The sequence below is a fragment of the Electrophorus electricus genome, chromosome 17, assembly GCF_041902795.1.
Source record: "Electrophorus electricus isolate QZ-2024a chromosome 17, ASM4190279v1, whole genome shotgun sequence".
In the NCBI taxonomy this organism is placed as follows: Eukaryota; Metazoa; Chordata; class Actinopteri; order Gymnotiformes; family Gymnotidae; genus Electrophorus; species Electrophorus electricus.
In genome coordinates, this window is record NC_137513.1 from 3,396,086 (window position 1) to 3,537,500 (window position 141,415).

The 141,415-nt window shown below is 39.1% G+C and overlaps 7 protein-coding genes across 13 annotated transcripts in view; 4 read left to right on the forward strand and 3 right to left on the reverse strand.

Moving 5' to 3' along the window:
* The first annotated feature begins 15,390 nt into the window (after nucleotides 1-15,390).
* slc1a5 (solute carrier family 1 member 5) lies at nucleotides 15,391-24,468 on the forward strand. The gene is made up of 8 exons (XM_035534240.2): nucleotides 15,391-16,050; nucleotides 20,112-20,154; nucleotides 20,315-20,377; nucleotides 20,469-20,635; nucleotides 20,788-21,021; nucleotides 21,373-21,567; nucleotides 21,674-21,808; nucleotides 21,911-24,468. Exons 1-8 carry the CDS (start codon nucleotides 15,527-15,529, stop codon nucleotides 22,116-22,118), a joined length of 1,569 nt encoding a protein of 522 aa, XP_035390133.1. The 5' UTR covers nucleotides 15,391-15,526; the 3' UTR covers nucleotides 22,119-24,468.
* A 906-nt stretch (nucleotides 24,469-25,374) lies between these two features.
* On the reverse strand, nucleotides 25,375-29,145 carry fkrp (fukutin related protein). 2 transcript variants are annotated; one of them, XM_027013393.3, is made up of 2 exons: nucleotides 29,004-29,145; nucleotides 25,375-28,355 (listed from the first exon to the last, which is right to left on the reverse strand). In XM_027013393.3, the coding sequence occupies exon 2, from the start codon at nucleotides 28,049-28,051 to the stop codon at nucleotides 26,411-26,413; it is 1,641 nt and encodes a 546-aa protein (XP_026869194.1). In that variant the 5' UTR covers nucleotides 28,052-28,355; nucleotides 29,004-29,145; the 3' UTR covers nucleotides 25,375-26,410. The 2 variants fall into 2 exon arrangements, with proteins under 2 accessions (XP_026869194.1, XP_081556630.1); XM_081700504.1 differs by having other exon boundaries at nucleotides 25,375-27,910; nucleotides 29,004-29,043.
* A 49-nt stretch (nucleotides 29,146-29,194) lies between these two features.
* strn4 (striatin, calmodulin binding protein 4) lies at nucleotides 29,195-54,207 on the forward strand. 2 transcript variants are annotated; one of them, XM_027013392.3, is made up of 18 exons: nucleotides 29,195-29,620; nucleotides 33,424-33,527; nucleotides 34,660-34,736; nucleotides 34,968-35,046; nucleotides 35,126-35,311; nucleotides 35,678-35,852; nucleotides 36,004-36,157; nucleotides 37,707-37,802; nucleotides 39,834-39,952; nucleotides 40,145-40,320; nucleotides 41,520-41,567; nucleotides 41,681-41,802; nucleotides 42,158-42,325; nucleotides 45,098-45,238; nucleotides 45,577-45,675; nucleotides 50,607-50,693; nucleotides 51,088-51,279; nucleotides 51,488-54,207. In XM_027013392.3, the coding sequence occupies exons 1-17, from the start codon at nucleotides 29,342-29,344 to the stop codon at nucleotides 51,255-51,257; spliced, it is 2,280 nt and encodes a 759-aa protein (XP_026869193.2). In that variant the 5' UTR covers nucleotides 29,195-29,341; the 3' UTR covers nucleotides 51,258-51,279; nucleotides 51,488-54,207. The 2 variants fall into 2 exon arrangements, with proteins under 2 accessions (XP_026869193.2, XP_081556629.1); XM_081700503.1 differs by lacking the exon at nucleotides 45,098-45,238.
* Nucleotides 54,208-55,243: 1,036 nt separating this feature from the next.
* Nucleotides 55,244-90,364, forward strand: prkd2 (protein kinase D2). Of its 2 annotated transcripts, XM_081700365.1 has the most exons (19): nucleotides 56,014-56,149; nucleotides 63,631-63,703; nucleotides 77,138-77,276; nucleotides 78,608-78,739; nucleotides 79,054-79,250; nucleotides 79,621-79,804; nucleotides 80,764-80,835; nucleotides 80,998-81,160; nucleotides 81,336-81,447; nucleotides 82,259-82,336; nucleotides 82,982-83,285; nucleotides 83,477-83,529; nucleotides 83,689-83,761; nucleotides 83,913-84,019; nucleotides 84,303-84,464; nucleotides 84,938-85,036; nucleotides 87,629-87,896; nucleotides 88,235-88,320; nucleotides 89,224-90,364. In XM_081700365.1, the coding sequence occupies exons 2-19, from the start codon at nucleotides 63,695-63,697 to the stop codon at nucleotides 89,443-89,445; spliced, it is 2,460 nt and encodes an 819-aa protein (XP_081556491.1). In that variant the 5' UTR covers nucleotides 56,014-56,149; nucleotides 63,631-63,694; the 3' UTR covers nucleotides 89,446-90,364. The 2 variants fall into 2 exon arrangements, with proteins under 2 accessions (XP_026869198.1, XP_081556491.1); XM_027013397.3 differs by lacking the exon at nucleotides 63,631-63,703 and having other exon boundaries at nucleotides 55,244-56,149.
* A 4,537-nt stretch (nucleotides 90,365-94,901) lies between these two features.
* On the forward strand, nucleotides 94,902-101,470 carry gpr184 (G protein-coupled receptor 184). Of its 3 annotated transcripts, XM_081700651.1 has the most exons (4): nucleotides 94,902-95,165; nucleotides 95,282-95,487; nucleotides 97,425-97,500; nucleotides 98,039-101,470. In XM_081700651.1, exons 3-4 carry the CDS (start codon nucleotides 97,498-97,500, stop codon nucleotides 98,987-98,989), a joined length of 954 nt encoding a protein of 317 aa, XP_081556777.1. In that variant the 5' UTR covers nucleotides 94,902-95,165; nucleotides 95,282-95,487; nucleotides 97,425-97,497; the 3' UTR covers nucleotides 98,990-101,470. The 3 variants fall into 3 exon arrangements, with proteins under 3 accessions (XP_081556777.1, XP_081556776.1, XP_026869196.2); XM_081700650.1 differs by having other exon boundaries at nucleotides 94,902-95,487; XM_027013395.3 differs by lacking the exon at nucleotides 97,425-97,500 and having other exon boundaries at nucleotides 94,905-95,487.
* A 2,722-nt stretch (nucleotides 101,471-104,192) lies between these two features.
* Nucleotides 104,193-107,817, reverse strand: si:dkey-202l22.3 (7 transmembrane receptor domain-containing protein). Its single transcript, XM_027013400.3, has 2 exons — nucleotides 107,685-107,817; nucleotides 104,193-106,528 (listed from the first exon to the last, which is right to left on the reverse strand). Exon 2 carries the CDS (start codon nucleotides 106,520-106,522, stop codon nucleotides 105,440-105,442), a length of 1,083 nt encoding a protein of 360 aa, XP_026869201.1. The 5' UTR covers nucleotides 106,523-106,528; nucleotides 107,685-107,817; the 3' UTR covers nucleotides 104,193-105,439.
* A 32,503-nt stretch (nucleotides 107,818-140,320) lies between these two features.
* Nucleotides 140,321-141,415, reverse strand: part of dscaml1 (Down syndrome cell adhesion molecule like 1) — a 90,952-nt gene continuing 89,857 nt past the window's right edge. For both annotated transcript variants that reach the window (XM_027013413.3, XM_081699933.1), the window contains exon 33: nucleotides 140,321-141,415. This exon is cut by the window's right edge and continues 3,838 nt beyond it. The gene's annotated coding sequence lies outside the window, so the exon portion shown is untranslated.

Below are 141,415 nucleotides of genomic sequence, written 5' to 3' on the forward strand. Positions count from 1 at the left end.
ATCAGTTCCATGTGAATCAGTCATTTTAGGACATGTCACGATCAGACCCTTCCATGTGCCGTGTTTTCCGTCATGTGTTTAGTTCTGTTCCAGTTTCGTTTTGTCCTCACATTGTTTGATTGCGTACACATGTCCCTCGTTTCGAGTTCATGTATTTAAACCCTGTTGTGTGCCTTGGTCGTGGCTGTTCGTTGTTTGTTTATTTGGAGGTTTGACTGTTTGTTTGAATTAATGATTGAATGTTTGTTGGTTGTTTCTTTGTACTCCGTGCCTGTGTTTATCTTAGCCTTCGTGTTTCCTAGTCCTGAGTGTTCCCTTGCCTTAGTTATAGCCTGCTTCCCTAGTTTGCCTTCGTGTGTTTTTGTTTTGTAATGTATCCCAGTACTCTCTGTGTCGGCTCTATGACCCTGGACTGTATAAACGACTCTGATTTTGGATTTGCCCAGAATAAATCTCGCTCCTTTCAGCACATGCGTCCGACTCCTTACCGCTGAACGCTACAAGATGCATGCAATGCTGCATGTTATTTGCATGTTAGTTTTTTAAATAAATGCTCCAGCATACACTTAACCGGAAGGAGCTAAAAATTCCATCTATATTACAGAAACTTGCCAAGAGAAGTGATCAGGAAGTAGATGGTAACACTGCCACGATAATATTTACCTTTTAGCAGTTTCTCCTTTTTCAAGATTATTCTTATATAAAAGGCCTTTATATCTACTACTGTCACTTTTATATCAGCTCACTTTATTATCCTATTTACATTTTTGCATACAAGCTTTGATTTCTGCTGTTATACACATACATATGCACTCCCATGCATACTCCTTAACACCCAAACTCACCCACAACATAGCTGGAGTCAGGTTACTCTGTGCAAATGTTAGCCAGGCTTGCTGGTCAAACACAGCTCAAGCTAGATCAGACTGGATTTGGGTGTATGTGTAAATGAAAATCATACAGAGGCAGTGTAATTACATAGAATTTTAAATATATATTTTTGTGTGTAAGAGTATATCACTGTGACCTGTTAATAGAACATGTTTTGGAACATATGCTCATGCCCCCTCACACAAGTTATTAAACTTTGATGTTATCATACCACTTTATGAACTATGTCAACCATCAATCAAATTTCACTGGGAATGAGTGATTATAAATTCCCCCATGTATTGATTAAATGTATTAAATTAATTCTTTGTTTTCTTAGTTGTGGGAGTGGGTGTGTGAAAGAGCACTCCTCCCACTAAGGTCCCCTTGAAATTGGCATGGATCTCATCAGGTCATTAAAGTTATGTTTGTAAGAGTACGGCTTTATATTAGTCCTGGAGGATTATGCAATGCATTACCTGGAAACAGTGCTTCTTCAGGACAGTGCTGTGTCGTCTATTGAATCGGAACCCTGAAAGAGATTCTAACTGTTTAAGGCATAGCTTTTATTTCATGTACACTGTGCAAACTCTGAATTACTAGGGATTAAGTCGAATTGCAATGTATCTTTTAGCTTCAAACCAGTGGCCTGCTCGAGCAATTTAATCCAACATTCAAAACATGTTTTGAAAGTTTGTCAATGAAGATGCTAGAAGTTGGGTTACATGACAGGACACCCTTCTCTTAGCAGTGTGAGGGCTCCCACCAGCCTCCATGGGGCATCTGGGTAAGGAGAGTGTTCCAAATTAATATAAACCAGAGAATATTAAGGTGAGTGTGTAAAAAGGACCAATTGATCACAGAGTAAAGAGAGCAGTGATGTGTTCCAAAAGGGGCATTAGTAGCAATGGTAGAATGATAAAGAATATCAAGTGTTTAAAGTGCACATTTATATGGCAGTCTGCAAGTTGCATCACCATAATCCAACTAAGGAAGGATAATAATTTGGGCCAGAGTGATCTTGCCTTCACAGGTAAAAGAGGAACTAAAGGATCTTTAGTAACCAGACAGAAAAGAGAAAGAATATAATCTCTTTTTTCATGCTGTGACATTAGACATAGATTAGACAGTCATTAAACCAAGCTAAAGAACGTAAACCATATGCTGCCAAATTCAGCAGTTCCGGGATAAAAGTATTGCATGCAGATCTGAAGACAAGGACTGAATTCTAGAGTAAGTTCTTGGGTATTTGAGGTGTTGAAGGAGAAAGTGCAGCTCTATGAATGCATCATCAACAGACACTTTGGCCTGCTTTTCCAGCATTTTGCCCCAGTAGAGTTGATGCACATTATTTGAGAGCAGCCTCCTTGGTTTGCTGGAATGACTCATTTTGGTTGCTAAAATCTTTCTTGTGAGAATGTTTCTTGCTTGGTTATACACAGTCCTGTCTTAATTTCTGCATGCCTCCTCTTTAGCCTGATTCAGTCTTTTGAGCTTAGAAGTTAACCTTGGTTTGCCAAATCCCACCTCAGACTCTCTAATTACACCTCATTGCTACTGATTCCCACACACCAATCACTGCTGAAGTGGAAAAAGACGAGGATAGGCCAGGAGGCCACCACTACGCTGGGAACAGGCTCATGACGGGCAGCGCCTCTCATGCCAGGAACTGGAATGGGAACTGAACTGGCAGTGTCTCTTCCGCCAGGGACTGGAAGGGATACTGAACTGGCAGCGTCTCTTACACCAGGGACTGGAAGGGATACTGAACTGGCAGCGTCTCCCATGCCTGGAACACTCATGGCGACGGTATCCACTATACCGGGCACAGGAACACGATCAGGATGAGCAGCGTTACCTGCGCCGGGGACTGGAACAGGATCAGAACTGACGGAGTCATCTCTTGCGCTGGGGACTGGGTCTGTCCAGGTGGAGTCATCACTCGAGCCAGGGACCAGATCTGGCCGGGCGGCATCATCTGTTGCACCAGGGACCAGATATGGCCAGGTGGCGTCATCTGTCACGCCTCTGGCTGGCTGAGCAGCTGAAAGGGGAGTAGCTGCAGATGGCAGGTTTGGGGTTTTTCCAAGTTTGGTTTATTTGTCACATACATAGTCATACACAGTATAAGTCGCAGTGAAATGGTTGAGAGTGCTCTGTCCAAACTGAGGAAAAAGAAAACAGGAGTGCATAGAGAAATATATATTCTATATATGTACAAAAATATATTAACAATGTATGTACAATATATGTATATTATGTTTATATACACAATGTACAATGTATATGGTTATGTATATATGTATGTACACAATGTACAGAATGTACAGTTCCATCTTGTAGAGGACATATTTGCAGTTTTTATGTTACATGGTGGTGGTGGTACCCACAGTTTATTAGTTTCCCTGATTCAGGGCCCGAATGGCCTGTAGGAAGAAGCTCCTTTCTAGTCTCTCTGTCTTGGTCTTCAGGGAGTGAAAGCGCTTCCCTGACCTCAACAGAGAGAAGAGCCTATTGTTGGGATGGGTGGGGTCCTTCACAATCCTCCTGGCTTTGGTCTGGCACCGCTTGTAGTAGATGGTCTGCAGGTCAGGAAGTTCCGTGTAAGTGATGCGCTCTGCTGAACGCACTACCCTTTCGAGTGCTTGTCTGTCCTGCTTGGTGCTGTTCCCAAACCAGACTGTGATGTTCCCCATGAGGATGCTCTCGATAGTGCAGGTGTAGAAGTTCCACAGTACCTTGGAGGGCAGTCTGAAGTCTCTTAGGCGTCTGAGGTGGTAAAGACGCTGACGAGCCTTCTTTGCCAGGGAGTTGGTATGGCAGGACCAGGACAGGTCCTGCAAGATGTGAACAACAAGGTACCTGAAACCATCTACTCTCTCCACCGTGGTTCTACTGATCCTCACAGGTTGGTAGTGCCGCTCCTGCTTTCTGCTGCAATCCACGATCAGCTCCTTTGTCTTACTGACCTTTAGGAGATTATTTTCCTGGCACCAGTTTTCCAGGTGTTTAATCTCCTCCAGGTAGGCCCTCTCATCGTTGTCCGAGATCAGGCCCATGACAACAGTGTCGTCAGCAAACTTGACAATGACGGTGGAGCTGGAAGTGGCTGTGCAGTCGTAGGTGTGCAGTGAGTAGAGCAGGGGGCTTAGGACACAACCCTGAGGAGCTCCAGCGCTGAGGGTGAGGGTGGATGAGGCACAGTTGCCCACCCATACTGATTGTGGTCTGTCTGTTAGGAAGTTGGAGATCCAGTCGCACAGGGATGTATGCAGTCCTAGATCCCCCAACTTAGTAGTGAGTAGGGAGGGGATGATAGTGTTAAATGCTGAACTGTATTCGACAAACAGCATTTTAACATAATTACCCCTCCCTTTGTCCAGGTGGGTCAGTGTGGTGTGGAGCAGATGTGCAATTGCATCATCAGTGGAGCGGTTGTGGTGGAATGCAAACTGCAGTGGGTCCATGGAGGCTGGCAGTTATGATATGATGAAGTCTCTGACTAGCTTTTCAAAGCACTTTATCATGACTGATGTGAGGGCAACAGGGCAGTAGTCATTGAGGCCGGAGGGTCGAGGTTTCTTCGGGACGGGGACGATGGTGGATCGCTTGAAGCTGGACGGGACGATACCAAGCATCAGGGAGGGATTGAAGATGTTGGTGAATACCGGGGCTAGCTGATCTGCGCAGGCTTTGAGGACTCTCCCGCAGATACCGTCTGGTCCCACTGCCTTCCTGGTATTCACCCTTTTAAACACTCTCCTCACGTCACTCTCCGTGATGATGAGAGGGGGCTGTTCTATGGTGGGCTCTGCGCCTGCACTGCTGGCTGTGCCGATAGTACCATTAGCACTAGCACTGTTAGCATTAGCGCTGCTAGTGTTAGCGCTGCTAGGTGTAGCCTCGAAGCGAGCGAAGAATGGCGAACGAGCTGAATACAGAGACTCATCCGCACATCAGTCCGGAGGGTGGGCTCCTGTAGTCCTTGATCGTCCGTAGTCCCTGCCACAGGGATCTAGAGCCACTCTGCTGGAACTGTGTCTAGTTTCCTCCCGTAGCGTCGCTTCGCCTCCCTCACCGCCCTGTGCACTCCATATGCCGCAGACTTGTACTTGTCCATGTTCCCGCTGATGATCCTGGCGTTGTAGGCAGCAGTGCGAGAGTTCAGAGCCTCGTGGATGGTTTTGTCCACCCAGGGCTTCTGGTTAGGAAACTTCTTGATGGTGATTCTCAGAATTGTGTCGTCCAACAATTTCCTACCAGTTTTTGCCACAAACCATGTTGTTAACAGTTGGAAAAAACCCTCCACAGTCCTGGCTTCCTGAGCTTTGTGTTGGAATATTAATTTAGACCAATCTAGTGCTTTCCCCAAAGAAAGGTCTTCATGAAGAGCAACTTCACTAGTTCAGGGGGATTAGGGCAGGTCAGATACGGTAGTTGTGGCACTGCATAACGAATCTCCCCACCGACTGCTACTCCCAATTATACTCACTTGGAGCCGCCATAAGTGAGGCCAAAACCAGGGGCTTCCCATCCTTGAGAGTGGAGAGCAGAGTCTTGAGATACTCTAACTCCACATCAGGGAGTGATCCAGCATCCCTCGTTGTGTGGCGTGAGGGTTGCTGAACCAAAGAGGACGGAACACGATGCGACGGACTGAAGCTCTCCTGCTGCATTCTCTTTAAATTAGGTTGGTTTGTTCTGTAACGATTTCCCTTAGGAACAGGCAAGAGGCAGAACGCATGCACAGGGAGGCAGTTTATTAAATGAGGGAAACAATCACAGAGGGCAAAATCAACAGAGGCAAAGGGAAAACACAGAGGCGAGGTAACATATGAACGAGGCAAATGACAAGGCAAGGGAGACGACAAACATTGCAGGCGTAATACTGATTTGACAGACAAACAAGACTTACCAAAATAACCAACCACTAGAAGACAAAACACAGGGTACAAATAACCAGGACAATTAGACAGTAAACAGACTCAGGTGAATTTAGGAACAGGGAGAACCAAAACACGGACTGGAATTAATGAATTAATTAATGTTAAGAGCTTTAGTGAGGTCACATACTGATAATTGATAATTAGTTCTGGATCACAAATGTCCTGCCAACACTTTCTAGGTATGGTTATGGTTTGGCAGCAGGCTCAATAAGTTTTATATACTCTTGAGTTAGCAATTCTAAGGACAAAAATAATTGCTTATAAGTTTACATTCCATCATAATCACAGCCTGGAAAGAAGGCGGCAATACTTTCAAAAAACAGTGTATAATCTTTTTCAAAGTGAAGTCGCCCTGGAGAATGTTTCCAAGCCTGCACAATTGTGCGTCCTGCCCTGTACATTTTAGAGCATTAGCTGCTTTGACACACTTAACTTAACTCAGAAAGGGGTTAATGAGTTGATTAGTTCAATCAAGTTTGTTTGGAACAGGAGCAAAAAAATGCAGAGCAGGTGGCTTTCGGGATCAGAGCTGGGAAAATCTGGTCTAAATGATGAAGGTTTCTCTATTCACAAAGTTTATCAATAAACCCCACACTCTACCATCACTTATCCTATACTAAAATAAATCACAAATGGAAAGATTCCTATCTATTAAATGTTAGGTCACAGTATTAGTAACATCAGTATGTTGTAAGTAAAGATGGATTTACAAACCATTGTCATGGTACAAGTTAGCTAATGTGAAGTCCATCCATCCAATTTCAGACATACACTTTCAATGAAAATTGAAAATTTTCTTTCAATTCAGTTTGAATAAAAGGTTGAAATACAACTGAGGATGAGCTATGTAGCTGGTAACATTTGCATATAAATATTAGTGAAGTTTTATTTATATAGCACCTTTCAGGGAACCCAAGGTTGCTTTAAAATTAACACACACAGCTTTTTACCTCCACTCACACACTGATGGGAAGCTGCAGCCAATTTGCGCACAGTGTATTCTCAACCAGAAACCTCAGTCCCCTGGGGGACTGAATCGAGTGCAGGAAGGGGAGAAAGGATAACACCCAGGACAGAGTACTATCCATCACCGGGCATACAGTCATTCTCTCTCTCTCTCTCTCTCTCTCTCTCTCTCTCTCTCTCACACACACACACACACACAATCATACACACACCAGGGCAATTTATTAAGGATAGTCAATTGTCCTAACCTGCATGTTTTTGGATTGTGGGAGGAAACCAGAGACCCCAAGGGAACCCATACAGACACAGGAAGAACATGGAAACTCCATCCAAATAGGGGCACAACCCCAAGAGAGGCAAACGTGTTAATTACCAAGCCACTGTGCTGCTCCAAATATCAATCGACCTTGTGTTTACCTTCTATATGGACACAGATGCAAATGAAAATACTACTTTATCAAAGCTTAGCTCTGGTAAGGGAAGAGATATGGAAACTGAGAGAAAAAGAGAAGAAAAATATTGGATCAATTTATCAACACAAACCTATTATAATTATAGTGTCAAAATATAATATTTTTAAATAAATATATTATTGTATAGAACACATTTTGCTTGCATTTGTGTACTGTTTGAGGCACATTTTTCATTTAAATCCAAAATGATGCAAACTCAAACATGAAATAAAAAAGGTGCAGATAATTTTACTAAATAATTTTTAATAACTTTTGGCAGAAGAGACAAGTGAAGAGTTGAAGAGAAAGGAACAGGTAGTTAATACGGAGGGAAACAGAACAAATGTAGAGAGCAGAGAAAGAAATTAACAGAAAAATCAAGCCACGTTTAAAAATAAACCAGTAACAGATGAAGATAATTACTGATTTATCAAGAATTGGGGGTTGAAACTAACTATTATTACTCTAAAACAAAGTTTGGTAAAAAGCAATTATGCTATAATATGAAGTAGGAGGAAATATATTTGCCTTCGATATTCAACTTCATGTCATGGAACACTCACTGTCACCTGGTATGACCCACCGTGTGCAGTGGGAGTTTCTTATTTTTGTCTTGATTGTAATCACGCCTACATGTTTTGCACACACCTGCACGTAGTTAGTGTTGAGCGTAATTGTAGGCTGTTAGCCCAATTGAGCGTAATTGTGGGCTGGCATTGTCATACTTTGTGTCTATTCTTCCATGGAGTCATTTGATTGGTGCAGTAGGGGGTGCCTGACATATATTAAAGACTGGAAGGAGTGTAATGGAGGAAGGCGGCTCCAGTAGTCACAAGCCAAGAGCCTTCCTGCCAAACAGACCAACACATAAGACTCCTATGCAGTCAATGTTGTTGAGTAAATCATTATTAAAAATATGCTGCTTGTTTCTCAGGAAGTGATTGCCCAGTTTTGTTTAATATTGGATTTGTTCCTGTTTTGGTTTGGGGCAATTTAAACCTGTTATTTAATTGTTTTGTTTTCTAATGTTTTGGGCAGTAACTCACCCTGAAACCACTGTTTAGTTTCTAAACACATGACAAGAAGGACAATTAAAGTTCAAATAAATAACAATATTTGCCACTTTAAATCTGTTTGTGCTGTTTTGGTCTGGTGGTTGGGTTGGCCTTAACCCTTTTTTAATGTACAACCTATTCATTAACACCTAGACCCTGAAGTTGTAACACTGGACATTCTATACTTCAATATTTATTTATAGTGTTTTTAATAGTTTCCATACACTGCACATGTTTGGTGCATTCAATTTTAAAGGAAGCTGCCTAACAAGACACTGCCTTCAAAAGTTCCTCTATTGCTGGGAAGCATTTTCAGAGAAAAGGACCCTTGTCAGGCATTCCATTGAAACGTTCTTCAGAGTTGTCTTACGCCATAACATGCTGTGCACGTGAGATCTGATTACTTGCATTACTCAAGTTACACATATGTACAAAGCACAAGCTAGCTGCCTCCCAAACACAACACAGCTCTTATCTTTATCTCTCTGACTGCAAGGTCAGTTACAAAGTCGATGGCCATGTGAGACCAGGGACGTTGGGGAGTGGATAATGGCAACCTGCCGGTGGAGTACGTGGCATTTTGCTGCATGCACAATCTGCACAAGAGGCCACATACTTGACCACATCCTTGTGCATTGCCGGCCACCAGTAGCATGCACTAAATAGTTGAGCCATGCGTGTCGACCTGGCATGTCCTGTGCCCACTGAAGTGTGTGCACACGTGATGAGAGCTTCGCAGTGTCTAGGTGGAACACAGACCAAATGTAGTGGGCAGTAAGGATGGGGATTAGCTGCCTCAGTACTATGGTCCAGCTCCCATTGCACAGCTGCCAAGAAGCAGGAGGGGGTGAGCACTGGCACCTGGTTGGTGGATTGTGTCTTGGTGGTGTACTGCCTGGAGAGCACTAATGTTCTTCTCTCCTGGTCTGAAGGTGATCAAGAAAACAAACCTGCGAGAAAAAGAGAGACCACTGAGCCTGTCTGGAGTTCAAACATTTTGAGGCCTGGAGGTACTCCAGGTTCTTGTGGTCAGTGATCACCGTGAAGGGGTGCTGCACTCCCAGTGCCTCCCACGCCAGTGCCTCCACTCCTCAAACGCAAGCTTTATGGCATAAAGCTCCCGATCACTGACTTTGTAATTACACTCCGAAGGGCTCAGTTAATTGGAGAAGTAAGCTATTGGCCTTAGCTTGCCCTCCTTCCCCATGTGTTGAGATAGCACTCCCCTGACTCCCACATCTGAAGTGTCTACCTCAACAACAAAGAGCTTAGTGGAATCAGGTTGCTGCAGTACCAGAACATTAGAAAAAACACTTTTGACAAAGTGGTTGGGGTCCTCAAATGCCTTTTCTGCTTCAGAATTCCACTTTAGCCTTCTCGCTTGTCCCTGGAGCAGGTCTGTGAGAGATCTGGCGAGGGTGCTAAAGGACCCAATGTTCCGCCAATAAAAGCTGGCAAACCCCGGGAACCATTGTAGCTCCCAGTGTGTCTTGGGTCTCTGCCATTTGGTCACCACCTCCACCTTACATGCTTGCATGCGCATGGAGCCCTCCCACGTAAGTGATGACAGATATACCCAAAAACTCCCTTAAGAACTCATTAATGTATGCCTGGAATATGGAGGTGGCCGTGGCTAGACCATAAGACAGAAACAAGTATTCATAATGTCCAGTGGATGCACTGAAGGCTGTTTTCCATTCATCGCCTTCCTTTGATCCGTATAAGATTATAGGCACTGCGTAAGTTTAGGTTGGTGAAGTACCGAGCTCCGCTCAACTGCTCAAGGGCAGTGGATTCAGGTAGTTCACCAATAGCTCATTTAGACCTCGATAATCCACACATGGCCTCAGCCTGCTGACGCTAGCTGAGGTGTGTGGGGTGGAGGGGCGAATGTAACCCTGGGGCAAAGCCTCCCTAATGTATTGTTCCATAGCCTGCTCCTCTTCCTGGGAGAGTGGGTAGATCCTGCACTGAGGTGGAACAGCTTCCTCCCTCAGAGAAATGGATCGCTCCCATTCATGGTAAGGATGGAGCTGTGTGGCCTTGATGGGACTGAACACCGCCACCAGATCTCGATAATCCACAGGGACAGAGAAGTCCTTGTTGGCTTCTGGACTCTCTACAGATGCAAAGACCTCCCCACCTGCCCCCTGGCTAACAGAAACATTCTACTGTCACAGGATAGAACTAAGGACTGCAGAGAGGTGGTGGAGGAAATCTCACATACATTCAGACCTCAGCTTATACCAGTCTCTCCTTTGAATCATCAGCATCTGATCCACACAAGCTCTACATTATTTTTTCTTCTCTCCTCAATCCTCCCCCTCCTTCCTCATCTCTTACTCCTGAGGATTTAATCACCTTCTTTGAGGAGAAGGTTGTAGCAACCCACCAGTCCTTTTCCTCTGCTCCCACTTATCCAACCAGTGTGCATTCCCCAACATCCAACTCTCTGACTTCTTTTCTCCTCTCTCCTCAGACGAAATTCTTCAACTCCTGACTTCCAGCAATCCAACTACATGTCTGCTGGATCCAATTCCTTCCAATCTGTTCCACACAATCTCAAGAGATCTGCTTCCTTTCATCTAAACTGCCATCAGACCTCTACAACTTATCCAGAATGCAGCAGGACTGGTTTTCAATCTTCTGAAGTTCACACACTACTCCACTGTTGCGCTCCCTTCATTGGCTTCCAGTAGCTGCACACATTAAATTTAAAACCTTGATGTTTGCCTACAAAGCCAAAAATTGACCAGCCCCCCATATATGAGGTCAATGGTCAAAGCCCAATCCGTACCTCGAGGACTTTGAACCTCAAGTACAGCTCGGCTCGAAATACCATGCTTCAAGTCTCATGAAAGACAAGCATTGAGACTGTTCTCTGTCCTGGCTCCCAGATTTTGGAATGAATTTCCACTTGCTGTCTGAACAGCAGAGTCCCTTGCAGTCTTCAAACGCAGACTGAAGTCCCATCTATTCATGAAATATTTAAATGACCGCTGACCCTGCTCCTATTTTGACTCCTATATTGACTAACTAAGCTAGTACTTATTTTAGGGTATTGTTTATTACACTGATGTTATCTAACAAACTCTAGCACTTATAGTTTATTGCACTTATCATTGTTTAAGATAGACCTTATAAAATTTTGTACTTCTAGACATCAGCAGTGATCCTTGTATTTCTACAGTATTCTAGATAATTGGAATATTGGACTTTGTACAGATGTAGATTGGAGAGGCACAGCCCAGTCAGTGAAGCATTCCTTTTCACAGGAGGGCACCCATTCTAGAATGCAGTTTTTCCTCCATGAAATGTGAGTTTGAGTGAGCGTAGCCAGGGAAGACCTAATGACATGGGCTGACAGAGAGAGGAAAACAAATAAATAGATGTGTTCAACATGTGCTCCATCTACTTCAGGGAGGACACGAGGAGTGACATTGGTAAGGAAACCTAAGGAATCGGCTTTATCCCAAAATTCTTAGTGAAACTCTGATCCATGAGTTTCCCTGCTAGGCTGAGGTCCACTAATGCTGTGATTAGAGAAGTGCGACCTTTGAGAGTAACTCACTGGATCGCCATTTCTCTTCGGCTCCTCTCGCTTGTGGTGAACCCAGGTGCTGCCCAACTGCATGGCTTCTTCGGGAGCCACAGGTGGTCCCGCTGGTGAAGTGGGCTCCAGGAAGGCGGCACTCTGCGGAGATAGCAGTGTCTCTCCTGCAGGAGGCGGTCATATGTGATGCACCACCTCGTTCAGGGGTCCTCAGCCTGCAACTTGTCCCACAGGCCTCTGAGGAAAGCATCAATTAGCGCTGGTTCACACCAGCAAGTCCCAACTGCCAGTGTCCGGAACTCCATGGCATAATCTCCTGCCGACCGTGGACCCTGCATGAGATATAGCAGGGTCTGGCTGCAGATCCTACCCTGGCGTGGATGGTGGAATCTTGCGTTCCTTAATGAACTCAGGGTAGTTGGTCAGCAGCGGAGACGAATTGGTCACCAGCACAGCTCTCCAGGCACGAGCCCTCCCCGTGAGTCAAGAGATTACAAAGCACACCTTAGCATGTTCGGAGGCTGGTAACCGGAAAACAGTCCACACTGGACCATGAACCCCTCACAAAAGTAATAGCAGTCCCAAAAATACCTGACTAACTGCATCAGAGACCAGTACATTGAAAATCAGTTTTTGGTCTATCTGTGAGTGTAGAGACCAGGGAATCACATGCGCCACCTAGCTGAGGGTTCTGTTCAGCTGGTCCTTTCTGTATGGAAGTTCGGCTGCATTCTCCACCAGCATAAGAAAGAGGAATAGTGAGTGAACACTAGTTCCAAACAGGAAAACTAAATCCTAGTGAACAGCAGAACAGACAGGATGCTGACCAACACCTCAGGATATGTTTATCTGCAAAGGGAAAGACACTCTTCTTTCTACAACCAGCCAATTTTGTATAATTAGTTGTATAAATAGCTATATGGAGAGAATGGAAGACATTTCTGATACTGCAATCAACATGTGTAAGCAGTTGAGTAACAGTGACTCCACACATTTATGCTTTGTGATAGCATATTCAACATTTATCAGTTATAAGTAGCAGGGATGTTTGCACCATTCTAAATTATGTGCCCCAGCTCTCATTGTAAATACGTTTGAAACATACCTACTTGGAATTTACTCAGGTACTCCTGTTGCTCTCCAGATACAGCAGATTGCTAGGTGCAGCAGACAGAGTGCAAGGTGATAGTAACAGCATAGTCACGGGGTTGCTTCCTAGGGGACACACATATTGTCTTACTAATGTCTGTATACCTACATATCCAAGTTGCTCTGGATAAAGTTTAGGTACTACTAAATATGGCACAAATCTAGACAAGCCACTATGAGTGCTGAAAATGTCACTGTACTTTCTGCTTCCTCCAGCTTTTTCTCAGCAGTTTTTCCTAATGCTGGCATTTTGCACTTTACAGTACATTTGCCAAGTCCCCCCCCCCCTTTCCTGTCAATGGAGTCTCTGTTTTCAGTGAATATAAAGTGAATTAATGAGGAAGAAAGGGTCGCTAGATTTGCGGATAAACAGGGGGTATTGTGTGTCTTTGCTGCTGTCACTCTATAGTTTACCTTTGTTAACTCTGTGCCTTCATTCACTTTCTCATGACATGGAAACCATGCCGTATTATGCAGGTTTGCATTTTCCTTGTTTTCAAAAGGTCATGTGACAAGAAGAGCATTTTACTCTAGTCTTTTGAGGTAGACAGAAAAATACAATAGACATCATCACTCCATACCTTTAATCATATCAGAATAAAAAAAAAAAAATCAACAAAATATAAAATAAAACTGAAATTACGATCCCTGCAGGGAGTGTTTTTATAAAAGGTCATCAGTCATACTCAGAGTCCTGTCTCACAAAGTAGGATTTATTGCCAAGCTTGCTAACTTTACTTAGTTTGATCTTATCCTGTTTTTTTTCTGTCTCACAGCAGTGGATAACTTATTGTTTATCTACATCACCATGTAAACTTTCCACAACTAACCTGCCACAAGGTTAAGTTCCTTTTTAGAGACCACAAACAGCTCTTGGACCAATGTGCTGTCAGAAAAGTAAAAATGTAGACTCCCAAATTCAGTATTCTGAATGTGCATTCAAGACCTCTTAACACTGCTAGGGATGCAACTAATGATTGCGAAAAGTCAGGATCCAAACCAACGCATTCTCGTTATAGCAAGGGATAGACAATAGAATTGTGTTAAGGTTTAATTAAGTATAGCTGACGTATGACCTTTCAGATGGCCTATATTTTTAAAATATTAAATATTTTTTTAACATCGCTTTTAGAAAATCTAATATAGCACACATGTAGCGATGAGATTATCATTATTTCTAATTTATACAGAGATCTGACAAAACATAATTCTTAAATATCTTGGTTTACCTGGAACTACTTTACTACTCTGCACTCCATTAAATGTGGGTAGTGACGCGTTTCTGCACGCCCTCGAATGTTCTCCATGGGCTTTCAAAATAAAGTGCAGTTCAAGTTAATACGTAATCGCGTCTCGTAGAAACATTTCTGCTTCTTAATCAAATACTACAAAAAATAGCTGAATTTGCATCACCGGCACACTCGGATCTATTTAATAACATTTTAGAGGGTTATCATCAATATTGTGACAAGTACCCTGCCATTCGTACTTACGCCAGCGTTTCTTAGATGTGCGCCAGTCACACGTTTTCCCGTTCAGACAATTCAACAGCCGAAAAATATTCGCGCCTTCACTAGGCTGCAGTTTTAAGACAATGCGGTATGTGTGCCGCCTGGACAGTTAATGGTAGGACCCTATAAGACATATCGTTGTCACACTTCTGGAAATTGGTCCTGTAACTAACGGAGCTGCTGATATAGGCTAAGGGGGCGAACAAAGTTTTAGGTCATCTCTAACTCACAATCAAGCATTTGACAAATAAGTCACCATAAAAGTAATTTAAAATAACCCTGAACACAAACACAAATGTTTTTTGTTTAATACTGGAAGATATTTTAATAAAGCTGCCAATTTTCGATTTTCTGTAACACCAGGCTAAGTGAAGAAATAATTGTAGTTTGATTATCTAAACCTGGATTGACAGAAAATGTTAACTACCATTTTAAAATGAGTTAAATGAGGCGAATTTGTTACGTTTCTTGAGGCTGAAACGTAATCTGAAATCCTAGCAAAGTTAAACTTGCCTCTAGAGGCAGGCATCACACTCTCTGGAAGGTTGCTACTAAACCTCGTTTTTAGAGTGGAGACCTAGCTTTGGTAGCGTTGCGCCATCGCCCCTTCCTAAAACACCAATTCCATCACCTTGTATCTCTTTCCTCAAAGCAAACAAAACATTTGCTGTGTTTCCACACAATCCTTCACAGAAAGGGTAAACCTTACGAAGATACGCCGCCGAGCAGAAAGACGGGTCTTTTCTGCGCTACCGGTAGCCTAGGTTTTTGTAACTTGAAGGTTTTTACCATCGAAGGTTAAGTGATATGGAAGTTAGCGCACTACTCTTTTGCATTTAGTACGACCCGCCTTCTGACGTCACGGCCCGTTTAATACAATTAAAAACCTCAAGCGGGTGGAGCAGCAGACACACCAAAGACCAGTTAATGCTCTACGGCAACCTTCTGTAAGAACTTATTTTGGACCAAAGATTGAACTGCTTTTCACTTTGAAGGACCCTTATCTTACTTTTTTAAGCACACAATGGCAAATGAGAGCATACCCATAGAGGAAAGAAAGGCTTCCAACGGTGGGGCTCATGGTCTTTCTAAAGAATTGCCCGATCAGAAGAGTGTGCCAGAGACATGTTCGCAGAAGTTAAAAAGGATTGCCAGGGCAAATATGCTTGTGATATTGACCGTGGCAGCTGTTATCGTTGGCATTTTCATTGGTCTTAGCGTGAGACAGGCACAACTAAGCGAAACTCAGATAATCTACTTTGGTTTTCCCGGAGAGCTCCTGATTCGTTTGCTGAAAATGATCATTATTCCACTGGTAGTGTGTAGCTTGGTGTCAGGGGCTGCCAGCATCGACCCTACAGCTTTAGGGAAACTAGGCGGCTGGGCAATGTTGTTCTTCTTGGTGACCACGTTGATTTCATCAGCTGTCGGCGTTGTTATGGCGTTCATCATTCAGCCGGGTTCATCTGAAAGCGTCAAACCTAAAATCAATGGCGACGACATCCCTGAAGCTAAGGAGGTGATCGACTCGTTTTTGGACTTGATAAGGTAGGTTGCTACGTGGATTTGGTACACGCATGTTTTGTTTTGAGGTTAGTCACTAAGGTAGCAATGCGGAACTCAAGCGCTCGTTCAGTCTTATGAGTAGCTAATTTGTGTATCCCTTGAAACGTGGCTAATAATTGAAGCGTGTTTTAACTTGTGTACTACAACTGCTGTTACTTTTGGTTAATTTACTTTTATCTTAGATCGGCGCACCGACACATTACTGATTAAGACTGCAAGTGTTTTTAAAAAAAAAAAAAAATTAGCCACGTTAACTAGGGTTATAATGTCAGTGAAACGTTGCCTCACGTTTAATATTCAGTGTCCTGATCTGGGGGGCCCATTCAATAGCATGTAAATTCAGGTACCGGTCGCACTGATGAAAAACGCGGGTTCAGTTGCATCAGCTGTCTGCCACGTGCAGCCCAACGAGTTGAAGGGGGTGTTTCCAAAAGTTTTTAGCCACACCGCTGTTGCAAAGTCACACTGATGCGGAATGTTAAAACGTGCGTCAAGCATATATGTTGGCTCTTCATCGGGTCTTGCACTTTGTGATTTCAGTGATCTTATAAGACCGTAAGGTGATGGTGCCAGTAAATTCTTGGAAGAGTTCTATATTTGATTTGTGTTCTTAGCCAGACTGTATGATATAGACTCTCTAACGATAGACGTGAGGTTAAAGGAAACGATTACGTTAAGCGTACGTCATCCACGAGCGCGTCATGGCAGTCACCTAATGACGTCCTCTCATTGGTGGCTTGTAGACGAGCCTCGTAATGGTGGTCAGCCTGCGAATTTCACTGGGAGTTATACAGTGTATGACTGTATGTGACAAATAAACCAAATAAACCATGTATGTGACAAACAAATAAACCAAACTTGAATTTTATTTAGTTTTTCTGACACTGACAGAACTCAAATTTTGTGTAATCGGCCGTCACAGAGTGACACCTTGTGCGTTCTGTGTCCACCCATCTTAATTCACGATCGAAGATATTGGTATGCGATGTGCGATTTGGCCTAAAATAGCTATATCGGGCCGATTATCAATCAACTCGACGTAGGATAATGTACGTTGATTCCCAGGGAGCACACTTTGTGTAATACTGATGTATATATGCAAGTCACTCTGGATGCAGAAAATGTAAGCTGCCTCAGTTGGTTCCAGTTTTAACTTTACTGAGCTTAAGAGAATATCACAGCGTTATGTATGCAAAGCCTGAGCTTAACTACCCTGACACCAGCATCATGCATCACTGCAATGTTTGGGTTGTATTGAACTACAGTTGAAGGAAAAGCTGGACCCAACTCGACTGTACATTTTAAATCAAAGGATTAAAGTTATTGCACACTCACTGAATGTTTAACATTGATAACCAGAATATATTTTATAGTGACAATTTATTTTCTATTTATTTTTTATTTTTTGTCAGATGACTATCATTTCAACAGTGCAAGATTGCCAGCTAACAAGTTGCACATTTTGTGGTTTAAATCTCTTGAGTCTTTAATCAAAAGGGTATTTTTGAGCATCTTCAGCATGAGTCACAAGAAGTCATGTTGCTCACATCTGTTCATGTTGTCTTCTGTTTTTGTCAACTCTTGGCCATTCCTTGAGTGTTCTACTCTGGTCCTTTTGTTTCTACTGTTATGTACAAAATAATAGCAGTCTAACATCACTAATGTATTTAATTACTGATTTTGTCAGAAAAGATGATACAACATAGGGGAAAAAATCCATGATTAGGTGTAGCCGAGTAATGGGCAGTGGTGACATGCATGCTGCTAATTGGGTGTAATTGACTAATTTTTGAATATATCAAATACTGGAAGAGATCATGTTGTCTTATGCTGAAGAAGAAATGCCCTTGAAACGGGCATTTCAGCAGGACAACGACCCCAAACACACCAACAAGCGGGCAACATCCTAGTTTGATTCCAAACTAACAAAATTGATTTTATGAAGGGGCCAGCCCAATCCCCAGACCTCAATCTGATTGAGAATTTGTGGAGTGAAATCAAACATGCTGTTTTTGATGCAAAACCCAAGAATGCAGAAGAACTGTTGAATGTAGTCCAGTCAGCTGGAATATCTGTTCGCATGTGTCAGATGTTAGTTGACTCCATGCCACATAGATGTAAAGCAGTTATCAGAAATAAAGGTTATACAACTAAGTATTAGTTCAGTGATCACCAGAAAAGCTAAATCTGTAAACTTTGTTTATACTGTAAATATTTTGGTCTGTAAATGAAAATGAAGAGACACTGCTATTTTTTTTAACAGCCTATTTGTTTTTTTTTGTTTGTTTTTTTTCTACATTTTCAGTTGATCGATATTTTGTTGATGTTTTTCATTAGGAATTGAATGTGCAGTGCTCCCAATGCCTTTTATGAGGATTGAGCTTTTTCTCAGTTGTTCATTTTTAAAATTCTTTTTGGTTCACACTGATTGGATTGCTCGATGGACCAAGCATCTTGATTTGCCAGCCCCATACCAACTAGTACTGTCGAATACGTGTATAGTTACAGCACTCATTGTTTAAGGGTAAATTAAGCTTCCGTGGTAGTACTTAAACACCAGGCTGACAACTGTTAGCAAATGTTAGCATGCATACTGTTAGGAGTATTGCTTAGTTTGCTACAACTTAGTTGTCCTACATTTGGTTGTAGGGAGTTTATTTATTTATCCCTGAGCCAGTTTACTCAGGTTCCTGGTGTCACTTCTATGGGCAGTCTCTAACGGTGGCCGCCCATGGAAATCCTTGTTGTTTTGCATTGCTGTCTATTTCATGTTTCGAATCAAGCAGCAGGATATGTTTGACATACTGCAGGAGGACTGGGAGTCACCATCTGTCTGTTACTACACACCCACCTGTCGTCTGTCCGTTGCAGGTCCTATGGCACATGTGAAACATTTAGATTTCTATCCATGCAAAATATTAGCCCTGTCTGTAAACTGATGCCTGTGTGCAAGTATGTCTGTTGCCAATTATAAATGCAACCAGACTTTTCTTGGACATGCAGTCCTGCTTGAGATTTGGCAGAGTAATTGTAAGGAATAGACGGGGAGGGGAGGGGAGGAGGGGGGGGGGGTTTAAAAAAATCTTATGGGTCAGATGCTTTCTTAAGAATTTACAGACAGGAAAAGTGACGCTTCAGTCCACCAACATCTGCAATGTGGAACTTTTTGTGTTTCCCTATCTTTCTCCTTCATTCCTTCTCGGAATCTTGAACTCTGTGTGCCTGCTTGAGCGGGAAAAACAAGCTAGAAATACATCAGGACATGATCATAACCTACCTCATGATATTACAGTTGTACACCACTTTCTTGTCTTTGTCTCTAGAAATATTCAGGTGAACCTCTGTTCACTTTGTCTCCTGACGTATCTATAAAGAATGAATTGTTTGTTTTATTCCAACTACAAGTAACACCGATGGCTGTTTTAGTAGTTTCAACTGTCAGTGAATAAAAGAATACAGTAATTTCTTTCAAATAACGTGCAAGCTGCAGGTTTTTCCAGTCTTACAGGGATACATAATGTTGAGTAGCTACAGAATGCTGTGTTTATTCTTAAATTTGTGATTAGCTGATATGTGGACAATATTGTGAAATTTTATGGCTTCAGTCTCAACCAGATCAGGGCCATTGGGCCCTAGTGTAGTCCTTGCTTAGGAATGAATGATTTCACTGAGGTGGTAGTTAAAGGTAGAATTTGGGCTAAATAAAAGTCTAAATTAAGCTAGCTTTTTCCACATGACAACTGGAGGCTAGGCTGTTAAGGCATTAGAAGTTTTGTAATGGACATTTTATGGAAAGTAATCTGCTTGGTTGTTTATAAGAGGCTTATAATGAAAATTGATTAAGAATGAGAGGGATGAGGCACTGATGTAGCTGGTTAATATTTGTGAAACCAGAACGTTTGTGCTCCTAGCAGTTATATTCATGCTGCTTCTGCATCCTATACAGGCCTCACTTAAGCATAAGACATTAACATAGCCTAGTGTGCAATATACGTAGTGTTTGGTATAAAAGTCTAACATGGTGGTTTCTTGTTCCCTTTCAGAAACATCTTCCCCTCCAACCTGGTTGCTGCTACATTTCAGTCGGTGAGTATTGCATCACTGAACTGTTTTTGTTCTGGTGTTACTACATCTTCACTCAGTGAAATAACCCTGGGTAAATGTTATGCTGTAACAAAGAAATTAAGAAATTGTTCTTAAAATTAATTTTATTGAGAGAATAATGTAGTTCCCCCCCCCCCCCCAGTATACTACCAGCTATAAGCTTGTTGCAAAAGATAAGAATGGCACAAACATCACTCTGGAAAAGGTAAGTTAGTCTGTTAATGCTAACAGAAACATGCTTGTAATTTAATTTTTTGTACATGTTTGACATGCAGCGTGTGTGTGTGCGCATGTAGATTCCAGTAGCTACAGATGTAGATGGTATGAACATCCTGGGCCTAATAGTGTTTGCCATGGTGTTTGGTGTGGCACTGAGGAAACTGGGAGAGGAAGGAGAGATTTTGATCAAGTTCTTCAATTCCTTCAATGAAGCAACCATGGTGCTGGTGTCTTGGATCATGTGGTAGGTAAACATCTCAGTATGGTATTTGTAGCTTTTGATTCAAAGATTCTGTCCATTTTCTTATGTGTCTACAGTGTTGGTGCTCTCAAAGATTTATGAAGTAAATTATCACTTTGTCGGAATTGTATTCTAAATTTGGCATTATTTTTTAGGTATGCCCCAATAGGTATCATGTTCTTGGTGGCTGCTAAGATTGTTGAGATGGCTGACGTGGGGATGCTGTTTGCCAGCTTGGGGAAGTACATTTCCTGCTGTGTGATTGGTCATGCTATACATGGCCTGATAATCCTGCCACTTATTTACTTTGTAATCACTCGGAAGAACCCTTACACCTTCCTTCTGGGCCTGATGACCGCTCTTGCAACTGCATTTGGAACTTCCTCGAGGTAGGAGCTTAAAAGCAACATTTTGTCCAAACTAACCCTGTTGCCTTTTTATATTCAGTAACATCGACTTTTTTTTCCTATGTTTGAATGTACATGTGAAGCTACATATTATTTTATTTTCCCTTTGAATGTTTTTTGCACATTTTTATGAGGACCTGTAATTCTTATTTGCCAAAAATAAGAGTAATGACAGTGTATCATCATTTTAATCTATATAACTGAATGGATTTGTTGATCACATAGTATGCAGTTGCAATTACATCAATAATGTATCCTAAATGAGCTCAGGTGATGATAAACAATGTATATTTCTCTTGATGTGTGGTGAGAGCAATTCTCCATGTGTTTTAGTTCTGCATCATTACCTCTGATGATGAAGTGTGTGGAGGAGAATAACGGTGTATCCAAGCATATAAGTCGCTTCATTCTACCCATTGGTGCCACTGTCAACATGGACGGAGCTGCCTGTTTCCAGTGTGTGGCTGCTGTGTTCATAGCCCAGCTCAATAACATTCCACTCAACTTTGTCCAGGTCATCACCATACTGTGAGTGCAGCCATCCTGACAGTCATGCTTATACTCCCACAGTAATTGGCTCATATGAGCAATGAGGAAACTCGAAGCTGATTTTGGTGTCCCTTTTCTGTTGCAGAGTGACAGCCACGGCCTCCAGTGTGGGCGCTGCTGGCATCCCTGCAGGAGGTGTGCTGACACTGGCCATCATCCTGGAGGCTGTTGGTCTGCCCACTAATGATCTCTCTCTCATCTTGGCTGTGGACTGGATTGTGTAAGTGTAATTGCAGGGCAAAAACCAGAACAGTATAGGAAAAAAAAAACCCCTCTGGATCTTATAAAACAAACCCCTGTCTTTCCTTTTTCTTACTTTTAGTGATCGCACCTGTACAGTCATTAACGTGGAGGGTGATGCTTTTGGGGCAGGGCTACTGCAGTTCTTCACAGACCGCACCAGTAAAAAAGAGGTGATGGAGCTGAGTGAGGTGCGATCGGATAAGCCTGAGCACTCTCCTCTCATTGAGAAACCTGCCGGACTGGAAACTTCTAGACCACAGGCCAGTGAGAGAGAGTCCATCATGTAGACTAACCTAAAATTTGATTCCAAATATGTTTCTGCACTCTGAATCGATCTTTACTACGAGGGAGAAAGTGTGTTTTCAGTGAAAGGGGGACGACAAAACGGTCTAGGCCTGGGTTTTCACATTGTATAAACCCTTTTTGAAGCCTTACTTTTGAGAACAGGTGATGGTTTCTGTTTTTCTACAGCACCTTTTGTCTTATCTGAAATGGGTTTCAAGCCAAAGCACACACAGGAACTGTGCCAAAAATAAGTTGAATGTTAGTGCTGCAGTAATATTCCATTCTTGGGTCAATGGTAATGTTACAAGATTATTTTCAATTAAAAATTACTGTAGAATGAAGTAACACTCCATAATCATTTTCTGTTATAGGTGATGTTACTTTGTGTGTGTGTGTGTGTGTGTGTGTGTGTGTGTGTGTGTGTGTGTGTGTGTGTGTGTGTGTGTGTGTGTGTGTGTGTGTGTGTGTGTGTGTGTGTGTGTGTGTGTGTGTGTGTGTGTGTGTGTGTGTGTGTGTGTGTGTGTGTGTGTGTGTGTGTGTGTGTGAGAGAGAGAGAAGCAAGTCTTAAATTGTTACAATGCACCAACTATATAATGACTTTTCTGGTAATGGTACACATGAAAGAATATTTTGTTAGTTTAAGAAGTCCAGTGCTAAGATTACTTTAAATTTAAATGCTGAAAAGTAATGCACTGGTATGGATTCAGGCTAGATCCTTAAATCATGCTGATGCTAAAATTAAAGCATAATTAGATTCCTTTTAGTATAATCTAATCCAAATCTAAGATCCATCTGTTTCTGGACTGTAGAAATGATATGGAAACTGTATCCATTAGATTGGTGTGTGCTTTTATTGCTCCTAAGTAGAAACTTTTGTCTTTATATTTAAAACTTTGTATTTGTATCCTCCCCTTTTTAAATGAGAGATTTTATGGTCTCTAAAATGATTGTACTATCGCATAATTTAATTATACTGTTTTGTTTTTTTGTTTTTTTTGCTGCTTTGTTTCATCATTTCACATAGCAGACATATTGACTTGTTTTCATAGACATTATGCCATTGCAACATGAGTCATATGTTGGATTTTTCTCCTATTAAATTTATAAATTCCAGTCAAAGGTTTGTGTACACCTGAATCTATTTAAAGGCATGAATATTAAATGGATAATTCAGAACTTTCATTCTCTCCACTACAAGTACTCAGCATGTGTAGGCTCATTTCTTCGAGACTGATGAAAAAGCACTGTAGGCAGCTGCTTCAAGAAGTTGTAACTGTGTTTAACACAGCCACAGCATAATCACATGTAGTGTTTTGATGCTCATTCCCCTCCCCCTGAAATGTAGAAAATGGTAAAAATAGAGTAGGTGTGTCCAAAGTTTTGACTGGTAGCACATAAGTGTGTGCTTAAAACATATTTTAACCAATATGTGTAATTCATCCGATGTGTAAACTTGTCTAATGTTTTAGTTTGTCCTCATGAAGTATGCCTAGTAGATATTGATTTCTCCAAAATGAAAAAAACAAATGAAATGTGTCACAAGACTCCAGTATATCTGACTGCATGGGTCCTCTTTCCATAAGTGCACTCTGTCACTCTGTTTTAAGTGCAGCACTAAGCTGTGTAGGTGTTTTCAAGAGCATATTTGTCTTTGTGCAAACAACAGAGAGGCTCATCTCAATTAAGAAGAGGTGTCTGGTTTCTTCCTCTTGGATAGAAGTGCAAGGATCATGCCAGTTTCACTGTGAGGTTGAACACCCAACCAACTAAGTTGGCTTGATAAAGGCGCTGGTGTTAGATGCCACCAGAAAACATACTGGAAACCTGTTTTGTAATGATGTCCTTCATAATCATAGATGTGCAGTTCCAAAAATGTTTTAATGTTACCAAAGAGTTGTTTGTCAGGTTTACACCTTGTTTAAAATGCACGTCTGTTCTTTAGTGAAACAGTTTAGGCATGTTCAGGCATATTTTTTTGGGGATCGAATGTATTGTCCTGTTTTACAGTACATGAAATTGGTAAGATGCCTAAGAAGAAAAAGCAAATTATTCACCACTCCCTCTCAATTACATTCTACTTTTGCTAAGTGTTTGAATGGACTAGTCTGACACACCCTCATAACCTTGTTCCATGTAGGAGTGGTGCACAACATTTTTCTGTGTGCCATATATTTTGGGGGCGTTTTGCATTTGATGGTGCAAAAGTTTCATTCCTATAGGTATTTCACTGTGCCAGTGAGAAGATTGTGTGGTGTTGGTTGTGTTACTGGAGCCAAAGAAAACCCACGTGGAGAATATGCAGAATGTTCTTGTGACATGCCTTTGGAATAAAGTGGGTTTTTTTGTAATTAACTTCTTTGTGGTTACTTTAATTTCTTGATTGTCACAGTGTGTTCAGCCAGGCAGCTCTACCAATCAACGGAGTTCCATGTGGTATATCCAGAAAAGTTATAGGGATTTGCCAACATTGATGCAAGGTTACCATTTAGAATGAAAGCCCGAATCAACTTTGTACAGAGACTGAAACAGGTTGATGCTGAGGTTGGTCAGTAATTTGCTCTGAATAGACAACATTAACTGTACACCTACAAGATTTCTATGTCAGACAAAGTCTAGATGTTGGCATACATTTGCTAGCTGTCCTCTAGCCCTTCATTAGTGAGTCATTTCTAACCTGAGGACAGGATCATTTTGAGTGGTGGACTGTTCCCAACCCACTTGTTGCACTGATGAGCATAAGTGCCAGAAACACTGCTGTGCCAGATAAATATGTTTCAACTGCACAACAACGCTGCTACCATGGTGCATTAATACTGTGTGGGAAAGAGTTTTCTGTCCAATTAATATTCAGTGAGCCCGGTGATCAGCACGTGACTAGTTATTAACAGGGTACAGGGAATCGGATTAATCATGCATGTGAACAGGCGGGGTACAGGTGTAGCCTGTGAGCTGGGTACAAAGCAGGTGATTCTAATAGAGACGCATATTTGAATCAAGTTGACGCATTTCAGTTTTGGAATGGAGGAAAAAAAAATACAGATGAATCCTAAAAAATGTTTTGTTGAGAGAGGAAATATAACTATTTTAGTGCAACTGTTTAAATATAAAATACCTAGCTACATTTGGTGTATTAAAATCCATAAAACCGATTTGAAAGAGGAGACGCAGTTGTTTTTATTCCTCTGCTACCACCTCGTGGTCAACCTGATATGTTGCAAGGTCGTATTTTGCACAGAAAAATTACAATGACTTTCCACATTCTTTGTTACCTTTTATTGTTCCAGTTTCCACAGGTTTCAGTTTTTCTCTTAAAAATAATCTAAGCTACACTTTAAGTTCCTAAAATAAAGGAACAAAAACAATGTTTTTGTAAATATTCCAACCAATTTCTCAATAAAATGTTATTACCAGCTATACAGAAACTGATATTAGTGTACATGAGAACATATTTCATTGTATTCACCTATGAATTGACATGACATTTCATTGCACATAATTTTACACTCTTTTAAAAATATAGAAAACCAACTATTTGTGCAAATGATTGCGATGATGTAGCAATGATGAGAGCTTTGTGCATATTCAATAGCAGTAATATTGAGGAATAGGTGGGGATAATATGTACTCATTAAAAATCTAGTTGCCTAGTAACATACTAAATAAACCAAACAAGATAAAATTAAATTAGCTTGAATATCAAATACAAATATGTGCAAAAATCAGTAGTACATATAACAGCTGCTTCTCAGCTTGATACATTTATACACTTTCTATGTAATGCCAAATGAATCTTCAAGTTTTAGTGAGCAGCTATGAGTTGAGTATTTAAGATGTAAATTAAAAATAATTAAATAAAAATGTTAAGACATTTGTAAAATTGACTATATTCACAACCAGCACATGCTACTTGTATTGTGTACAAATTGACCTTGCTGCTTGACCAATGTCGTAATAAAAAGAACGTTGAACTTTGTTCTTACTTGGAGAGAAAGACGACCATCTCTAGTACTTTCTGATTACTTCAAAACAGATACTTCAGTCTGGTCTGAGTCCCTTTTTGTGCAGCTTTTTGAAATTTACGGACACATGATTACAAGTCCTGAAAAACAGTTCAGTTGGCAGCTGTTCTGTATCTGCTGACATTTTTTAAATTCTCTGACCATTTCATACCATGGAGCAGAGTAATGACACCCCTAATGCCTTTTTTTGCGATTGGCAAAGACTCAAAAACAAATTTGGAAACCTTTAAAATATAACTCCAAAGTTCATCATCAGATAGCCTTCAGTTATGGCCTCACTGTCGACTTCTATCCAGCCTTTTCTTGGCAGGGTTGGGATACTCAGGGTTCTCAATTACCCCTTCCCCAAATTTGAGCTCCAGGAACGCTCGGTGATTGTTGGGTCCATAAGCTGTGATGCCAGCAAATGGCATGGGCACTAAAGGCCGGAGGAAGTGTTCAGGGAACTCCACATCCTGTTTGTGCTCAGTCCATGTATCCTTAGTCATCACTCCATTCCGGGGGTAGAAGGGCCAAAGATCCACATGCAGATGGTTGGCCTCACTGTACTGTATTCGGTAGAAGTCTCCCTCTATTGCTCGCTCCCATACATATCCATTAGCATCCACCAGTGACCCTGAGTCCAAGTTCTTCAGATATTCACATTTAGGTACATCCTCCAAGTAGATACCCAAATCAACATCATAGTCCCAAGGGATGATGTCCTGATGTCTGGCCGCCCCTAAAAGACTACCTCCTTCCAGCCAGTAGCGCACACCTGAGCTCTCTAGGATGTGGATGACATACTTTGTAGTTTCGCGTAGGGCACGCAAGCAGCAAGGTGGAGTCCAGCGCTCCATGTACAGATACTCGGGTGTAGCATCATGCACTGTGCCAAAGCATCGTGCTGTCTCCTTGCTGCAGCCATACCACTGATCCCTTCCATCTGGCCATATCAAGCGCTTCAGGCCAAAGCTCCGCATAAGCTGGCTGCTAGCCTCCTTCAGACGACTGTCTGACTTCCATTGGTTGTGCGCTGAGCTGAAGAGTGGTCGGTGGCTTGCAGAGAACGACGGCCCCTCCAGCAGCTTGACCTTCCAGCCCCGCACTGCCGTCTGTATAAACAATGCAGACAGAAGGGGGCGTGCTAACGGGACCGACAGGTTAAACAGGTCCTCAGCGCGAATGAGGACTACGGCATCGCCGTGCAAGGCTGTGCACACACTGCCACTGCTTCCCAATGATGCAAAAGAATAAGTGGCAGTCCATTCCTTCAGGCTCACCTGCAGGTGCAAACATTGGACAGCAGCACGGTTCAGCACTGGGGCTGCAACCAGTCGAACTGGCCCACCTCCCTCCCCCTCCAGCTCACGAACCAGCCTCTCGAGCTGTCGTCCATGCTCCAGCTCGACCCCATCAGGAGCTAGCAGCACAAACTCAGTCTGCACATGGAATTCTGGGCGATGTGCTTGAGGAGACTCTTCTGGGCTAGGAGACAGCACCAGCAACCGGACATTCTCAGGTAGAGTCAGAGGAGGGTAAGGCAGCGTATCTGCCACAACAAGGAATGGCACATCTGGCCTCTGCCGTAAAAAAGAGCGTGCCACATCACCCACATAGTTCTCAAAGTCTTCAAACTCACGTAAGAGAACAGTCACACGAGGACTCCGTGTACTGATCTCTCTGTTAGCCACTGCCAGACCTCCCACCAGACCGCCTGCAGCCATTAGACCAGACACAGTTAGGGAGGCTTTTCTCAAACCCTTGCCTTGCCCGTGACGCTTCTCCATCATCTGCTGCTGGGCCCGAGACACATAATAAAGAATTAGCAAGTTCAGCACAATGGCTCCTGTTAAGAGAGCCTGGCAAAAACTGATTCGCATTGTGACTACAAAGGCTTCACACTTGTATAATGCAAAAGGCAACTGGCACACCATGTGGTTTATGTGCAGTCTTGAAGCGAATTCATCTGTGTTGCTGTTCTTTTGAGTGTAGACATTATGCTCTGAACACACACTGTCCAAAGTGTTACACTCTTTCCAACTAGTAAGAGGTTAGGGAGTCATGTTCATATTTTCTTGTTATGGTGCAAAAATACACTACAGGCACATCTTTTTAAGAGAGCTTATCATAGATAAGAGTCGGCAATCTTCTTATCCTTGTGGTACTACTGAAGTCATTCTTAGGAGGCAGCTGATGAACTCTGGATCACCTGGCTTATCTTGAACTTCACTAGACTCACTGGAAAACATACATAGTCATAAATAAACTTTAAAATGGAGCATCCAAAGTGTGCAGTAAACAGACATACTAGGTTATCTCTCATCAATTTAGAAAAAGCAAAAAGGCTTTGATTTGTCACAACTTTTTGTTCTATTTAAAAGCTCTTAATCATTGCACTGACTTTTTATTCTTGCCAACAAGGAGGACCCAGAAATATTTCAGATAAAATAAATACATTGTTATTCCAATTAGAAAGTCTGCTAATTCCCTAAAAGAGAGTGGATTGTTAAAGAACACTCGACTTTGGCGCTGAAACGCGAACCGGACAAAACTATTACCGGGTTCAAACAGGTAACCTGGCCATGGTTCAGTTCACTACTGATTTAAAACGAAGGTAAGGACATTCCATCTATATATAAACACAACAGCGCAATACATTTCTGATGGCTAGTCAGTGTTTTACATATCATTATAATTAAGACAGTTGCAAACATTCACCGATTGCGCTTCTAAATGCACGTCATTAAGGCAAAGTAAACCATTTGCAGCTGTGTAGACTTTGATGTCTACCGAACGTGCAATACACACATGCACAAAGCGTATACAAATCAACGCGGACAGCTTATTGGCGCAAAACACCCGTATTACGCATAACTGTATAATTACCCATCGTCACATTGTGCCTGGTTACATTGTAGCCGTCCTGTTTCGTAAATAATCAAGTACAGGAAGCTTAACGGATATCACAATATGGCAGGAAGCCTCCTGATGGGGTGTGCTTCTGCGCACAATCCTAAACCTAATGGATGGAAAGTAGGAGCGCTACACTGCGAAGATCCTGAGGCTGGAGGGAGGGGATCACTATTTGGCATTCTCACTTCGAGTGGCGAAAAAGAAAACGGAAGACTGCTTTGGTAGTGAGTGCTAGTAACTGGATAGCCACTAGCCTATTCTTTTGACTCGCTGTTTTTCTCCTCCTTGCTTTGGCGACAGCTTACGCTATAATGGAGGCGGAAAGATCCGGCGGGATGGGCGGTGGAACGAGTCAGAACATCACGGGCAGTGGAGCTACGCGAAATCCGAACGGGCCCAAGACTGTAATTGGTCCCGCTACTCCAGCAGCGGCCGCCGTCGGGACGATTCCTGGATCCTCCCAGCCACGGGAACAGCAAGACGGAGAAGCGGGCCTCTCGCTACCGGGGATCTTACATTTCATACAATATGAATGGGGTCGCTTCCAGGCGGAAAAATATCGATGGGAAGCCGAGAGAGATGAACTTAGGGTAACTTTTGTCCTCATTTTATCTTTGAAGTTTGGTGTGCGCTAGACTACAGATATTCCTCAAAGCAGTCCACCGTTTGACCTAAGACGGTAAAGAAGTCGCGATGGCTTGTTCGTACTTGTTTGGATGCGTTTACAGACGTTCCTGTGATGGTTGTGTTTCTGCAGGCCCAACAGTAGGCCTATTTAGTGAAACATCTGCCATTGTGGAGATCTAAGTATTCTCCTTTTAATGGATGAACTGCGATGAAACAGCGCGTAGTACATGTGATATGTTTGTTAACCTAGTTATACAAACGAGCCTACACTTACACTAGACAACGTTACGTCAACCTCATATGATATTTAAAAGCCTGTAACACGCTTTGCTTTAGTTTGTACTACTACTCTTAAATCATTGTCTCACTGTCTTCTGCGTGACTTATCGTATACTGGCGCTGTGCGAGAATGGGGATAAGTTTGGTAAATGAAAATGTGTCCTGCAATTAATGGGTTCCGATTGTTGGACGTTGTCCTTAAATTGCGTCCGTCTCATTCCAACTCGGTCAGCTAAGTAACCTGAGGCAATGCGCGATATGCTGTTTTTAAAGGGGTAAAGTGCAAAACTTTAAAATATTTAAAATGGGAACTTCTAGTTTGCGTGATTCACTGTACAGATATCATGTGACTGTTCAACTACAACGGGGATATGATTGTTACTACGTTTGAAAATCCCCAAAGCCTTTTGGAAACAGCAGTGATGTAATGCAGGATGTATGGAGAAGCTAAGTAAACCGATTGCCTTTGGATCTTTCTGAGGACAAACGTACCACACGTTATCGTGCCTTGATTGGAAACGCCTTAGATTGCTCATTGCTTTAACCACAAATACATTCTGTATAGGGACAACAAACCAAGCAAATAACATCTGAATAGCAGGTTGTTCTAGATTTAGATTTCCTGAAGTTTATTTCCTTTAAGTACTTATTCCTTTAGCATGTAATTCCATAAAATGTTGAAAATGCGCTCTAGTAAAAGTGCCCAGCCTCGTTTCTGTTCCTGTGGAAAGGTAGAGGGGAAACACTCAGGATTATTTCACACAACTGCCTGTGGGACCTGGCACAAGCACGTCCATGCAAACACCGAGTGCTAGATGTAATTTTAGGTAAGAGTAGTGCTACATTTTCAGGAACTGAACAAATTGACTTATGGCGAGCTCCAGAATACTTTGCTGGTCTCAAGCAGTGCTATCGTTGATGCTTTTGCACCTTTTTATTGTGCATTAATGCATTTAAGGCTCCTGAAAGTGTTGTATGTTGTGGTGTGTGGGGTTTTTTTTTTGCATCATACTTCCTTGTTGTGAAAATGACATCCGCTACCCTCACCCTCCATGAAGTGGCGTTCTGGTTAGTGATTTGCGAGTGAGGACAAGCACAACACACAAGGACTCTCTTCTGTCAGATCCTTATAGTTAGCAAAAGAAAACACCAAATGATCACGCTCATTACAGATAAACATTAAGACCAAGGTTTCAACACCACTGCAATGGTAGTAATTCTTTCATTTCAAACAGAGTAGCTTGCTACTCTGAAGGCATATACACATCTCTGTCCCAGAAAAATAGGATGTTCTACTTGTTAGTGTGTGTCTCAAAGGGGGAGAGGGAGAAAATGTGATGGAGGTCTGAATAGCTGTCCTTGACACAGTTCCTGGTCACAGGAAGTCATGAAAAATGCTGTTTACTAGGCTGTTTCCACCCTCTTAAAACATTTAACCCCTACTATATATTTTTAATAGCTTTTCAACCTCAATTGCCCTACGTAACACTTTAGGGGTTTAATTGGTTGTTTTGACATGCGCTTGATTAATGTTAGGAAAACCCTCTTCCTCAAACACTTGTCAGTTAGGTGCACTTAGATCTTCCAGAAAGGCAGATCTATAAAGCTTGGTTAAATTGCAAGTGGTTATTTGTACTTTGGTGTGGGACATGTTGATGTATAAAAATAAAACCAGGAGCTGGAGTTTTATTATAAGCACTTCTGCAGATCTCTGTCTGTGGAGAGAGCTCTTGCTATATTTTATTCCTCTAATGCTGGTAAAAATGTACCTGATTATTATTCATTTAGGTACATATTTGAACTTCCTGTGCTTACACTCCTTGTATGTCCTTGTACATTTTGCTTATTGTAGCCTTTTTCAATATTATGCCCATGTGACATGATCAACATTGTGTGATATTGTGCAGCCTTAGTGAGAATGAAATTGGAGTAATATTTTATGTGAATAATTTAAAGTAATAGTTGTAGTGTGTGAAGTACAATATCTGTTTGCAATATTTACAGGATTCAGTTGTTAGGATCAGGATCCTTATTTACACTAGGAAAATGCACAGTGTCACCCTCCTTCAGAGTCCTAACTGGCCACCTGTTCCTTACCATGTTCAGTTAAAACAGCTTCTTATCACATTCAGAACTTTACACAATACTGATGATCTGTCTGAGTGCCTTTGTTTACACACATCTCATACCTTTTGCATTTCCCTGGACTTTAACTGACTGCTACAGCTAGTGTCCTTAGGTGTGGTTGCCCCAAAACAGAATTAATTACCAAAATCATTACTGGAACTTTATTGAGGGCACCTCTCTGCTATCCTCATTTAAAACCATGCAAAAGTCTCCTATGTTTTCACTCATATGCATCACAGCTCCACTGTGTGAATTTAATGTGTTGTGATGGTTTTGCGTTTTGTTATTAAATTTGTCTTTGTTCTAAGAATAGAAACTGACTTTGTGGGGGAAGGCTGCTATATAAATAAAGATGATTTATTTTTGAAAACTGCAGAATAAATGTATTCTACAAAAATATAGCCCTAAGAGTTGTAAGAAGTCTGCATTTCCTTAAAATTTATTTCTGAAAAGTTACTTGTCATTTATACTTAATTTTATATAACTTCTTTTATAGTATCATCAACTATACATTAATTAATAAAGCAAGGTGCACCCATTGAAAGGATGAGGGAACAGGTTGGTACAATAATGAGTCAGAATATCCAGAATTGTGTCAAATTGGGTAAAACAACAGAACAACTAACTCAAGGTTATGATGACGGAGCAGAGTTCTGCAGATTTCTACCATTCCAGAGTGGGAATGGGAATGGAAATGTTTCTGCTGTCTTTGGCTGCTAATTTGGTTAAATGCTAATGAGGTCTAGGCCATATCTGAGTCTTCCAGTAAAGAAAATTACAGTAACTTATTTGGCCTGTTTTAATAAATAATGTATCTTCTTGTCATGGTATACAAATAAACTCTTCTTTGTAATAAGTGAATGTTTCTACTAAGTAATGCTTACTGGTTAAAATAAACTCCCTGCATTTTTTTTTACATATGTATGAGTGCCTCATATACCATGATAGGTTTTATTGTCATTCGACAGATTCTGCGTCATTGCTGAGCTGAGGCAGTCTAGCACCCAGGTCTAATGCATACTCGGACAGAAGCGTGGTTGGAATAAATCAGAACATAGGCGAATAGTAGTGGGTGGATGTCTAACCATTTTGGGGGGATTTTTTTAGACCCACCATTGTCTCATTGAATATTCAGCAGAAAACGGAAATAAATATCATAGGTGTCCAATAATTAATGTTCTAGCCCTGAACTTTGTACCATGTATTCTTATACTGTTTCTCTGTGTTTTTGTTCTGCTTATGTTCTTATTTTCTCTAGATGTTTGTATTCTTCTTAATTTGTTTCTTTGTGTGTATGTTTTTTTTTCCCCTCTATTTTTTATATGCTTCTTCTGTTCCTGTTCCTCTCTCCTGGTGTCAGGCTCAGGTGGCGTTCCTGCAGGGAGAGAGGAAAGGACAGGAGAACATGAAGCAAGATCTGGTGAGGCGGATTAAAATGTTGGAGTATGCACTTAAACAAGAGAGGTAAGCTCAGGTCAACGTAATCACCCACAATAAAACCCCTCGATCATATTACATAATCGCATAACATAATGATTCCATAACGCATCCACACCACCAGTTTACTCATATACGTTTGTTACTAGTTGTATGGTTTAATGTTTTTGGTTTTTTTTTTGTTGTTGTGGTGTTTTTTGTTTCGTTTTGTTTTGTAAAAAAAACCAAAACATTTTGGTACTGTAGAAGTTGCATGTACCACCTTGTAAATATGGAAGAGTTACATTTAACAATGTTTTGAATGTTTATTGACATTTGTATGTAGATTTTTTTTCACAATATTTTATTATATATATTATTCAAATTTTTTATGTAGGCATTTTGACATAATAGGAGACTTTGCATACATCGCATTTGAATACGTTAAGAATGCCTATATCTACATTAATGTGTGCATCACAGCTATGGAGTACAGACTATGACTGGTTTTCCAATAGTTACATCAAGCGTCCTGTCCAAAAACAAAACTGTGACGTGTCTTTACCATGATTTTATCCCCCAACTATCACCACTGGCTTAGAATTTAGAATTATTGCAGAAAATTATTGCAATATGGTAGCACTGTGGAATAGCAGCAAAGGTATCTCCTGTAGCCAGAGCCTTCTGGTGTATGGCGCTGGTACATATATTTTTGTAAATGCATCATACTGTAGAATATTGCCAAGAAATTGAGATGAGATAATAAGATAATTCTCTGCATAGTGTTTATTTGCATAACATTTAATTCAGCATTTTCAGCTGAGGTCATCCAATGCTTGCCAGATTTTATATGACTCACCCACCCTGGTGAGTTAGATTAATGCGAGTGAGATGGAATATTCTGTTCAATGTCCTTAAGACTTATTTTTATTGCTAAACAAAGCAATCAAAGTTGAGAGCTATGATCATCAGGAAGCAACAAGCAAGGAGACTATGCTCAAACCGGACCATTCTGTGTCAGACACAACTGAGGTATAAGGTTAGCTGAAGATCCAAATTCATAAATGTTTACAGACACTAATGACTGAATCGCTCCTGTAGTGGATTCTCTGTATCTCTCCCTGTCTTCCTCTCTCTCTCTCACTCTCACTCTCTTTTGGTCTTGGTTTTGTGTCCTTAGAGCCAAATATCAGAAACTGAAGACAGGCACTGATCAGAGCCCAGGAGAGAAGAAACCAGAGGCTGAGAATGAACCAAGTAACAGCTCTCTATAAAGACTATATACACGTGGTTGAAATGATAAACAGATATACAATCTTTAAATGATATAATTTATTAATGGATACAATCAGATATCAATGTTTTTTTTACTAATGACCTAATGATAAGTGATGCACGTTGCTGTATGCTTCTGTACAGTGTTCTGGTTCAGTGTCCAGCCACTGGATTATTATAATCTCTGTGACTCACACTGTCCTTGTCTTTCAGTTCCAAATGGGCCAGCAGAAGTGGACAGTGAGCCACCCAGTCAAATGTCCTGGAAGGAGGGACGTCAGCTGTTGCGCAAGTCAGTACTGTCCGTCTCACCCCACTTTCAACACGGATGATATTTGTCAAGTCACTAAATGTATTGGTGTGATTTCCAGGTACCTTGAAGAGGTGGGTTACTCTGACACCATCTTAGACATGCGTTCTAAGCGGGTGAGGTCCTTGCTTGGTCGCAGCAGCGCTGAAGTGAACGGGCCATTGCCGAATGAGCCTCGCCCTGAACCCGAGCCCCATACTGGAGGAGAGTCGCTGCTTGTACGCCAGATAGAGGAGCAGATCAAGAGGTGAAAGTCAAGCTTCACAAATTTCAAATGACATTTTTCTAGAGGTCAGTTTTCTGAGGATCATTAGCTATGGACAATTACCTAAACACCTAAGTAGAGTCTAGTCTTTAAAGAAATTTTATCAAAAGTCTCAGTAGACTTTTAATCCAACACCAGCTCTATGAAATAAGATGATAAAGGTTAATGTGTAGCTTTTAGCCACATATTGCTATTTTGATTTTGAATGAACTTTTGTGTGTCTTTATTGGTTGCAAAATTGTTGTTGTATTTTTTTATTTTTTTTCCCTGTATGGATGTTTTTCTCACTACCATTGTACAAATAAGACAACTGAAGTACTTCCTGTGTTTTTACTGTTTGAATAACAGGAACGCTGGGAAAGAGGGTTCTAAAGAGAGGATGGGCGGCTCAGTGCTGGATAAGATTCCCTTCCTGCACAGCTGTGAGGATGACGAAGATGACAGTGATGAAGACGATGACTTCCAGGGCATTGCCACAGATTGCATTGACGGACCACGCAAAACCAAGAAGTCCCGTGGCAAGGTTAAAAAACAAAATCTGAAAAAAAATATCTACAAACACAGATGTGCTTCAGTAGCATGCTAGCACCACGCGTACATGTGCCTGCTAACAAACGAAAACGTTCTAATGCATGTGCTATGTCAAGACACGTACTGCTTTTGTTTGTATGTAGATGGGTGGTGAGCCCATGACTACAGATCTAGACCCTGAAGATGATGATGAAGATGACTCAGAAGATGCCCTCAGTGAGTTTGATTTTCTGGGCTCAGGAGAGGAGGCTGAGGGAGCGGGAGAAGAGCGCGTCTCAGGAGATGGCCGAGAATTAGGTGTGTCACGTCTCCACAACGCCTACATGGTCTCCTTACCTCCAGCAGCATGTGCTCTTTGATTAAGTGGCCATTGACAGTTTTTGTTGGATCAGTATCACAGCTCACTGGATTTAAAATGAAACATTGACTATGATGTTAAAGCTTTTGTTGGTGGTGACATCACAGCCTTTTTTATACGTACGTTTGCAGGAGAAATTTGTGCATTAAATGGGTGTTTGCATGAATAACTGCTAAAGTGTCAATAATAATAAAAATAATAATAATAAACTTATGTAAGAAAGTCTGGGAGGAGTTACTAAAGGTCTTCTAAAGATGTGGACTTCTATCAGTTCACTTAGTCAGAGAGTTTGTAAATGGGAGAGATTCAGCACTATTGCTGCTCTGTCTAGGAGTTGGCCCCCTAGCCCCGAAGGTTGGTGTGTGGAGCGTGATACTCTGGAGCTGCTTGGTCTGACCGCTCCAACCCCTTTAAATCTCTGGGAGATCACTCAATTCCAGGTAGTCCTGAGGGTATTCAGCAGTGGGATGTCAAGGTGTTTATTCGTGATCTAAAACTCAGAATGAGTTGTGCCGTGCAACGTGGCAGTAACTGAAAATACCAGAGTAAGCAACACAGTGTCTCAAACACAAAATTACAGTATCTCAAATGCATAAAATACCAGAGTAAACAATTCAGTGTCTCAAACGCATAAAATACCAGAGTAAACACAGTGTCTCAAACACAAAATTCCACATACTAGCATGTCTGGATCAAAGTCCTTAAACCTGCTGAAATGCTGTGGCAAGATCTGAAGCAGGCCATGCAAGCAAGACATCCCATAAGTAGCACCAGCAGAGATTGCCAGGGTCAGAGTGTGGAATGTTGTGAAAAGGTCGAGCCATTTCTCCTGAGCCCCACTGAACACTGAGGATTTACTGAACCATGTTTACTGATCTCACTAAACATCAATGAGGCGAACGTGAAACTTGAGCGTTACCAGGGAAGACACCTAGAGACTGGTGTTGTTTTTGGGTTGCAGATCTTGTGACCAAGGGCATTCATCGTTGCAGTTTTATTTTAGTTTGTTAATTAATGTAATTAATCTAACCAATGGGTACTTGACTTAATGTAACTCAGCTAATCTGCTGGAATTGCTGCTCGTAACTGCATAGTCATTAGTCCATTTAAAATTCAGTGTCCTGAATTACGGTGCCAAAACTTTGCCATTGTGCATTTACTGTGTGGGTGATTTGTATTGCTAGTTTATAGGGTCAAGTTAGGAAGTGGTGGTGGTGGGTTGTTTTTTTTTTTTTGGGGGGGGGGGGGTACTCCCTCCCCCACATCCATTCTTTTGTTTGTTACTTCCTGTTCATAATCTGTTGACAGGGCCTTTCCATCGCAGTATGTAGTGAACAACATGAGAAACATGGTAGATATTTTAAACCTTCTAGTGCTTCTTCAGTCCAAGTTTATTTTTGTTTTTTTGTGGCGCATGTGTGTGCGTGCGTGTGCGTGCGTGTGCGTGTGTGTGTGCGCGCTGAAATGTCTTTTTCTAAATCGACTCAGAGAACCGCAGGAACAAGTTGCAAGGCATGATGTCTGATTTCTCCCCCAAACCGGCTACGTCCCCCTCTATCCCTGGCCAGTGTCGCTCTGGTGAAGGTAAGCTCCTCCACCCTCTACAAGTCCCTTAGCAGCCAACCTTCTGCCTTAATATTTGCGATCTGCATTAAATAGTTCATACACTTAGACAAAATAATAAAATCACAACATGAATAATTTCATTAACCTTGAAATAAATCATATTTATAAAGGCCACTCCACCGGTGAGGCATATGGTGTGTGATTCTGGAAAGGGACCTGGTCTTTTTGTGAGATGTTAGAATATTTGCATGCATTTACAGAAAGGTTGAATAGCTGGCAGGAACCACATGCTTGGCTCTGCCATAAGATGAAGATCTTAGGGTTAGAGCTTAGGGTGTTGGGTTAGAGCTTAGCGTGTAGGGTTAGAGCTTGAGGTTTAGGGTTAGCATTTGGGGTTAGGCTTAAGGCTAGTACTTACACATATACATGTTTATACTTACTGAAAGTCATTGGTGTTTACTGGAAGCAGCATGTGGGCGCCACCTGCTGGTCCAGCCCTGCTTATATAACAGTTAGCACCTGTTTATCCTGACAACGAGCACTTTTTAAGCAATCAGTTTTCAGGATAATACCTAAATGCACATTGCTAAAACAAATCCAGGAGTAGTTTCAGGAACATCAGAATAATCAAATGCCTCCTGTGACCTCCCTAATTGTGATATCTAAAGATGAATCCACTTTATTTCTAGAGTGCAGACTGAGAAATTTCTATCTCCTTCAACTCTCAGAGAATTTAGGACTTCTTAAATGAATGGTCCAATATTCCCGCACACACAGCACAGGACGGGTATGAGGCCATTACAAGTGAAACTGAAGCTATTTTGAATGCAAAGCATCTCTACTCCTTATTAGTATGTCACTGCTAGAAGTAAGTACTCCTTACTGAGGTCTCTATACTTCTTATGGGTACTTGTAGCTTGCCTGGAGGAGCAGTGCGCTAATAACATCTTGGGTTTCTTTCCCAGGGAGCACATGTCCTGTCATACTGATAAATATGCTCTGGAAAAGTGCGTCTCCTTATTATCTGCTCATGGTTTTATGTTTTTCCTACTGTAACAGACCGAAGGCAGCTCATCCACTTAATATCTGACTACTGGTCAGGTGTCAAATCAGATCTGTTAGAGCAGTGTAGTGCTGTGGCTGTTCCGTCACAGTTTATAGAGAATAAAATTCTGCTGTTCAATGGGTGATGCATTGTCTAAAGAAAATAACTTAAATCAGGTCATCATGGTGTGGCAGCATAGTGACCCTGAGCCCTGCAGATATTAAAGTTAAGGATAGAGTTATTAGACTTGGGGTTAGCACTAACCATATTATTAGCTGTAGTTACATAGTAGGAAAATTTGTGATGTTCAAATTCTTTCTATATGTTTTAGTACCTATAGAATATCTAGTTATTCTTCTGATCATAGCACCATTACACCAACGGATACTAGAGGTAATGTCTAAATGTGGAAGTGATATCTACAGCACCATTTGAAAAAGCCTTGAGTCAAGACTTCATCTTATGCAGTAGTTTTAAGTTGCTGGTTGGTGTTGATGTTTTACACAGGCCCAGTGTCATGAACATCAGGTTGTTTCACCTTGACCTCTGAGGCATTGTGGATGATTATCACAATAATTTTAATGCAATTGTCAGTAGTTCCAAAAGAACAGACATTAAAAAATACACTTCTAATGAAAATATGCGGGCAGTTGTTGAAAAAGTGGTCAACAACTCTATTGTCTGTGTAAATTGGCCATATGCTCTAGAACGGTAGGTAGAGAAAAGGCTGAAAATGTTGGGATGTTCCTTTAAATCTAGATGCAATAGGACCTTTATTTTAAACATTTTATTTTTCTGTTTAAAATCTTTTTCAGTAACAAGTAACACATTCAGAAGCTAACCAAATAGTTAAATAAATAAATGAAGGTGGGAGTATGCAGTCAGTGTGATAACATTTATTCTTTAAATAAACCTTGTTTGTCACCAATGTAGACACTGTAGAATCCTGGTGATAGCCCACTCTGGCTGGAATTTCATGTGCAAATGCTCTTCCTGCACTGTAGGGGGCACTCTGGGATTCTCCTCTGATGTCTTCATACTGGATGCAGTCGGAGGAGGGGACATAAACCTTGGCGAGCTGGCCGACCTCACTGTTGCTAATGACAATGACCTTACTATTGACGTAAGTACTATTGATATGCTTTATTTTGTGGGATTACTCTGTTCTTGCTTTAGGGAGGTTATATTGCCATATGCACATGCTTTGTTTGTCGCATGAAATTTTAGACGAATTTTGTGTTTATTTGAACAGTATGTCCGTCTGTCTCTTCTCGCCTATTTGCTTATGACCCCTCTTTCTTTCTGCCTCTTCTAGCTGCAGGACAGTCGAGAGGAGTTCAAGAAGACATGGAATCCACGTTTTACCCTGCGTAGCCACTTTGACGCTATCCGAGCGTTGACCTTTCATCCCACTCAGGCTGTGCTATTGACAGCATCCGAGGACGGCACGCTAAAGCTTTGGAACCTGAACAAGGCCATGCACTCAAAAAAGTGAGCTCTCATTCTCAGCTTTCATGGCCTTCTCTTGACTGAAATATGAAATCATGCCACTGGGAATTCAGTGTGCAGTTTTTCAAATGGTGCTTATATTCTGAAGGTGAAGGCTGCTGTACAGATTACTGCACAGATAATGTCAAGATGCTTGGTTGAACAAGTTCCAAACACATTTTCACGGAGCTGGAAAAGTCAGCTTGGTTTTGATTAAATATCCTGTGGTCAACTCTTATCAGATTTGGTGTTAAGATAGTTTACCTGCATCTTGATTCATTCCAAGATCATAAAGAACTTTTAAAATGCTATTTCTGTGCCAGAAATCCAGACTGGAATACATTGTTTAAGACGTTGAGTTAAGATAAGATGATCTATTGAAACTGGTTAACACATTTTGGATGATTTTGCCTAGGAAGGGAATAATTTAAATTGGTCTATAATAACTGAAAATGGAGCAGTCAAGATTACTTTACTTTATTCGAGGACAGGCATGGTGACCGCTTTGTAAAGACTTTGGATCAATTCCTTGTTGAGGTGACTGCTGATGCCCAGAATGTGCATTGAGAGTAAGATAAATAACTCATGTGAACATGATGGCAGCTGGTGAAAACACACTAGTAAGTGTTTCATGATTAATTGAGAACTGAGAACACTGACATGGTGATTGTTGCCATGGACTGGGAGCTCTGTGACTGTGTGATGATCAGTTTCAGTGCTGTACCAAGTGGAAAGTATTTTACTGTTGCCAAACTCATTAATGTCAGTAAAGAGTTCTGATGGGATATACAGTGTGTTTAATTAGCCTTTTGAAAGTGGGAATAGGAATTTAGAGTTGTGTCTATGACCATAAATGAGGCTTGAAAGTAGGCTTTCCTAGCTCTTTTAACCTGATTGTTAGAATGATGGTGGAATAGTGGAAACTCAATTTCAAGTCTGTTTTTTTTTTTTTTTTCCAATTTGTACTCAGCTTTCCTGTACTCTCTTATCATGGCTTTTTCTGTCATGGTGTTTCTCTATCTGTTTGACTGGTCGTCTTCGGCTTTACCAGTGCCACAACATTCATGATGTTTAAAAATGTATTCCAGTCAACCTTCGTCAGAAAATTCCTCCCCAAGTTGGTAAGAACTCCCACAGGCAGCACAAGCATCACCGCTTGAAAATGACCTTTAACCTTTTTTCTCTTTTCTTGTCATCACAAGGAATGCAGCGCTGGACGTTGAGCCTATTTACACGTTCCGAGCCCACAGGTGAGTGAGAGGATTCAGTCTTGGGTTGGGTTAGCGTTAGCATCACAGAGACTGAGCTACATTGAGTGTTCATGAGTATAGTTATAGAAGTAAGTGTGTGTGTGTGTGTGTAGTGGTGCAGTCCTCTCTCTAGCCATGGGTGAAGAAGGGGAGACCTGCTTCAGTGGTGGTCTGGATGGTAGCGTGCGTGGTTGGAAAATTCCAGAGCTTAACGTGGATCCTTATGACAATTATGGCAAGTAACAGGAATGCGTTCTTTGCTGTATGTTGTTTACCATCAACATTATGATAAACCTCTTATGCCAGAAACAGCTATAATTTATTTTGGAGGGCATCATTTTCATTCATTAACACTCCAGCATGGCTGTCTCTGACTTCGCTTTCTATGACTCAGGACAGGTTTACACCTGACTGAAAGCCCAGTTATAGCCACATCATAAGATTTGTGTGTATTATTTACTGCCTAAGGCCTTATGAGGGTTGTTCTTTGTGTATGGATAATCTACCAGTAGAGGGCGCTTTGAGTGTGTGGTTTCTTTCCTTTCATAGGCCTGGTAGATGTTTGGTCTCTGTGTTTGTGTGTATAACAGACCCAGGTGTTGAGAGCAGTGTGTTGTTGGGACATGAGGACTCAGTTTGGGATCTGACCTATTCCTCCACCCTGAAACGACTGGCCTCCTGCTCAGCTGACGGAACAGTGCGCATCTGGGATCCACAGAGCTCCACGCCCTGCATATCTGTCTTCAACAAAGAGAAAGGTATGGCTAAGATTGTGTGCGCGTGACGTTTACCTCATGCTTTATTAAGATGGGGAATAAAATAATTATTTATTTAGTTTTTACATATGTCTGTGTCGCATGACAACAGTGAAGAGCTGGAAGATGGCTAAAACACATTGTGCATGGCAGCAGGTGAGCTGTAGTGGCCAGTGACACCTAAAGTAGTTGGCTTCTCCTTCTGTAGTCAGCTCCTCCCAGTTTCTTTCTTATACTCGAGGGAGTTTTTCTTCATCACTGTCAAATTTGGCTTGCTTTTTAGGGGACTGTAAAGAGACTGTCAGTTTTTAAAAGTTCTTTATAAATGAAAGGGAATAGAATTTAATTAAAAAGGGAACTAATTGGAAGAATTGTTCCATTGTTCCAGAAGAAAAATGGAAGAATTTAGCATGGGTCTCTTTTACTTTATTATTTCTACAACATTCTGGTATTTACTTATTTTATTTATTTTTTATGAAATTAAAAGCCAAGCATTGAGTTTTCATTGTTTTCTATTTATTGTATTGGAATTTAGAATAGTGGTAGAGTGGCATCCAACACAGCCACACACACGGCCAGTGTTAGTGTTATGACTATGCCTAAAAGGGAAATATTTTAATGATCATGCAGATGTTTCACAGCTGTGAACATCATATGCTTGTGTTGGATCATATAACTCTAGTAAAATTGTGTTGGACAGTACTTGATAATTCTTGGGTCAAATTCTATTAAGTATATTAAGTTCAGTTTGTTTAGCTGTTTTATTTAAACAGTGCTTCCAAGTAGTATTCAACCCTCTGCAGATTTTGCAAATTCAACAAGTTGCAAATAATTTAGAGCCTTCAAACTTTGAACAAGAGTAGCATTTATTAACAGATGCCTAAATATTACAAACAAAAAGTACAAGTTGCTCAATTAAATTATAATACATTTTAAACATAATAATTAGGGTAAATTATTATTCAACCCCTAGGTTTGCTATTTTGTGGAATAATACTTGTTTGCAATTACAGCTATTAATCTACCTGATCAGGCCGGCACAGGTCTCTGGAGTAATCTTGGCCCACTCCTCTATGCAGATCTTCTCCAAGTTGTCTAGGATCTTTGAGCATCTCTTGTGGACTTTGATCTTGAGCTCCTTCCACAAGTTTTCTATTGGGTTAAGGTCAGGAGACTGACTAGGCCACCGCAACATCTTGATCTTTTCCCTTTTAAACCAGGCCTTGGTTTTCTTGGCCGTGTGCTTGGGGTCGTTGTCCTGTTGGAAGATGAAATGACGATCCATCGTAAGATCCAAGATGGAGGAGCAGAGGTTTTTGGCCAAAATCTCCCGGTAGGCTGTGCTATCCATCTTCCTGTGGATGCGGACCAGATGGCCCTTGGCTGAGAAGCAGCCCCACAGCATGATGTTGCCACCACCATGCTTGACTGTAGGGATGGTATTCTTGGGGTTGTATGCAGTGCCATCCTCTCGCCAAACACCCCGTGTGTGGTCAGCACCAAAGACCTCGATCTTGGTCTCATCAGGCCAGAGACCCTTGAACCAGTTTGTCTGAGAGTCCTCCAAGTGATCATGAGCAAACTTTAGACAGACCTTGACATAACACTTTGAAAGTAAAGGTACCTTATGGGCTCGGCTGGAACGGAGACCATTGTGGTCGAGTACATTACTTATGGTATTTATTGAAACCAATGTCCCTACCGCCATGAGATCTTCCCGGAGCTCCCTCCTTGTTGTCCTAGCTCAGCCTTGACCGTTTGGACAATCCTAGCCTAAGCACAGGAGGAAACTTTGGCTGTCCAGGCCATGGAAGGTTAACAGTAGTTTCATAAGCCTTCCACTTCCGGATGATGCTCCCAACGTTGAAGGCAGGTAGGCCCAGCTCCTTGGAAAGGGTTTTGTACCCCTTGCCAGCCTTGTGACCCTCCACAATTTTGTCTCTGATGGCCTTGGAATGCTCCTTAGTCTTTCCCATGTTGACTATGTGTGAGTGCTGTTCACTTGTTTGGGGAGGGACTTTTATAGTCAGAAAAGGCAGGAAAAAACAGAAAATTAATCCAAGCATGTGAAGCTCATTGTTTGTAATACCTCAATTATTTCTTAATACTTGAGGGACCCAAACAGAATTCTGGTGTTTTGAGGGGCTGAATAATAATTAACCCTCTGGTAAACTGCAAAATGTAAAAAAAATATATATATATAAACTGAGGAATAACATTCTTTTTTGCTGAAGTGCATTTCACATGTCAAGGCCCATCTACAGTCCATATTTCACAATGCTAAGTTAACTCCAAATGTGTAAACCTGCAAAATCTGCAGGGGGTTGAATACTACTTGGAGGCACTGTAGATACTGTCTGTTAAAAAAATCTGAGATTAGAATCCTGATAAACAAGCCAAGAGCATTAGTATCAAAGAAGAACTTTGAGAGAGCCTGTGGAACAAACCTTGAAGGGAGCAAAAACTCAGAACTTTATAGAAGACTGCAAGCAAAGGAAGCCAATATTTTGTTTAAGTAAACAGACCATCCATCCATCCATCCATCCATCCACCCACTCACCCACCCACCCACAGCTGTCTAGCTTGACGTTTCATTTTTTTTCTTCTTTTTTTGCACATAATATTTTGCCCTCTGATTTATTGGTTATATTAATCAAGGCTGCTAAGCCCTGAGAGTGCTATAATGCCCTATAATAACATGTACTAATTCTGGTTTCATAATAAACGCACCTTTTGTTGGCAAGCTCTCTAAACAAGAGGCACGGTGTGTTTTAGAACACGGCACTCCCACCTCCATTGCCTTTGGGAACGCTGACCTGTCCCAGGCAGTTGTGTCTTTCGACGGAGGCGAGACGGTCCTCTATGACCTCAACACGGAGCAAAGCATCATTGTCCTGGAGACACAGACCAGGGATGGTGAGAATCACTGAACTATGAGATTCCAGTATCTGTGTTGGAGATCTGAGTGTCAGTACTGGGATGATGAAAAAACTGTCTGCTGTGATTTTAAGTACTTTCAACCATTTATGTAGGACATTAGATTAATGCAAGAAATGTAAACAGAGTGGAAAAATGTATGGTATTTTTCTTTTATGGTTTGTTTAATAAATCTTTCATGAAGAATATTTCATCCTACAGGTAGTGATTTGTGTGTGTTTAGTAAAGTGAATAACCTGCTGTTTGGTATCCTGCAGAATCAGAAGTGTGTGCCTGTTTGCACTGATGGTGTCTGTATGTGTTTGTTTCCTCTGCAGGTAGTGATCTGATTAACCGTGTGGTCAGCCATCCTTCCCAGCCCATCTCTATTACTGCTCATGAGAACCGCACTATCCGTTTCATGGACAACAAGACAGGTGTGTCTGAGTGCGTGTGTGTGTGCGTGTGTGTGCGTGTGTGTGCGTGCTGCCCAATCTAGTTTGTCAATCATTCTCACAGTAATGGACTTTGCAATATTAATATCAAAGAAGACCTCAGACGCCAGTTGTTGGGTTTTTTTTGTTTGTTTTTTTATGTGATGATCAAAATAAGACTAACTGTCATCTCAAAGCATTCACTAATGAGATTTAATTTATTGCACTATATTTTAAATACTGTTGACGTGTCATAATTGCACCATTTTCATTATCATCTGAGAATCTTTTATCTGGTTTTTGTTTTGTTTTGCTCCCCCCCCCCATCTTTCAGCCCTAGTGTGTACAGCTATGTGCAAAATAATAGCAGTGTGTTTTAAAACAACAGAAAAAACTCAATCCTCATATTAGCATTTATTTCCATATACACAAAGGCACTGGGAGCACTGCACATTCAATTCCAAATGAAAACATGAATGAAATATAATAATTTTTTAAACTGAAAATGAAGAAGAAAGAATAATGGGCTGTTTAAAAAATAGCAGCATCTTTTTCATTTACAAACTTGAATATTTACAGTATAAACTGAAAGTTGTTTACAGATTTAGCTTTTCTGTTGATCACTGAACTAATATTTAGTTGTATAACCTTTTATTTCTGATAACTGCTTTACTTCTGTGTGGAATGGAGTCAACTAACATCTGACACCTGCGAACAGATATTCCATCTGACTGGACTACATTCCACAGTTCTTCTGCATTCCTGGGTTTTGCATCAAAAACAGCATTTTTGATTTCTCTCCACAAATTCTCAATCGGATTGAGGATTGAGGGATTGGGCTGGCCCCTTCATAAAATCAATTTTGTTAGTTTGGAATCAGGATGTTGCCCGCTTGTTGGTGTGCTTGGGGTCGTTGTCCTGCTGAAACACCCGTTTCAAGGGTATTTCTTCTTCAGCATAAGGCAACATGACCTCTTCCAGTATTTTCATGTATTCAAACTGGTCCATGGTGCCTGGTATGCGATAAATGGGTCCAACTCCAAAGTATGAGAAACATCCCCAAACCATTATGCTTGCACCTCCCATGTTTTACAGTCTTCACAGTGTACTGTGGCTTGAATTCAGTGTTTATGGGTCATCTCACAAATTGTCTGTGGCCTTTAGACCCAATAAGAACAATCTTGCTGTCATCTGTCCATAGAATGTTGCACCACTTCTCTTTAGGCTATTCAATGTGTTCTTTGGCAAACTGTTACCTTTTCAACACGTCTTTTTTTCAGCAGTGGTACTTTACAAGGGTTTCTTGCAAATAGTTTGGCTTCACGTAGGCATCTTCTGATTGTTGCAGTACTCACAGGTAACTGAAGAACTTTGATTTCCCTGGAGCTGATCATTGGATACTTCTTTGCCATTCTTGTTATTCTATGATCTACGCGGATGGTAGTATTTCTTTTCCTACCACGTGTTTCGGGTTTTGTTTGCCATTTTAAAGCATTTGAGATCATTTTAGCTGAGCAGCCAATTATTTTCTGCACTTCTTTATATGTTTTCCCCTCTCCAATCAACTTCTTCATCAAAGTTCTAAGTTCTTTCTCCTTCGGTACAATGTCTGGAACGACCCATTTTACTCACTGATCAAGGGCTAAAACCAGCAGGTACAACATTTGCTGCCCTCCTTCTTTAAATAAGGCCGTAATTGACACCTGTTTTTTCATAGAATGAATGACCTCACTAACTGAACTCCACACTGCTATAATTTGAAATTGTCCCTTTCATTAAATGAGTCACTTGTACCCAATTAGCAGCGTGCAAGTCATGACTGTTGATTCTGTTGGTTGCCCATTACTCCGCTACACCTAGTCATTAATTTTTTTTCCCATGTTGTATTATCTTTTCGGCCAAATCCAGTAATTAAATACATTAGTGATGTATGTGTAAGAGCGAATGAGGGTGCAATATCTGAGGCTAGATACATTTTTGTGGGAACATCTACCACTGACATTATTTTCCTAATCCACTTTGCCTGTAAACAGAGTAGGAAAGCCCTTTATTCATGCCATTATCTGTACTCGCAGTAGAACCTTGAAACATCTATTTCTGAGTGGCTCCATTTATAAGAAAAAGAGTACTACTACTAAATCTTGGTAATGTAAATTGGTAAATTAACCAACCAATCAGAAATGAGGAGTAGACCAAATAAATCACACTTGCAGATAAATAGATACAATACATTGCCATGTAAGGTACAATATATAGTCTATTCAAGTAGAAAACATGGTTTTGGCCAACATAGCTGGCCTTCATCAAAAAATTTAAAAATAACAAATTCTACTGACTGGGATCAGACTGGCCAAGATGTGTGCAGGTGTTGGGATAATGGCACACAGAAATCACATTTTGGTTCACAACACAGGACATGGCTGTTCGGTATGAGTTCAATAAAAGAGGCAAAGTGTAAGAAAACCCCCCAGATTAAAAATCTTAGGTTCCTTTCTCTTTTTCTTTCATTCATTCATTCAAACAGATATTAATGCAAGTAATCCCCCCCCCCAAGGGAGTTGGTACAACCAGTAATGTATTATACTTTTGCTTAGGTCATATTTTATGTAGGGTTGATCAAAAAGGCAATAGGTCTGTCAGGTACAAAACCAAAAACATCTCTTATGTTAACAAAGCTCCCTCTCCCGTAGGGGACTTGGGTTCAGTCCCTTGTTCTGTGTTACTGGTTCAGTTAGACGCCATTGAGCCTGAGCTAAGCAGAGCATAGTATGTTGGTAACCTCCTACCGGCTTACAGTTTAAATGTCGGGTGGAACTCGCGCTAGTGAAATTATTTATTTGTTTGTTTATAAACAAAGTCCACACGACTTTGTTTATAAACAAACAAACAAATAAATAATCTCGTGTAGACTTGCAAAGATTTTATGGTATTAATGAACATAATTAGGAATCAAATTTCACTAGCGCGAGTTCCACCCGACATTTAAACTGTAAGCCGGTAGGAGGTTACCAACATACTATGCTCTGCTTAGCTCAGGCTCATTGGCGTCTAACTAAAACACCATATTAAGTTTTCAGATTCCTGTGTCTAAATTATGTATCCTGAAAGTCTGCTTGGACTTAGGAAGTTCATCAAATTGTGCCTTATGTAAGTACCACCTATTTCACAAACAAACAAAAATAAGAAAATAGTATGGCTTCTTAGAGTGTTTTCACACTTATCCAGAATACCTGAGACCGTGGTCGTTTGAGGGATTGGGCTCATCATCGCTGGTTCGCTTTCTCACAGTCCGAAACGTGGATCGATTGCGCAATTTTCTGCAGTTAGGTTCACAAAATAGTAGGAAGGCTCTTCATCACTTGGCTGCTTTTTACTATTTTATTTGGATAAAGTCAAGTGGCAAGGAACAGTGCTTTTGGGATACATGGAATTTCGTCATGCTGGAACACCTGCAAACAAGAAGCTGTTCTCTTACAAAATTATTTGTTTTATTGTATGTCTATAGATTTCTTTTTTCCTGTAAACTATACAGTGCTGTGTAAAATTTGTTACCTGGTTACCTGAGAAAGATGGCTTTTAAACATTTATCTGAATAGCATGTTTGTTTACTCAAAATGCACAAAAGTTGAAAAGGGAAGTAACACTAAGTCGAAGCAATCACACAGTCCCACACGCAGGGCTAGGAGCGGATAGCTTCCACACTTGCAGTGAACCCCAGACAATCGGGCTCAAAAACAACCTTCACCCTTGTGTTCAGAGATTACTACAAGATTACTTCCATCGGCATTTTGTATGTCACTACAATGTTCTCACATTCTGACAAAGACCCCCTGTAGATTTTCCCTACGTATAGAAATACACAACAAATAAGTTACACTGAATTAATTGACGGTGATGTCTTTTAATGGGAATCATTCCCAGTATGTCCCACTCTTTCTACCAATACACCAATACTCTCCGTCCACCATTGCACTCCTGTCAACATTATTCTCCCTACATCAGGTTTACACTTCTAATAGGGTTTTGGTGTTATGTTGGTATGTGGTGACCAAGTTTTCCACTCAGAGAGCGGTAATTTCCTCTGTGGTCACGTTGCAAGAACACAACTATTGTACAGTGTTTTTCTTATAGTAGATCACAGATATCAACACGCACATGAAGTACATGAAATGCCAGAAGACCCTGTCAGACTATCATTTGAGGATTACATTGTCCTTGTTCTTTGTGGGTTTACATCAATGATTTATTTATTTTTTTTAATAAACCATTTGTTTATTGCAGATTGGAAAATGTAAAATGAGACTTTATTTCTATCTTTAATAATTATGAACACATAACATTTTAGAAGCCATTCATAGAGAAATTCTGAATTCTCAAAACGGTTCTGATTTTCTTCTAACCAAAGCTATGTATGAGTATTTCAGAACGCTAGCTGTAAATGAGTATAACATAGTCCTAGTTATATATCAGTCTTTTATAACCATAGCTATATGACAGAATTTTTAAGGTGATTTTGACATTCTTAGTTGTTCCAACCAAAACCTCTGGGTGGAATATTTTTTGCTATAATGTCAAGTGGAATTTGGTTTTCATGTGCACACCATGCAGAATCTGGTAATTATATACTTGAATGCTTGACTTGGGCAACAATGCTACTGAGAGAAAAGCATTCAAACCTGCTCAGATGTAGTAACCTGATCATAAGTACTGTCCATATTTCCCAGTTTGGTGGAACCTTGCTAAGGACAAGAGTTTTTAAAGTGTATTTATATATTTTGCTTCAAATGGGAGAATTGAGTTATTTTTTACCCCATAAACCTTGTTACTTAAGTTTAATTTGCATGGAACCATGAAGAGAGTCAGTACTTGTACTTTCTGCTTTATTCATTCTCTCTCTGTGTCTCTCTCTTTTCATGTTTTATTCTTTGCTACAGGGAAAGTGATTCACTCTATGGTAGCTCACTTGGATGCAGTAACCTGCCTCACAACAGACCCTAAAGGCACTTACCTCATCTCTGGCAGTGAGTACAAAAGCACAAACATTTGAGTTCCAGGATCCTGAAAACAGACAGTATAATACCATAGAAGAAATACCCATTGTGTTTCAGCAAGCAGATTACCAATTTAAATTTTTTGAGCACTACTGATAACTCAGCAACAGAAAGATCTAGATATCGGTAATAGTGAATTATTGCTTTAAGTATTTATCATTAAATAGATTTATCTGTTAAGTCCCAACACAAATACTTGTGCTACATCAGGGTCACAAAAAGATTAGCCAAACCCTCGAGCACCATGTAATAATGTCCCCTCTCTCTTTCACACACTTTCATGTCCACCCACATACGAACTGGCTCATTGTCTCTCACACATTTTCTCTCTTTATCTCTTTCTTCTTCTCTCTCTGCTCCTCAGGTCATGACTGCTCTGTTCGCTTGTGGATGCTGGATAATCGGACGTGCGTGCAGGAGATCACAGCTCACAGGAAGAAGCACGACGAGGCCATACACGATGTTGCTTTCCACCCGGCTCAGCCCTTCATCGCCAGCGCTGGAGCGGACGCCCTCGCCAAGATCTTCGTCTGAATGCCTCATCTCATCTTCATTGGTTAGTACTGAAGTTTCCATAAATGCCCTCTAAACACAGAGCATAAATGTGTTTATGTAATGAAAGGAGGAAGGATTAGTATGAGTTGTTTGCATGTTTAAATGAATTTAAGATTAAGAGCAGTGTTGACAGTAGCATTACACCCTTCTCTCTTTCTCTCTACCCCTCCCTCCCTCCCTCCTTCCTTATGTCTTCTCCTTTTCCTCAGGGGACACACCTCCACTGCTGGACCAGAACTGAGAAACTCGAAGCCATTTTTCCTAATCCCACACATTACACATACATGGAGGAAACAGCATATCACTGCCTGTGTAAGAGGCATCGGACTTCATTGCACATAGTACCTTCCTTCCCTTTGTACTGTTTTTGAATACTAATGGTTTTACTACTTGTTTTGATTTAATTTGTCACAGCCACTATAATATTTTTCTTTGTCAAGTTCTTTAGCATGTAGGGAGGGAGATTCATTGTTGATGGGTGGACACATTGCCCCATGCTAATGTAATCATTTCCATTCTGATGCCATATTTGGGACAGGTATTTACTGCTTTTGACCAATAGGATACCTCTTAAGCTGCACAGTGTAACACAGTTTCATAAGTCATTATTTCTAAGATAATATGCCCACATACATGTTTGCCTAGTAATATGGGCAAATTATGCATTTCATTCCAAAGATAGGTATAGAATTTTTCTCCCATACGTACAGTGTAAGTCACAGCTGTAATTCTGCTTCAACTACACACACAAAGCATTAGAATTTCATTGTTCTCCATCTCCTTTTCATTCGTTACACCCTATAGATCATGTGTTTTGCTGCATATGCGTCCATGCATGTATGTGTGCTTGAAGCACCTGTGTGTGGATGGCAGGGGTGGGGGAGTAGTAATATCATTACCATTCATATCCACACTGGTGGTCACATGATCTGTAGTGTTCAGTTGGTGAATGACTCAATGTTTTATATCAGTAAGTAAAAGACATTTGCAGAGCAAACGCCTGTTAACCAGGTGTAAGAAATAAATTATGTACATAAGACACTATCAAAGTATGTGCTGTAAATAACCTGCTGTGTCCAAAATCTTTGCTAACCACAAAAATCTTGGTGCTAACCACTTCTGAATCAGGGAACTATTATATGTGGAGGAGAACGATTCTTAGTATAAATCTGCCTTTGCTTAGTTTCCTGCCACAGCTGGGTTTCAGACCATCAACTGGTGCAATGTTGTGGTGCGTTTTTTAATATATAAATGTTTTTTAGTATACTTGAGGATACCTCAAGTGTACTACTTGAAGACGTGAGGGAACCAAATTATAACAGAGCTGCCATAGGCACACTGGACGATATTGATATTGGAACAGGGTAAAAAAGAAGTGAAAATCATTCACTTTATTTAAAAATCCATTCTTAGAGGCAGAGACATTTAACAGTCAGTGAGACTGAAGAGCACCGTTTCAAATTTGGCTTCTAAGGCAGGGCTAAGAGCGTAAGGTTCTCTGTGTGTGAGGGGCTAGAATGTGTTCAGGTGTTGGGCAAGTTGATTGTCTCATTCCCATTAGTGCAGAGAGAGGAAAAATGCCCAAGGGCTCCAAACGGGCCCGTGATTAGGGCAGTGACCTGTGTCTCACTTATAGCTCCAAACAGGCTCGTAAGAAGGTTAGTAACCTGTCTTGCTTGCTCCCTGTTCTCCCAGTGACAAGAGAGAAACACTCGAAGAGATATAAATGTGGGGAAGCAGGTAAAGGGTGAGCAGCTCAAAATAGCAGGTTTTTGCTGACTTCCATATTGCTGGGCGTATGTTTTTACTTTGAGTGGTTCCTTTTCAATAGTAGAAGAGGAATAGCTATACAAACAATGGAAAGTGCAATTTCCATAAGCAACAGTCACAGCCACGGAGAGGCTCGGTGTCCGCGAGAAACTCTGCCTCCTCAATTTCTTTCTCTCCATCCTGAAACAAGTGGTCCTTGCCAACAGACTGCGCAGGATTAGAACTTCTGACATTTCATGACTTTTGGAGAAAATGTTATGCTTATGATTTTGTATATGATAAACACTGCTTGGTGTGGGTACAATGGTAATAATGTCTATAGTGACTGTAGTGCATATTGATGGTGGGGGTTATGTTGTCCAGTCGACAAATATTAAACACACAACTACAGCCTGATGAAGGTAATGTTTTACTGCACACTAACAGATTGCCTTCATAATATACTACATGTGTAAATGAACACAGATCACACAGTTTTCATAAGGTTCTTTCACTGTCCCGTTCTCTCCCATAGACTGCAGATTGCATGGGTATGTATACAGTTCTTTAGCTCCTATTTCTGTACCTGGAAACCCAGACCAGCCTTTCAATTGCTACAAAAGTAATCACATTCCTTACCAAGTGATAAAGCAAAGATTACAAAAGGTAGTTGCCATTTCATAAATGTGCCATTTCACCCTTTTTGCATTTTATTAGAGTTATAATTATTACGACTGAAAATATTACAGTGTAAGATGACAATAGTATCAAGTGATTTTTTTTTTTTTTAGCCTTAGAATGTATTTGTGATCGAGAAAAGAGGTGTAAAACTGTTGCGTGAAAGTTTTTAAAAAGCTGAATGTCAAAGGGAAAAGAGTCAGTCCAAGGCAAAAGAAAAAGGACTCTGCTTTCTGTTTTTGTTTTTCATTTTTTAATGGCAGTTTATCACTGTGTGATATGTTGTGCATCATATTAAGCTGCATTCAAACATTATTCTCTAACTCCAAGGGATAAAGACCTGCTTTTTATTTATTTTTTGTTATATATGTTTTTGAATTTTGCATTATAGCTTGTATCAAATTACACAATGACACATTTCTGTTTATCAATTTTATTTACTATGCAGGTCTTCTGTTTTGTTATTTGGAAAGAAAACAATTAAACGGTTTTGTATATACAATACAGTCTTTGTTCTTTATATTTCTCTTCAGAACGCATGAAAAAGACCATGAAATTAATGCTGTATATGCATCTGCTAATACACATGAAGTGAGTTGTAGCTTTTAACCTCAAAATCTATGGATGAATAATAAATCAGACATTCAAAACTGTAAAAAAAAAAAAAAGGCCAATTTGTGGACTGCAGAGCCCCTGTTTAATTAGATTGGATCTATATGAATGTTTGCAGCCCACATCTGCCAGTGGATCTAGACATGTTAAAAATGGCAGCTTCTATCCTTTACACTTTGCAGCAGACAACATAAAGTTACATTAAACCACATTTCTTCTGAAGTTATTTTATTGGCCACTTCAGAGTTGTTCTGTGTGTGTTTTTAAGGAAACAGTTGTACTTTTTTTTATCTAAGGCTGTAAGTGGGACTTTGTTTTTGTGATGGAGAACAATACCAAGGGAACTGACTTAGTCTCACATAATCTACTTATCTGCAGTCTGCCTCACATGGGAAACCTTTTAAGTGTGTTGCAAAAAAGTTTTGTCGTCTTATCTTTTTTAAATTATACTTAATATACGTTCATTTTGCAGTGTCACCTTTTTACTCAGGCAATGTTTACAAAGTTGCATTCCTTCTATCCCATTACAGCTGCAATTATGCATAGCTCCTTTTCTCCTTAAGAGTGCCTTTTAACTGCCTATGCAAATGTGTACATGGCTGGCAAATGACATTGGAAATAAGAAAAGAATATTACTGGGGAAATGGTTTGTGAAAGAGAGGTAAAGAGAATAAGTTATAGTCTTGCTCCTGGGCAAAACACGGAAGGCAAGGCTGTTCCAGGGTGGGGGAGTGAAAAAGACAAACGTGTCTCGAGAGAAAGGGAGGAGCACATGAGGCTGTGAGAACAAGAAATACTGCTTTACAGCTCTTCCAACATCTGATTGGCTGAGAGCATTGTCAATCAGTTCACTTCCTTCTCAGGTCTGGCAAGTTCAGACAGTTAGAGGTGGAGACAAGGCAAGAGGGAGTGTCTTCAATTCTTTCAGGCAGCACATATTCAGTTTAGCTCAACTCAACAAGAAACTGAAATACAGCTTGACTTGCAGAGCAAGCCTAACCAGACGATCTCTCTTGCTTTCACTATTTCCTGTAATTGGAGGCCATCTTGTATGAACAAGCCTTGAGATACAAACTTTATTTTTTAATCTTTCTTCTTTTTGTCTTTTTTCCCCTGTTGTGTGTTTCCTGTTGAAGTTTGGACTTTCTCCTCTTCAGAGCAGCTTTGGAATAGGAAGACAGAGAAAGAGGGGGACCCTTAGAAGGCTGAGGAGGAGGGGGCAGGGCTTTCTCCATGAAAGCTGACTTCATCTTCCCTTTTTCTCACCTGCACACTCTTGGAAATGTAAAGTGCAGCATTTTGGGACGTGAAGAGAACACAAGAAGCAACAAGTTGCACTTCCTGGAAAGGGATCTCTCCTCCCTTACCCTGGACCTCCTAGAAGATACGCAGTGGACTGCAACAGTTTACGAGCGAGTGAACTGTGTTGGAGTGTAGGTGTGTACTTCGTCCTCCCTCATACCCCTAGTGCTTGCCTCCTGCCTGCCTGGCTTTAAGTCTTCAGAATGGCCAATGGCAGTCCTGCTATGCCTTCAGGACCACTGTCTCAGGTGTTCTTTCCAGCTGGCGGGCCTTCTCCCCCTGGATCAGTGGTGATACAAAATGCCACCCAGATTTCACTGCCTGCTACTCACACAGCAGGGTTCCCTTCTATGGACACAGGGGTATCCCAGGGCTCCAGTGGTGCTTCCAATATGTCCTTGATGCCTTCGACACCAGCTGGTGTCTCCTTCATCATCCAGATAGGACTGACCAGAGAGTCTGTGCTTCTGCCTGTAACAGCGGATCTGGCCTATGTCAAACAGATCGCCTGCTCCATTGTGGATCAAAAGGTGGGTTCCAAAGAGAGTTTGATTAATTACATCTGGTATTAGAGAGCTGTTTGTTCTTCCAATAGACCTGCTTGTGTTAATATTCTACTCTATTTTTGGACTGATATGCTAAGTCTTGATTGAGTTTGTTTTGGTCTAGATTTAGTTTAGTCTTGGTCTAAAGACCATAATGGTCTTAAAATCTTCATGAGAGTTCATTGTTTGTAGTTTAAAAAAAAATAAAAAAAATCAGTTGGTAGATATAATCTTATGAATTCTTGGTTTGAATCTCTGACACAAATTGCATTTGATGCATGGGTGCTATCTCACATAACACAGACGGTGGAGGCAGGTGTACCATGTAGGAAGTAAACACTGGAGTATTGTGTAGTGTCCTGCACATCTCCCTTTAAAACATCCTGATTACAAGCTAACCGACTTGAACTTGACTTTTGTTGAAGCTGCTGTTTTGTTTCCTCCCAAATTCAATCCCGAATGGAAAAATACATTAAGTAATAAACAGTCTCCCACAAAACGTCCAGCAAACTAAAATTAAACTGTGATTAAGGTTGCATAAAACATTCAAACTGTGGCTGTGCATGAGGGGCATCATTTATGAAAGTATGAGGATTTGTACACATGGGCCATGATGAAGTCTAAGACAAAGAAGTGATTTGAAAGCAATAGCATCAGATGTAGTGGCACAAAACTTACGTGCACACATTATTCAACTTTTGCCAACATAGAATGTGATGTGTCATTGTCTAACATCATTAGATTAGTTGGACTGTTTAAGTTCTTTATTTCTTTACTCCAATTAAAATGTATTTATTTATTATTTTCACTTAGTACTCAGGTGTAATAGATCTAAATTAAAATGTATATGATGTGCAGAATGCCAGTTTCAACTCAGAGGTTTCTACATCTTCATTACTTGATCTATAGTAATCATGGCCTTTTTAACACCTCAAAAGCGATCATCATCTGTTTGAGCCAAGCCTTTCTTTCACAGAGCAGAAAAAGCTGTTGCCCAGCAACTATAGTGAATCTGAATGGAAATGCGGTACATGAAACCTTTCAGTCTGGTTTTGAAGCTCAACACAGGACACAGGCAGCAATGATCCATAGTATAAATGGCTTACTGCTGTCTTTTGATTCTGTCTGCAAATTATGGATGCAATTTCATCATGTTTGTGCCTGGATACCAGCTTTTGACACCATGATTTTTAATTTAATTTAATTTATTAGACTTGCAGGCTAGTTGGGAAAGGGAATGTTATGTTGATCTGGTTACAATGAAAGGTTTTAATGTTTTTGGTTGACTTTTAACAAAGCTCAACCTATGAACAATGAGATGAAATTTGTAGACTTAATGGCTAACTTTGAGAACTCTGCACTTTTTCTCTATCCAAAGTATCCTCAGGGTAGCAACACACAAATGTTTCAGAGAGCAAATGTATGATTTATTTGTCAAGTGATATCACTCCTGCACATCCCCAGGATGCCAGGGCCACAACATTTGTTACTAGAAGTACTTTTATGAAGCACTCCATCAGGAACATTGATGTGATGTGCTTTTCACTTCAGCACAAATCCCTTGATAAATACAAACCTGCCATTGTGTTCCCTTTCCAGCAATCGTAAGTCTAGGTGGGGAGATTTGTGAGTTGGGAATTTCTCTGTCTCTGTCTCTGTCTCTCTCTCTCTCTCTCTGTCTCTCTCTCCACCTCTCTCTTTGTGTTACAAGAGTATGTGACTCATGGCACCTTCTCTGTTTATTTAAACATCTCCCTTGATTCCACTGACACCGTTTTCCACTGGGCTACAAACGTTTGAGGCTGTGGTGCCCAACACCTCCCTTTCCAGGATAAAGTTGCCAGTTTTACTAAGATATACGACTTCTCTTATTTGAATCTTAGCCTTTGCTAATGTTTGTCTATACCTAAATAGTCAATCTATAGAAAAAAAAACCCTCCATCAAACTACACCTTTTAGTTTTACCAGGTATGCTGAATTATTCATTTTTTTTCTGCAAGGATGTCCCCTCCCATTGCCTCTTACTCTGAGGCCATTGTGTGTGGGATAAAGAGAAGGAAATGTGACCTGTTTCCTCCTGGAGCGAAGACTATGTCCACCTCCTTTTCCATTTTCTCTTTCTGTACACTGCAGTCTTTAGATTTTTTCCAGTTACCTTCCGGTTTCTGCTGCTCTGGGTTTTATGTATTCACAGTTATGCTAGATATTTTCTTTCTAGAGGTCTACTAAAGAAAGAAAGTTAAAGATCTACTAATGAAAGTTAAAGAATTTTGAGCCTGCTGCAAAAATATTTTACAATTTTTAATTCACCTTTGCTTTTCTTTCATTTACATGCAAGTGATGCATTGAATTTTTGCTTTAATGTTTTTTTGTAAGGTGAGTTTGAATGTACTACATCAAATTCAGCCATTCCTCATAACTTCAGAAAAATGTTTATGTGACCCATGTAAAGAGGATGAACAAGAATACGTTTTCACAAAAACTAGTATAATTTATGTCCCTGAAAGTCACATAAGATCCATGGTTACCCTTTGACTTCAGAGATGGAAGCCATGCTTTCAGACATTACTTAAAAAATCATAGCATTGTAATCGCGTATTGCTTTGTTGTCTAAAACAATACATTATAATGTTAAGGTAGTTTTATTTATTTTGATTACATTTTTTATATAATGGCTTATTTTATATTAGATCAAAATGCAACTTTACACAGAAATCTGAGTCTAGACCCCCACATTTACCAACACTAGGACTTATAACAAGTACTCTCCCTTCTTAAAGTACTGAATAGAGATTTGCTGAACAATGTTGAATAAGACTTTGACTCCTCTGTTCAAACAACATATGCTGAATATTTGATTCCTGGTGCTGGTACTGTTTTAGTAGAATCTTTGGAAGTGCAGGTTATGAAAGAAAACTGCCTCTAAATTGCCTCTGGTTTCTTTTGTGCTTTATTTAAAAATGTTGTCATGGCTGAAAGTGCAGCTGCAGAAAGAAACAGTGGTAGTGGTGCACCACCAAGTATCCGCGTGTTTAATGAAACTCGCTCGGCACTGCTGTCATTATTTACATGAGTACGGGGCAGCTTTGCATGGTGCCTGTGTTTCCTGGTTAAATCGCTGCTGTACTTGCTGGGTTTGAAAACCTTTTGAATATTTGACTATTCAAAGGGAGGATGATTCAACAGGGCGTGGAGGAGAGAAAAGCAGAAAAAAAAACATGCACAGTTGCCTGGTCATGGAGGAAGTTTCCCCTAGTCTGAAACAAATCATGTGGTCTTACTATGAACAGTTAGAACCTGGACTTCAGGCTATATTGAGATGGACGTAAAGAAAATAATGAAAGCTAAGACCTGTGAAAGAAAGTGGTACTGGCTTTCAAGCTGTCACCAAGAATGTTCGTTCAGTGTTTACTTTGATGGGCGATGTAAAGGCTGGTGTATGACTGTCCTGTGTCTCTACCAAGACAGCACTGCAAAAAAGAGCATGTCTGAAGTTGAGTACATGTGTCTGGGATGATTGGTCATGTATCTAGTGATTCATATGATATAGCATTGTTTTATTCATTGCATAGTCATCTTACCCAGTACTGAGCTGATCTATGTATACTGATCTAGGCTGATCCCAGAGGTAAACAAATCTTATGTTTCTTCTATGACATGACAAAAATATTCTGCCACTTTGACGTTATTTGGTTTTCTTCAAACTGTCCAGCATGGAATCATTTACCTTTAGCTGACACTTCCAAAGCAGCTTACAATTATGATTAAACACAGTTCAAGCAATTGAGAGTTAAGGCCCTTGCTCAGAGGCCCAACAGTGGCAACTTGGCAGTAGTGGAGCTTGAATTAACATCCTTCTAATTAATAGTCAAGTAACTTATTCACTGAACTACCACTGCCTCTGTGTTGTTTGAGCCAATGTTGCATGTGCTTTCTTTGATTTTACTGATTCCAAAGACTTTTTTATAAGATCACAAATGGTTTTTATTTCCAGAAGCACACGATGAATAATTCCACCTTTGATTAAGCTGTATGTTGACCTGAGAGTAGGAGATCTCTTGGTGTGACTGAATGAAATGCAGGCTCCTGTATGCATCACTCTTAGGCCCTGATGGTGGGGTATTAATCCCTGTGTGGGCATATAGTTAAATGTGGGGAAATGTGTATGTAAGTTGTTTGTGGCAATATAGTTAAATATGGGGATGTGTGTATGTATATATACTGTGAGTAGGTCTTAAGTGAGTATGGACTGTGGGAACACCAAGTGGTTTCTGTATGTCAGGGTGAGGCAGGGCAGAAGGAGAGAATGAGTGGGTTACCAGAGTTGGTAAACACACGACCTCAGGGCTGAGTGAGAACTCTGCTTCACACTGCCAAGAAAAGAAAGAAAAAGGAAAAAAGACAAATAAAAACAGAGAGACCAAGAGAAAGCTGAAAGGAGAAACTTGGTAAGGCCTGATTCAGTCTATTAAAGTATGTTTGTAAAGGAGGAAGGATATATGAGATTGAAGCAACGAGTCCAGTTGTTGACTTGTGTTCTGGATATTGATACACTAGCTCATACATGTTAGGTAAGAACACTGGCCAGTATATATGTCAGTATGCAAGTAATCAATATAATTGCAAACCAAACATACTATGATGTCACCTTTGCTTTTCTTTCATTTACATGCAAGTGATGTATGTGACTAGTAAAGTTGTTAAAGTTAGTCATGGCCGTAGCTAGCTAATAATATGCTGTAAAACAAAAATAAACATTACAAAGGAGGATTTATTTATTTTTTATTATTATCAGAGAACAATTTTTACGTAAACACTTTGAAGCTCTGAACACTCTGATATTGGAACTTTTGGTAGCCTGACTAAAGATTTATGCAATTGTTTGGCTAAGTATGCATTATTGCACACAAGAGTTTTGCTGTCCTCCAAGTACACAACTCAGATTCCTGCATATATTTAATTACTGATATACTAACGCTTTGGGACACGTTAGCAGTGGCAGTCACGATGCCACACACCAGTTAAGCGCTGTAGTTGGAACACAATTAGGCATATCGGATTCCAGCTTCATCCTTTAAGTAGCTTTTCTATAATACTGTTTCCATATTTGATCACTCATTCATTTTGTCTACTTCTTTTCTACTTTCTTTTTCTGAATAAAAATATGCTTCGCAGTGTAGACTTTGGAGATCCCTGAGGCTTTCCTATCAACTTACCTGCCCACTTGCCTCAGCTGGCTAGGTCACAAAAGCCCATTTCAGTGTCGTTAGTGAATGCCTTTTAGTACCCTGCATTTCCCCTCCACTCCAACCACCTCCCCCTCTCCTCTCCTTCACCTCTCATGTTACTACACCCATGAATAGAAGGGTTGTTTTGTTTTTAGAGCTCCTGGGCAGCACAGTTGCTGGATAGCAAGCTAACCTTGTGCTACCTTCCCAGCACTGTGTTCCACCCACAATTAACTAACTGCTTCTGAAACTCTAGGATGGGAAAACCAAGTGAGGCCTTGTGCTTCAGAAGCACTGTCCAATGCACATTCAATCATCTTAGAGGAATGAATCAAGACAGAAAACCTAAAAAAAACCAAAAACCTCGCAACATAAAAAAAAAACACATTTATAATGGTACATAAGGATAATGGAGTGTGTTTTCTGCAACCGTTTTCCAGTTTGCCAGGTTTTTGAGTACATACACTGGCAGTGAACTTGGACTCTTCTGTGCAGAACTTTTCCAGGTAGTTTGTAGGTGAGAGACCCAATCAGTTTACACTTTTTAAAATCCTGTTTATACTCTAAGTTCTCAGGTTAAGGGATTGATTTTGTTATTGCAAACTACAGATTTTCTAATAAGTCTATTTGCATTTATGTATTCATATAGAAACTGTATACATAAAACAGTGCTGTGTCCTCATTCATCAATAGTCATACTGGTTATTTATCTGATGTTTCTGGTGTTTAGAAAATCAAACAAAACAAATGACAAAGGAAATGCATTCTCAGTAATATGTTTTAAAGTGTATTATGAACTGAATACAAATACTTCATTTTTGTGGGCCTGTTGTCAGACTACTGCCTTTACATGGATCCTGTTAAAACCCTGTCCTATGGTACATTTAAAGCCAAGCGTTTACAAATATAGGCATATGTATAAAGTTAAACCATGTGTTACAGTGCATGTGAATTTAATCTAACAGTTACATAGAAGGACCAGCTAATGTTTGTTCTTTTTCAATAATAACTTATTTAATTACATCAATTTCAAAAATGTAAACATTTTTTTTTTAATTATGAAATAGCAGAACTCACTAAACTAAATGAGAATATCTTTACACTTGCATTCTTGTTCTCAAACAATTTTGGCTTATATATATATATATATATATATATATGGGCTACTGTCTTATTTGAGCATTTATCTATGTCTGCATGCATGCACAAAGCAGTGCTTATGTTTTCCCACCAAATCTTTGTCCAGGTCCAAATGGTTTATGACGTTTTTGTGGATGTGCAGCTAACAGGTCTGCAGCTAGTTAGGTTTGCATGAATATTTTATTTGTACTTGCTCAGTATAAATTGTTAACAACAAAACTAAAAAAATACTTCTTAATTTTTACTGTTTACAATTAAAGTCAGTATTGGTGACAGACATGCTGTGTCTGTGTCTGAAATTAGGCACGCCGCCTTTTCTTTAGAACATCATAATCCACTATACTTAAAACACAACATATATACATCATCCTTTTTCATATATATCTAAGGATTCCAAGAAATCATAGGTGTGCTGTATATTATCTTTTAAGTGAATTAATAAATGTTACACACAGTGGTGTGTGTAGGACAATATTAATTGTTGATATTTGAGTGTGTGTTAGTGTTATTTCCACCTGTCCTGTGAGCTTAGCCATGTGTGGAATGTAAATATTTCCCTTGTAGTGTTTTCCATGACACACACTCATACCTTTTGTTCCTCATATCTGCAAAACTGAACAGATTACACTGAGGAAAGTTGCAATCACATGATAACATGATATTCGCATGACAACACTGGATGATATTCTCATAATTTTCAAATCTTAGCTGTTGAAGAGTGTTCAAAGTCAGTTTTTCCAGTTTACTTAGATTTCTGTTATAATTTTGGGAAACTCATTATACTATTTTATAAACATTACTTTAGAGGACTGCTTGTTTTCAAACATCTTTATGGAACATGATGTATAGAACATATCTGAGAAAACCTAATCTATTTATGATAGTCTCATTTTACCTATTCTAATATTATAACATTGTTCTGTTTTACCATTTTAAACATGCTTGGTACCCTGATGTAGTTAGACTTGTAATGACACCCAGTAGTTCTTGGGTAAGCCAACTCTCCTCTGTTCTGAACTCTGTGCACACAAACAGAGCATCAAGCTCTTAAACAGAACAAGGGCAGGAGCAAATAAACAAATGTTTATTTTTTGTCAGACCTGCTATTTGGGACTGAAACCAGAAGGTGTGGTTCCTCCATGACCTGTGCTTCTCTGCTTTGATGTTTTGGGTGAGTTCCTATCCTTAGTACAGGTGACTCATGTTTTAGAGGGAGCCTTCTTATCTTCTGATTGTTTGTTGTTTCGCTGGACAACCTAAACCATCCATAATATGATGAATATTGAGTACTTACATTCTGGTTAGAAGGTCTTTTGTACTAGAAAAAGTAGATGCTTGTTCAAACATTAGTTGTTTTGCATTTGCATTGTTTGCGTTCTGGTAGTTTACAAAGTCCGTCTTTCAGGCAGTTAAAAACTGCATCCAAGAACCAGGTTTCTGTCCTAAGAAAACTAGAATAATCAAATATTGGCGTCATATAGGTATTTTGTATGGGATTCTGATGGATGACAAAGAAGATTTTAGTTGTACACCATATGCTTAAATTAGTGGCCTCATTAGTAACCTTGATTCTGCACTGTCCATGGCTACACGAGGCAGGAGGCTACCTGAAGGCCCAGGAATATTTGGCATTCCTGTTGTCTCTCTCATGTCTTCAGCACTCTGACCTCACACAAGCTAAAAATAACCTACTGTGCTAATGCATTTGTTCCATCTTGCACAAACACAAAGGGCAGGAAAATTCCCACATCAAGCCAAGTGGCTGTCTAGTGCTAATGAGAGTAACTTGCTGACGTCTTTACACCGCAGTTGCCATGGCAAAGTGTCATTAAACACTCATCTCATCCAAGGACACAGGGAATTAGTTTTTTTTTTTGCTATATCTGTTTATATTCACAGTCTGAACCTCATTACTGTTAGAACATTATCTCCTAGCTCAAACACAAACATTTCCAAGTAATGGGAATGGGGTGGTCAAGACGTTGTGGCAGTGGTTATGACAACAGCTGCCTATGTCTGATCTAATAGTTACTTCTTAAAGGTGGTTTGCTTGTGCTTTCAATCCTTTCACCTAATATGCTATTAGCTTGTTGCTGTAAACGTACATACACATTTAATTAATCTAACAAGAAAATCCATGAGATCACCAAGGATCCAATCCACTATCTTGAATTGGGATAAGCAGTATTTTTCTAAAAAAAATTTTCTAATCCAAAATGGCCAATGTGGACTTTTTCGAAAGGGGCCATTGTCATACCTAACCCAATTCAAGTAATATTTCAACCACTCTATATTTACTTCATGTATTTAACAAACTGTATAGGATGCGTTCAGATGCAAAACTATTTTCATTAGAAATTGCTACAAAATAACATCCCTTTTAACAAATGTACACATTGCAGTGTCTTAAAAGGTTGCACTGGTTTGTTGAATAGAAAGAGAATAGTGCAGATTTGTGCATTCTGTGCATACTGCTTAAGCAGTAAAATTTAACACTTGAATTAAAAGTGTCATGTTTACCTTAATTTTCAAACAATGGGCTAATATTCCTTTTGAGCATTAATGATATTTGTATGTAGATTAAAGTTTTTAAAGGGGAAAAACCCAAAGAGAAAACAAACAAGAACCAGAAAAACATAAATTATGCAAAGTATCAGCTTCAGGTCATATGTTCATTTACTTTAATTTTCATGGATTGGATTAATGAGTTTTTTCTATTTTTTAAGGTATTACACATAGCAATGCTGTACATATATATAACTATATATAACATATATATAACTGACGGTGAAGACACAGCCCTTTCCAGTACTGAAAAAGTTATTTAAGAGAGCTTGCTCCACAAAATCTTAAAAATGAACTAACATAGTTTTTCCATTAAGACCCGAGTTGATTCCTCATGGTTGCAGTAACTGTGTCCAGCCTATTCTGAAATTTGAAAAAAAAAGCTCAGTTATCTTTTGTTTTTTGTTTTTTTGCTACAGTTGGAATTAATTAGTGAGAAACTGCAGTCCTGATTCCCTGATAGGAGGCTCTATATGGCCTGTAACCACTACAGCCAATGTTAATATATCACGGAGGGTAGCAAACGCAAACTGAGATGGCTAAAGTTATAGCTCAGTGAAAAGGTTACGTAAGCTGTCATCTTTCTAGTAGGATAAAATTAAATTAGTTTGCTAATTAGCAATCTAACAGTTAGCTGGTTAACTAAAGTTAGCAGATAGCTAATATTTAGTGATGTCTTGAATACCATTAGTTATCCAGCTAGAAAGTCCAATGCAATTTAATAATAATATTAATAATTTTGCACAATTAACTGAAATTAGCCAAAAAATATTTTAAGAATAGTAGTTTATGACAAACCAGGTAATGTTAGGTAGTTTCCTAAGCCTTAGTTAGTAACTGTTGATAATGGTACATTATTCTACTGGCCATAGGTAGGTCACCCTGGTTAATGTAGCATATTTGTAGCCTACATATTCATAAGCATTCATTAAAACATTTATTATTGGGCTCGAAATACATTCTTTCATTCAAACTACAATTGTCTGATTTGAGCTAAATGACAGATGGCATTTAGAAGTGCAGTCATATTGAAAAATACTGGGTCTGTAGTGTATTCGTACAGTCAGCTATCATATATACCTCTTAAATTTAGAGATTATGAAGTACTTACAAATGTTACAAATGGTTACAAATGTTTTGGGGAAACCCACCCCTAAGGCATTATGGGAACTTGATTTTTGACTGTGCAACCAGAGAAGGTGGATTATTACATATGGAGACTTTAACCATCTTGGGTTATGGAGAATGTGGCATGGGCATGGTAGTATTAGAAGACCACACAGAGTGATTATTAGATAAGAATGCCATGGTATGGTTAATTGGCCATGCCTGCAAAGTACAGTACAAGACTGAAATTCATAAAAAATAGCCTAAACAAAACATTTTGGGGCATTTTCACTGTTGTATGTTCTGATAATTCACTCGATATATGCTTGATAAAATCTCATAGCACATTTTTCACTGTTAATTAACTATAATAACTGTACATGAGTTATTTAGATGTTAAGATGCTAGCATAAGTTGGGATAACCATGTTTTTCATCACTCTGCCGCTGCTACTTTTCATGGCTGGCTAGATGGCCTAGAACTGTTCATTTTACCCTTAAACAGAAATGATGCAAATATGTGAGATTATATTTAATAACATTCTTTAAAATAAGGTCTCATAATAATGAACAAATGTACTGTAAGTCCCTATGTGAATTAATTTAAGGTGAGACCACGTAGGCAAAAAAGATGACTTTGCTCCTGTCAGTCATTTTTTACAATTTTTTGGATAAATTGCCTCTGCAATGTTTTTTCTCTTATATTGCCATGATAAAACAGGAAATAGGAAATCATAAATGTGTTTACTTTGTTGAATTTTAAACTTGCATCTAATTGCATATTTGAAAGTAATTGACTGTATTTAAGGATTATTACCTCCACATCTTATATGTTATATATCACTGAAAAGCTTATTTACTGTAGAATCTAGCTAGTATATCGATATGTGCTTATTTCCTTTGTAACTGCAACAATATTTTCACATATTGGGCATCCTATAAAATCTCAGTGGCTAATGCAGTTTTGATACTACCTTTTGAATACCTTGCTAAAATTCATCACTTGATTTGGGAAATCTACATTTTACAATCATTAGAGTCATGAATGTTTATGTATCCATTCTAAGCCCTTTTCCAAAGAAAATTACAGAAGGATCTTTTCAAAATGCATAGATTTATTTTAGTCTGTTAATTTCTTTTCTCACAATGAAATAAACATTCTAATTGTAACTTCCTAAAGTCTAGGTTTTTAATTTTTACATTTTTATTTTTATTTTTTTTTTTACAAATAAGCAAATATGCATATACTTGATTAGATTATGTTTCATTGGCATATATAAATGTAAGTTTCGGAAAGTCTTTTTAACAATACTGCTAGGAGAAATTCATAACTGCGTTCAAGGAAGCTGATTTATCGGGTGAGCATAGGCTCCTTTATTCCTTTAATCATGATTGTAGAGCCGAGTCACCAGAGCACATCTCTGCAGTACTTCTTCAAAGTATACATATCACATGTATCTTTTTATAACCAAGCTAGTTGTCGCCTCCCTCTTGGTATTTTTTCTCTACACTCATAGGTGTTAACCGCAGATATGCTCAGCTAAGTTGATTTCTTACAAGACTCAAGGTCTCTCTGTTCATTTACATTTACATGTACATTTACCACATTTAGCAGATGCTCTTATCCAGAGTGACTTACAAAAGTGCTTTGTCATTTACTCAAAGTATACATCCTAGCCAGTACAGTATGTTAGAGTCCAAGATGCCATTGAACTAGAATACTGTTGAAATACAGGGAGGCTCTACTATCTACTATTTATCTACTATCTACTATTCAGAACAATGGAAATTTTACTAAGAGGTTACTAAGATGTAAAAAGCTAAAAGGTAAAAATGATTTCTCTGCTTGACAATTTAATGATCTTAAACTGTTCTGAATACAAAATACCATTGTTGGTGTGTGGTGTTAGAGACCGTCACCCACTGAAGTAGAGAGGGCACTGTTGTGGGGATCATCAACTCAGGGAGGTGGTCTGGCTGCTGTGCTAGGGATCTTAGATTAAACCATGTAAATATTTAGTGTTACATTTTCATAGAGATGGGGAAATGAAACTTTGCTGAGACACTTAAATGTCTGAAGTAATGATCCTGGGGTTTTAAACATCTTAGCAGCTGGCCAAAACAAAAGTCTTTGTTTACATGTGCCATGGCTGTAACAGTGGCCCTCTATGAACCAAAGTCTGAAGCAGCAACAGAGTGCTTTATATGCCTCCATTGCACATCACAGGCCTAGTGGCATGAAATTGCTTTACAAAGTAGCTGACACAAGTACTTTGGAGATTATGTATAATCTCTATACATTTATCTTATCCTTTTAAGATCTGCATGGTCTTTTCTTGCATACTGAATGGAAGCTTGCATATATAACTATGTACTACTCTAAATCGGAAGTTCATTACAGTGTTGTCCTGAGACACATTTGGATGATGCACATTCCAAGAAGCTATGCTTCCAGCTTGTGCATTTACACACAGTACAGTGTACAGAGTGAGGTACAGTGCTATATAAAAGCTGTGACTAAATCCCTTTATAAAAAGCAGATTATGAAGATCTCTGAGGCATTGACCAACTTTAGAATTTAGAATATAAATAGAAGTTAAATTATAATTTACTTGTCTTTTGTAAGTCATTCTGCACAAAAACATCTGGTAAATGCTGTAAATGTAATGTAAATGTTAACTTGAGTCAAATAGAGTCTGAGGTAGACCTTTACCAGTTCTTGAGATAATATGTGAGGAAAATCTGTGGGTTTCATTTACTTTTACGTAGTTTTACTTAATCATTTTTATTAATTATTTCTTTCCCAAATAACTGTACTATGAACAAACAGCAACACTGTTTTGTTAGCATAAAGTGATGTTTTTGATAAAGAAATGTGTGTAAAAACACACACCACATAATTATTGCATTTAAAACACCCCTATAAAAAAAATAAAAGAGAAAGATAGCATGTACACACTTTTTATTTTCACAGGAGAGCTGATTATCCATTCCTCAGACCACATTAATTCACACAATGAAATTAAGTAATTTATACAGCACCATAAGGGGTTCTGCTGCTATTGACACAATAAATGATTTGATTTCAGGAACCTATGTAGTTATCAGGAACCTATCATTGTTCTTAATTGCTTTGACTCAGCGCATGTAAAACAGGATAGGCATGACGCATGCTAAATATGTTATTATATGCTGTCTAATTCATGCCAAACGTTTTTGTTGCATGTGCATTATCTTGCTGTGCTTGGGGTAAAATATTTGTGAAAATTGAGAGAGATTTTGAGGCCATCCATGCATTAGCTGGATGAAGTTTAAGTCAAAGAATAGAGAAGAAAACATAGACATGCAAGAGCAGACATGCAAGATCAGGAGAGGCCCTCCATAATTCATCAGAGTCATATTAGGCACAGCCGCCAAAGAAGAGCTGCATGAGAAATATGATCCTCAGCAGAACAAAACATACCTAGAAACCTTACGCTGTCTCTAGGCAAAGCCTCTAGAAACACAGATATGATTTTACCAGCATCTACTGTTTGCTCTCTCTCCAAATATGCCTATAGGAACACAGGCATTTAAGAATGCATACATGCATACAGAATGCATATTGAGGATAGGTGACTGGTCGCGCTATGGCACTGTCAGTAATAGTGTAGCGAGAAAGACAGACATTTGTTTGCTATTGCTATTAGATATATCAACAAGACAAGTCAGCACTGGTTGAGATCTGGAGTATGGAGGGCTGTTTCAGTGTGCACTTTATTACTATAGATTTGTACTATAGAGACAGTGCAGTCTCATAGAGTCATTGTTAGTACCTCGGGACCGGACTAGCCAAGACAGCTGAACTGTTATCGTCATTAAAAAACTCTGTACAGTATGTAAGCTATGAATAACTACTTTAAAACCAAAATCCACTGATTTATAAGTAAAACACCAATGTTAATGTATTTTGTAGCTCTAGAATAATAGGCATGGGTCACATAAATTGATACAAAAGTTGTTATTTGAATACAAATTGCACCATGCATACAAAGACACCACTAACCCTTCAAACACTGACAGGGCCATGTTTCCACAGTAGTCCTTGAGATTCTTTGAAGAAGTCATTTTCAGTTCTTGCTTGCATTTTGACTTCAGGAAGTATAATGCACATTCTACTGAATAACAGTTATGTTTATATCTTGTGTCCATAAAACTTTCTTAGATTTTGTTAATCACTCTGACCTTTACTGCCCTTTATAACGTGCCATGTAACCTTTTCCACTAACTTTAATTTGCAGTTTCGGGGGTTAACATAACTACAGTTCATGTGCTGCCAAAAGGAAATTTCAGAACAAGAAACTGTTGAGTGAATTGGGTTATACTTCATACTGTAAAAATGGGAACTGTAAAAATGTTTTATGATGTCTTATGTTGTCTTAATGTTGTACTACTGTTATTCAAACCCTCTTTTAAACATAATAAACACACAATCTATGCAGAGATGGATGACCATACTGTGAGTTTACTATGTTTGTAAAGGAGATTTGTCTGGGTTTTTGAAGCTTTAATGGACTCCTCACTGATATGTGTTGAAGCCCATTGAAAAGCTACGGAAGTCATGGTAGGTTTCTCAGTGGTAAAGTGTTAGCTTTTAAGGTTGTGGTATGGATGATTATACAGGATGGGAAACAACAATTAGGGGACACTTGAGAGCATTCATGTTTGATGTTTGTGCTGTGTAAGGTAGAAATCAGTGCCAGGCCTGTGTGCTTTGGCAAAGAGCCAGGCCTTTGGAAGTGGATTGAAATTGTTGTGGTGGTTTTGTGGAATTGAATGAAACTGTTTGTTTGCTAGAAGGTGGAGTTGTCTTTTCCCATAAGGGAATGGCAGGGGACACACTGAAATCTTAGAGGTATCTAATAGATAACAGTAGAGATAACAGTAGAATTTCAGATGGGTGTGATTTTGGTTTCTGGAACGGAATCTATGTGTGGTTATTTTCTTTTGTCTAGTCGGTTGACTCTCACTCATTATTTGTTGTGGTCTCTCCCTCACTCTCTCTACTTACACTTGTACAGTAAACCTGGTTTCTCTTATTATATACTCTACTCTTTACATTTGTCTGCTTTGCCTGATATTAATAATATACATGCCACAATAGTTTCCATTAATTTTCAGTCCACTATCACGAGTAAAGGATCCATCTTCTGTAAGCCCAGTTACCATAATGTTAATTGACATACCACTCATTTTCTAACAGAATCAATTGAACAAGACTCAAAATATACAAAACCATTTTGGTTAAGTATTATGAACCGAATTATAAGCATTTCAGCAATTGTGCATCTCATAATTATTATTATTTATTTAGTTTTGCATGTAAGAATGTTTCATTACATCAAGCTTGGGAAAATACATTACACTAACGCAGTCAGTGACAACACTTTGCAGACTGATACATTACATAATGTAAGTATAATATTTTCTGTTTTTATGCTTTTTCTTTCCTGTCTCTGGTATCTTATAGTTACATTAGCCTAATGGCAACTATTGTCATCAGGCATAGGATTTGATAGTCTGAAAAATAAAATGACCCATTACTATCTAGGCGGCTAAAGTAATTTTAACTAAGGTCATGGTGAACAGGCTACATCATAAAAGTATCTATGCAACAAAATTTGATCAGTCCATATGGCATTTAATAATATAAATATATCTTAATTTCACAATTATATCTTTTAAACTTTAAGTATGTTAAGTTGGTTATTTAACTAGTATCAGTATATATCTTACAGGTGCTGTCACAGCCTCTAAATCCCTTTCTGTATGACAAGTAAGTGAATATTCTGATGTACAATAAAGTATGGAAAGGGTAAATCCCAGTAGTAATGATGTCCTCTTCACTAGTTGCCAGCATTGTCATAAAATGAATTTCAGATGCATCTACAAAGAAATAACACAAACCTATGGGTTATTTATGTACTAACTTTTTCTTGGACATAAGCCTACTTTTTGAAGTTTGGGCTGTGTGGGGCTCAAAGACAAGCCCAATGCCAGATAATGTTAGAACATTTAAAACATACATCATGATGCTTCCTTTCACAAAATATCCAACAAAGAACATTACATTTCGTTGATGCTATTATCCAAATTGACTTACAATTATGACTGAGTATAACTTGAGCAATTGAGGGTTAAGGGCCTTGCTCAGGGGGTGGGGCGTGAACCAGCAACCTTCTGATTACAAGTTAAATTCCTTAACCACTGAGCTACCCTTTTTCCAAACAGAATGCGTGCACATATCATTTTCCCTAGATATATAATGGAATGTATAAAGATATGTCGTGCCTGACCCTGTGTATACAAGGATTAATGATTCTGAACATTTTCATTTGTATGCATTTTCTGAGTTTTGTGCAAACATATGTTTAGTATTTAGTTTTAGTGTTTATGTTTCCATTATGCATGGGTTTAAACATACAGCCCCTGATCTCTGGAAAAAACCCTGAAATGGTGACTGTATGCTACAATCACCTGACTGCCATGAGAGAGCAGGAGGGGAAGTTAAAGGTGTCAAATCAAGATAAATTATTTACATTTTTTAACATTTATATTTTTGGCATTTAGCAGATGCTCTTATCCAGAGTGACTTACAAAAGTGCTTTGTCATTTTACTCATACAATGTGTCCTAGCCAGTATAATAGGATGGATTTCAAGATACCATTGAAATAGAATACTGTTGAAATACAGGGATCAGTGCTGACACATAGAAATACAAAACACATACACTATATTAATCCATAGGGTTTAATATGATGTTGGCCCACCCTTTGCAGCTATAACAGCTTTAACTCTTCTAGGAAGGCTTTCCACAAGGTTTAGGAGTGTGTTTATGGGAATATTTGACCATTCCTCCAGAAGCGCATATGTGAGGTCAGACACAGATGTTGGACGAGAAGGCTCACAATCTCCGCTCTAATTCATACCAAAAGTGTTCTATTGAGTTGAGGTCAGGACTCTTTGCAGGCCAGTCAAGTTCTCCTACACCAAACTCGCTCATCCATGTCTTTTATGGACCTTGCTTTGTGCACTGGTGCACAGTCATGTTGGAACAGGAAGGGGCCACCCCCAAACTGTTCCCACAATGTTGGGAGCATGAAATTGTCCAACAACAGTTCCTTTCACTGGAACTAAGGATCCAAGCCCAACTCCTGAAAAACAACCCCACACCATTATCCCCCCTCTTGGCTTAATGCAGTCAGACAAGTACCGTTCTCCTGGCAACCAGCAAACCCAGACTTGTCCATCAGATTGCCAGACGGAAAAGCGTGATTCATCACTTCAGAGAACACGTCTCCACTGCTCTAGAGTCCAGTGGTGGTGTGCTTTACAACACTGCATCTGACACTTTGCCTTGCACTTGGTGATGTAAGGCTTGGATGTAGCTGCTCAGCCATGGAAACCCATTCCATGAAGCTCTCTACACATTGTTCTTGAGCTAATCTGAAGGCCACATGATGTTTGGAGGTCTGTAGCGATTGACTCTGCAGAAAGTTGGTGACCTCTGTGCACTATGCACCTCAGCATCCACTGACCCCACTATGTCATTTTATTTGGCCTCCCACTTCATGGCTGAGTTGCTGTCATTCCCAATCACTGACAATACCACTGACAATTGACTGTGGAATATTTAGTAGCGAGGAAATTTCACAACTGTACTTGTTGTGCAGGTGGCATCCTATCATGGTACCACGCTGGAATCCACTGAGTTCCTGAGAGTGACCCATTCTTTCACAAATGTTTGTAGAAGCAGTCTGCATGCCTAGGTGCTTGGTTTTATATACATGTAGTCATGGAAGTGATTTGAACACCTGAATTCAATTATGTGTAATTTGTAATATAAATGTCATTTGGATGGGTGAGTGAATACTTTTGGCAATATAGTGTATAAGCTCTATCTCAGTCAATGATAAGTGCAATAATATAATACCAAACCATATGTTCTAGAGTTTTTGTTCTGGATCAATGGTCATTCTAAATATTCCACAAATAGATATGTTGTCAGTCAGTGGTTGAAGACTGCATGGGACCATACTGTCTGGACAGCTAGTGGAAGTTAGTTCCACCATCTGGGAGCCAGGACAGAGAAAGGTTTTGATGCTTGTCTTCCATGAGACTTGATGCATGGTGTTTAAAACTGGGCTGTACTTGACATTGAAGTACTTAAGGTAGGGATTTGGCATTGACTACTGACATCATGTATGGAGGGGCTTGTCCATTTTTGGCTTTGTAGGCAAGCATCAAGATTTTAAATCTTATGTGGGCAGCTACTGGAAGCCAATGAAGGGAATGCAGCAGCAGAGTGACAAGTTTGAAGACCAGTTGTGCTGCTGCTTTCTAGACAAGTTGTAGAGGTCTGATGGCTCATAGATGAAGACCAGCAAGTACTGAATGGCAGTTGTCTAGCTTTGAGATAACAAGAGACTGCACTTGCACCTGGGCAGCTTCCTGTGAGAGAAAGGGCTGAATCCTTCATATATTACAAAGGAGAAATCTGCAAGACCGGGTTAGATTTGAAACATGAGATGAAGAATGGCAACTGGTTGTCCAAAGTTATATCACCAAGAGAATGAGTATACAAAGAGAAGAGGCCATAACACTGAGCCCTGGGGGGAACTGGTGGAGAGTCTACATGGATTGGATGCGGATCCTCTCCATATTACCTGATAGGACCATCCCTCCAGATAGGACTGGAACCATTTTCATTCAGAACTTGTTACACTGAGGCTGGAGAGAACAGAGAGGAGGATATTGTGGTTTATTGTGTCATAGATTGCTGAAAGGTCCAGGAGAATCAAGATGGATGATAGATTGGCAGCTTTGGCTGCATTAAGTTTCTCCATCACTTCTATGAGGGCTGTGTCTGTTGAATGTGCCAGTTTGTAGCCAGACTGGAGCTGGTTCTGGGTGAGGAAAAGAGATAATTGATTGTAAACTGCTCCTTCAAGACCTTTTGAGAGGAAAGAGAGAAGTGATACCAGTCTATAATTGGTTATGTTGGAGCTGTCAAGTGTGGCCTTGTTTAAGATTGGTACCACCCTGTTGATTTTGAACACAGCTGGTACATGTCCAGAGGATAAGGAGATGTTGATGATGAAAGGAAGCAGATCTCAAGATTGTCAGGAACAGAGTGGAAGGAATGGGATCCAGTGGACATCTATTCAGATTGCTGGAAGTTAAAAATCATAACATGATTATTCATCATTTGAATGGCAAAGTTAAAAAGGAATCTGTATGGCTGGTTCTTCATTGAGGCCACTTTCTTTAAGAATCCTATTGGGGGGCATACATAGTTTATTTATCTTTGTGAATGTCCTTGAAAGACCTTTTGGAATGCTGCACACAAAATATTGCTCCTGAGTGAAGACTGTACCATCAACAGTCGCACCTCTGATAGTTTCATAGCCATTGAGATTAATGACTGTTATTAAGGATTTAAATTTATCAAAGAAAGTTTAAATTTTCTCTAGGATAAAGTATCACTATCTTATTGCTTTTAGAAAGTTTTGAGTTCTTGTTCTGAATCTCAAGTTCAAACATGTTTGGACTTAATATATTGTCCAAAGCTGCATTTATCATTTTAGTTTGTAGTCATTAACACATGAAAAAATAAATTAGCCCAGAAAATGACCTTTTATTCTCAGTGGAGAAAATGAACAGGTAGAACCTACTGTACAAAAGCTGATTTGAGGTGTTTTTTATACCTTGAATCACAGATCTCTTTCAAAGAGCCATTTCCAACAGCTGAAAAAAAACCTAGTTTTGAAATGGAATGACTACTCATTTCTTTTTTTTTTTCTTTTGCAGAAAGCCCTCAGAAGTAGATACATTCTGTGCAATCACTACTATTACCCACGTTCTAATTGGGATATTTTCTAAACCTATGGGCTATAGGCATACAAGCACACATGAGGTTGTTAACTGAGTTGTATGATATATGCTTGATAGGACAAAAAGTACTAAAGATATCAGGTAAGATGATAATGCATCGGTCGTGCCAATTCTGCTCTTAATACTATTGCCTGATACCATCAAGACAGCAGTGCAATATTCTCTTACACCTGCTGGACAAATTGAGCAAGGAGATTCTTCATCATGTTCTTATTGCTTTTATATATGTGCAGATCACATGGAATGCTGTCACTGGTTCTAGTATTTTCATGGCTCCTCTATGATTTAGAGTGCAATGATAGTATTTCTGATATCTCACATGATTGTGGGCTGTTTACATTTGAGTATTTGCTCTGAATGGATCTAAGGGAGGTTCCCATTTGAGGTTTTTAACGTTATACCTGATAGGCTCTGAGGTTCATGAATCTCTTGACAGCAAATCATCATACAGCTGTAAGCTTGAGTTGATTAGCAGTCAACTGGATCAGTCATAGTACGAAAACACCCTATTGGAATCCCCCTGAAAACACCAAATAAATGTGTTGGTTTAGAGCTAGTGTTATAGCTATGAGTTTTTGAAGTAATTATTTTGAAGTAACTATACCACAATAATCAATAATCATTTTAATTTAAAGAATTTCCAAGTCTTGCTTGATCTTTGACACATTAAGAATCCTAGCTAGTGTATGCCACAGATTGTGTCTCCAGTTACAGGAAACATCGGGTCTTCCGCAGGCAGCCTATGGAGCATGTGCTGCTCTGTGTTGCGTGTCATCTCACTGACATGCTGCAGCTAGAGACTAAATTACTCATGTTTTACCCACGTTCCCCAGAGAACACACCTGCATATGCACAATAGATCTTATTTATTCTGAGACCTGGAAAAATCTTTTCACAGGACTTATGCAACATTTCAGATGAAATGATTGAGTGATATATTTAGAATATTCCAGATGGTAATATGATAATATATCTCTCTCTCCTTCTCCATCTCTGACAGTTTCCTGAATGTGGCTTCTATGGGATCTATGATAAAATTCTACTTTTCAAGCATGACACAAGCACCAATAACATTCTGCAGCTGGTCAAGGTTTCAGCTGATATCCAGGAGGGAGATCTGGTGGAGGTGGTTCTATCTGGTGAGCACTATTCTATTGGCTGGTTCTTTCCTTAGTTAATCTTCCATAAAGGACACAAGGAAAAACTTTGTGATCATCTCCATTAATAGGCATTATTGTTGGAACAATTAGGTTTGAGAGGCTTAATCAAAGATACACTGGTAGGAGACAGTACACATTGCAACAAGACAAGGGTTGGGTTTCCTGCATCTAAACATGATAACATGTTATGGATTACTGGTTAATATTTTTGGGAGGGAGGGAAGGAGCAAGAAAGAAAGAAAGAAATAAAGAAAAAGAAAAAGAAAGAAAGAAAAAAATGTGTGAGAGAAAGAGAAAGAATTACAAATAACAAGAGAAGTGGCAGAGAAGCTTTGTGGTCAGGAGAGGATTGTTTTGTTATGGGTTATGGAGTGTAGGGATGAAATATGAAGCCAGTGAAACTAAATATAAGTAAATATAAACATGGTTGCCCCTTATTTTCAGTTTCATAAAAACAAAAGGCAAACCAAAGAAAAACCTGGCAAGCAAACTAAATATGACTACAAAACATTTACACTGTTAAAATTATATCATAAAGAATGTAGGTAGTGATTTATGAGGTGGTGCTGACTGCTCTTGAAGATTTTTTCATACAGGGTATTCAAGGTTATCACTAAGCTTATTATTGCGATCAAAACATTAGTTTAATCCACCTGTTCACCCATTAGAGAGCTTGGCCAAAATATTAATTTATTTTTAACTAAATTACAATTTACTTTCATACTGTGGTATTAACATTTCTCAAACTGAAAACCCAACAGCACACCTTAATTAAGTAAATAAAATATATAAAATGTTAGAGTAACATGAGCTATTAAATTAACATTAACTCAAAATGAATTGCTGATGTAGTAGCTCAATCATTTTAAGTAAAATAATATTTTGGCTTATCTTTGAGTAAAGGTGAATGAATTTAAATGTATTATACTCAGCAATATATCTAACATTAAGGGTTATTACAAAACAGAACAAACCCTGCACCCATAAAGCCAGTAACGAATAGTTAAGTATTTTGTATGAATGTCTGGCTGGTTTCCCATATAGCCCATAATATCTGAAGGCCAAGGTGATACATGTAACTGGAGTACTTGTATTTCTCTGAATGATCTGTCCTGTGGGTGGATAAAATGTCACTGTATATAGGTAGTGAGGGAATGATAGCCCTCAAAGCCCAGGTGGTGAGGCAGACATATTTATTCATTCGTTCTTTACTGACAATGTCAAGTAATTAGTAACTGTAAGCTGAACTAATGGTGGAGGAATACACTTCTTTGTACTCAGTCTCTGTTTGTTTACATATGTGACTGCAGCGGCTGCTACTTTTGAGGATTTCCAGATTCGTCCGCATGCTCTCAACGTGCACTCCTACCGTGCCCCGGCCTTCTGTGACCACTGTGGGGAAATGCTCTTCGGACTGGTCCGACAAGGGCTGAAATGCGATGGTGAGGCATCCCTCTGTGCCCCATGGTGTGTGTTTCTGTTAAAGTGTCTCTTGCTTGTGTTTCTTCCAAATCAAATCAATGATGTCTTCAAGGCTTGTGCTTGAACAACTGAAGGCAACCCAAAAGCAGTGACTAATAAGCCAATCAGCATAAACAGAATGTTATCACACTAACATTTTACTCTATTACTCTATTTGTGGTCATTACAAGGCATTTTTAGGTTAAGTACTTTAAAAAGTTCTCTCTCTCTCTCTCTCTCTCTCTCTCTCTCTCTCTCTCTGTCTTTTCATTGTGCTCTTTGTTTCCCCCTTCAGGTTGTGGGCTGAACTACCATAAACGCTGTGCTTTTAGCATTCCTAATAACTGCAGTGGAGCAAGAAAGAGACGCCTGTCCACCACATCTCTGAACAGCAGCCAGTCTCTGCGTCTGTCTACCACAGACTCTCTCAGCAATATTAGCGTTAGCACAACCTCTGAGGAAGCAAACCTCATCCGCTCGCACACACAAATGGTACACATAAATGGTCCGCTCACACACACAAATGGTACACACAAATGGTATGTACACAGTTAGAGCTTTGAACAGTTATTGTTCTAAATTGTTTGACATATAACTGACATGCTCTTACACTTGGAGTGTGTCATGTATTGAATCTTAGCTTTCTCTCTTGGAGTGAATGTATCATGTAGTAAATCTTAGCTTTCACTCCTAGAATGTGCCATGTAGCAAATCTTAGCTTTCTCTCTTGGAGTGAATGTATCATGTAGTAAATCTTAGCCTTCACTCTAAGAGTGTATTATATAGTAAGTGTTAGCCCTCACTCCTGGATTGTGTCATGTAGTAAATCTTTCACTCCTGTTTCTCTGTGTTTGTTGAGCAGCCCCGGACTGCCAGCGAGGCACGGCGGTTCTACACCTGTCGGCCCGTCCACCTGGACAAAATCCTGATGAGTAAAGTGAAGGTGCCACACACGTTTGCAGTGCATTCCTACACACGCCCCACTGTGTGCCAGTACTGCAAACGACTCCTGCGTGGTCTCTTCCGCCAGGGCCTACAGTGCAAAGGTCTGTTATTGTCAGTCACTGCTGGAGTTACTCTAAAAACCACAGGCAGTAAATCTGATTTGTTAGGTACAGTACAGTGGAATTTTGGGCTCTAGTCTCAAACTGTTTCTAGTTTATAGTACAAAGATCTCCAGTATCCTAGCTGAGAAAGAAAGGTTGGCTTACATAAAATGATTTAGTAGTGGGGATGGTAAAGTGTGTAAAACTATAAACATAAAAGCATGCGTGACTACTTTAATGCAATGTACAAACAGACCACTGTAATTTAGCTTCACAGACTGACACGCAGCACAAGTGTATGCTAACATCAGGGTATGTTTTATTTTTGACACTAAAAAGCAACTATACTGTAGGGCACTGCTAACAGCTGACAACAATTAACTGTTTCTGATCTCTGTTTGAAATGTGTATGCAGTGCAATTCTGTCATCTTTAGTAAAATGATAATATTGATAGAATAATTTATTTTCTTTTGAACATGTTTGTGCTCTAAATCTTATCAAAAAATTACATAAAATTACAGTTATTTAATTTTGTTAATGCATTTACTTTTCTGTGTTACATAATTCAAATATAAAAAAGGGATTATAGATTTGCACCTTGGTACATGTTAGTATATTCACACCTTCACACATAGTAATATACATCCACACCGTGGCACAATCACACCTTGACACTTGCTAGTACACATTTGAGCAAAAGCATATGGAATAACTACATTTAATTAAGGTTTCTTAAAATCATTTTAATTTCATTTTCTCAGACATAAGATAATTTTGTTAGCCCAAAGCTGCCCCCTACTGTTTTTAATTTATATTACCTATGCTAATTGACATTAATATAATAAGCAGCATTATATCTCAATGAAGCAACATTTTTACATAATCAGAGGTGTTTATTATTTTCATGGGTTCATGGAGGTGTTTTCTGTTGGAATAACCAATGGCTTTTCTCATTTAGACTGCAAGTTCAACTGTCACAAACGATGTGCATACAAGGTGCCCAATGACTGTCTAGGGGAAACTATTGGAGGTACTGAAAGATTAGTGCGTGTTGTATCCATCCTGTTGGCATGTTTTGTGCACTAGAGCATCATGGTGTGTAATTGTTCAGAATCCCAATCTAGGTGTTTTGTTTTTGTTGCTTTCTCTCTCATTTTCTCTGTCTCTCTTTACCTCTCTTCTGCTCTTACAGATATGTTGAGTCCAAGCCCAGATCTGGAGGTGCCGATGGACTACAGCAGTGAGTATTCTGACTCGGACAAGTCCTCTCTGATGGATGACTCAGACGAAGCTTGCAGCATCCCCGGGTCCTTCTCCCCAGACAACAGCCAAGACGGAGCCAGTGGAGACCAAAGGTCAGCCACACACACACACACACACACTACACACATAAGCACACTTGTATTCTCAATTACACAGACACATGCATATACATGCAATCACACTCATGCATGCACATGCAATCACATGCACGTGCACACACACACACACACACACACTGCCTGACTGTACATTTCGATGTCTCCTCAGTGCTAATATTCCCCTGATGAGAGTGGTGCAGTCAGTGCGGCACACCACACGCCGCTCCAGCACGGCTATTAAAGAGGGCTGGATGGTGCACTACAGCAACAAGGACACGCTGGTACAGTGCAAAACTACCCCACACAAATGACTTAATCTAAAATAACAACCAAGTAGGAAATCCAAAAGTACATTTAATTCTAATAACATCTAAAAGTACATTTCACCCCAAAATACATTGTTACCAATGTAAATGAATGCTGGTAGAGACTAGTTAGCAACATGTGATAGTGAGATCATGGTAATTGGTCAATATGTGATACTGGGATCATGGTATTTGACTTTTAAAAAATTTAATTGCATTCATTTTTAACCACATTTTTATTTGGAGTGAAGAATAAACATTTAAGAATAATTTTTGAAAGGAACCACATTATCACAATAAGACTGTCTGAATAAAAAAAATCACAAGTATAAATTATTACCCTTATTGCTTTGATGGAGTTTATTTAATTGTTGACAACTGAAGTGAGAAATCTTATATTTGAAATTTGTGCGATAATTCTTGCATTTTCCAGGTCACTTTTAAAACTCTTAAGTGCTACTTATTATCTCATATAATTTATGTATTTAATATTGGAATTAATGCTAGCTGTAAAACTGACAGTAGTTAGAGTTTTTAATTATGATCTAGTTTTCACTATTCATCTATTGCTTGAGTTGTACTAAATGAAATGTTAAATGATTTCTGTACAATTTGCCTTAAACTCTGAACCCTGAGCTTCTTGCCTTTTCTTCCTCTTTCCTCTCTTCCAGTACTGAACTTCATCCTTCTCCTCTTCCTCTCTGATGGCTCCTACAGTTCTCCTCCTCATTAAACCATACATTGACTCCTTATTGATCTATGACCCCTGACCTCTCATCCCCAACAGAGGAAGCGACACTACTGGCGTCTGGACTGCAAGTGTATTATCCTGTTCCAGAATGACACCACTAACAAATATTACAAGGTAAAGACCAACAAATACCACAAGTTAATACCATGCACACTTTCTGCATAACGAACCTTTGTATCTCCACTTCAGTGGAACCTCTACACTTTAATGTAACATTCAATAAAGGAGTTTTCAGTTTCTTCTTAAAAGAGGATATTTTCACAGTTATCTTTGAAAAAACATTTGTGAAGGCATACATACCATAGTTTTTTCTACCCAGTTATTTTCTCCACTGTGAAGAAAAGCTCATTTTCTGAGCATTGATTTTGTATGGTAATGAACACTTTCACTGGCTACTTTTCATAGGGCAAACACTGTCGGGTGCTGGAGAGCTCATATTTATGCACTATTTACAGAAGCAAAATAAATCAGTGATCATAGAGTGGGAGTGTTTATTCAAGTGGCATAGTACATTGCCCAGTGTTACATCCCGACAGACACTTCACTTCTTTGCTCAGTAGATACAATAATAATATGTACATATGGAATTGGAAGGGATTGCTGAGAGAAATTCAATTTTGTTTATTATGGCTACTTTAAGAATTTAGTTAAATATAATATATATATATATATATATATATATATATATATATATATATACTATGACTCAAAGCCTAATGAATAGAGATACTGACAAACTGTTTCTTCTGTCTTCTCAAGGAAATTCCACTCTCTGAGATTCTAGAAGTACGTCCAGCGGGTGACTTTACCTTCATGCCCAGTGGTGCTAGCCCTCACTGCTTTGAGATTGTCACAGGCACAATACGCTACTTTGTGGGCGAGGACCCTAACCCCACCCCCTCCCAGTCATCCAGCATATCAGGCCCCTCCTCACTCAACAGTGTGGTGCCCAATAGTGGGATGGGGTTAGAAGTTGCCAAAGCATGGGAGAGTGCCATACGCCAGGCCCTGATGCCTGTCATTTTCCAGGACAACCCACCAGCTGAAGGCAGTACCCCTCACAGTAAGTCAAACAGTTTTATGAAAAACTTTTATGAAGTTTTATTTTTATATTGAGGATGTCCTAATTAACTAACTTAGGTGGACAGAAATTTGCTTGGGTCTCTGAAATGATCTGGCTGCGGCCAGTAAAGGACAAAGCTTTATGCTTCAATCCTCAAGTGGAAGTTAATGTTTTTAATTTGTTTTTCATAGGACAGGCATCAGTCAGTATTTCAGTGTCTAACAGTCAGATCCAGGAGAATGTGGTGAGCCTTTTACTTGTACAATGTTTGATAAAGATAAAGATTGATAAAATTATTATTATCTTAATATACAGTATATTGTGTATTACAGTACACATTTATGGTTGATGATAGAAAGGACCAGGATCATGACAATAATAATGGTTATGAACTTTCCTATAGGATATAGGCATGGTGTATCAGATATTTGCTGATGAAGTTCTGGGTTCTGGCCAGTTTGGAGTAGTGTATGGCGGTAAGTCTATTAAAAAAATTTTTTAACTAAGTACAAATAAGAAAAAGCTGACAGACAGCATAATATCATGATTGTAACTTGGTATAATATTGTTATTATCTTCTGAACAAAATAATCAGGTATCTTTTTAAAATCTTTGCCTTCCAATCAGGTAAGCACCGGAAGACTGGAAGGGATGTGGCAGTGAAGGTGATTGACAAGCTTCGATTTCCCACCAAACAGGAAAGCCAACTGAGGAATGAGGTGGCCATACTCCAGGTAACCAGGAGGGGGTGGACGAGAGTCTTCCTCATATGTTGAATGGATCAGAGATAAGAGCTCACTGTGCATTTAATGGTGAAATACTATGAACGATATTTTACTAATAGTGAAATCACCTAAGAGTTCAATAAATGCAAATAAGCAACAAACCTAAAGAGAGTGACAAACAAGAAAGCAAAATAAACAATGCAACATATATATAACAAAGAAGTGTCTTGTTCTGTAAAAACAGCATTTTTAAATCTCTCTCTCTGTACCTGGTTCCCTCTGTATCTTGCAGAGTCTACGTCATCTGGGCATAGTAAACTTGGAGTGCATGTTTGAAACTCCTGAGAAGGTGTTTGTTGTGATGGAGAAACTGCATGGAGACATGCTAGAGATGATCCTGTCAAGTGAGAAAGGACGGCTGCCTGAGAGACTCACAAAGTTTCTCATCACACAGGTCAGAGGTGTGTGTGTGTGTGTGTGTGTGTGTGTGTGTGTGTGCGCGTGCATGTGTAGTGGGTCCTGAAAGTTGACACTACACTAAGCATTCACATTATTAGTTTACCTACATTGCCTCACTGCTTACAACCGTTTGTGTATTGTATACTGACTTTGGCATCTTGGTTGTGTTTAGGGACTGAGTTTCTGACAAGTCATCTCAGTGTTAGAATCCGTGTTTACACCTATGTTTACATAACATGTGGAACAATGCAAATTGAGCATCCAAGCATGTGTGACAGCTTAGTCTTAGTGTTAGTTGTCAAATGTCTGTTAAAGTTTTTTTTTTTTTTTTTTTTTTTGCAGTTTATAGTTTATGAATGTGAGATTACATCTGCCTTGCCTGTGCAATACAGGCATAAGAGCTGACTTCTTCCACCATGTTTTTTTTCCTCTATCTCTCTTTTCACGTCTCTATTTATCCTTCTGCAGATTCTGGCTGCTTTAAGACACCTTCACTTTAAGAATATAGTGCACTGTGACTTGAAACCTGAGAATGTGCTCCTAGCTTCTGCAGAACCCTTCCCACAGGTAACCGCAGCATGCAACACAAACTGCAACACCCTCCACACATTTCACAGACTTACTAAATTTGACTTATTAAACCAAATTACATAGTATACATTATTCATTTCCTTCAACCAGTCCGGTTAGTAACAACTGCTAAGTACAGCAATAGTTTCTTGCTCTTTCGAGATATTGCGTACTATTGCTTTTACTGTGCGTGTTGTCTGTGTAGTGTAATAGGTTGAGGGGGTCAACTTGTCTTGTTCTCATTTCTCTAAGAATCAGCAAAACAATATTTCGTCAGCAGTAGGTTATAGGCAGGCTAAGTATAGCTACACCTCTGATCATAAGAGTGAATTATACACATTATCTTCCTGGTGTCAAAAAATTGCATTATTTGTTTTCCCCCAGTTAATTTATCTCATCCAGAATATAAGTAGTTAACAGGTTTCATTGTTGCTATACTGCAGTTATCTAGCTATTGAAATATAGTGCCCTCTATAGAAGACGTTATTTGCATGTTTCTTTTGTGACCATTTAATGTTTGTTTGATCCTATGTACAGACAATTTATGCACTAATTCACATACAACACAGTCACAACTTTTTTTATAAAAGTAGGAAATATCTGTATTCTTATCTGTTAATTGCCTGACATTCAATGCACAAGAAACTGTGTACCTGGACACTGCATTCGTTGATGTGGGTAATTGTTGAAAACTTCTTTATGGACAGTGCAAGCCAAATTTCACTAATTTGTGAAGTTTCTTACAAAAGAACATCCAGGATTCCTACAAAACCTCTCCACTCATCACTGAACATAGCACTGTCTCTGATTCTCTAGCCTCTATAGAGATGACTCCTCAAGCAAACTCTACCACTTTAACTAATCTCTTAAAGGCTATATCTGTTAAAGATGATGAGGTTCAGGGCTGCATGGATCACACTAACTGGAATGTGTTTGCAACCACTGCTATACAGGGGGACTGTACTGTAGGCATATATAAACAAAAATAAAAAATAGTTCCCATGAAGCGCACAAAGACAAAATCCCTCCAAAAGCTATGAGCAAACTGACATGACCCAGTCAAAAGCCATAGATAAACTAACACACCCCATCAAAAAGCCATTGATAACTGATGTCCAATCCATGTGGCACTCTTACCATTTCACTGGTCTCAGAGAGTCCTGAAGATGTCAAAAGACCACAGGAAAGACCCAAATAGAACCTATACAGAGTCCAAGTGAAAATACAGACTCAACTGGTTGGCCCAGACAAAATTCCCAGCTGGTTACTGGAGCATGTGCAGCAGAGCTAGCTAATATCCACACAGACATATTCACATTTACCCTAATTCCCTGCTTTTTATAGACAATCACCATTGTGTATGTATAAAAAGATAGCACAATGATGTGTCTTAATAATTACAGGCCAGTTCTAATGAATCACTTTGAAATACTAGTCATGACCCACATCCAGAAGAATATTCCAGACACTGTGGAAGCCCTCCACTTCACGTATTGATCAGACAGGTCCACAGAACAGGCTGGGTGTCTATATTGCCTCTCACCAACTCTCACATCTATGAACAGCTATGTGTGGATGCTCTTCATTGATTCAGCGTTCAATACAATCATTCCATTCTGCCCTCTGCAACTAGATGTTGAACAGGTGGACAGAAGTCTGACAGGATTGCTAACTACACCTTTAGCATATTGTTTTTGAGCACAGAGATCCCTTAAGACTGTATGCTAAGTCCTACACCAACTTCACTCATGACTGACTCGCCTCCCATAATAATGCCACTGTCATCAAATTTACTGATGGTCTGATCTCTGAGAGCAGTGAAGCAGCCTAGAAGAGGGAGGTGGTGTATATGATGGCATGGTGCAAGGTCAGCAAAATTAAACATTAACAAAATAAAGGAGGTGATCATGGAGCACAGAAAGCTTGGAAAAGAGCACATTATATTATTCATAAGATGTGAATGGCCTTCACACCACTGGAGGAAATATTTATCATATCAGGGTCCTAAGTGGGGCCCAAATCATCATATATCTTCAAACGCACACTTCTCCAATCTGGCAGATGCTACAGGAGTGTGAGATCAAGGAGCACTAGACTACTGAACATTTCTCACCTCCATGCTTTTAATGACTCACGTGCAGTGCCCCTTCACCCAGCCATCTCAGTGATCCCGTCTTTCCTCAAATAATCAACTGACTAGTGCTGTGCAGGGTTCCTAGTTATAAGACTGCTTCTGTTTAAACCCAAACTTGAAGACTTTCTAGCACTACAGTGTGCAACGGAACAATGTGCAATTAGAATATTTGCCACACTACAGAAGTTACTAAAAATGTTATTTTATTATTATTTTAAATATTATTTATATATAATATTTTAAGTATTTATATAGTGATTGTACAGTTATTTGAAGACCAGTAGGAAAGTATTTAAGAAAGACCAGTGAATTTCAGTGTACAGAGCAATTGCATGTTCCTTTTAAGATTTAACTGTTGCAACTTAGAATTTAGATCAGATTTCTTATTCGTTGAGAGTCATTTCAGTGTTCTTTCATATTCTTTCTTCCTCTACTCTGAAACTCACTCCTTCCAGGTGAAGCTGTGTGATTTTGGTTTTGCAAGGATCATAGGGGAAAAGTCTTTCCGGCGCTCCGTGGTAGGCACTCCTGCTTACCTTGCCCCTGAAGTTCTGCTGAACCAGGGCTATAACCGTTCCCTCGACATGTGGTCTGTTGGTGTTATCATGTATGTCAGCCTAAGTGGGACCTTCCCCTTTAATGAAGATGAAGATATCAATGATCAGATCCACAATGCTGCCTTCATGTATCCGCCCAATCCCTGGAAACAAATATCTCCAGAAGGTACAGAATCTCACAAATTATTACCAAACTGATGATATCTCAAAGTTGGTAAAATGAATGATCAAAGACATAAGACACAGAACAGTAGTTCTTTTCATTGTACCTTTTTTTTCTACTAGTGGACATATTTTCCTTGATCTTGGGTGGATTTCAGAAATACTTAGCATTGAAGTTGCTGCTAATAATTGCATGATTGCAGGAAGACATTTGAGCTATTAAAACCAGCTGAATCTCCTGGCAGTTCCAAAGGGATCAATATTCTGACTGCAGCTTTAAACATTTTCCATTTCCTTCTCATCAAAACAAACTGCACATGTAATCTCTCCATTTCTATATAGCTATCGACCTCATCAATAACCTGCTTCAGGTGAAGATGAGAAAACGCTATAGTGTGGACAAGAGTCTCAGTCATGCCTATTTACAGGTAACATTAATCATAATAATATTCATTATTTATGTAGCTTGCACATTTCATTTGCATTCTTTCCTAAATCCAAATAGAAAGATTAAGCAGGATTTATAAGTTTGTAATAAAGAATGGTAATGAAAGAAAGCAAAAAATTGTGAAATATAAAATAAATATAAAATAAAAGATGCCAACAACATATGGACCAGGCTAAACAAATAGCTGTTACAGTTGAACAGTTTGTAATCTGGGTTTAAAAAAACACCTATATAACTCTGGAACACTAATACAGTTTTAGTAAACATATAATAAAATGATCTTTCATTAACTAAGAGTAGGCCTGCCTCAGATAATTGAAGTTGTGCGGATGGGGTATAGAACTTCAAAAGATCAGCAAGACAAATATTAGACCCATGCAGGGGCAGCACATTAAAATAAGGCTATTTGCATTCAGTTATAAAAAGAAAAGGCAAGCAAGAGTTAGACTTAAGAAACTCATAGAATGAACATTCATGATTTTAATTACCAATTTTAATTGCCAAAGTTCTCTCTTCCTATTACATAAGTGATTAACCAATAACCATTGTAAAAGTTTTTTGAAGACTCTACAGTCATCAACATCACTAAACTGATCAGTCTGGGACACAGTGTTATCACTGCTACTCTGCTAGCACTGCAAGGGTTTTCAGTATGGAATTATCTAGCTGCACCTCCTCATTGTGCTCTGACCATGTTCCTTCGCAGGACCCAAATTTCACTGGAATCATGAAATAAACTTACTTCGGTGTTATCTGTAAAGTTGCTGTCAATCACACTGGGTCTGCTATCATTTAACAGGCTGGTCTTCTATGGACTAATTAATATCCCCATGTAAGCTTGACATTATTTTGCACCCTTATGTATGAATGTGTTCCTTCTCAGGACTATCAGACGTGGCTGGACCTGAGAGAGCTGGAGTCGAAGCTGGGAGAACGTTACATAACCCACGAAAGTGATGACGCCCGCTGGCAGATGTTTGCTGAGGAGCACACACTGCCTTACCCAGCTCACCTGATACCTGCACCACCCGCCTCAGATGACGAGCAGGAGGGGGTTGATGACACGGATATGCAGGGGCTAACAGAGCGTGTCAGCATCCTTTGAGGAAGTGTGGAGGAAGCCAGCTGGACAGCTGCTGGAGAGGGTGTGCATTCCCAATTTTTGGGGAAGGGTTTAAGTAGGTATAAGTGATTGGCCCCCTCTGCTCCTTTCATTAGCAAAGCCTGACAATAGGATCTTTCCTCTCTACAATCCTACTCTCACACTCCTAAGACGTGACAGCTGTGCCTGTCTGATAGTGATAAGGCAGTGGAGACCTTCACAATCACATCATAGGCTTGGACTCAAATGGTATAGTTACATTGTTACATAGTGAGTAGAGTGAAAGTAGATGTTTTTTTCCATGTCTGATCTTTCCTTACTTGAGCTGCAGGAGACAAAGAGGAATTAAAAAAATAAAACAAAGTATAAAGTATAAATCTGTACAGTGCAAAGATTTAAAAATATACCTTTCATTTATGCATTCCTTACCGATTCAGTTCATATTGGTGAGCCTATGTTCTCATACTATAATATGGAATACAGTGCTGCTGATTTAGTGGTTTTCATTGAATCACTTTTTAAATAATGAAACATCTTCCAAATCTGTTCCAATGAACAGATCCTGACATTGCAAACTGGAGGACTGTGTGGCGATTCAGTACAATAAAAATCACTGTTTGTGCATGACAATACATTGGTTCATCTTTTTCATGTGGGACTGCCTTTTCATCAGTTTCTGTTGGCAGTGAGTGAGCTTTTTCAATGGATTTTGAACAACAGACTAGTTGAACTCCCCCTCTGTTGTATGTATGATACTTGTAACTGTCTCTAGATCAGCTTCATGTGGCAGTTTTATTGAAGTTTTATTGAAGGACTGTTTTGTACAAATGCACGACATTTAAGGAAATAAAAGGAATGTAGTTCTGTTATTAACATCCAGTATACATAATAAATACAGTGGTCTAGAAACACTTGGCTGCACTTTGTGGTTTTGACTGATGAGGTGCCGCTTTTATGTTGTGCTTAAAAGCAAGTTCATCCATGCTATTTTGATTTGCTTTTTACTCCGTTAAATGTGCATCTTTGACAAGCATTAATACTGGTTGGCAAGAGGTCTCTAATTTCTTTAAAACAAATTATATATGAAGAATATTTTAATTACACTTAAGTTTCACTTTATATAATACACTGCAAACAGGAGTTAATGAATAAGAATAATTGTTTGCCCTAGAACGAACTGGCCTGTTAAATAAATTATACACTGCAAGTTAAAAACCTCTAATAAAACCATGTTATACTTTTTCACCAGTAGAAAGGTAGCTATACATTCATGAAACTAAATGTTACAATTGTGCCTTTCTAAAAAATGTGTTTCTAAAAACATTAGCCAGTACATACAGCACTCTCCAGAATTATTTGTAGTCTCCATTATTTTGAATGGCTATGATAAACAAAAGAGCTGGACAAAATATAATTTTCACTCTTCATGTCACTTTTGTTTATCATGTATTTTTCTTCTTGGCATATAACTGCAATCTTACCATGTTACCATATATGCCACCCTCACTGGCAGGATTCTAAGTTTTCTCATATGTTTGAATTGGGAGGACATGGTAAGGCATCTTAAGTTTTCCTGCAGATAACATCCTGGGTCTTTATTTGTAGTTATATTATGACTCATTAATAAATATTACACTTTATTGTAAACTGTATAATTAATAGAGTCAAGTTAGTTTTAATAATCCCTTTGAAGGAGTTATTTTATTAGAAGTTTGAATGTATTACACAATGTTTATGTATTTTTGTATTACGTGATCTTTTGAAACCTAATGACTAAATTATACAGAATGTACAATTAGTCAGCATTAGACAATTAAAATACTACAAATTAAAATGTAATCATACATATACAGATTATTTCACCAACTACAAAATCTAAACTGCATCATTGAAAGTGCTGATGCTATATGGAATAACAGAATTTCTTGGTCTATTGGCTCTTGCGTGTAAAATGGCCAGCTAATTCAGGTTCCATGTTCTTTTTGATTGTTTCCTAAGTAGCAGTGAGCCATGGAGAGGACATTTAGGCTGATGCATGGCCTACGGGCTACATATCTGTAAATCAGGAAGAGTCAAAGGAGATCCTGAAACCTTGATATTATTTTGATGGCCCTTTTCTGAACCTTGTCCATAGTGGCTCACTGTTTCTCAGTAAGATTCACAAGTACACTCCCATACTCTAGACATATTCATTAATGCGCTGCATATCTGAACCAGATCTTCAACAGGGACCTCATTTTTGTCCATGACTGTGAGAAATGGAGTTGCATATTGCCTTTATTCAATACCATCTCTGTGTAAATGTCCTCCCTATGATCATCATTCAAGTGGAAGCACAAGTATTTTGTGATTGTTATGATAAGAGCAGCCTGTCCTCCAAACGTTAAAAGAGGTAGTTGGATAGGCTTCTTTGAAAAGCATACACTCAACTCCATGGACGTCTTGAAATCATGGACTATGTTGGACCCCATTCCTTAAGCCATTTTTCTTCTATTTCCATTGAGATATCATTTCATCTCAAAGGAAGGCAACCATATGTTATCAGCATAGCTTGCGATTCTTAAATCAGGACTAGGCATGTGGACATATATAGCAGGAATAGATTATGTGAAATAGTGCTTTGTAGAACACAAGATGTGACATCTTTTGCTGTTCTATACATGCCACTGGCAGGCTTTTCCCATGGGTTGTTAGAGCCCTTCCTGTATCTGTGCCTTGCCTTTGTGGAAGGGCTTGGCTGGTCTAATGAAGGGTTCAAATGCTTTCTGTGCTATATCAAATTAAATATTAAAATTTCCTGGTATAATAATTTTATCTACTGTGCCTCACATAAGCACTTACTCCCCTCCCAACCAACTTTTTCACATTTTGTTATGTTACAACTGGGCCTAAAAAAGAAATTAACTGGGGTGTTTACCACATGACTGTTGTGACAACAATTTTAAAGTGAAAAATTTATAATTTTATCATGACACAAAGGTTAATTAGACAAAAATCAGACATCTGTTCATACCATAGGTCTGCACTCCCCATGATGCCATATGTATTAGTAAAATCAACACTTGATCAAAGCACTTCAAGTCTTTTAGGATATGTTTCAATCCTCTTTGCACATCTGGATCGTGACATTTTTACCCATTCTTTTTCTAACTTATTTTTTTATTGAAATGATAATTACAAATAATAGGTAGATATGGGAGACAATCTTGGAAAAATATGGGAGACAATCTGGGAATCTCCTTAGCAACACAGGCAGTGCCAGCTCAATGGGTAAGGTACTTAAGTTGTAATTGGAAGGTTACTGGTTCAAGGCCTGCCACTGTTGAGCCCTGAACAAGACCCTTAACCCTAAGTTGCTGTAACTGTGGGAAGAAGAGTATTCTGTGATTAATGGTGTACTAAACTATCTCATTTCCACTACTAGATTTTCAATTATTACTTTCACTTCCAATTTTTGCCCATTCTTCTTGGCATAATTACAAAAAATTGTTGATGAACAGAAATGTTCAAATCTTGCTACAGATTCTCAATTGAACTGAGGTCTGGTCTTTGACATGGTCACTAAAACATTGAGGTCCTTGCTTTTCAACCACTCCTGTGTAGCTGTGGCAGTATGCTTACGGTTGTTGTCTCGTTGGAAGGTGAACTTCCATTCTAATCTCAGCTCTCTTGCAGACTGGAATGGGTTTTTGTCAAGGATGTCCCTGTATTTAACTCCATCCATATTGCCTTAAACTCTGACCAGTTTCCAAGTTTGTACAGATGACAAACACCCCCGCAGCGACTCCATGCTTCACTGTGGGGATGGTCCTTTCAGGGTGATGAGCAGTGTTTGGACATTTTTCTAGAAGTACCTCTGCAGGGTAGCCTTCGGCCTCTTGGTTGCTTCTCTAATTACTGCCTTCCTTAATCCCTAAAAGTCACTGACATTTGATGCCTCGCTTAATTATTAACTGTACACATCTGTTCCTATTTTACTTGTTTAACCTGTCTCATTCCTCTCTCTCTCTTTGCAAAGTACTGCCACAGTTTATCTGTGCATACCAAGTGGTCCTTGTATTAGCTTTTCTGGTATATGACCTGTTTTGTTCTTTGGATTTTGCCTTTGTTTCATCCCACTCTGTTTTTTTAGATTTTGTGCTTGAATTGTACGATGGGATAGTGTGAAGAGCTAATCACTATTAGCACTTGTTTCTACCTATGGGTGGCACTGAAGACCAGGCTGATGGGTCTAACTTGAGTGACATGATTCATTCCTGTGGGCTTTCAACCTAGAGCTTTAACTTTGAGGTTGGGGTGAATTGGTTTGAGCTGCCAGGCTCTGCTCAATTAAATTCAATACTGCCTCCAAATCTGTTAGGGCTGGAACAATACATGAAGGATGTTTGCAGTGGAGTTCTACTAATTGCAAAAATGGGTGAGATATGCATACTGACTGTTTTTGATTGAGGTGACGTTTCCAATATTATCAGGCTTATCATATCACGATTTCCATTATTTCTTGTCATGGCGATTTCTGGTCAAACAGAGCAAACAGGGAAAAAGTAACGAGGCTTACCACAGTGCAGGCAAAAACATCCCTGTGGTGTGATTTTCCTCGTCTGAGGTGAGGCGGACACTGTCCACCTGAATTCCTTCAGGTTCTGAGGGAACAGGGATAGGCAGCAGGGTTCCAGGGTTCGCTAGGTATTAAGACACACTCACTGATTGTGCGTTTTGTCTTCTGTGTGTTTGCGCGTTCTTTTTTTAATCTTAATTAACATCTTTGCATAGCACTTTTCACTTTGCATCCAAAATGTCAAAATGTTTTACACAGAAAAGAATAAACACATTTTGCATAATAAAAACAAATCCAAAAGTAAAAAATAAAACAAAACAATATACAGGTCAGTATAAAAAAGTAAGCCTTTAATGCTGATTTCGAGCTGCACTTCCAGTAGTGTTTGGCACACCGGTCCAGAATTTGGGATTTATATAAGAAAGATATATGAGAGAAGCATCTTTTATTGAGTTGTAACTGATTTCAGCTGAGCAGAGTGAGCAGAAGGTTTCTCTTGCACTTTGTTTTGTTTTTGCTAAGTGCTATATTTTCACTTCTGGTAGATGCTAACATTGTTGCCTTGTACTTGTACATGTCACGGAAGACTAGATCTTTAAGGGCTTTAAACATCAAAAGCAAGACTTTCAGACAGCTGGCAAGATGGCCTCACAAAACTCATTTTACAGATCAAGGAGGAAAAGAGCTAAAAGGCTTGATTTCCAGATTATCTGGATGCACTGTTTGTGATATCTTACTAGTCTAACCATTTATGGCCGCAGCTTCCCCCTATTACAAAATGGAAAAAGAAACTATGTAAATGGAAAAGATGCATCATCCTCAGTTATCTACCCTTACTACTACAAAGGCAGAAAGGCACGGTTATTTTGACTCTGAGAATGGGAACTCAAAAATGTACCTAACACGTTTACTGTTAATTCTGAGTCATATCTGTCTAATATGAGTATAAAATACGTAGTAGACGGAAACTAAACAGTTTTTCTTTTTTTATTTCACTAGACACTTTCTATTTCACTAGAGAGGAAGTTGTGGTGAGTTAGCTCGCTTGAGTTTGTCGTGTATATATATGCAGTTCTTATATATATATATATATATATATATATATATATTAAAAAACCCGTTACACCAGAACTTACTGTTCTTTGGCATGCACATGGCTGAAAGAGTGAGAGACAGCTTTTATAATTTCCTAATCACTTAAGAGAAAATTAAGAGTTAAGAGTTTCAAACCTTTTCCTGTAATCTCACTCTTCTTTCATCTGGTCTCTTTTCACACTGAAGGAAGGAACCTTGGCTAAAGTGCATGTATGTACATGCGTATATGTTACGGAAGCTAGACAGATATGAGCTAATACTCCTTTTGTGGTCCCTGGAAACTGGAGCTTATTGGAGCTTTTGCAATTGGAATAGGACTCTCCTGCTTCAAAAAGCTGAAATTTTCAACCTTCAGGGGGAGAAACTGTTGAAATTCGCTTGATGTGACGCAGGTTAGATGATTTTCTCATTCTTTAGTATGGGCGTATGTGTGTGTGTGAATGTACATGTGCGTACCTTTGTATGTACATTTGTGACAGGATTTGAGAGCAAAAGTAAAAAAAGGAATGATATTAAGGCCAAAGATGGTAGATGAGATAAGATATTAAATTGGGTTGATTTGGATGTGCCTTGGTTGTTTAGATTTAGAACTTTGACAATGGTTTGTGGGGAAGATAAATGAATTCCAAATGCAAAACAATAATTTATTTTTAGTGAATCAGAAGCAAGTTGAGAGTGTACTTCTTTCTTCTATCCATGCATGTTTCACACAGCCAATCAACATACACATCTCATTAAATGAACAGAAAATGTAATGACTCTAAATATAATTACAGGAGTCATAATAGCAGGACTCCTGTAATATAATGAATGTAATATAATCCAGTTCTCTATTCGTAACAGACCTATGTTCTTAATTCAATTCTTCCAACTTTGAGGCTATAGTATTTTGAATCTAATATGCGAGGATCACTACTATCAATAATAAAAAAGAAATCTTCACTAGAAGGTAGTCACAAACCATTATTACCAGAACATTGTGTAGAGTTGATGTGCAAACCCAAAATAAAAAAGAGATGTGCAAAATCTATGCATATGTGACTCAAAATCAGTGATGCACAAAGAGTAGGCTGCATTTCTTAGCTGCTATGCCATTTCAAGCAGTCCAGTTTTGAAGTAGCCAGTTTTGCAGTTTTTGCATGACTAAAAATGTCCCCATCACAGAGGAACAAGGCAGAAAATAAAATGACTGCTTGAACTTACTATCAAATGCAATGAAATTAGGAGAGCACAAATTTGATCATAAAATAGCATTCGCATTTCTTAACAGTTACAAAGTGGAATATAAGGGAAGTTATCTGATAGCAGATTTTTTTTTTAACAGTTTCTACAAGCCAGCTGAATTCCCTGAAATAACCTCTTAATTACTGTAACCATAATTGATTTTAAGTACCAGCGGCTGGCAGGCCAATTGCTATGACAGCTAAAGCTGTTAATGGGCCTTTTGTAGTTACAGGAGGAACGGCACAGTCCATAATCATAAACTGCAGTAGTGGAAGGCATGGCCAGAGGTCTGGGAAGAATGCTTTTTTTTTAATGGGGTTTTCATTTTCTTTAAGTATAATGTGTTCCTGAGTAAAAACATTTTAATTCATATTGACACAATAAAGGGCAACACGGCTGTTTCCAAAGTGTCCAATACAGTTTTTCGATTACATTATCAACATTATCACAAAAACTGACTGATAAAATTACAACTAAAACTAATTAAACCCCTTTTTCCTGCTATTTTCTTTTCATTCTCCATTTCTGCTTTCTGTCTTTCTTTCTGTTCAACAGTGCTTTGGTGTCTGTACATTCCATAAACATTCATATTAAGTTTTGAATCAGAATGGCCTTTTATTATTATTCTTTTATTGTTGATAACTGTGGTCAGTGTAATTAAAGCTGATTATCTTTGTTGGCATGTTTCCATTTGGCTGTATAATTTCTACATGATATATTTTACTAGTTACTAAATTTAAAAAAAATTAACATAAAGTGTCTTGGTCACCAGGATGCACTAGAACAGCTCTTAATGTACTTTGGCAGAGATTCTAAAAGACTTATAAACTGTTCTGCATGGATAGAACACATAGTGTAGATGATGGTTGATGGGATTTCTTTCAGATATGTCCATGTCCAACACCGGAGTGAGTGGATTTGACTGCTTCAATATTTGTAGTCACCAGCATGATTTTACTGTACTTTTTAAAGAAAAATATGGTTTCACTAAGAAAACCCGATATAAAGGAATTAGCTGACCTAACAAGCATGTTAATCTTTTAGCCTTTGTTATATTAAACATTGGTAACCATCTTTTAAAAGAATACATGACCATGTGTTTCAGATGCATTTTGGGGCTCAGTGGAAGAAGTAGCAAAAGCAATTACTGTTTTGGTAAACAGCAGGCCTGTAACAACATGGTAGGAACAAGATCTGGGGACAGCAAGTAGATTTAGCTTTTTTGATATCGGTGCACACTGCAACTTTATCAACAGGGGAGAGGATGATGAACATAGCAACAGATAGCGGACCATTATTTCCTGTTGAGGAAGACTATAAAATCATCAAATCCGTGACTCAACACTTTGACTGATAATGCTGGGGAACCATTCCTTTTTAAACTGTTGCTCTTGCTCTGGCTATAACACAACAGTGAAAAAAGATTTTTAAAAGTTGATTTATTGTTATATGACAAGTATTTCAATATATTCCTATTCAACTATCAATGTGCAATGAAAAGTGGCTCTGAGTAGGGTTAGGATTGGCTATCTCTAAAGGTTACCTAAAAAATCATAAATGCAAAATGTAAAGGATGCATTTATCCTTTTAAATCTGTTAAACGTTTCCAATAATGTAATAAAAAATAGATTACAATTGCTAACTCTCACTTCAAAAATCATGTTTTTTAAGTTTGCTACAGAATTAATAATTATTATTTCTTGCTGTTTTCAAATGCAGATGATGGATACAAGCATAAATCAGACAGGCAACTGGACTTGTGTGAACTTTGAAATCAACCCAGTTAATGATCTTCTAATGTCCATCTACATTATTACATTGATTCTGGGCATCATTTTCAATCTTCTCACTGCTTGGCCCATTGTGCAGCAGATACGTAACAAGAACGTGCTCGGGGTCTACCTCCTCAGCTTGTCCGTCTCGGATCTGCTCTACATCCTCACCATGCCTATGTGGATTTATTACTACCACCATGATCACAAATGGACTTTTAGCAAGGGCCTGTGCAAACTGGCTGGGTTCTTCTATTACTCCAACATGTATATAAGCATCTGTCTTCTGTGCTGCATCTCCATTGATCGTTGTTTTGTGGTCACCTTCCCAATGAGGGCCAAGATCTTCCACCGTTTCAGATATGCCTGGATTATCTGTGGGCTTGTCTACATTTTAGTCATGGGCTTGCACATTCTGGTGCTCCACATGGAAAGTCTGACAGAACCCCTGGACCAACAGCGCTGTTATGAGACCTACCCCATGACAAAGTACGTGGCCCTTTTCAATTTCCTGCGAGTGGCCATTGGTTTTCTGCTGCCTCTGCTGGTCCTAGCAGTTTGCTACTATCAGATTCTGAACAAAGTGCAGGAGATCAGAGGGCTGGATGTGCAGGGCAAGCACAAAATCAAGCTGCTGTCTGTTGGGGTCATTGCAATCTTTGCAATTTGCTTTGCCCCCTACCACATTCTCCTGCTATTGCGGTCAATTGCATTTAACAGGATGGACAGGAAACATTACTGCTCTTTTGAGCAAGCACTGCACATCTACTTCTCATGTACCTTGGCCCTGTCCAGCATTAACAGTGCTGTAGATCCACTGCTTTATGTGCTGGTCAGTCGCAGCGCCAGGGAAAATATGAAGTGGTGTTGTGTTGGAAAACAGGCAGAACAATCTTAAAGTGGAGGTCCAGAATGGAGGGTCTTGAGAAATGAATGATGGGCTTTAACAGCTGTGGGCTGATTCCTGTTTTCAACTTTTTAATCACGATGTCCATCTGCTTTGGTCAAAAGTGAGATTGCTACAGGGAATAGCAGTGTTTTAATATCCTGTTCTATTCTGAAGAGGGCAGGCTAAATTATGAGCTGCTGTGTTATTAGAAAGGAGGAGCAGTGTGGCTGGGTGACTATCAAAGACAAATTTAAACTGCACTTATGGATTTTCTGAATAATGAGAGCTAGAATTGCTGGCTTTGGAGGACCCTTGAGTCTCGTATGGTGTGGGCATATCAGAAGTGTCCTTATTGTAATAAAATCTTCCTTAATTTATCATACTTAGTTGTCATGTCAGTGAAACAATGTTTTGCCTGCAAATTAAATGAATGTATGCTGTGTTTGACCTATAAATCCAAATGTTCAAGATAAGCTGAATTTATCTGGAAATAGTTTTCATATGAATGTTTTTTTTCCTAATATATGGGGTACACTCTTTGATGGTGACTTGGTTTCTATACTTCTATACCACTGTCAGGTTTAGCTGCATGGTATGGTATTGTGGTAATGAGAACTACACATATTGGTTACATGTCCAGTGTTTATGAAGAAACAACAACACATTCAATTTGAAGGAAAATGCATAATGTGAGTGATAGAGTGGTGGACTTACAAAGCAGAGGATTCTGGAGTTCTACTGTAATCAGCAAATGTGTATGGGGAAAACAGTAGCACACATGGCTCTGATAGGAGCTCAAGTACTTCTGAAAGTACATTTGGCATGGGAGCATAGCTGCGCTGCTACTTGTGAAGGGGCAGGCTCGGGTTCCATAATTACCTCAGCCAATGAGTGCATCCCATGAGGCCAAACTCCACACCCGTCTGTATGTCCCCCTGCAGTCATTTACTTCTGTAAATAGGTGGGATCTGACTGAATGATAAATAGGAGGAATCTGGCTGAATGTTGTTTTGACCATATGTCATTTTCTGCAAATAAATGCTGTAAATGGCAATATTTCTATTAGGTATTTGAAAGAAATGTCAGTAATTAATGGAATAAAAGAAACAAACAAAAAAATGTTTATTTAACTCAAACACCTATACATAATAAAACCACAGAAACTATCAATTTGCAGCAGTCTCTTATTTTTTTCCCAGATATATATATATATATATATATATATATATATATATATATATATATATATATATATATATATATATATAAAATTCAGCAACACTGGACTTGAGGGACTAGACTAGACTAAGCTTTATAATGCTTAATTGAGTCTTCACATTTGTGCGTGTGAGTGCAAGTATCTGCAAGTGCATGCTCTGGTGCATGCTCTGGTCAGCACCCAGTCAACCACACGCACACATGCACACAATGATCGCCAGTCTGTGTGCACCAATCATGAACCCTGGTTACTCCCATTATCGCAATCACCCACTTATTAGTTCATTGTGTGCAACTGTTTCTTATTTTCTTCCTGAGTTTTTATACCTGCAGGGCCCATTGTTCCTTTGTATTAGCCTCCACAGGTGAATGTGCTGTAACATTCTGAGTTGCCCTTCCTTGCTTGTTTACACGTTAGCTCCTTTTGTTTATCACTTGCCAAGCCAGGTTTGTTTCTGTTGTTTATTGAACCTCTGCTTTCCAATTCTAGAACTGTCACAGCAAGCATATGTATGCATATGTATGTGTGCATATGTCAAATGGTTGATAGTTATGATCAAATATATCTATAAATCAGAAATGGACAGTATATGTGTTTCAGAAATAGACAGTATTAGCCTTACATGTTACTCCCATCAAAAATGAAAATGATTGGTTATTGTTTCATGTTTCTCTTTCTTGTTTGTTTGTTTGTTTGTTTTTTTTTGGGGGGGGGGGGTTAGTTTGCAATGGTCTGTTAATTGTTTGCCAGAAAAGACATAATCATGTTTTATTTTCAAGCACTGTTTCAGAGCCACACGTCATAGGCAGCACCCTGTATTTCTGCTTCTGGAGGAACAATGGGGCACTTCTGCAAAGAAATCTTCACTTCGGAGCTGAACTGAAATCTTCAAACTGAACTGATTACTTCTAGAGATTTACACCTTAGCTGGGAAAACAGAGATGGAAATGTGGGTCTATTAAATGAAAGAACCAAAATCAAGCTGAACACAATGCCTGTGAAAGCTACATTTTAAGCCTAGATTGATTTTCTATGATGATATAGTGATTGTAGTTTTTCTGGGATGTGAGGCACTGTTGACATTTCATAAGCTCAAAATACAAAAACGTGTTGCACACCCATGTGAAATATAGTCTTTTGGGGCTCATACCAATAATGTATTTTCCTGATTTATTCCATTGTTTTCTTGATGACAGTAAACTAGTGTACTATCAATTATATTATTCAGCGCTCACACTGTCTGCTACAAGAATGTGATTAAAAAGATGTGAATTTAACCTTATTTGCTTGTGATTCTTTTTATGAGGCAGTTAAATGTGTTAACAGAGTAAAATTTTCTCAGCCAGTGTATTTGCTGATACAAGAATTTTCTTGTATCAGCAAAGAATTTTCTAAACAACAACTAGCGTTTCTAGTCACAGGTTTATTACAGGTTTTTTGAATTGACAAAACACTTTTCCTGAAACCTTTTCAAAACAGTAAACACAAAACCTTTGACTTGTCTTGCAAAATCAAATAACTGACTCAAAACTATTTTATATTTCCTCAAAAAATTCTGCATTCAGACTAGACACAAAGCCACCCAGTGCACAATCACTACACTGCAGTCATTACACATTACAGAAAAAACGGCAAAACACAGCACTCTTGGCATAACAAGACTAAAAACATTCAGGGATTTTGCTGATGTTTAAACCTATGGACATCTATGTATATTTATATATTTGTGTGTATACTAGAAAACTGTATGAACTGCAATATATTTATTTGTATTTAGGGTACACAATGTGATTCATTCCTTTGCCTTAGCATTATACCTCTAGGCTGGGTCAGGCCACAGGACTTCATCTACATCACAGGCAGTGTTCTACCTCACTAGGCAACAGAGAAAGAATCCTTTGGTGTGCCGAATCCAGCCTTGAAAGAATCCACTCTTATGTCATCCAACGCTGCTTCCATTGACTGGAGGTTTCCATGCTGCGAAATTTATGCCATGGCCAAACATGATCGATGAATGTTGGTCTAATTTTATTTCAAATGACTTCTCTTGTTCATAGTGGCATATTCTCTTTGATTGTTGCTCTCCACTTGCATTACCTTTTATCCTGTTTACTTGAGATTAACCCCAAGTGTTGATTGGTGATGTGTGCAGAGTTTTTTTTTGTTGTTGTTGTTCTCATTCTATCAGATGGTTTCAACCGCTCTGTCCTTTTTCATTTTTAAAACCTTATGACATATATGTCCCAATGCCTTGACCCTTTGTGGGGACTTATCATTAATTAACCTATAAAGGTTTCTATTCATCATTCTTAATTTATTGATAATTTTGTTCCCATTGTGGTGTCCACTTTTAACCAGGAGACAAATAGGCTTCCTGTTGTGGTGTCCACTGTTAATCAGAGAAAAATGAGTTATAGTGAGTTTAGTGAGAGATTTTGTGTTTGTGTGTGTGTCTTCTATAGTGAGAGATGTTTGTGTGCTTTAGTGAGAGGGGGTGTATGCTTTAGTGAGTGAGGTGTATGTGTGTGCTTTAGTGAGAGAGGAGTGCATGTTTTAGTGAGAGAGGTGGGTGTGTGTACTTTACAAAGAGATGTTTGTGTGTTGGGTTTTGTGAGAGAGGTGTGTGCCTTAGTGAGGGAGGGGTGTATGTGTGTGAGCTATGTTTTTGTGCATGTGATTTAGTGAGAGAGCTGTGTGCTTTAGTGATAAAGGTGTGTGCGTGTGTGTGCTTTAGTGATAGAGGTGTGTGGGCTTTACTGAGACAGATATGTGTATGTGCATTAGAGAGGATACTGGCAAAGGTTTATCATCGAAGCTTTAGCGGTTCAATGAGAATTTGCAATTTACAAAAACATGAATGTTCGCTTAGAGGAACTTCTTCTTATCACCCCTGTGACTGCATGTGAGGTTTTTAAAGAAAGCTGTGATGTTTAAATTAATTTGACTCTGCAACCTAATACATTTCTGAGAACATGTGATCATAAGGTGCTGTTCTCTATCAGGTCCTGGAGGCCTTGAGCAGAGTTATACTCTAATCTATGCAAATTTACCACTTCAAATGTAATGATACCATTATAATTACACTCCACTGATATTGCTTTTAATATACCATGTGGGTTGGAAGTGGGAATTGGGAACAAGAGAAGACATATGATATAAAATTAGACCAACATTCATAGATCACGTTTTGGTTCATAGCATACATTTCGCAGCATGGAAAACTCTAGGTACATAAGAAGAATACAGATTTATATAGTTCCATAATTGACATGATAAAAGCTAATTCAGTTCCATGTGTTAAAATTACTTTATTTTAATGCCATGATCATCCTACTGGTGCTACAAACTGAATGAACCTGTGCTAAAATCCATATTCAGCTTTAAGTGTCAAACTACAGTCATTAGAATATGAAATATCGATATTAAGCCAGCCATGCTATCACTGAGTCATTCATTTGTGGATGTACTCTCAGACGACTCCCCTACAATAACACACAGGTTGTTATTTGGCTGTTGAGCAGCAAGGATGTTCTGTGTATTCTCTCTCTGAGGAGAGATTGCACCCATGCCAGCACTGAAATTGTGTTAGAGTAATATTTGGTGCATATATACTGTAATCAGCATGCAGACTCATTCACAACATGAGTATTTCACCGCTGACATGATTATTCTGGGCTTCATTTTGTGCTTGTGGTGCAGGTGTGCACCGTTATGTATGTGTTGGAGCTGGGTGGCGATGTGTTTGTGAATGTGTGCACCCAAACGTGTAGTAGTGAATGCTTGAGATCCTCTGCCTTGTGTGAATACTCTTATCTTTATCCTGGTGCTTTGTTTAATATCAGATTGGCTGCATAATATAAGGCTTCTAATAAATGACATGATACTTTCAAGCACTACTGGAAATTAGTCATGTTTATTAATTTTTTGTTTTTTATTTGTTTCCACAGGAGAGTACCAATCCAGGAAAAGACCCACACAAAACATTTATGGCAACAAGAAACATATTTATTATTATTATTTTTGTTTGCATTTAATGCAGAGAAAGAAATGATAGCAGAATAGCAGGGTTAGGAGAAACACATATACCATTACGTCCAAAAAAGAGGAAATCCCATGGTCTCTCACACACAGATTTGTGTGCTATGCTATATGTTTGTTTATTAGGTAACAGTCTTTCTGGGTTCACTGTTTCATTGCTAATTCACACACAGAAAAATACTGCTGCTAGTTCCTTGCTCCCACTCCATGGGAATGGACCAGTGCAATTGCAGTGCAACACTAGACCTTTCTCTGGGATTAAATGTAGTGTGAATACATTAACCTTATTTAAAGAAGCATCACACTTTCAGCAGCCTGTCAGAAGGAGGTATCATCTAACATGGCCACAGGAACTGACATAGTTAATAGCACTACTAGATAATAGCACTACTAGTGCCCCCATGTTCACTCTACACTACAGATAAAGCATCACTCACCATTCACTATGTACCAAACAAACTGGCCAATTAATCTATTCATAGACTGTGTAATTGTGTTGGTAGCCTTGGGTAGAAAATGAAGCTATTGCTACTACATCCAGTGATACGATATAAACCTCAGAACAACAGGCTGCCTTTTCACTCAACCTAAATTATAATGTAATGACTTTTAGGTGAGAAGCAAGGGTCCTCAGGCAGAATAGGCAGAAGAGGCAAAAAGGGTCAGAAGTTCTGTGCCACAGATCACCTGATTCACAGCTGAAAGCTGGAGGGTCATGGTTCAATGTTAATTGAGTTTCATGCTGATTTAATTGGCTCCAAAGAGACAGGATAAACATCCACCTGACCACACCGTGGCTAAACACCAGCTAGCAAGAGAAAAAGACATTTATGAGAGAGAAAAAAAAATAGGGGAAGAGGAGGAAAAGAGGAAGAGAGAATATTTAATTATGGTCTGGGGTACTCTCCTGAATTCAGTCTGAGCAGTTCAAAGCTTTCTGGTAGGTAAAATCCTCCAATAGCAAGCAGCATCAGAAGATAGTAAGAGCTAATTATCCAGCATACTGGCTGAGATAATATATAGATCAGTTTCTTTTGAAAATGTTTGATAACTCTTCAGAACCCATACTGGTTTGGTAAGGTGACATACTGCCAAAGCCTGACGAGCACACTAAATGGGGGTGACAAAGAACTATGTGACCCAAGCTATCTTATGGTTCTTTGCTTGTGTCTGATTAGTAGATGAGTGGGCATAGCATGTGTTTAGTTGTCAGGACTGGGGATCTCAGCTGTGCTTTCCTTCACAGGCAGCTCTGAGGCAGGGGTTAGGCAAGCGGCAGGATTACGAGAGGCACAATGCGAAAACAGATGGGCACGCACCTTTCTGTGCAGTGAGGCATAGATGAAGGGGTTGTAGCAGGTCGAGCTCATGGCCAGCAGGTGGCAGCTGACCTGCAGCACATTGACATAGTGCTTGTCCAGGATGCGGAAGTCTGAGTCCAGGTCCAGCAGCAGGTTGAGGATCTGGAGCGGGAGCCAGCAGAGGGCGAAAGCAAGCACGGAGGCCACCAGGAGGGAGAAAGTCTTTCGGCGCTGCCTGGTCCAGCGCTGCCGGCTGTGGCACGGCTCCCCGGGCACCATGTGCCGCTGGAGATGGATGCTAATGGCACAGTAGGAAATGCTGACAGATAAGAGTGGGATCATGTATGAGGCCAACAGAAAGAAGCAGGAATACAGCAGTCGCTGCCTCTCAGCACCCAGCCAGAACTCCTCGCATACCACCACCTCCATGCCACTGGGTCGCAGGTCCAGGTAGCGAGTGTGCAGGGAAGGTGGAGCAGCTAAAGCCAGAGAGGCTGCCCACACCCCCAGGGCCACAATACTGCAACGCCACCCGGATATGCGCCTCCGAATCGGGTACGCAACCACTACGTACCGGTCAATAGCGATGGCAGTGAGGGACAGTACGGAGGCAAAGACAGTGGCACCTTGCAGAAGAGGTATAAGGTGACAGAGAGGCTGTCCAAAAGCCCAGCCATGGAGGTCAAACGCGTAGGATGCAGTCAGAGGCACGCAGCTCAGACACATCAGCAGGTCTCCAGCAGCCAAGTTGCCGATGAAGAAGTTGGTCGCATTGTGGAGTTTCTTGTCGGCCAGGATGCAGGCAAGCAGGAAGCTGTTCCCAACACCAGCTACCACTACAACCAGTGAGTACAGAGGGACAAAGAGAGGCCGGAAGCGCAGAAGAAGCTGAGTGCCTGAGAATTTATCTACAGGCTCTGTCTGATTGGATGCCAGAATAGTCCTGTTGAAGCCAACCAGAACGTGTTCTGGGAGAGGATCCATTTCACCCTGTGACAAATAACAAATGTGACGCATGAGTTGACAAACAAAATGAAGCACATCATCATACGTCCCCTAAACACACGTTACAATTTGTCGATAACAGGCTATGGATGTGACAGGCAAGCAGACACACTGTTGCTATGGGCTTAATGGACTCTTTACACATCTGCCTTTCCTTTCCTGATGAGATTTAAGGACTCTTAAAATGCAAAGTAGAAAGGTTTCTTCTCACAGAACCAATTTCCAAAGCTACGTCTGTATATATATGTGATGAATGTATGGTTTAATTTTGTGATGTGAAATTTGTTGAGTATTTTCATTTTGAAAGGATGAGCAGAAATATGAATATATGAACATAACCTACACACAAGGATCAAAACAATAATCTTACATATAGTTCTAGAACTATTCTTTTTATATAAATCTTCACATGCATTTCAGAATGACTGAAGTTTTCATCATTTGATTTCACAGATTGTTGCACAGAGACAGTTCTAAGCCTGTGGTAGAATTTATACAGTAGATAAATTACAGTTATATTATACTAATATCTATCTAAACCATAAAATATCACACTCAACCTGTGCATTTATAGTGCGTCATATACATGACCAGTATAAGGTACCATATAATGCAGCACTAACTCCAACACAATGTTTTGACTCTGCATTTTTTTAGATTACCATAGCAGTGTGATAGATTACAAATGAAGATACTTCAAATATATTTCTATGAATGACTCATAGGAGAAGTGATCTCTCGTGCCACAGATTAAGTTGTCAGATGGTGGGTGGTGATAAATGAAAACTAATATATGTGCATTATATTAAAGCATATTATATGGAAGGATTTATACAGATGAAATTTGAGAACACTTGTTTAAAGCAATCAAATAATTTTTTACCAAAATTCTACCAGAAATAACTGTATATATTATAAATAAATAAATAAATACCAGTAACAAATAAACAAATAAACACCATAATTGCATAATTATTAAGGGACAAGCAAATAAATAAAGCAGGCAATTCTCTTTCATTTTATAGCAGAGCAATCACGACCATAACAACTTAAAAGCATTTTGTGAACAAGCCAATGTGAAAAAACAGTATGTGAGTGTGTGTTTGTGTGTGTGTGTGTGAGAGAGAGAGAGAAAATGCACCTGTAAGTTGGATTCCCCCTCCCCCCCAGATCTTCTGTGTTCAGATTGTTGTCAGAGTTGTAATTTCGCTTGCTTCTCCATTTCCATGCTTCTAGCTGACAGAATTGCTCACGAATGTGTTGATCCAGCTGTCCTGGTGCCCTGCTTTAAAGAGGAATGCCTATAGAGCTGTGCACACCAGCAGTCCTCAGAGTGGCGGAGAGAGATGGGAGTGTGATTCCTCTGTCACAGTCTACTGCGAGACCTGTGCTTCAGCGAGAGGGAAGCTACAGAATGCTCTTTGTCCTTCGACCACTGCTCATAATGCCCTTTCCCCCTCCCAAGTACAACACGCAAACGAACTCTCACAGAAATGCTCCATGATACAGAAAACACTTCCTTCTAGTTTTAAAATGTGGATCATATAATGTCATTCAGTAACATTTGTGATATAGTATCATCTCACATTAGCTTATGACTATTTCTTTGGGTGGTAATAACCCAGATGTTTTTACTTTAAAGTTGCAGCCCTTGGTACTTTACAATTATCCATGAAGAACTGATAATTACATTTATCCATATAGAATTACCAAATACAATTATCCATGAAAAATTAACAATTACATCTATTTGTGTAGACTTAACATTTATAACTATCGGTAAAGGGTTAAACATTACAATTATGTAGAATTAACAGCTATTCATGTAGACTGAACATTTACAGCTATCACTGAAGAGTTAACAATTGCATCTAATCATGTAGAATTAACAATTACAGCTATTAGTGAAGAATTAACAATTATATCTACTCATGTAGACCAAACACTTAGGTTAGCCTGAGTTCAGCAATAGGCTTTTCACCAGACCAAAATGTGTGACTGCTTGCAAGCTAGCAGCTGTACAGAGAATAGACCAGACCACTACAGTGTTTTTCAGACTCATTTCTCTATAGCAGGCACAAGCCCAGTTTGAGAAGGGTCCCCCATGTCTCAAACTCAGCTCCACTTAGCCAGCACTCCTCCACTACACCCCACCTGACTACCCGACATGAGACTGAAGAGACTCATAGTTGGATGTTGGACTACACAATCCAATGACCAAAGGATTCCCCTCAGCGTGTATGAGAGCTGACCCAGATAAGGCTCTCTCTCACATCAAAGCAAATGGTAATGTCAGTTTGGGCCATAAGCACTAGAGGCATAGGTACTGGGTGCTATAGGTACTGGGTGATATAGGTACTGGGTGCTATAGGTACTGGGTGCTATAGGTACTGGGTGATATAGGTACTGGGTGCTATAGGTACTGGGTGATATAGGTACTGGGTGATATAGGTACTGGGTGCTATAGGTACTGGGTGCTATAGGTACTAAGAGTGCATATATACTGGGTGATATGAGTATAGCAGTATAGTTGTAGCTCAGAGGTTAAGGTACTCAAATAGTAATCAGAAGGTTGCCAGTTCAAGCTCCATCATCACCAGGTGTCAGCTAAATGCTGTAAATGTACTAGGTGATGGGTGTATAGGCAAAAGGCATGGAGGTAAATGTACTGAGGGCAGAGGCCATGGACATGGGGTATATTGATACTGGGGGGCATAAGTCAAGGGATAGTGGGTGGCACATCCACCTTAATATTTAAGTGGATTATATTTATGTTTATCCCCTGTATCACATTAAATTAATTTCTCTGCTGGAATGATTGTTTGAAATGATTGTTTCAGGTATCAGCTCGCAAGTGAATTTAAAAAATATATGGCCAAATAAAATACCAACCTCCACCCCCAAGAAAAAAATCAAGGATATTAGACTGTCCTGTTATCCTAGCATGACACTGGCTCAAATTTACTGTGTTATGCGCATATGCCCATATGTGCGCGTGTGTTTGTTGTTCCCTTACGTGTGCCCGTTCCAGGTTGAGTGCCGAGATTTCCCATTTGCACGACAGTGACTCTGCTCCGTTCCCTGCTGGATCTACGGACCAACCGCAGGATAATCGCGGGATAAAAGGCCCTTCTGGGGTAGGCAGAGGAGGGAGGGTTAGATAGGAGATTCTATTTGATGAACTTGGTTGTTTATTATACATTCATATTTCTGATTATGTGTTTCTGTTTTTCCATTTGAGACTACAACATTGCTACTTCCCTTTGTATCTTCGGCTGCTGTTGTATATATTGTATATAGTTAAGTGTCATATACAGGTGGTAGGGAGTGACTGCCTTTTTCTTTTGGGATGTGGGTTTTCCCCGTTTTGTGTTAGGGAGAAAGGGTAGCCATTTGTGTGTTTCTTTTTGATGTGTTTTTCTTTTTTAGTGTGTGTTTTGTTTATTATTTTGGCCTGGGTTACTCCTGAAAATTGTCTGTAATTACTGTATAATACACCACTTTAAATCCACTCCCTGCTATTTTGCCGTCCTTCATTTTTCACGTCTTTCAGCCTAGACGAGGTCGTAACTGTGACGATCCGGCTAACAGGGTGCGGGGAAGAGGCACGAGCAAACAGACGTTTTACACACACAAGCGATATACGACAGCACACACGCCATGCACACCTTAAACACATACTACAACACAGGAGATATATATACACTCAAGACGATTACACATAACACAAAACAGGTGGATGACACAAGAGGGCGTGGCAACACAGACGAACACACACACACACACACACACACACACACACACACACACACACGAAGACGTTTGAGGAGGGGGCGGGGCCGTAACGTGACAGTAACAACCGTCACTGGTTAAAAGTTTAGGTGTAGTGAATCTTTGCAAGAGGGAGGAATAAAGTATTTACATTTTAACTGTAACTGAACAGAAGAGTCCATTCTGACAAACGTTTCAAATCTCTGGCATGTTTCAAGCGTCCATACTGACAAATGTTTATCTTCGGTATATGGTAGTTTTGCATTTAGAAAATGACTTAAATCAATAGTTTGCACAGTAGTAACTACATTCTGCATTTCCAGGTTATTGGTATTAGCTAAAATAGTAAGAAATGCATTTCATTTTGCATTCTTTAACTGGCTTTAAGTCACAACATTTAAGGGCAGTGTGAATAGGTTGAAGTGGAGAGAGATCATCCTACACTAGCCCAAATGCGGGAAAGAAGCAGCCCTATGTGATGGTCCCCCCAACAGCAGCCTCTGTCAAGCGACACTGGTGTTCCATGTGGTCTTTTGTTTACGTTTTATTTTCTGTTACATATGTCTATGTTTTGGCTGTATACCGCGCCCCACTCGGGTGCTGTGTGTCTTGTCTCATTCACCTCATCACCTGTGTCCTATTATGTTATTATGTTGTTACTTTAGAAGTTGTTTGTGTTGCCATGACGTTTTGTCGGTCATTGAAGTTACACTGGCTTTCTTTATTTCCGGTTGGTGTATGTTTATGTACGGTTTTGTTTCATTAGTTTCATTAAGCTCTTCAGTTGGAGACTTTCGTTTGCTTCTTTCTTTTTTTCCTCCACATTCTATGCCTGTTGACACTCTAGTTATGTTTTTCTTAGCTATATGAAACTGAAACAGTACTCACCGTACCCTTTCAGAATCTTCTCAATGAGCAGACATACAGGTAGAGAGAATTGGAGGAGCAGGAGAAACACACCACATGATGTTCAAACACTAAATGAATTAAAACGCTTTTAAATAATTTATGGGGGTATTTTAAGGTTTTTCTTTTTGATAAATTTACCCCACACCCCAATCCAATTTCTATCCAGTGCTCTTGTGTACAGCTCAGCCACTCACACAGCAATGGGGGAGGCCAGACCCAGCTCATGGACAGCTCATGACAGAGTTGACAGAACAACGCACATGACTTAACATGACACACATTACCAGTTTCCAGTTTTTCCAGTTTGTTACCAGTTTCCAGAGGCTGTGATTATTTTCTGACCACTTTGTGTTCAGAGATATTAATTCACCTCTTTTTTTTTTTTACTTAGAGAGTTCTATTTTCAGTGCCTTAGAATGCATAGTAATTTATGAAACTGATTTTATATTAAATTCTGCCAGCATGTGTCAAATTTTATATGCTGCTCCAGTCTTGACTGCTCTTTCGCCCAGCTACTAAATGATTTATGATTATAATTTCTGGAATAGGGCAGTGAGGTTGCAGCAGTACCAGCAGTATCGCACCGATATTGTTTTGAGTATTTGATGTGGTATTGGAAGCATTAGGTTGCTACTACTGTTTACTCTGAAGTGTGGCATTGTGTGATGCCCACTCACATAAATAATGAAACACAATAAGGAAATTATCCTTACCACAAAACAAAAACCAGCTGTGTTACAGAACCTTGAGCTTATAACAGATAATTCAGTTTCACGGGAGGTTGTACATGGATGTTTGGATTCTCAAGAAGGCCTCTGTGGCATATCTTGTAATACAGATATTTGGCTGTACCCTTTGACTGGGCTTAATGTATTCTATTTCATTTGCTGGAGATAATTTCCTTAATAGTCTGGTGGAGAATGCAGGAAGCTGATTGACCCTTACCTGTGGCTGAGAGTTGGTCTCCCAAACCAACCCACTCACGCTCTCGCACTTTGTTAAAAGTGTTTAAAAAAAAAAAAGTTGACTGAGGTGTATATGCAATATGATTTCACAGAAGAGCAAATAAATAGAACTGACTAGGTTTCTTCAGTTTCAATGCCTACATCACAGAGGTAGACTAGCAGTATTAGCCTAATGTTGGTATATATTCCTATTGTCATGTCCATTGTCGGCCAGAGGAGGATGGGCCCCTCCTTTTGAGCCTTTTGAGTCTTGATTCCTCTCAAGGTTTCTTCCTCATGCTCCAGGGAGTTTTTTCTTGCCACTGTCGCCTTGCTCAGCGGGGGCTTGGACTCAGACATGTGTAAAGCTGCTTTGTGACAACAGCTGTTGTAAAAAGCGTCAAATAAATAAATTCGACTTGACATATTCTCCACTCTTGTCCCACAGGACTTACCGAGGAGATGCCCTGTCCCCGCTGCTGTTCTGCATAAGCCTGATCCCCCCTCAGTGAAATCATCACCAAAAGTGGCTAAGGAATGGAGCAGCCGTCAGCCACCTCCTCGACATGGATGACATCAAGCTGCAGGCCAGAAGCGAATAAGACATCGACTCACTAATCCACCTAAATAGGATACATAGCAATGACATGCCATTCGGACGGGATAAGTGTGGTCGGATGGGTACAAGGAGAGGGAAGGTAGCTGGAACAGAGGAGATCGCACTACCAGAAGGTAACATGACAGATGTTGAGGGCAGCTACAAGTGCCTTGGAATCCCACAGGCAAATGGGAATCATGAAGCGGCCACAAGGACAGCAGCTTCAGCCAATTACCTACAAAGACTGAGGCAAGTCCAGAGACGTCAGCAGAATGGGAAGAACAAGATCCAGGCTATCAACACTTATGCTTTACCAGTCATCAGATACACAACTGGCATAATAAGGTGGCCACAGGTGTAGACAGAAGCCACTGACACCAAGACAAGGAAAGTGCTCACAATGCATGAAATATTTCATCCCAAATCTAGCACTCTGAGACTATACACTAAGCGGAAAGAGGAGGGCCAAGGATTAGTGAACATCAGAGCCACTATCCAGGATGAAACAACCAAGATCCAGGAATACGCCAGGAAAATTGCCCCAAGTGAAGGAGTGCTTAGTGAGTACTTCAGACAGTAGTTACCTGACGAGGATAGAAATGAGGAGAAGCAGGAACCATCATAGGAGGATAAACCCCTCCACAGCATGCAATAGTTCCTAATGACAGAATCAGAAAACGTTCGTGCTTATATGTTATGTCACGATGCCGAGATAATAAACGCGGCACAAATGACGTTTCATGTTTTTTTTTAATCAATATAAGTAGAAAACAGTTGTCCTACAAATATATTTTAAACCACAGTTTTGATGCTTCTTGTATTGTTCATCGCCAATAGACTTGACGAATACGGCCTTAAAATTTTTAGTTAACCTCTTCCTTTTAGTCTCAGCGCTTATTTCTTTTCAGTGAATGCACATGCCCGAGGGCAGAATTTGCAATGCAGCTGAATTGATGCAACTCCCTGAAAAAACGTATATGATTTTTTAACATAGTGCAATGTTCACCCCAAGTTCGATGCATTTTTTAAAAAAGCATTTCTATATTCTTTCATTTCATTAAATGGCACAGATTCCACAGTGTTCTTTAACATCAACAACTAAATGAAACAACTCGAAAATCAAAGAAACATAAATACAGTGGCTATTCTTTAAGTGAAGGAAGCTATCTTTGCGTTTCTTCTTGGGCATGATCAGACTTGGATACACTTAGATAACGCGACTATAAACAGTATGCGTTACGAAGGTACTGATGTGCTATGGTCCTACATGTATTTTCTTCAACTTCTGTATTTTTGTAGTAAGTGTGTTGCTTTTTATAGCCTATCCGCTTCCAATAGTAGTGAAATCAGAAGGTGGGAAGGTGGAGCCAGACATGGGCTGCTAAATAAATTACACTTACGAATGTATCGGGTTACATTCATACAATCAGCATACAATTTAGCTTGACATCTATGGACTGCTGTCCGTGTCGGAATCTGACGCAAAAGGACACCTTCAGTTTTGCCAGAGCTTCAAAATATCACGAGTTGGTAATGAGAGTGAGTTGTTATACTCCCCGAGCGGGCCTCTATGTATCTGTTGTAATTACCTCCTAAGGCAAGTATGTTTTTCTGTCTGGGATTAGTGGTGAACTGGTGGAGCCATGGGCACTTTTCCTAAAGATTTACACTCTAGACAATAATGTTGTAGGATTTACATTGCCAACATCAGGCTGACTTTCAGTTCTCAACTCACACTCCAAACAACAGCCTCAGTAACACCCTATCGGCTATGAGTGGATATGGTTTGCAGCCATACACCCGCTAACTATCCCACTAGCTTCGAATCACCTTATTTTGGGATAAGGCATTGCTCATATTTTAATCTCTTATCTAGTCAGGCTGCATTAAATTATGGTCTATCTCTTGTAACACTGTTATAAGCCCTTAAAAGGATGACTGATGTCTGGTTGATTATTTGTGCCTTATCAGTAAAGTGCTAGCTCCCATATATTTGCTGGTATTTCACTTGCTTACTGTTTGTTCACAGTTTCAATGCCTTTTTTCCCCAACCAGGATCATCATGATTCACATCACATTTCTACATCCGCTTATTGTGAGCAGTTTACTCAGCAGCTTGCTCAGTGCATGTCAGAATTGCATCACACACCGGTCCCTTTGTTCAAATCAGTTGATTTTTTTAATTTTTATTTTATTTTTTTTTTACACATGGTCTTGTCCTCACCTTTAGCATTTTTTGAGATCATGACCATGTCTTCTCTATATTGTTCAGTTTTGTAAGACTATTTTATGGCCTCTCACTCTAAGAAGCAACTAGTTCAATGTGAAATTTTGCTTTTATTTAATTTTGATCTTTTCAGCAGGTAGGTGCATTTCACCTACAGGTGTATGCATGCATCTGTTTCTCCTGTTTCTTCTGTCTCTGTGTGGTATCTGTTTCATGCCATATTCAGCAAATTGGTCCTAAAGGAAGGCTGCTGATGAGGGTGCATTGGGTCCACCACTGCTACTTTTTTGGTGTCCTGTGTGTGCTACTACTAATCGTGAAGAACACATGCTAGTCCATGTAGCAGCTGCCCCGCTCTCACTAGGGTGATGGCTCTCACTAGGGCCATTTAGCACACATCCAAACTGACATCACTGAGATGCTTGTGAAGCAGAATGGGTTAGAAAATACCTGTTATTAGCAGCATAAATATTTTTAGATTGAGTTGATGCATGACCATACAGGAAAAGAAATACAAAAAAAGGCAGCAAAATGCAGATCTAATTTCAGGGTGGGAATTATTTCATATCAGGGAATCTGGATTTAAACTCAGTTATAATTTGTTTGAAGTATCTCATCAATTTCACTGCCCATATTATCTACAGTAATCAGGAAAAATAGAGAAAACTAATGGTGTGGTGAAAAACACACCAGCTGAAGCATGCAAACTAAGAGGCCTCAAATAACCTTACACCCTCCATGCTGTGCTGTATGAGGTCAGAGGCACTCCAGAGACAGGGGGGTCTGGCTATCTGGGCTCATTATGGACAGGCCCACACCCTAGGCTTCTCTCTTGGTAAGGAGATCAAAATATCCCATGATCAATAGGGGACTGGGTCTAAATGAAGGGGTTTGTATGAAGGGCAGAGCTGGATCAAGGTCTGCTGACTGCATTACTGTGTGCGTTCAAGGCCAAGACAAGTGGATCCGGGCCAGTCAGACTAAATGAGCTCCCGACCATGGCAAAGCCTACCACAGCCCATCATATGTGGGCGAGGGAAGATCTTGTAAGGCCAACCAGGTCACACCATAGGTGGTTGGGGGATTGTGGATAAAGCCAACTACAGCACACCATAGTCTGCCATTCTGAGTGAGGATCTTTTATTAGAATTCATTATAAATGTTTATTGAAATATACATGTACATCTGAACTGCTATCTGTCCAATTAAACAGGCATAGTGGAGTAGGTTTTAGAATTACGCTATCCACGCCATGACTCCTCAATCTCATCTTTCCAAAGTAACAGAATGTTGGATTTGTCAGGCTTTACCATCTAGTTCCAGCATTTGGAGGCAGGACACAAATGCAAGAGAACTGCCATTATTTGGAGTAATATGATACCCCCTGAGAGAACAGTCCATGGTCAGAACACTTGTAGTCATACAAGCAACGATGGAAGACATGATGAGAACAAGATGTACCTACAAACTAATGAAAGGCAATGAAAGAACACTTTATGTAAACAAGGATGTGGACACTAAGAAAATGCAATGCTATCAATATATAATTGATAATGCCAAGATATATGAAGAAACTGACTGAAGGCAAGGAATCATTAACACAAAAAGATTAATAAATAGTTGGCAGGAAAAAAAAAGTTGGCATCTTTCAGTTCTTGAGCACTATGTAATACTAGATTAATGATGTGATATTCCCACAATATAATTCTTTTCTAATACTTAGAATAGGCTAATTACAATCCAGTGGTGTTTATAACATCAGTGGGATTTGATCTCAGCTTCCATCAACAGAACATGTCTGCATGTGCCACTCAGGTTACATCAACAAAGCATGTGTGAGTGTGCCACTCAGACACAATTGGTATTTACCACTCAGGAGCAAATCCTTTAACTCATGCAACAATATTTATTTTGCACCTATTGAATAATTAATTGATTAAATGTAATAACTTCATTAAACATTCACTCTATTTTAAATTGTGATTCACAATAACCCATTTAGTATATATTGAAAGCCATAATGTTTGGATTTAGGGTATTTTTGTGACGAGACGTCTCAACTATCAGAATGATAGTTGATTTTGCACCTCGGACAAAACATTCAGGGAAAATGTTAGGTGACTGCACAGCTGCATGCTAATACTGCTAGTTGTAACAACAAATATATATTATCTATAAAAATACCAAATGTTTAATCAAAACATACTTCACCTGAAAATTGCCAGTGATAATCTTCTTGCCGTAGGCCAAACTGTAAGTACACAGACCAAAGTTTTTAAAAGATTAGCTCTTCCAAGATATGGAGGTATTTCTAATCTTCTTTTACCCCTCATTTTTTACTAAGTTTGAAGTATTTAAGTTTGGCAGAGATCAGACACAGTTTAGATATTGCACCACATAAATATAGAGACAAGTACTGCTAACTGTGAAAAAACTCCAACCCTCTATTTAGCAATTACACTTTTGCAAGGTAATAGGCATTTAGCGTGTTGTTGAGAATGTCTGTGTCTGATGTATAAAGCCCAGGGCAGTTTGAGGCACAAAAAGCTGGTGTAACTACAGCTGTTATTCCAACCAAACAGGAGCGGGTGATTGTATCTCTCTTCTTGACTGGAGTGAAAATCTGCAGGCAATATTTACCCCAAGTTTGTTGTTTCCTCTGGTGGTTTCATGAACCAGAGCAACGCATATGTGTATTCTATGGGAAACACTGTGTTTTGTTTTTCACCTTGTAAGCTGGACGCATTAATAATGTTGTAATGGTTTACTGTGTTTTATGGAGAATAGATGGTTCTACCTCAAACCCAAGCAATATGAGTTTGTACTAGTTTGTATTTAAAAGTTTCCAGAATATGAGTCAATAGTTTTCAAGGATATAAATGCACAATAAACTGAATGTGAGGCTCAAATAATCAGTTAGATTTTTTTGACAGAATACTCCACCTCACAGCTGTGATTATTATGGGAACAATGAAACTGGAAATGAAACAAGCCATTAATCTGCTTAAATTAAAGGCAGTTAGACTTGACAGAAAGTTTTACAGAAATTCAAATTACCAAAGAATCGGTGAACTATGGACATCAACACGTGGCCAGGAACCAAGTTTTCTGACAATTATATGCCTGAAGGCATACAAAATTATAAGCCTGAAGGCATACAAACGCCTTGCAGTAGGATTTGTTGGTGACATTAAAGTGGCGATGACACCAATAGGTATTCTGGTTGTATGGATATATTTGTAATAATATTTGCATTTTATTACAAATAATCATTAGTTATAAAGTTATTAAAGCTTTATTTGGAAAACTATAAACTAACTAGACCTAATTTTGTTAAGATCTAACACTGATACTCAGAAATGTTAGCTATATAGCTATTTATACAGGTAAAATCTCTCAGTCTGATGTTAGCATTAAATGTGACATAAAACATAAATTCTTGTGGTCATTATGATATTTAATATTTCTCCTATACAAGCATAGATAACTTCGCAATCTACAAAGTTATCTGGCTAACTGTCTAAACTGGGTCTGTCTTGGCTAGGTAATACTGTCTTCTCTTTTCTTTAGCGTTGGGGAGTCTGTAAAAAATAGCTCTGAATTCTTTATGAATCTATTTGTACAGTCAATTGCACAACAGCTTTCATATTTTAGATTAGTTTAGCTTTTGTGACATTTGTGTGGCATTGAAAGAACAGTAATGATGCCACTCTAACAGTACCAGTCTGTCTACCATATTCATTTGTAAAAAATATTTACATTTACCATCACCATTATTTTTTACCATTTTCATGTGTAAAAAGTATTCATGCAACAAATGATTGCATCGCATACTTACACACTTTATCTTGCAGAGCTTTCTTTTTAATCACAGCACTTAGAAAGTTGTATCTAATTTATTTCACTAATTCTGTTCACCAGTTGAATAATTACCTCACAGTACTAACTTCTAATTTACAACACAAGGATGACTATAAATACTGAAAGATCTAATTCACAGCATTTATCTTTGGACCACACATATGGTTTGTGATTACTGTGAAATCTTTATTTAATCAGGTACTAAGGCCCAAATGGAATACTTTTTCACATTTTTGGCCTGTTTTACAGTTTTATTATATCTACATATTCTTTCTGTAATGTTTATAGCTCCAGAAATCCAATGTGTGGGAAAAGGTTTTTAAAAGTCTAGAAGCAAGGCTCATCTCACTGTGCTAAGCAGCGGTTTTACTGTTCAGGAGGATTAAGAGTTTTAATTTACTTATGAAACACAGACTGTTCTCTGGAAACTGGAATCAAAGTGTCGGAAAATGCTTCTAACTTAATTAACTCTCATGGAGCTTGTTCAGGATTTGCGTTTAAACAACCTTTTTAATTAACCTCAGTGCAACAGTTGGAAGAAAAGTTCACAGCCATATTTCGATTCTTATTATCAGTCCACAGAAGCCAGTAGCCCAGTCCTACAATTATTATTTTTCACCACAGAAATTCATACACTCGAGCAGACACCATAGATTAAGCAATATAAACTAAGACATTGCAGCAAATTTCCAGTTGAAATTAAGTAATCCATGCCTTAACCCAGGTCACCATACCTACAGTCATGAGGTTGAATTATAGGTCTATTATGGAAAATAGAACAAATATAGGAGACATAAGACATGACAAAGTTTACTTATAATTACCATTTTAAATAAATATATTTTCCACTAGAAGGTTAGTTTACAAACGTATTCTTGTAGTACATCGCTGTGTACTAGCATTATCAACAAAATGACAATACACTAACAAACCATCTCTTACTTAAAACATTAGAACAATCAGTGGTTAAATAATGATGCCAAAAGTCACTGTTGTCAATCTAGACAATAGAATATAAAACAAATGCAAACCACTCAGATACTTATTTTAAGTGTTTATTTTAGATTATTTTATTATCATATGTATTAATTAAAGACTGTCACAGTGAGCTGATTTCCCTCCTTTAACACCCCCAATTCAACTCATCAATCAATTCTAAGAATGCATTTAAAAATCTCTTTCTAGCACATTAAAAATCTGTCAGAATAAGTTGCCATTCAGATTTTCTGACAAGCACACAAAGGTTACACTCTTGTTTACCACACCAAGTAATGACAATGCAAGGAGTGTCCACTGGTTTGTAACCACCTCCCCTTATTCTAAAATGATATGAATCCACTTAAAGTTTCATCCAGCAACTCTGTCTATAATCTCTAAAGTCTAAATTGATCTTAATGTCTCTGCTCTGAAGATTGCCGATCTTGAGTTTAGTTAATAATAATATATCAATAATATAGTATCATTGAATGCTATTTTATTTTCTTTCTTGCATTGGTCCTGGCTTGTTTTGGGAAGAGTGTCAGGGAAGGCATTCACATTTTGTTTTCCATCTTCTTTTGTAAGGTATTTAGGACTGCCAATTCAACGTTTGTTATTTAAGTTATTTAGGACTGCCAATTCAAGGTTTGTTATTTAGTTATTTAGGTTATTTAGGAATGCCAATTCAAATTCAGTTTGTCCTTAATTTTGTGTATTTTCTGGCATTAAGTCCAGGCTAAAGCCATTTTCTTCATGACAATCATTTTTAACTCCATTAAAAGAGCAATTTTCATGTTTGAATTCAAAATGAGTCTGATTCTGATCTTTTATGTTGTCTTGTCTAAACTTACATCCATGCATTATAACACTAGTCGTACTTTGCAGAAAAAAAATTAAATTAAATGTACACACTTTTTATAAATATATAAATCTCTGACAAGATAGCAGGATGCACACAAGCAGGGCACAAGCACATGTGACTTCTTTTGTAGTCCATATTGAACGTGCAGAGAAAAACACAACAAAGGAATCAGGAGACCAAGAAAGGATACAAAGAATCTATTAAATATAGACACTAAGAGACATAGAATCAAAAAGGACAAGAAATGTGACAAGAATCAAGCACAGGACAACATACATACAAACAATACTAACCAAATACTAACCAAAAAGCAGGCAAACAAAGACAGGGGGAGATGAACGAGGAGCACAACTTTCTTCACATCGTTTTGAGCCAATACTAAAATGGCAAAACGCAGTAGGTTCCATGTTGTCATATTACACATCTCCCAATTGTTACATCACATGAACGGCACTGACAAATGAAAATGTATTATATATTTTAATTATTCTCTTAGAGAAATAAAATGTGATAAGATGCTGCGAGGGATGGGGGAGCTGGACTCTCTATGGTTCCCCAAAATGATGCCATTTAATAAGGCCAGAAGTGGTGCCAATACCAATACGGTATTAAAACAAATACTTTCTCAAATATTTACACTGTGAAATGTTTTACATTTTTCATTAGTGAGTTACGCTTATAATGTTAAACACTACCGGATTATAATCAGAGAAAACACAAAGGAGTTGCATTAAGGCTTGACATCTAGAGTCACATAAGGTGTCCTTTACCCACAAATCACACTTTTCTTGATTTTGTTATATCAGTACATTTTAACATCCACTCTATGAATAATAATTGTGTATTCTTGAATGAAATCATTTTTGAAAAACAACCTGAGCTGCTTTGCTTCTCTGAAACATCCTAACGGTTACTCAGCTCTCAGTTTGCACTGTCCACCATGCTTTTCATGTAGTGACTAATCACATCTCACTGGGCAGTGCTGTGGCTGTGCTGTCATTTATAGATCTGATTTAACAATTGTTGAAATAGCTATTCCTAGTATGTCATCTTTTGAATGCTTAGCTTTAAAAATTGCTTGTATGCTCCTAAGTACAATCCTGTGCTCCTCTAAACCCTGCCTCCTCAGCATTAGTGATTCTAACATTTATGTTAACAATCATTTACCTGATGCTTTTATCCAAAGAAACATACAATTATGACTGAGTACAACTTGAGTAATTGAGGGTTAATGGCCTTCCTCAGGGGTAACTTGGCAGGGTTTGAACCAGCAAACTTCCAATTACAAGTCAAGTACTTTAAGCACTGAGCTATCACTACCCTACCCTTTGGGTCATGCTTATGAGAAACTTGCTGGTTGGACTATTGTAGGGCTCTTTTTGTTGGGTCTCCAGAGGCTGTACAAAATAGTGCTAAGTGAGTTCTCACTCACACTTCATCACATGCTCATATTACTCCTATACTTTTATTCCCTCTTACTCAATTGCAGCCTCCTGCAAACTTGTATCCTTGGGTGAGAGATTTTCTTATTTTGAGCACCTCAATTATGCTTTACCAGATCAAAAATGATCCCACTCTGGAATGTTTTAAAAGTTTAAAACTCAAAATGTAAAACTCATTGTTTCTATTGTTGGCTTGCAGCTCTTTGGGTTTAGAAAAGTGAAATAATTTGAATCTACTGTTATTATTAGACTTTTGTCAAAGTTTGACAATAACTGTTACAATGCTCAATACAGTGGTTGAAAGGAGGAGATTTAACTTGTTTAATACATTCATGCTGAAGCACGTCTTTGTAATAATTCCTGAAAGATGCTCTGATGTTTGAAATTCAGTTACGAAAGACTGTACAAAGACTGCACACACAAAAGGGGGGAAAAAATAGGAAATGAATTACATACAAAATATATCCTCTAAGAGGCAGGGTAATAATATTTATTTTTTAGGTCATACTATATTGTATAATATTTTTGTCTAACATTATTGCCTAACATTATGTATGAACATTTTGTCAAATTTATTTTGTTGAATTTATTTGGATCTCTCTCTCTCTCTCTCTCTCTCTCTCTCTCTCTCTGGTGATTGATGCATGAATTATGCATGATTATCCTGACCTCTTGTGGTGGGATTTACTTCACTATGACAGCCTTACAGGACCTACCAAGAAGAAGAATTTTAAAGACAAGCTTCAAGATGGCTTGTTTTGTTAAATCTTTTTTTGTTTGTTTCACGTGTCAGTAAACAGCCAAATCCTGGAAGGAACTGGTATAGATAAGAATAATGGAAAGAGAGAAATAACGTGAAGAATATACGATATGCTGGTAGTGCCTAGAAAGTTGTGAGGGCAGGGACTATTGCAAATGAAGAGTGGGAAATGAGGAAGAAAAGAATGACAGAAGGATGAGGAGAGAATAATGGTTAGAACATGAAAGGCTATAGAGAAATTGATGGTAGGTGTAGTATATTATATAGCGTTACTGCCTGCAGAGGAAGGCAGAGAAGGTTTCAGGCTTGTGGAGCATGTGGAGTTGTGAAATCCATACTGATGACATCACAATAGAGGAGGAAGCAGAAGACAGAAAGAAAATATAGAATACATAACCACAACCTGGAAGTGGACACAGATACCTTAAACCCTGGATGCCAACAGAGGAGGATTGAAATAGAAGATGGAGTATACATTTTACACACTCAGAAAATTAATAATTTAGTCAGTGTTTTTTGTGACACCGATAAATTTGCTGTTTTTCTTGGCAAGGAAGCTGAGAAGCAGTGAAGACTGCCTCAGCTTTGCAGTTTATTGCTTCCTTTCTATTATATATATAAACAGACACTATAATGGTATGGCTTTCTTTTGGTTTATTCATTTATTTGTGTATTTTTTTCAAAATGTTTTGTTGTTGTAGTGGTTGTTGCTGTTGCTATGAAACATTAATACCCCCCCCCCACACACTTAATTTTACTTTTGTACTGCATTGGCAAAATAGTATCACGTTCATTTCAATAAAGCATAAATGAAACATTAAAATGAAAAGAGAGAGAAATAAAGAGATTTCAGTCTAGTATTGATATCTTTGAGGTTTCAGGTGATATACCATTAAGAGTTACATTGTGCATGCTCACTGGAAAGTGGAAAAATGGAGGAATTTAATGAGTAATTAGTAGGAGGAAGAAAGAAAGAGGGATAAATCTCAACGGGTTCCTATAGCAACAACACACAACAGCAAAATAAGACTCATGTTACATTACAGTTGTGTCTGTATATTTGACTGTGGTTATTGGTCAAATGCAATTATGACATAACAATGTATAATATATTTTTTATATTTACTAGTGTACATCAAATAAGACAGTGGAAAACAAGTTAAAGCAATTATAAACCAGTATAAAGTCAGTATATTGGAAGTAGAAAGACAGTATAGCCATTATATACCCAGTATATGTGCTGTGCACTCCATGAAAGAACACATAAAAAGCAGGAACGACTAGAGGAGACTATGCTAATGAACTGGCAAACCAACTGTATTTTCAAGCCTGCTAATTAGACTGGTCAAGTGTTGTATGGAAATGGGTTACATTACTGACTTTGATATGGGAGGTCAGGGGTTTGAATCCAGTTTCTAGTGCACTCTCTTAGGCAGAGTCCTTTATGCTTCCTTCCTACATCACTATTCGTAAGACTTCAAAACATACCAGCTCGGATGTCGCTCAGGTCAAAAAGGAGCATGTGACGTGTTGGGGGAGAAGCGTAATCTGATTAAAAGTTTACTACTGGAAAAAATACAAGACAGTCACGAACAAGAACCTGAAGAACTACACAAGAGAAATCACAGCCAGGAGAATAAACATGATTTTCTACTATTAAAGTGTAACTAACATAAGAACAGACCTACCAAAGCTGGACACTGAACAGTACAGGGAGAAGGAGACATTACACAACAACAATCCACAGTGATTAATGAACCTAAGAGCAGACTACAGCAGCCTTCCTGAATTAGTAATTTTCACACTAGCAGATGTCCAAGAAAGGGTCTCAATTATGAAGAGCTGGACAGCATCAGGCCCTGACATGGTCCGTGCATATTGGCTAAAGAAGCTGGAAATGAACCAGCTGCTAGCGAATGGAACCCAACCTTAATGGTTAACTGAAGGATTGACAGTCATGATTCTGAAGATCCTGAAGTCCTGATCCTGAAGGATCTCCAGAAAGGGGCATTTATATCCAACTACTGGCCGATAACCTGATTCTGCACAACATGGAAGCTCCTGTCAGGCATCACTGCAGCTAATGCCCCACATATGCATCCTGGAATGTTTGAGGCTGTATAACATCAACAGGATACTAAGAGCCTTCATTAGGAACTCAGTGGAGATGCCATGTCCCTGCTGCTGTTCTGCATAAAATTGAACCCCTTCAGTGAGATCAACACCAAGACAGGCTATGAACCATTTCACTGCGAGTTATACTGTGTATGACTATGTATGTGAGAAATAAACCAAACTTGAACTTGAACTTGAACTTCCTCTACATGGATGACATCGAGCTGTATGCCAGAAGTGAACAAGCCATTGACTCACTAAGCCTTCTCACAAGGATATACAGCAACAACATTGGAATGTTAATCAGACTGGATTTATTTATTAACCTTTATTTATCTAGGATAAATAAAATTAAGATAAATTAAAAAATAACTTGTACAGGAATATCGTGGCCAAGACAGGTGTGATTTTTAACAGGTTAAGCAGGATGTGGGGACAAGGCACGTTAAACAGAACATACGTTTTAATATCAAAGTCACACAAAGTCACACACAGTCACACACACTCACACACACACAACTTTGATGATACGACACGAGACTTATATACACTCATGACAATTACACACAACAAGGATCAGGTGCACAACACAAGAGGGCGTGGCAATACGGACACGCACACAGACACACACACACACACAAACACACAAACACACACACACACATTTGAGGGGGGAGGGGCCGTACCGTGACAACAGGCAGCAGCACAATGAACAGATTTACAGACAAATTGGAGACAAACAATAGAAAAATAAAATAAATTATATATTGCTCAGATTAATAATTAACCATTAACCATTAAGATTAACCATTGTCACATTTGGCCCCTCCTAGCATCCTGTGTCCTTGGTTACCCTGTCTCATGTCTTTGTTTTGCTTCCTTGTTTTGGTTCTTCCTTAATTTATCTTTTTCTGCCCATCATTCATATCACCTGTGTCTTGTTTAATTCTCATTATACCATGTATTTAAGCCTTGTGTTTGTGCAGTCTTGTTGCTGGTCATTGTGAATCCATGCCTCTGTTGTGGTGTCTGTTCTAAGCCCTGACTGTTGTGTTTTCTCCCTCATTGTTTCCCTGTTGCTGAATGTTAGTGTGTGCATTTTTTTTTTCTTTTTGTTTGCCATGTTTTCCCGGACTCTCCATGTTGGCTCTTTGACCCTGCACCATTCTAATGGCTCTGATTTTGGATTTGCTCCTAATAAATCTTGCTCTTCTCAGTGTATGCCTTCGCCTCATAATCGCTCTGTGTTACAAGAATTAATAATGTTCAGGACAATCAGAGGCACAATCAGAAAATCAGACATGAAAACACCTACAACCTGATGTGCCTGCCTCCAAATTATTAGGAATTGCCTTAAATTCTTCCATGGAGCCCAGCACCTGGCATTTTTGTAAGTGTTTGTAACTGGATAAGTGTGATCGGATGGTTACAAGGAGAGGGAAGATAGCTGGAACAGAAGGGATCAGACTACTGGAAGGTAACATAGCAGATGTTGAGGACAGCTACAAATAATTTGGAATTTCACAGGAAAATGGGAATTATGAAGAGGCCACAAGAAAATCAGCAACATCAAATACCTACAAAGTATGGCAAGTTCTGAGAAGTCACCTGAATAGGAAGAACAAGATCTAGGTTATCAACACCTATGCTTTACCAGTCATCAGATACCCAGTTGGCATAATGAGCTGGCCAAAGGAGAAGACAAGGAAATTCCTCACAATGCATATAGGGTTTCATCCCAAATCCAGCACCCTGAGACTGTACACTAAGTGGAAAGAGGGGGGCAGAGGACTAGTGAGCATCAGAGCCTCTATCCAGAGTGAAACAATCAAGATACAGGAGTACACCAGGAAGATGGTTGAAGTGACAAAGTGCTTAGTGAATTACTCAGACAGCAGAAAAATGAAGAAGATAGAAATGAAGAGAAGCAGGAACCATCATAGGAGAATAAATCCATAAACATTATGTACCACTGGCAAATAGTGGAAGTAGCTGATATGGAAATAATCCTACCAATGGGTAGAAATGGCTGGACTGAAAGACAGAATGGAGGCAATAATCATGGCAGTACAGAAAAAAGCTCTGAATACACGATCAATAGAGGCTGGGATTTATCACACCAGGCAGGATCCTGATGCCCCAGAGACAATCCAGCACATAACAGCAGGATGCAGGATGCTAGCAGGCAGAGTGTACATGGAACACCATAACCAAGTGGCAAGTGGAGAATTTTTATATATACATATATAAATATATACATTTATAAATAAAGTTTTTCCAGAACCTTAACCAGATACCTTTGTCCAGATGTAATGCAGACTGTACTGATTCAAGTATATGTATTAATGTAGCAAGGTATATAGCAGATGTAGGTCTGCAACTCTGTACCTCAAATCCAAAAACTGTTTATATCATCGAACAATCAATAGCCCTTGAGGTCCAGGTAATACAGATTCTTGAAGTCTTCTTGAAATCAGTTATCAGTACAACTTAAGAATCAATTACATTTTATGCATTTGGCAGACACTCAGTAATGTTACAGAGGTGGACAAATGTAGAGTTGGGAGTCTTGCCCAAAGACTCTAACTGGTATACCTTAGAACACTTGCCTGAATTGGGATTGAATCCTGATCCCCCAATGAGAGAGACAGCACTGCTACCCAATACCTTTTATTACAATGTGGACAATCAATCACATTAACTGTTCAGTTCAATACCAGTGTTTACAAAATCCAGGACTGGAAATTGAATTTGAGATCTTGAAGACACCTGGTATAAATTTTGTCATAACCAATCTGACTAAATTCTTTAAAGCTATGTATCATCAGGCACTGTATTAGTTTGTAATGATTTGCTGGCAGCCTGCTGCTAAGTTACACCCTTTATAATCTCCTTTTGAGGAACTCTAAGTGGATTTTGCTAATAATCAGTGATGGAATCTCATATTTTATGCTCATATTTTTAGTTAATCCTGACTCAAAGTTAATCTAATTGCTTTTAATCATGTTCAATCATGAATAATATGGTGTCCTGACTGTGATAAGGGCTTGATATCCTGACTGAAAATACATAGGTTAGACTCCAATAATGTAATTGAGTTCTGCTGTCTATTAATTGGAGGCTTATTAACATTTACCCTTATGCTCACCATGTTGTACAGAATGTGTTATTACATCACATCTATGGGAAAGCTAAAATGCAGCTTTTTGAAGTCTTTCCGTCAACATAAAATGCAGCCTAAAACATTTATTCTGTAACTTTTTAATTTTTCTTAATCTTTTAAAGGACATTTGACCAATGATTTATATTTGACAAAATGATATATATTTGATATATATTTGACAAAATTATACAAAACAAAAAGTGTGTCAAATTAAAGTTACATAATTTTGTTGAAAGTAATCCATCTACAGAATGATCAAGTTAAACATAAACACTGGTGATTTTCCTGAATGTTTACACTAAAGCAACTAGGTACATATGTCTTGTGAGAAATATAGTATTCTTTTTTCTTCACTTTTCTTTAATTCTTTTACATTATTAAAAAAATAAAATAAAATTCCCCATACTGGTCTACATCATGTTACACATATTAAGACATATTAAGACAAACTGTTGCATACTGAATATAGTTAATATCAATATAATTACTTCAAAAGACATAGTCATGAATTAAGTAAAATCTCAGAGAATAACTTACTGGTTGATTAAGTGAACTCAATTTAAAATTCATTTTTCATTACTTTCCCAAATAATATAGGATATATTTATATTAAGACATTAGGCTTACTAATTACTCAACAAAGATTTCCTACAGGGATCACTCTGTAATATAAAAGGTCTCTTTCAGACTCCTCAATGCCTCCTCTTGGGTAATTTGTTTCCAGTCTTCAGGTACTGAAGCAGGTTCACATTGATATACCTGAGCAAACCTTTTATTGTACCGATTAAACACATACTTCCAGTATGTTCCAGGGCCATTTTTCTCAGGACTTTCATGTGAAATGTTCCAGTTGGGGTAGATGGACTGGTAGTCTTTGTAGAATATGGTTTGTCCACCAGTGTCCCTATTCTGGAATTGGTTTTCTCCTGCAATATCTGCAGAACAGGTAATGTGGGATAGAGAAGCAGAACCTGCATTTGTGTAAGAGACAACACCTTTAGGTCGATGCATAAGGGCTTCATGCACTGCATGTTCTTTTCCTCCCAAGTCACATGGAGTTTTGCAGAATGGACATTTCTTGTCACACCCTTTTACATGGTCAAACAGTAGGTCCTGGAGCCTATAAGAGAGGTCATCTGGGACTTCAATGACATCAACATTTTCACTGAATTCCCGGGCAAGGGACAAGGACAGCTCAGCCATGGATTCTTTTAATTGTGTGATGAAGTGCTCTTGATGGGTGGTAATATCAAACAGTGGTCCAACCAAAAAATCTTCAGGCAGAATCACATCACTAGGAGTCTTCAGAGTGGCACAGACTCTCTCAAGCAGAAGCCTGACATTGCACAGTACTTCACTACTATCTTCATATGCCAGAGTAATGGATCTCTCCATCTGCTGAGAAATTTGTAGCATACGCTGCTCTCTGCGATCTTCTATCGTAAATGAACCAGACAGATGTTCCATGATGATATTCTCTATCCTCTTACGACAGACATTTTCAGTAGACTGCAAATACTCAAGGTAGTTCTCAAACCTGTCCTCCAGTAACAGTGTCCTTAGCAGATGGTAATGGAAATTCTTTGGTGAGGCATATACTTGCATATGGTCACTTGCCAACATATCATCCAAAATCTGTCTCTCCAAGCTCTTATAGATGAAATCTATAGCTATAGGTTTGAGGCACAAATTAGTGAAGGTCCAGGCAGATTTCCGGCATCGGTCCCTCTTACGGAAATTATATATGAAATTCAGTAAGTGTCTTTCTTTTGTCTCATTCAGGAATTCCTCTTTTGTCTCCATTTCATGTTTCAGCATATTGTACATTTGTTGGAATGATTCTGCTGCTTTACTGCAGATGTAGACTTTAAGATCCACTTCAAATTTGTGTTTCATCACAAATGGTTCCATTTTCAGAACCACTAAACCCTGGTCTACAATTGCAAGTAACTCTCTCATGTAGCTGTCAGAGTAGCCCTCTTTATGCCTTAGTGTCTCTAATACTCTTCTGTCACAGTCTTCTATCAAATTATTTGTGAACCTCTGTGCAATCTCCTTGTTATGTTTCAGTGTTCGCTTCATCTTATTACCCAAAGCGAAATGCCTATTCTTCACTTTGAAACTCCTTAGATGGTTAGCAGTTTCTAGTTTGATCTTTTGCTTTTTCAAACCACGACTGTTTAAGTTTTCTTTCAGTTGTTCTACCATACTTGCATGTATTTCACATGTCTCAAGAGATGGTAAATCAAGGTTGGATGGTATGTCATTCCAAACAGTAGTAAATTCTTTTTCAAGTTGTATGTCTTCAATTATGGTGTCACTGTTCTTGCAGCTCTCCAAAAGAGATCGTAATTTGACCTCTAAAGCTGCTTCCAGTGCTGTCAGCAAGGCTTGCATCTTGGTCGATAAATTATGCCTGACTATGGCAGACTCAATTTTAGGGTTCATGCCAAGGGTCACTTGTTGCTCAGTGGAATGCACTCTTCTAAGTAAGTTTGCCTTATAGGTTTCCATAAGGCCCAAATTAATATTCTCCTGTCTGAGGTACTCCCAGAGACTTGATTTAATTTTTTCACTCTTTGAGTTTATTTGCATTGCTGCTTCTTTCTTCAAGATTTTGAGGATGTCATCTGTATCCTCTTTGTAATTTCCATTCTGTGAAGCTGACTCTTTTAATTCAGTTATTTGGATGTCCAGGTCTTGAACCCAATGATCCATGAGGTCTGTGAGTTCCTGCTCATCTTCTACAAGTTTTGTGCATAGACTGATGAGTGCATCAGCTACATGTCTGTCCCCAAATCCAACTTCAAAGTTCTGATTTTTCACTGATTCCCATACATTGCACATATGCTCCATAAATGCACCCAGACAAGTTGGTTGGCCTGTGATTGCCTTCTCATGAAATGCAGCCAACAATCTCTGCTTCAGTTCCAGGGCTGTGTCACTATATATTCGATTTGATTCTTTACACAAAGAGAGGTTGGTCCATGGACCAACCAGGTTTTCATGAATGCCTCCTACCTTATCGTGGTGCAGTTCTATTCCTACTTTACCTGCACACTTTTCTTGAGACAGTATTTCAACTATACAGCCCATGATTTTGGCATCTTTTATTGGTCCTTCAGAAACAACTTGAAAGGTAGGTCTTCTTTCTGAGTCTTTAGTGCGAAGAAAAGCATTTACAGCAATCTGAAGATTTTGTCTTGTTCCAGCCAGCGCATTTTGTGGTAGGTTAACAAGTGTAACATCACTTAACCCGGTAACAAAGGTAGCTAGTTCATTGTCATGCACAAGGCTTTCTTCTTGCTGTGTGACTTGTGGGTGGTTCAAACCCTCTGTGACAATTAACATCAGAAATTCACAGTCCATCTCCTTTCTAATGTTATCAGGTAGGCTAAGAAGGAGCATATATGCCCCTTTTATATGACTTTGGCATGACTTTGCAAAGTTCACCCCAAACAAGGCAGAAAGGGCCTCTGCATTTTTCGAGTTGTAGAACCCTAAGGTTGTTAGAACTCTCATCCGACTGTATTGTGGCAGCTGCCTGTAGACCTCATATAGGACACTATATACCCAGTTCAATGGAAATACTGAGGTATCTCCATCAAATAGCTCTAGGGGAACTCCAAATAGGAGTAACTCAGCAGCCACATATGGCAAGCGGAACATCTCATACAAATCATAATTAGGACCACGAAAATACCGCTCATAGACCAATCCCATCTCACGCAGAAAGTGTTCAATGCCAATATAAGACACCTGCTGCTGCTCCCCCTCTGTATCTGACAATTTGTCTAGCTGCATGACTTGAAGTTTCACCTTCATCCAAGAAAGGAAGAATGCTCGCTTCGTCGTATCATAACTACAGAGAGACTCAATGAAGGTTTTCATAGCTGCAGTTAACTTGTAACTCATTAATTCTTCAACAAGCCTTTCTTTTCCTCCAGTCTGCTCCTGATTCAGTTGCAACCTCTCATTTGGATTGTCCTTAAGACGGCCCTCTTCCTTTTCTAGATGGCACAGTCTTTTCCATATTGGACCCTGAAGAGGTAGCTGCTCTTCAAAAAACTGTTTTACTCCATTTTCAATACCATTTAGGACCTCTTCAACCTCACTAAATGCCATTCGGCATATTTTATCTTCATCAACATTCATGTTGAGGTCACTAGCTATACCAGCAGTGGCAACAATGTTTGTAGCAGGCAGATGTGGAAGTAGAATATTTAATGTATCTCTCAACTTTTTTGCAAGTGTGTCTTCATCAGCATCATATGCATCAATTACAAACTGTTCAGACAACTCTAGATCTTTCATTGTAATTTGTTTCATCTTTTCATTTCTGTTCTCTTCACTATCTTCCTCCATTGTTTCTGAGCAGTTAATTAGAATAAGGTGGCTTGCATTGTCTCTCCAGGAAGCAAGCAGTTTTCTCTCCTTCATTCCAAAATTACCACAGAAGACTATGACAACTGCAGAGGCATAACACAAAAGGCTAACCTGTTTATCAAAGTCTGTTGCATCTCCTCTGAGATTGGCCATTAGTATAGGTCTGGAGAAGCCACTACTGTGGTGATCTGCAGAGGGCAAATTCCAGCTCACCTCCACCAGACCATCCGAGAGAACTCGTGGAAGTTGCCCTCCATCCGTGTCACGATTTATGAAGCAATCATTATGCTTGTGTGAGCCTCCAAACACACTGTTCAGTACTCGTGACTTTGACACACTACACTGACCTAGCCTCACTGCTGAGAGAAATGGCATCCTTGAATTTGCCATGTTTTTCATAATGCAGCTTCTGGATTCTTCCAAGGAGCATGTCGTCCACTTACCTAAAACTCCCCTAAAAGGCCAGAGGAGCACAGTTCCATTTTTATCTGGATAAACTGGTGGCAGAAATAAGGGTACAGCAAAGTCGCACCTCACCATTCTGTAAGTGATTTCCTGCTGTAGAAAGCTGTTGGTAGTCATGTAAACAGCAGCAACCAGGTCCAGTGGGTTAATGGCAGATTGTGAAGACTCATCCATATCGGGGGGTCTTGCCACCCCATAGGCTGCAGCCACCACATCACAGCAGGAGCTGCGTGACTGAGGGTGATATAGCCAGAGACGACTGAGGAAGGCATTTGACAGCTCTGTTGGGTTCGCAGGAAATTTGTCTTCTAACCAGGGGCAACTTATGTACAGCATTGATGTGAGGTCAATTGGTGACACTTTTTGCCTGTGCAGATCCAGCATTTGCAGGAGAATATGTTTGTCCCTGTCTGTCTCAGATACTGGAACAGAAGCATATTGAATCACATTGAAGCTGTAGCATTGTAAAAACTGTAGTGTGCACATAAAAACTCGGCAAACACACACACACACACACACACACACACACACACACACACACACACATTCATTTATGATCACAAGCATATAATTCATCAAAGAGGAGTGAATTACGAATGAACACAATAGTGCATTTTGCCAATTTATTATGCCAATATATTACTAGGGACAACATCTGACAATTATTTAACTACACACACATCTAATATTAAAGTTTGTTTCAATAATGCTGAACAAATAACAGTGTGGCTAAATAGAGTAGATCTGCAATAATCATCAATTTAGCTGTAGACATTGTTTTTGGCAATAATGATGAAAGGATAGATCTGCTGTTTACCTATATCAGTTGTCTTGGTTCCCTTTTCAGGGGGTTTCTGCCGATGCAGAGACATGGTGACAATGTGATTGTTTTCCTCTGTATGGTGTAATTCAGTGTCTCATTATAACATGCGCTGGTGGAACTTTCTTTCAAGCTCTGTCCATGCTCTTTGCTGTTTTATGATTTCAGAAACAAAACAAGGAGCACAGTACAGTTTCAGCACAGTTCCATCAGGAGACATACAGGCACAAACAACATTTTAGTCAACATCCATTACTGCAAAATTATAGCTTAGAAAATGAAAATATCTTAAATCTAAATAAAAATATCTAAAATGTTTAATTTTGAGGCTGTTGGGCCATTGGATGTTTTTTTTTACAAGTTTTTATTTTCATTACTTTTTGTTTTAATCATAAGCATTTATCTTGAATCTGCTAATATAATGAAATAATTTTACTTAACAATTAAAACAAACCAACACAAGTAATCTAAAAATAAGTTAGTCATATTTTTATATCACAAAATGAGAAATGTTTGATATTTTCACTAGAAAATAAGATATTTGAACTATTTGAACTTTCTAAGATATTATGTGTGCAGTGCAGTCAGTTTCATTAAAAAAAAAAGGAATAAAAGCTGAAAAATTACAGAGGATTAAAACAGGATAGAAGATACAGCACCTGTGTGTTTTCTTTAGACTTACTAATCTCTCAGGAAAGGCAATCGGCTCAGGGAGCATTGCCTTGCCGAACATACTCTTAAAAGATCAAAGTGGAAAAAGCTTTGAGTCTTACCAGCATGGGTAATATTTTGTAGTGCAGCCTGTTGGATGTCCAAGTGAGATTAAGCATAAGGAGAGGGCATGAGTTATTCTATGACTGCTTAGTGTCCTCTTGCCCTCCTTATTCAATATGCATGCATGCATATTTGGCTCTCAGGTGCTTACACACATGCATGAAGACACACCCAATGCAGCCTCAAAAAGTACCGAATGATCCTGCAAACTAATCTAAACCTTTACACAAAGATTTCAGTGAAAACTATTTTTGTTAATGTTATGCAACATTTGCAAACCTGGTAAATAATTTAAAATAGAATTTTTCAGTGATAATTAGAACTGGAGTTATAAGTATCATTTTCTTTTCTTCACTGTCAACCACAGTTTTTAGTGCACCAAGTTTCAAAACCTTCTAGAATTTGCTGTATAACTAAACACAATGTTGGCTCTAAATAAGTTTTGGCTTAATCGTTCATCATCATCAGCAATAGTTATTGTGAGAGACATAATCCTTTATATTTTTTTTAATATAATGCACCATGGTTTTTCAGAAATGCACTACTGACTCCTGTTATGACATCATGCTTCCTTTATCTGTTTCTGTAAAGGAATGATCAGAGCCAGATAAGAGAAGACGTGATTCTGAACATTCCTAGTTTCAGTTGATAAGGCCTCCTGTATCGACTCTAAACCAAAGAGGCCTGGGGTGCTTTGCGGTAGGCCTTACATGCTGATGAAGTGCTGTTCTGACATACTCTATGTCGACACTGACGACACATTGGAGACTGGATTTGCACTGGACATAATGACCAATTGGTGGACCTTAATAACAGTCGATTGAAAATTTTAAAATAAATTCTGGCTTGGTGACTAGCTAAAAATATAAATGTCAAAAATGTTTGGATGTAGAATGGTGAAAGTATCTGATGTTTTATTTAATGATGGTTATCAGTAAAAAGCAATACATTCTAGTGAAGCTGGTTCTTTGCAATTCATTACAGTTTCATGAGTTCACTGCACTGTTAGTGTGCAGCTTTCTGATACAGTCGTTAACTGGCCATTAAGAAGAGAACTTGTCCAAAAGCACAAACCTGAAGACACATGCAACACTGGATTGTATGTAGCCAACAGCATTCTCCTCTCAATATGGCCCATCCACAGATGTCTAGTTCCCAGTGAGATTCAGGTTTGAAGACTAATACCCATTGTTTTAAAATTTTCCATATACAAACTGAACATGCTGCTTAATTAACACTGAGTGCTCAGGGTTAAAACATTTCATAGAGGGATAAAAGATTACAAGCTTGCTATCTTGCTAGTTCGATATAGCAAAGCCTTTTAATTTAATTAGTGCAGCCTTGTAACTGCATGAGAGTGAGAGAAGAAGCAGGCATTTATGTGCATGGGCAGCAAATGGACAGTATGTGTGTGTGTGTGTGGGGGGGGGGGTGAATGTGTGTGTTTGTGTACTGATTCTGTTCTTGAGTGGCTCATGTATGTTTTGCTCTATTCAGTCACTGAAGTGAGTTGAGGACAAAAGACATCAAAGACAAAGAAATAAGACAAACATGTTGGAGATCAGTAAGAGATCAGTAACAGAATAGCCGAACAGGTAAGAACTCATTAGAATATTACAATATGTACTGCTGCATAAATCATCATCAAAATGATTGAGGTATATCTCATTTTGGCAAGTGCCAACCCTTTTCTGGGTTTTTGGTGTTTTATGCTTAAACCACCATAAATGAAGAACAAAAAAGTAAATTATACCATTTTTGAGAATGGTGGTGAGATGGAAGCACTAGGTGTGATATTCAACAAAAATCACACAATGTAACCAATAACATTGTAACATTTAATATGTCCAAAAATGGAACCTATGCTATACACTAAGTGATCATTTTATTTGGCGCAGCTATTCTATAGCTGTATACAATAGGCTGCCATTTATTTTACAGTTATAAGTAATTTGTAATCCACCACTCTTGCAGCTTTATTGTATTCTTATTGTACAGCTATATTGTACTAAGTTGACTGAGTGCACATTGTGTGTCAGCCTTTATTGGCTTATGTCACAAGTGATCTGGTTTTGACCACAGGACAGGCATTAAGTTGATGCTTTTAGTATATATTTATACTGCAAATGCACTTATAAACATTGTTTATGAAAAAACATATGATTACAGCATGAAATGATAAACATTTAAGGAAATTTTGTTTGGTAATAATTAGTTTTTGTGTTTGGTAAACATTTGTTTTATGGAAACATTTATGGAATTATTACCAAACATCTACCCTGCCCTTCTTTGAACACAAGACACTTGTGTGCGTTTGTTAGCTTCTGAGTACATGGGACTGACTGCAAAACAGTTGGTAACTTATTGTTATAGATGTGGAGTAAATAGGTGTGTGTAATAAACTGGTAACTCAGTGAAGGTTATATGCTTTTGAGGTTTGCTGTGCTTTGAGTTATTCCAATTAAACAGTCAAAATGGTGATATAGATATTAGGGTTCCTGATGCTGTAATCTGAAGATTTAGTAATCTTAATAATCAAAGGTAATTATGCCATAGGAACAAGACCAATTACTGTAGGATGGGCTTGGACACGAATATCTGGACTGGCTACTCCCCAGAGGGTGACTTGATTCATGAAGATTCATGAAGATGGAGGCTAACTAATTACAGTCCAGCATGCATAAGCATGAAGTGATATGGGCCTAACCCAAGAAGGGGTGGAACTGGCTAAAAGAGGCAAACTGTCAGCTCACACACACACACACACACACACACACACACACACACACACACACACACACACACACATGAAAAAACACACACATGCATCCACATGTGCTCACATGTGCACACACATACATGCACACACACACGCAAACCTTCCTGGTCTCAGGGGAGTTCAGAAGGGGTGAGAATTGGCAGAGGCCTTACACGTGGCACTATTACAGACCTTCCACCCCCGAAACAAACAAAAGCTACATCCTTAAGTCCCCAGATGGAACAGCAGTTTTACATTACACCTCCAGCCACCTGCAGAAACTGAGCTTTTATTATAGATAAGTGCATAAGCAAACTAACAAAAATTGCTCATGACACTAATTGTTCATAACAGCAGATGGTTGTATTCTCTAAGTGTACATTTATAAGGTTTCATTACGTGCTGCTCTATTTATATTATGCAATTATATTTGTTGTATAGAAATATGCCTCTTAAATCTCATTTGTATATTTGAACAAACCTTGACTTATTTATGAATCATGTTTTTGTACATTATGCCATTTTAAGTATGATTTATTATATGATGTTTGGTTATCTGTGTGGGTATTCTAATGCATGTTAGGACAGACTAGCTATTTTTCGCATTCCTGTTTTCCCCACATAGTGATATGATCACTATGTGATCAAAATCTCACACGTCATTAACTTTTAATCTGTAGACATCCACCACTGTAAACGCAAGTGGTATGGATTGTCAGACGTGACAAGGCGACATTTAAGCACGTAATCTCTTTCTGTCCCACACACACTCATCTCTGTCGCTTACTCTGTCAGCCAAAGCCATTAACAGAGTTTCTGCAGTCCAGTGAATGTGTTTGTTGTAATGGAGGAATTAGTTAGTAGCACTTTGAATGTGTCATTTTCTGCATGTATGAAAAGATTATTTGTACAGAGGATGCAGCATCCCGTCACTAATCAAACAGACGTGTACAACAGAGCCATGCTTGTTTAGACACAGAGGCGGTGAGTTTAAATGCACATCATTAATCTTCTGTGTTATGCTAATCTGGTGTCCATGCTTCCATACTTTGGAATGTCAGTTGTTAACCAAGTAATTGTTGATTTCGGCTTGCACTCTACAGAAATCCAAACTCTGAAGGCTGGTCATTTTCAGAAGGGCAAAGGGTTTCTGAGAGAAGGAGAGCAGAGGCACAACATCTTAAGGTATCAGTAAAGATTTGGATGCAGATCTGGACATTGCGCTGGATGTCACCGAGTCTGGCATGTCAAGAATTTCAGAAAGTTTCTTTACCTACATAATCCACATATCACTTTCTGGAGTAGATACGGTAGCACATTCCAGACCTGAGGCTGAAGAGCTCACTCTTGAGGAATGGTGTTCAGATGCATGGTTTTGAATGTACCCAGAGACTTAAAGAGCAACATGTGTTGATACTGGTAACTTTAATGTTTAAGGTGTGTAGTTAAAAAAAAACAAACAAAAAAAACAGTAAAGAAAAGAAAGACTGTATTTTAAAACAGTGTTGTGTTTGGAGCCGAAGGAAGGAAAACTGAGCCTAGAAATGTTTGAAAATCTAATGTCTAATCCATCTGTTCACCAGGGTCACTTAAACATTGTGCAAATGATCCTCATTTGAACAATAAATAGACTACCTCTCAAAACACTGAAAAATTATTTCATATTTAATCAATCTAAGACTTAAAATAACTGTTTTTTTTAGACATCTTAAAATGTGTGATAAACATTGTAATAATGAAGGCATGAACGGAGGGTGAACTTTCTTTTAGGCACTCTGAATCATGATGGAGTTGCATGCAAATACCTAAGAAAATTTGCATTAAATATTAATATTTTTAAATGCAAGACTGTGAAATATGAAGTAGCATAAATTCTGTTTTCATTTATTTATTATTACATCACAATGTTTCCTTTTTATGGATGAAGGCCAGAGAAAAATTGGTGTAAATAGAAAAAGTATGTGTGTGTATATATATGTGTGTGTGTGTGGGGGGGGGGGGGGCATTATATATTTAAAACAAATGTCATGTGACCAGTGACTCCTTTGAGCTTTGTTAAACATTTAATATTTCCCACTCCTTTCCCACCTCCAGTGTCAACCCGCCTCATTATCCAACCAGCCCGTGCCTGTGGAGAAGGAGCATCAGCCATGGTGTGCTGCCAACACAGGGATTAGCAGCAGAAAGCACTAGGAGGCAGATCGAAGGGACAGCATCTGGATCAGAGGAGTCCATGTCTCCTCGCTCCAGCTGGAAGATGCCCCAGGGCACCGATATAGGACCACTCTCCTTTCCTAAGAGAGAGTGGCAAGGGAACAAAGCTCTACAGACGTGACACAAAACATGCGATCCTAAACATTCGTGAACAACAAAACAGGGTTTTGTATTACCTATGGCATGCTTGAGCTACATATTGTAAAACTTTATGTAACATTTTAGATTAGTATTAGAGTTACATGACTTGGGGAGAGTGAATAATAAATGAATATGCTATTTTAATTATACATGAAAGTGACTGAATTACTATTGCAGCATTAAATCACTTTCAATAAATATTTCACCAGTGCCAGGCTAGTAAAGCTACACTACCCCCTCTAGTGGATCCTTTTGTAAAATAACCTTCCCAACTACCAGGAGTGTGCCTGCTTTTATAGCCACAAACAGAGTATCATCTGAAAGAACTATTTGCCTGGTAATTCTACTATTAACCCATTATTACTGGATCTAAATGGCGAGGAAGGTAATGTTTCTAAGCTTTTTAAAAATTCTTACATGATCATCTAAGAATAAACCCCATCCATGTACTAGGTCAAATTGATGTTGAGTACTCTACTGTAGCAACTTCATGTCCAATCATTGTATATATTTATACGCAAACGTCATTAGAAATTAAATAAAACAATGGCAGGCAAAAAAAAACAGTAACAGAAGGCCAAACCATAGGTAATAGAAAGATAGCTTTATTGCACAAGGTGTTGGAGTATTCTTTTTCTGTTTTTGTTTTGTTTCATAGAAAAAAAAAACTGTGTAGTTAAACACAAGCAATTGCAAATTTAAGCAATTTTTCCATAAAAGTTTAGGAAATCCCCTCTGCATTTTTCAACATTTTCCTTTTTAATTATGTGTACGTCCTTTTCCTTTATCTTTTAATAACCAGCAAAATATTCAGAGCATGCAATGCCAGTTTCCTCAAGTAAACCAAAAAGTAAAAACAAAACAAAATAAAACTAATAAAAAAACTGACATAAATGAATAAAAGCACAACAAAAATGTGTATATAAGGGAAAAACCAAAATTAACTGCCAGACATTTTCTCTTCTGGGTTCTTGTGCCCTTTTCAAAAATTGCATGTGTAAGGTATTTTTGTTAAATTTTATATATTTTTTTTTTTACCCCCTCACATGTAAAGTTATACCTTTTAATCAGACTTTTTAATTGTGCCCTGGTTTCTTCTGGAGAAATCGAAAATAGTAATTATTTATACAAAACACTTTCTTATATACAAGAGTCATTATTTGCAGATTAGAAATTATGCTGACAGGAGGGGCCTGGGAAAACAGGAAGTCTGATTGAGGGAATGGGGCTAACTGGATAAATGTGGGTGGGCAAACAGGGTGGATGGGGATGGAGTTTGATTCCTGACTCCGCCCAATATCAACACAGCTTCTCCTGTGACTGGTTGGAGCTAAGGAGTCCCTGATTTTCAATTGGCTAAACAGGCCTGCCCCATTGCGTAACAACTGCATTTCTCAACTCAACAGTCAGAAACAGAAAAGCAATACAAACCAAATGGGTTACACCTACAACCATAAATATTAAAATGAAATGTGAAAGTTCATATTAATCCATTGACTGTCTACTGAACACAACACAAGGGGGGGGGGGGGCTTTCCAGAGTGTTTAGGTGATTTGAATATGTATGAGATATCCAAAAGAGTATGACTAGTGATTGACCACAGAGCTGTTGGCGCAGTCCTGCTGAAACCTGCTCATGAATCTATGCACAGGGTTTAATTCAGACTTCAGACAAACCCAGCTG

Excerpts from the sequence above, each read along its gene's own strand:
- si:dkey-202l22.3 (XM_027013400.3), bottom strand. The coding sequence starts at position 106,522 with ATGGATCCTCTCCCAGAACACGTTCTGGTTGGCTTCAACAGGACTATT.
- strn4 (XM_027013392.3), top strand. The coding sequence starts at position 29,342 with ATGGAGGCGGAAAGATCCGGCGGGATGGGCGGTGGAACGAGTCAGAAC. Across the intron at positions 35,853-36,003 it reads CCAAGAAGTCCCGTGGCAAG|ATGGGTGGTGAGCCCATGAC; the intron begins GTTAAAAAACAA and ends GTTTGTATGTAG. Across the intron at positions 41,803-42,157 it reads GGATCCTTATGACAATTATG|ACCCAGGTGTTGAGAGCAGT; the intron begins GCAAGTAACAGG and ends TGTGTATAACAG.
- fkrp (XM_027013393.3), bottom strand. The coding sequence starts at position 28,051 with ATGGTGTGCCAGTTGCCTTTTGCATTATACAAGTGTGAAGCCTTTGTA.
- prkd2 (XM_027013397.3), top strand. The coding sequence starts at position 55,823 with ATGGCCAATGGCAGTCCTGCTATGCCTTCAGGACCACTGTCTCAGGTG. Across the intron at positions 78,740-79,053 it reads ACAAGGGCTGAAATGCGATG|GTTGTGGGCTGAACTACCAT; the intron begins GTGAGGCATCCC and ends TTCCCCCTTCAG. Across the intron at positions 81,161-81,335 it reads GGAGCCAGTGGAGACCAAAG|TGCTAATATTCCCCTGATGA; the intron begins GTCAGCCACACA and ends ATGTCTCCTCAG.
- slc1a5 (XM_035534240.2), top strand. The coding sequence starts at position 15,527 with ATGGCAAATGAGAGCATACCCATAGAGGAAAGAAAGGCTTCCAACGGT. Across the intron at positions 16,051-20,111 it reads TCGTTTTTGGACTTGATAAG|AAACATCTTCCCCTCCAACC; the intron begins GTAGGTTGCTAC and ends GTTCCCTTTCAG. Across the intron at positions 21,568-21,673 it reads GTCCAGGTCATCACCATACT|AGTGACAGCCACGGCCTCCA; the intron begins GTGAGTGCAGCC and ends TTTCTGTTGCAG.